Raw genomic sequence first — 126,310 nt, 5'->3', positions numbered from 1 at the left:
ATACTCCTCCTTACCTGCCAAAAATGTCCCGTCAATACCGGTGCAGCTGTTTCAGAGATAAGCCGGAACAAACAGACTGACAGACAGATGAAAATAGTAAAAAACGTTATCTTGGTATATGTACCGTATTTATATCCATATGCATGTAGTAAAATCAGTTATTTCTATATTACAAACAGACACTCCAATTTTATTTATATGTATAGGTTACAAAATATCTACAATGGATATATATATACACAAGAAAGCGATTCGGTCTCGAATGACTGGTCTGTTATTTCTTCTCAACGTCGTATCTAGGCAACGGTGTTGCCGCGCGATAATAAAAAATTCGCCATATGTGTAACGTGCAACTGTCGTGGAAACCAAATTAAATTATATTTGCTTTATTAAGTTAAGCTGAGCTTGTGTTATGTGTACTAGACTCCTGATCTAATTACATAAATACATTTATTTATGTAAATACATACATAGAATACATAGAAAACCATATATGAGGTATGGGGCCGTTCAAGCTGACTCCGACGACCCTATAACGGCAGTCAACTTCCCCACGGGCCCACCCGTTCCACCCCGACCACACTTTTACATACACACACGACACCGTCCTCACCGGCGAAAACGTCGACCCCCACCTCCGATCGAGGTTCGAACTCCTAATGGTGCCCTCAGACTAAAGTCGTATCTGTCAGGCAGGAGTTGTAGGAAATAAGTCCTTCCTTTGGTTTGGAGTGCCATCTGCACTCGCCCCCTATCATCCGGTGAAGCTGTAAAGGCCAGGAGCTTTAGAGTAGTCCGAAAAAAGCCGTTCAAATGTTACTATGGGAGGACGGGGGTTCTTAACTTTGGATGACATGGGGGATATGTACAACATAATAAGTTCTTTCTTTCTTTTCTTTCTTTCTCTACCACGTGTTGCAGCTGCACCAGCCTCCTCTCAGATATCTCAATCACTTACCCAAGTAGCAAGAGTAGCAAATGCTACAAGCCCCGTGCTATGAGCCCCTCATAGCACAGGACACCCTCATGTCTGAATACAATACAAAGAAGAAATAGTAATAATATTAATAACAATAAAGAATAGTCGGCTCAATAGATAGCGTATACATACATATAGAGGCGGACAAAGCCGCGGTCACAACTAGTGTGGAAATAAAACACAGCGATGACATAATGCTGTTAGTAAATCCTTCAGCTCGTACACATCACTCGGGGGAATATTTATAAACACTCACAAACTCCAGCGACTCCGATGTTAAACTCACGAAGTTAAAATAAGTGCGGTAAAGTGTGCTTGTTAATGTATTTATTTATTAAATAAATATATTTTTTACTATACTTTTTTGCTAGCCCGCGACTTCGTTCGCATTGATTCAAAAATATTTGTTTTGTTTAAATGAACACAACGATTATTTCTTTGTTTTAATCTAGATTTATTTTGGAGTTTTTGTTTTTAGACATGTTAACCCCATTATTGCAAACAAATCGGAACAATTCTTAAAAATAATAAACAATCAAATAATTGCCAACTACGAGGGATTTATTTATTAAGTTGCTTTTATCAGCGCACACAACCGCAGAGCAATATCCGTAGTAACATGTAGTATACTCTGAATAGTACCCACATCAAAATTGTTGATTTTAAAATCTTTAATAAATTACTATTTTATTGAAAATCAGAGTAATGTTAATAAATGTGTATATTTCTCAAAAGGACTCACAGCGAAAAAGCAGTCTAAAGTGACATCATTACATAATATAAAACAAAGTCGCTGTCGCTGTCTGTCCGTCCCTATCTATGCTTATTTAAAACTACGCAACGGATTTTGAAGCGGTTTTTTTTAAAAGATAGAGTGATTCAAGAGGAAGGTTAATATATAATATATAACTACTTATATAAAACAGTTATCAAAAATACAAAGTTTTAAAAAGAATGGTATACAAGATGCCAGCAACAGTATCCTGTGTTCATCCAATCAAACCTCTAAGAACACGTGTACAAAATTTCATGATAATCGGTTCAGTAGTTTTTGCGTGAAAGCGTAACAAACATCGCTACTTTCACATTTATATTATTATGGATTAAGGATTATTTGAGGGCCTCAGTGGTTTAGCAGTTTAGCACACCGCTTTAGTTCCGATGGTCGCGGGTTCGATTCCTCGCACTGCACAAACATATATATTCATAAGTATGATTGTATGTATCGATCTGGGTGTTTTCTATGTATAATATGTATGTATGTATTTACGAAAAAAAATTATCTATGTATTTGTATCAGTTGTCTAGTACCCATAACACAAGCTTTGGCTTGCTTAACTTGGGTCTAGATGGCGCTGTGTGAATTGTCCTGAGATTATTATTATTATTATTTAAATAATAGCTATGCTCACGGTTTCAGCCGCATTAAATTTATAGCCTGTGTGTTATTCTGATGCATAAGCTATATATTGAACACAATAGAAAATAGACGAGGAAAAATGTTAGGACACTTGATACGGCACGATGATTATATGAAAATTATTATTGAGGGGAAAGTAGAAGGAAAGAGGGGGAGGGCAAGACCAAGGAATAGCTACATCAAACAAATTGAGGACAAAATGGGAGTCGTGTCGTATCAAGAATTAAAGAGCATGATGGAAGATCGCGGAAAGTGGTAAGAGCTCCACCGACAAGAGCGTAGCTCTTAAATTATGAATGTATGAAAAGCTATGTCACTGTAAAATTTCATCAAAATCCGTTCAGTAGTTTTTGCGTGAAAGAGTAACAAACATCCATCCATACTCATACACTTTCGTATTAATAGTATTAATAAGATTACTTACAGAACTAATATTTTTTTTATTCAAGACACGGCAATATTGGTAGTATTATAGATGTAGATAGATAAAACTTTTGCGTTAAAGGCACAGTAATATAAAAAAAGTTAGTTGTATTCCGAATCCTTATATAGATTAAATAAAAATAAAAACAGAGTCACCTAGTCCCAAGCAGAGCAGAGCAAGGTAAGCAGAGCTTATGTTATGGGTACTAGGTAACTTATATAAATACTTAGTTATTTTTTTTTTGTAAGGATAGAATAGAATAGAATAGAATAGAATAATAATAATAATAATAATAATATCTCTTATTATTATTATTATTATAAATACTTAGATATTTTTTTTGTAAGAATAGAATAGAGTTACATACTCTATTCTATTCTAATCTATAGTAAGTAATACTAATAAATAATACTAATAATAAGTAATAAGTAATAGTAATACTCTATTCTATTCTATAATAAGTAATAATAGAAAATCATTTTTTCAAATAAACTTACATAGAAGCACTTTTGAATAGTCATCACATTTTTTTAATCTACCGCTCATTCGGAAAGCTGTCTCATCACAAGAAGAACCAGCAAGAAACTTGTGTGTTGCTCTTTTAAATAATTTAAATATTTAAATTCTTACTTTACAATTTAAGTTTAAGTGTGTGAATACAAACTACCGATTAGCTATAATTCAATTAAATAAATAATAAATACATATACCTACTATTCGTACACAGAAAACATCCACACGGAATCGAACTGGTCACCATCGGAAGTAAACCGGTGTGCCAAACCGCTATACCACCACGGCATTCAATTCAGTTTCCTATCACTCCTTTACATTACAACGAGCTGTATAATTATCTACCATCTTTCACCATTAGTATTTTACCTACATTCTATTTTGTTTGTCTTTTGAAATCATCTATACATATAAATAAAATTGAAGTGTCTGTTTGTAATATTGAAATAACTGTTTTTTACTACATGCACATGAATATAAATACGGTACATACACCAAAATAACATTATTTACAATTTTTGTCTCTGTCTGTCTGTCTGTTCCGGCTAATCTCTGAAATGGCTGAACCGATTATGACGAGAATTTTTTTGGCAGGTAGCTGATGTAATAAGGAGTAACTTAGGCTACTTTAATTTTAGACATATTCTTTTATTTTAGAAAAATAAAGTTAAAATCTCGGACAAAGTCGCGGAAGCAGCTAGTCTAAAGTAAATTCGTGCCCCAGTCAATCATTTCGTGATCGAATTTTAAAAAGCTAAACACGCCTTCACAAGTATTAATCATCATAATAGCTCTTACAATGCACAATCATTGCTCAAGTCAACATTGACTTACAAGAAACACAACAAACTTATAGCATAATACCGAACATGTCCCGATTCCGTAGCCTCACTTTAAAAGAAAGTGCATTTAAAAAAACTTTGTAAACGTCAAAACCAGAACACAGACTCGAATTGCGTTCGAAAAACAAAATCTTCCATAGAGCAAGCATTGTCTGCGTCAACATTTTTAATTTTGTGTAAGACGGGGCAAAGGAGTGTGTAAATATTGATACCCAAACGGCTTAAATTACTTTAAAACACATGTTTTCCGTTGTTTTTAAGTATCGGTCAATATTAGTAGCCCTCGATCATGAACAGTCAACAGTTGGGTGCGGTCCAACAAATATCAATAATTGGTGATAATTAGGAATCTGTAACACGTTTGTTTTTTATTACGCCGACAGGAATTAATTTCAATTTCTTCTTTTTATTTTAAAACTAGCTACTCGCCTCGGCTTCGCTCGGGTGTGCATGTATTATATATATAAATCTTCCTCTTGAATCACTCTATCTATTAAAAGAAGTCGCTTCAAAATCCGTTGCGTAGTTTTAAAGATTTAAGCGTATATAGACAGACAGCGACAGCGACTTTGTTTTATACTATGTAATCATAATGATAATGATGATGTAAGTTCCACAGATTGTAAATAGCAATTATTGTTTATTGTCTATATAGTAGATAAATGCCACAGATAAAATATCTACAGGGTGTAATTCTGTTTTAAAACCCACAATTGCTTATTAAATATACACACAGATTCAGATAGATTGATCTGGGCCATCAAAAACTGTTTAGACGGACAGTTAGATGGGATATTATGTACAGAGTAAATACATATAAATAGTACCTATACTAGAATTGTCCATACAAAATACATTTCGAAATCAGTTTATTACCATTTTGCTGCTTCGTACTCACTCTTCAAACTATAATTTATTTTGTTTTTAGTATTTGCAATCTGTTTGGCAACTGAAATAACGAATATATATATAAACCTAAAAAAAAAATGATATATTATATATATTTGACATTAAAAGAAATAGACTATAAGTTTAACAAATTAAGAATTGAGAGAGAATTGCTAATGGTAAAGTCACTGCTAATTGTTATAATGTTAGCAGTGACTTTAACATTGCGTTTACTTTCAATATATAAATTTCAATCAATAGTATAGCTTATATGTTATTCTGATTCTAAGCTATATTACTATAAAGTCATCAAAATCCGTCCAGTACTTTTTGCGTGAAAGAGTAACAAACATCTATACTCATAAAATTTAGCGTTTATAATATTTAAAAAAGTTTATATTATTATGATTAAAAATTATTAACTAATTAATGAAACAAAAACACCAAATCATTGCGATTCTAACAGGAATTCTCTAATAGGAACTGAAAATATGAAAGTTATGAAACATAAGGTGAAATACTTTCATTGAGCGCGATGCCTACTTCGTTACGGCGCGGCCGGACCACACACGACGAATTTCGTTGCGACGACTTACTACGGACATGCCTGATATATTTTTTTATTATACTACTAGCTGTACACGCGACTTCGATCCCGTGGAATTTTTGAAATGATATTTATTCAGTAGAAGAAAAAAAACACACATTAAACAAACAAAAAAACACAAACAGTGGGACAATTACAAATTAATTCGGCGATAATTACTTACCATCAGGTGAGCCGCATGCACGTTTGTCCCCTGAAAAAAAAAAAGACAACACAGGACTGAATATAATATTTTGTTATTTTGTCGTTTTTATTTGTTTGTTGTTTAATATCATTTGAATTTGAAACAAAACGTGTACAAAACGCTGTCAAGGCTGCACTAAGTATTAGTTCAATAAACATTATTATTATCAACTAGCGGATCCGGCGTACTTCGTGTCGCCTAACAGCCGATTCTTTAATTTTTTAGTTTATTTAATACTTATTCTGCTATTCAGGACGCCGGGATTTGTAGTAATATTATATGCACATCAATGAGACATGTACATTTCAAGTGTCCACCCGTTTTTGACTAATATGACACATGCCTTCCCGGAACCTCTCTACTTACACTTAAACTTTATGGTATGGTATTAAAGTTCAAATTGACTTTTAAGTATCATTAAGAATCGTTTGTATGGGATTAAAAAAAAGGGAGAAAATTTTAAAAATTTTTCTCTCCGTAAGAACCATCCTCGTACCTCAAGGAATATTCTAAAAAAAGAATTATCGAAATCGGTTCAGTAGTTCTCGAGATTAGCGCTTACCAACACATTTAGCGATTCATTTTTATATTATAGATTAACAATAAACAAAATGCCAGTCCCTATGTGAGAAATAGATTTTTCATTTTTTTTTTCGGATTACTCTAATGCTGTTGGCCTTTACAGCTTCACCGGACGATATGGGGCAGATGCCACTCCAAACCAAAGGAAAGACTTATGGAGCGGCTGAAAGCCAACTCCCGCCTGACGGATACGACTTTAGTCTGAGGGTACCACTAGAGGTTTGAACCTCGGCTCAGGCCGTCGTAACATCGATCCCCGTTGAATTGGACGGGGGATCGATCGGAGAGGTAGATTTTTCAATGCGCTCGCCAACGTGCGAAGCATGTCCACAAGTTTCCACTACCACTGTACCGGCCAGAAGCGATAAGCGACTGATATTAATAACAATAATACAGAGTGCCGAGTACCGCGCCGCGGCGTCTACCGCTTGTGGCTTTGCCGTGGTACGAGGGAGTCATGTTTGTTACTATATCTTATACTATATCAAAGGAAACCTCTTTATAAGTTCGTTACAGATGTAGCTTTGCTGGTGAACAGTCACAGTTAGGTTTTAATGGATGATAATGGTACACCCGCTTGCGCTAACGGTATACGCTGGGGGGAAAGGTGATTGTTGAATGTACCATATCGGGCCGACCTCCACGCGGTTCCCTCTGGAAACCATCGTGGTAAATTCTTAATGAATTTGTCACGATGGGCTAACTGATCTGACTTTCATGCTCATCTTATCATCCTCCACTGGTGGGCCAGCGTATTCTGTTTTTTTTGTGGATGAAAATGGAATGCAAAACTGGCATACGGCCCATCTGATGGTAGCCGTTTACCATCAGATGGGCCGTATGCTTGATGCCATCTAGAAATATAGATATAAAGAAAAGGTTGTGTTTCAGAGTGAAACTTTATATAACAATGAAAGTACATTGAAACGTACACATATAACTAAATATAACTAACTTAAGTTGTTGAAAAATGTTACTTTTTTCGAGAACTGACATAACATTTAATATTTTCATTATTATTTACTTAAATTTAATAAGATTTTCTTAATAAAAAAATTGATAATTGCAAGTCTCTTGAAGGGAACACTAGTAATAGAAATAGAAATAATCTTTATTCAAATAAACTCATTACAAGCACTTTTGGATAGTCATATTTTGATTTTACCACTCATTTGGAATGCAGATTCATCACAAGAAGAATGAGCAAGAAACTTGTGTGTTGCTCTTTTTAATAGATGTCTTTTTTTATATAAATAATTACAGTATAACAAGTAAGAGGCATGCGATAATCAACATAGAAATCGCTACGCACTCATTATTAGTGTAATCAGATATATGTAGGTATGTCAGCGCTATGAATTTTAAGTTTTTCTATAAAAACATTGTTATCGTTCAAAATTCAAACATCAAAAATAATTTATTCATGTAGGACATTTTTGTCGCTTAGGAATGTAAAATTTTTACATTATAATTTTATTTTTTTTCCCTACCATCCGGGTTCGGTTTCGTTAACGAATTCTTCAATTTTATAGTAAGCTTTTTTGCAAAGTAAACATTTTATATGACATTGTAATGTTTTTTTTCAGGCAGATTTGTAACTCAAACTAGCACTTGAACCCTATTTAAAAAAAACGATGTTCAAGAAAATAATTTATCTATTTACTCATCTAAAAACTCCCTTCGTTTTGTGGTAGTTTAAAAATTGTCTGAAACAAAAATCAAACCTAAGCCTCCGTATTTACGAAGTAACGTGTTTACATTTCCATAACAAGAACTAACGGGTAATGTCAGATTGTTTTTAATAACGATCAATCAATTTTTTTTATTAACAAGTCCTGAGATATACAGGACAGACATACAAACACTAATAGCTTCCGTCCGAAACGCCAAACACTTACCAAATTTCCAATCAAACAAACACTTTGTGGAACGGAAGCGCGTAAACACATAACACTACGAAGTGCGTGCTGTCGGTTAAACATTCCAACAAAAACTCCACATCAATCAAATTACCGAATAATCGTATAAAAGTGATTAAAAGCTATATTCTATTAAGGAGAGGCGCTAAGCAAACATTGGACACTGAAAACATACGGACTCACATTACGGACGGAACCGTAGCTGTTATATGAAATCAGAATGTTGTACACGTTGATGGATCACTGAAATATAATAGTAACCGACGCCTATATGTACTACGGATATCATGTTATCATACGACGCCCGTGATACCGCTCATGCGTTAGTATTTTAGAGTACTAGGATATCATCATATCATCCTCTTTTCTTGTATTTTCACTGGCTAACTACACCCTACAACCGAAACATCTTACAGATCAAGCTGCTTGACGACTGAAATAGGCGAAACTGACACATGCAGTCTTTTTAAAAAGTTAGAAAGTTAGAAAATATCTTATTTTTAAATTGTTTAGTCGTAAAAATGTGACAAACTAACAAACAGCCATACAATTCGATTAACAGGGATCAGTGAAAGATGATGACAAACTGCGCCGACTCCAAACAAGAATAAAGCCCTGGATGCTTTTTTTATACAATTGCAATGTCAAATTGACGGCTCGTGGCCTGTATATGCATATCGTTATCGGTATAATGATTAGTTGCGGGAGCGTCCATTCTCAAAATCCGTATGTTTTCACACAAAATCAGCCCAGCATTGCTACATACAATCAATGGTTGGGATCAAAAAATGTATTGGTGCAAAGCTCTTCGACTATTACCGGCTGGTGTACACCGTCTCCATGACTTGATACTTGACAGTAAATAATCCGGCGTCATTTTTTTTAATGGATGATAATTGAATAGTGTTCCCGACTGTGCTAACGCTCATATTATTATCCTCCACTGGTGCCCCTGCACACTGGTACATGCTGACTCCTACACTGGCGGGGCACCAGTGGAGGAGTCAGCTTGTACACTGATGACCCCATAGCTAGCAATATACTATGGTTTTTTATAATTGATAATAATGGATTGGTGCACTCGCCTGCAATAACTGTATACGCTTGCGGGGTACCATAAGAATAATAAGATGAGCATGATGTCAGATCACTTAGCCCATCGTAATACCAGGAATTTATTTCGATGGTGTGAAGGAGAAATATATATACATATAGGGGAATACATAGTTGCTGGGGTGTAGGGTTTGTGAGTAATGTGGATTAATGAACCCATTGCTAGATAAAGTACCATGTCAGGCTGACCTTCAATCATCTGAATTTGTCAATATGCGCTAACTGACCTGACCTCATCTTATTATTCTCAACTGGTGCCCTGCCAGCGTAAACCGTTAGCACAGGTGGATGTACTACTCCATTATCATCAATTATAAATAAAAAAACATAGTACATTAGTTATGGGGTCATCAGTCCACATTCCTAAAAATCACCTTCCCCCTCAATCAGATACCGTTAATTAATGAATACCAATATTATGAATATGAAAGTCCTTCTGTATTTTTTTAATATAATTAGAATGACAAAAAAACTGGTCCATCCGATGATAAGTGGTCATTCATATACATGAACAGTACAAAAATTACGTTATCATGTAACGCTCTCTATACCACTCATGCGTTGCAATTCCTAACGATTCATGACACTTATACTGAAATTTCACTGCATTACTTCACCTTTTAACAAAGGCAATATCAAAAATAGGGGTAAAGGAGTGATTCAAAGTTTGTGCAGACAAATTCATGGGTACGGCTAGTCCCAAACGAATGCCCATTGGTTGTCTCTTATCTTCCGTACCAAAAACCGTCTTATACAGTGAAATGCCTAGATAACGTAATATTTTTTTTTTCTTAATTATTTAGGACTAACAAACAGTAATACAATATTAAATATACATACAATATGTGATGAGATGAAAGATAAATGTATCACCAACGACGTTAATCACAGTTTACTTAAGACATAATTATATAATCATGCAAATTTGTTTAGAGTAGTGGTGAATTGATAGTTATTTCCATGATTTTAACAGATTATCAAATAAAAACACAATTACACGTTATCGTGCAGTAGTGTGTGTATTTGTGTTTTTATTTGTTAATATATTAGCTGTGCCCGTGGTTCACCCGCATGAAATTTATAGCCTGTGTTATTCTGATATATAAGCTATTTTACTGTAAAGTTTCATCAATATCTGTTCTGATCAGTAGTTTTTGCGTGAAAGAGTAACAAACAGCCATCCAAACTCACAAATTTTCGCGTTTATAATATTACATTTGTACCGCATTAAATTTAATATAAAATAGCCCATGTGTTATTCTGATGCAGAAGCTATATTACTGTAAAGTTTCACCAAAATATGTTCAGCAGTTTTTGCGTGAAAGAGTAACAAACATCCATACCTTCGCATTTATAATATTATTAGGATTAAGATTATTACTATATAAAGTTATAAATTTATGTTTTTATTAAATAGCCGCATTTGACAAACACATATACATAAAAACTATTAGTCTTTGATAATAACGCTAATAACGAACAAACTTATAATTTTAATGAATTATTGTCGAAGTTCACCACTTTTCAACTATGTCCATACGTATAAATAACATTGGAATGTCTGTTTGCAATATAGAAGTAACTATTTTTTACTACATGCCTATGAATATAAATACGATACATACACCAATATAACGTTTTTTACAATTGTCTGTTTGTTTGTTTGTGATTTTGGCTAATCCCTGAAATGGCTGGACCGATTTTGACGAGATTTCTTTGGAAAAAATCTTTTATCTTAGAAAAACAAAGTTAAATTCCACGCGGAGGAAGTCGCGGGTAAAGCTAGTTACAATATATAAAACTAGGCTAACGTTCCATTGATAGAAATCTGGTATAAAGCGTAGGTATACAATAATTAATAACGAACAATTTATCTATATAATAATTAATTATCATTAAACTCTACCATTTAAGATGAAGCTCAATTAATTCCGCCTATACATGACAAATTAGCTTAACATTCAATGGAGCAGCAATTATTTTGCCATGCAAAAACTATACCTACCAATTTTGTTTTAATTGAACATCGTGTATGGTAATCATACACGGCTGAACTATTGTTAATTGAACCATAGAAGCGGCTCTGAATTGATTTTTTTATTCTTAACTAAGACGAAGCCGCGACTTTGTATCTTCGTAACTTTTTTATTTGTAAACCAATTAGAATAATACTAACATAATTAGAATAATACTATTTATTACGGACTAAAAAATAATTACAAAAGATATGTGCTAAACAAATAGCGACCTTATCTCAAAGCAATCTCTTATAGCCCAAGAGCCCACGACTGCCAGACATACGTCATTTTAATAAACGTGAAAGTTCTTGTATGTGTGTCCCCAACACAGGTAAGAACGATCCCCAAATATGAAACCTGGATCGTGGTTCCTTTGGCAGGTTCCAGGTAACAAAGGTGTAAAAAAAATCATACCAAATTCGTTATTTTAAGAAACTCCATATTTTCATATATTGTTCGTAGCACTATTATAACTTGCGCTGCTCATTGCCAGACACGTAGTGTGGTTCCAACCCCCCGCCGTAAAGCTGAAATTTATATATATTATTGAGAGTTCTCTCAAACTGAGTTTCCTAAATTGCCAGACAGTTTTCTTGGTTCCTTATCATACCAGACTCATTGAAACCGTATATTGGGTAACAACGGTGTATACAATTTCATATCAAATTCGTTATTTTAAGATGCTCCATTTTTTCACATATTGCTCGTAACAGTATTATAACTTGCTCTGCTCATTGCCAGACCCTTAGTGTGGTTCCAACCCCCGCCGGACCCCCTAAACTATACTATTTTATAAATAAACTTACGTCATTTTAATAAAGCTGAGATTTCGATATATTATTGAGTGTTCTCTCAAACTGAGTGTCCTAAATTGCCAAACAGTTTTCTTGGTTCCTTATAATACCAGACTCATTGAAACCGTATATTGGATAACAACGGTGTATACAATTTCATGTCAAATTCATTATTTTATGATGCTCCATTTTTTCACATATTGTTCGTAGCATTATTATAACTTGCGCTGCATCATTGCCAGACACGTAGTGTGGTTCCAACCCCCTGCCGGACCCCCCTAAACTATACTATTTTAGAAATAAACTTACGTCATTTTAATAAAGCTGAAATTTATATATATTATTGAGAGTTCTCTCAAACTGAGTTTCCTAAATTGCCAGACAGTTTTCTTGGTACCTTATCATACCAGACTCATTGAAACCGTATTTTGGGTAACAACGGTGTATACAATTTCATATCAAATTCGTTATTTTAAGATGCTCCATTTTATCACATATTGCTCGTAACAGTATTATAACTTGCTCTGCTCGTTGCCAAACCCTTAGTGTGGTTCCAACCCCCCGCCGGACCCCCCTAAACTATACTATTTTATAAATAAACTTACGTCATTTTAATAAAGCTGAACTTTATATATATTATTGAGAGAACTATTAAACTGAGTTTTCTAAATGTAATGGTTTTCTTGGTTCCTTATCCTACCAAACTCATTGAAACCGTATATTGGGTAACAACGGTGTATTCTTTTTCATATCAAATTCGTTATTTTAAGATGCTCCATTTTTCACATATTGCTCGTAACAGTATTATAACTTGCTCTGCTCATTGCCAGACCCTTAGTGTGGTTCCAACCCCCCGCCGGACCCCCCTAAACTATACTATTTTGTAAATAAACTTAAGTCATTTTAATAAAGCTGAAATTTATATATATTATTGAGAGTTTCTCAAACTGATTTTTTGCCAGACAGTTTTCTTGGTTCCTTATTAACCAGAATCATTGAAACCGTATATTGGATAACAACGGTGTATACAATTTCATGTCAAATTCATTATTTTAAGATGCTCCATTTTTTCACATATTGCTCGTAACAGTATTATAACATGCTCTGCTCGTTGCCAGACCCTTAGTGTGGTTCCAACCCCCGCCGGAATCCCCAAACTATACTATTTTGTAAATAAATTTACGTTATTTTAATAAAACTGAACTTTATATATGTTATTGAGAGCACTATTAAACTGAGTTTCCTAAATTGCCAGACAGTTCTCTTGGTTCGACAACGATCAGAGCAAGTTATAATACTGTTACGAGCAATATGTGAAAAAATGGAGCATCTTAAAATAACGAATTCGGTATGAAATTGTATACACCGTTGTTACAATATACGGTTTCAATGATCTCTGGTATAGATAAGGAACCAAGAAAACTGTCTGGAAATTTAGGAAACTCAGTTTAATAGTTCTCTCAATAATATATATAAGGTTCAGCTTTATTAAAATGACGTAAGTTTATTTATAAAATAGTATAGTTTAGGGGGGTTCGGCGGGGGGTAACCACGCTAAGGGGCACCAGTGGAGGATGATAAGATGACAAGTTATAATACTTTACGAGCAATATGTGAAAAAATGGAGCATCTTAAAATAACGAATTTGATATGAAATTGTATACACCGTTGTTACCCAATATACGGTTTCAATGAGTCTGGTATGATAAGGAACCAAGAAAACTGTTTGGCAATTTAGGAAATTCAGTTTGAGAGAACTGTCAATAATATATATAAATTACAGCTTCATTAAAATGACAATTTATAAAATAGTATAGTTTAGGGGGTCCGGCGGGGGTTGGAACCACACATGGGTACATGGCAATGAGCAGAGCAAGTTATAATTGTTACGAGCAATATGTGAAAAATGGAGCATCTTAAAATAACGAATTTGATATGAAATTGTATACACCGTTGTTACCGGGGCAATATACGGTTTCAATGAGTTTGGTAGGATAAGGAACCAAGAAAACTGTCTGGCAATTTAGAAAACTCAGTTTAATAGTTCTCTCAATAATATATATAAAGTTCAGCTTTATTAAAATGACGTAAGTTTATTTATAAAATAGTATAGTTTGGGGGAGTCCGGCGGGGGTGGAACCACACTATATACATGGCAACGAGCAGAGCAAGTTATAATACTGTTACGAGCAATATGTGAAAAAATGGAGCATCTTAAAATAACGAATTTGATATGAAATTGTATACACCGTTGTTACCCAATATACGGTTTCAATGAGTTTGGTAGGATAAGTAACCAAGAAAACTGTATGGCAATTAAGGAAACTCAGTTTAATACTTCTCTCAATAATATATATAAAGTTCAGATTTATTAAAATGACGTAAGTTTATTTATAAAATAGTATAGTTTATGACGGGGCGTCAGCGGGGGGTTGGAACCACGTCATTAAGGGTTATCCAATGAGCAGAGCAAGTTATAATACTGTTACGAGCAATATGTGAAAAAAGGAGCATCTTAAAATAACGAATTTGATCATGAATGAATGGCGTTGTTACTCCAATATACGGTTTCAATGAGTCTGGTATGATAAGGAACCAAGAAAACTGTCTGGCAATTTAGGAAACTCAGTTTGAGAGAACTCTCAATAATATATATAAATTTCAGCTTTATTAAAATGACGTAAGTTTATTTCTAAAATAGTATAGTTTAGGGGGTCCGGCGGGGGTTGGAACCACACTACGTGTCTGGCAATGAGCAGCGCAAGTTATAATAATGCTACGAACAATATGTGAAAAAATGGAGCATCTTAAAATAATGAATTTGACATGAAATTGTATACACCGTTGTTATCCAATATACGGTTTCAATGATTCTGGTGGAATAAAGAACCAAGAAAACTGTCTGGCAATTTAGGAAACTCAGTTTGAGAGAACTCTCAATAATATATATAAATTTCAGCTTTATTAAAATGACGTAAGTTTATTTACAAAATAGTATAGTTTAGGGGTCCGGCGGGGGTTAACCACACTAAGGGTCTGGCAATGAGCAGAGCAATTATAATACTGTTACGAGCAATATGTGAAAAAATGGAGCGTCTTAAAATAACGAATTTGATATGAAATTGTATACACCGTTGTTATCCAATATACGGTTTCAATGAGTCTGGTATGATAAGGAACCAAGAAAACTGTCTGGCAATTTAGGAAACTCAGTTTGAGAGAACTCTTAATAATATATATAAATTTCAGCTTTATTAAAATGACGTAAGTTTATTTCTAAAATAGTATAGTTTAGGGGGGTCCGGCGGGGGGTTGGAACCACACTACGTGTCTGGCAATGAGCAGCGCAAGTTATAATAGTGCTACGAACAAGATATGAAAATATGGAGTTTCTTAAAATAACGAATTTGGTATGATTTTTTTTACACCTTTGTTACCTGGTACCTGCCAAAGGAACCACGATCCAGGTTTCATATTTGGGGATCGTTCTTACCTGTGTTGGGGACACACATACAAGAACTTTCACGTTTATTAAAATGACGTATGTCTGGCAGTCGTGGGCTCTTGCTCTATTACAGATAACCTGGGCTTGTAACTTACTAGCGTAATATAATATATAAATGAAAATCGCACCCAAATCGATTGAGCCGTTTTTAATCAGCTTATACAAATACATAGTAAAACTGACAAAAAATCTAATTCCATTAATTGTTCTCTCACTTTTGAAAAGAATAAGAGCAGAGTTTCTTGTCAGTTCTTCTTAGCTCGAAAGTTGTCAGAACTGACGTTAGATTTGACTTATATTTTTGTTAGTAATAGATCTAGATGAATAAAAAATATTTTGATTTGACTATATATAATAATAGTTTTTAATGTAAAAATGTACAACCATATTTGAAAAGAATACAAGCTGAGTTTCTTGTCAGTTCTTATCATCTCGAAATCATTCCGAACTGACGGTAGATTTGACATATCATAAAAGTCTGTAATAGACCTACATGAATAAATATATTTTAATTTGTTTTTCTCATACATCCTCCGCGTACGGACAGCAATCATTCGTCAATTTATAGTACGTATCGATATATAGATAGATTAATTTTTTTAATTGAACATAAAAAAAGCGCGCGAAATTAAACGATCAAGACTTTTGGTGCGCTCAATCATTGCCATAACACGAATACCGCGCTACAACTTGGGTGGTCCAAACACGAGGCGCTGTTGCATCCCGCTCGCACCAATATGGTTAGTTATAACGCTGTCTCGCTTGCTCGCGGTCAAAGATTATGTAAATATAGCGCATGGCATTCTGTGGTACTTTTTGTGGTGTTATGTAAAATCGCGAAGTATTTAAAAAGTTTTGTTTCGTTGGGTATGCGCAGATTTGGTTTCGTAGAAATTATTTACTATATAACTCTACTCGCATTGGTGGTATGAGAATAACTTAGTGGTTAACATCCCTGACTAGCCCAAGGGTTGTATGGAGCCAAAAGAATTTAACAAATTTTTTTTATGCCATTGTTTTTGTGGCAAACAAGCATACGGCCCATCTGATGGTAAACGGTTACCGTAGCCTATGGACGCCTGAAACACCAGGGGTGTCACGTGCGCGTTACCGACCCTTAAGAAACCTTAATATACCCTTCTTCAAAATTCTACTTCTTTGTTAGTGATGTGGACTGATGAACATTGTTAGCAATGTAATATGGCTGGTTGCCCTCCACGCGGTCTCCCCTGGAAACTATAGTCATAAATTACTGGTGAATTTGTTACGATGTGCTAACTGACCTGACCTGATACTCATCATCCTCCACTGGTACCACGAAACTGTTAGCGCAGAAGGGTGCACCATTCCTTTGTAATCTATTAAAAAAATACCACTTACCATCAACTTATTTGCTATTTCGGTTACACGTGTCTTTCCTATTTTTTTTTATATTTTTTATTTAAGGGATTTTTCATATAGTTATTAAAAAATTAAATAAATCGGTCAAATATTTTTCAGTTAATTTATTAAATTTATAAATGCATTTCACCCTCTAGCAGCTAGACTCCTTCCTGCCTAACCTGTGAAAGATATAGCGTAATCATAGAAATGTGAGAGCAGTCGGGTTACAAAATGATTTCATTGTGAAACATCGCTTCAATTCCACTATTGTAGATGTTATCAGCATTTAAGATCAATTAGGGCGATAGCTCTCTGTTTTGACAGCTCAGTTTGACACTTGACAGCAGTCTGACAGCTGTCATGACAGGATAGGCGTGTGAGCAATAATACCTCATTGCTATTACATAAAGGTGCATCTGTATCTCTTTTATAGACAGAGGATAGACAAATATAGGAATTTAGTTAGTAGTAAAAAAAAACAAAATAAAATACATTGAACAAATTACAATTACCAAGGAGGGGGGGGATTTTTTTTTTTTTATGGATGATAATGGAATGGTGCTCCCGCCTGCGCTAACGGTTTACGCTGGCGGGGCACCAGTGGAGGATGATAAGATGACAAATTCACCAAAAATTTATCACAATGGTTTCCAGGGGGAACCGCGTGGAGGTCAACCTGACATGGTACATTGATAGCAATGGGGTTAACAGTCCACATTACTAACAATCCCCTTCCCCCTAGAGGGGGGGGATTGTATGTATGACAATGGAATGGGCCCGCCTGTGCTAACGGTGTACTCTGGCGGGGCAACAGTGTTAGATGAGCATGAGTTCAGGTCAGTTGGCCAAACGTGACAAATTCACCGGGAATTTATCACGATGCTTTCCAGGGGGAACCGCGTGGAGGTCATCCTGATATGGTACATTGCTATCAAAAGGATCATTGGTTCACATTACTAAGAATCCCTTCTCCCCTACCAGGGGGGTTGTTGCTCCCAGAGTTGATTTCGGGGCAAAGGGGTTCGCTCCAAGGCCCCAACCTTCACCCCCTGGAGGGGCGAAGGTCGGAGCTTCTGGAATATTGTATTGGTTGACGAATGACTAATATTAGTCAGTCATAAAGGAGTATCGGTATTTCTTTTATAGAAAGAGGTTAGATTATTGGAGTGATAGTAAGTGGCAACCTTCGTCTATATACATGAACAGACTACGGCCATCACGTTATCATGTGACATCCGTGATTCCACTCATACGTTGTCATTCTAGAGGGCTACCTCAGTCCCATCTATTTCAGCTACCAAACAGCTTGCTTTGTAAGCTATTACGATTGCAAGGTGCAGTCAGCAGATACTTGATAAGAGGCGTGACATCTTATCACGCCCCTTATCATGTAATTTACTGCGTAATCTGCACCCTATATGCTATATATGTGATCTGCACTACGGACATCGAGCTGACTGGTGTACAGCGATGTCAATGACGGTAGGCGTCAGCAGTGTGTTCAACTAGCGTCATTGTCCAACGAAAGGTCGCGACACACAGCACTTACTGTATCCCTACACTTTTATGGAACATAAAAGTAGTAAACTAAAATACCATCCTGATCATCTGGATGAATGGCGGTCCTCCACAGTGCGGTTTTATAGTAACCTTTTGCCTCGCACAACCACATTGTGGAATCACCTTCTAGCAATGGTATTTCCGAACCGATACGATATTGAAACCTTCAAGAAAAGAGCTTATTCCTTCTTAAAAGGCCGACAACGTACTTGCAATTCCCCTGGTGTTGCGGGTACTCATGGGCGGCGGTAATCACTTACCATCAGGTGAGAAGCATGCTCGTTTGTCTCCTGCGTTATAAAAAAAAAAGTATAAAAACAATTACAATAATAACATATTTGTAACTAAAAGAAAACTACTTACTTTCGTGCAAAAAACCCTAAAAAGAGTATTGTAGCACAAAGAATGTAAAAAAATGACAAATAACCTCATAAATAAAGCACTTTTATCTATCTATATCTATAATAATAGCTAGTTGACAATCGTTTATATTCATATAGTCTATGTTCAATATCAATGTATCAATATAATTCCAATTTCAAACAGACTGATCAATGCACAATGCGCGCGCTTTTGTCGAAACTATACTGTATTTTGCAAATTATTCTGTGCTTATGTATTACTCTATGTTTTGACAGTTAATTTAGGACCAAATTATATTTTATCTGTGGTTAGCTTTATGATGAAAAATAATCTTTATATAGTATAAAATGAAGTCGCTTCCGCCATTTCCGCCATCTGTTCGCTTAGCTTAGCTTTAGCAATGGATAGAGTGATTCAAGAGAAATGTTTATATGTATAATGTTGTTATATGTTCGTACGGGACGAAGCTAGGGCGGGTAGCTGGATCTATATAAATAACAATCAATATTTTGTTTTAGTGACATATGTTGAGTGTCCACTAATTTTTAAAATCGAAGTCAAATTGATTTATTGTACTATATAGGACTTGGTTAGTCAATTGGTTAGTCACATTTTTTTTTATCAATATAATTATCATCCAGTTGTGAAGTCCAAGCTACTTCAATTTTAAAGAGATTTTAGAAAAGAATCATCAAAAAACTAAACTGTGTTTTATAGTCGTTGATCGGATATTAGATAGTGTATAGTATTTTTTTTAATGTATTGTAATGATATGGTACATCTGTAGGTATCTATGTGCTAACAGTTTACACAGGCGGGTCACCATTGGAGGATGATGAGATGAAAATGTGGTCAAGTCAGTTAGCCTATCGTGACAAATTCACCAGGAAGTTATCAGGGGAGACTGCGTGGAGATCAACTTGATATGATATATTGCTAGCCATGGGATCAGTAGTCCACATTACTAACAATGTCGTTCCCTTCAGTGTATCGTGTTGGACTGTTGTAGAAATATGTAGTAAAACTATTTATGACTGGTAAAATGTATTTAATGGTAAGATGGTAGAGAGTGACATAATATAATTTTGTTTTTATAGTTTTGATTATAGAATATAAGAAAACTTTAAATATATCAAAAGAGTTTCTCGACATGAACTTATAAAATTTTCGAATATTGTACATTGAATTTTGAGAAAAAAAAGTCTAATCAATCACATTTAAAATATGTATTCCTGTTGCTAAGTAACAATTATATGTAATGTGCAACTGTTATCAAAACGAGATTAAATTATAATCCACTGAATATCTCCATTAAAAATCCCGTGTCAGAACAATTTACGCCATTTACCAAATAAAATATTAATAAATAAGAATAAAATACCTAAAGAATAGCTCGTTTAATTTAATTAGACAAATTAAATTTACTTTGAAAAAATATTTATTAGAAAAGAATTATTATAGCATAAATTAATATCTGGATAACGTTGATTAATAATTTATATAAATAATTTATATATATCTACATATATTTTGTTTTCAATCATATTTATACGAGACAGACGAACACTTAGAAAGGTCTTAAGAAATAGATAGTAAGTTACTATCTATTTCTTAAGACCTTTCTAAGCCCCCTCCGATCGATCCCCCGTCCAATTCAAACGGGGATCGATATTACGACGGCATGAGCCGAGGTTTGAACCCCTAGTGGTGCCCTCAGATTAAAGTCGTATCCGTCTGGCAGGAGTTGGCCTTCAGCCGCTCCATAAGTCCTTCCTTTGGTTTTAGTGCCATCTGCACTCGCCCCCTATCGTCCGGTGAAGCTGTAAAGGCCAGCTGCGGCCAACAGTATTAGAGTAGTCCGAAAAAAATACCTTTCTAAGTACTTCACAAATAAAGAATTTGAATTTAGAATTTGAAAATTTGAATAAAAAGTTGCGGCTATAACTAGGTGCAAGTATATAACACATTGCTGACCATAGACCATAGAGTTTCACTCGAAAACTTCATTCGTTTCGTGTCTGACAAGCGTGAGCGTCTCAATAAAAGGTTTAGTACTAGCGTCAAGTAACTGGCCTCGCATCGATTAAAATCAAAATTGTAAATTGATATATTAACTGTGGGCCACCCAGCGCGGGATTATTTATTTTTATTTGTGCGCATGCGCGGTGATAGATCGGCGTGCGAGCGGCCAGCTGATTGGTCAGCGCGTGTAGGGCTGTCGACAGTAATTAATTACCTTCTTATATTTTTTTCACGCATTAAACAGTTGACATTAGCATAACTAGACGTTAATAAGACATTATATAATTAAAAATAATGCCTATATTACTTGGTAATGTTATAGTTACAGATAATCTTTATGGTAATTCGTCGTATCTTTACTTTATGGATAATACATATAATTTAAATTTAAATTAGTTCAATAATGAAATATTAATTAATTAATTCATAATTTAACAGCGACGCTCTTGTCGGTGGCCCTCTTGCCACTTTCCGATCATCCATCATACTCATTAAACGTTGATATTGATACGCCCCTACTTCTATCAAAATCCGAATTATATCAAATTTGCTTGATGTAGCTGTGCCTTGGTTTATCCATCCCTTTTCTTTTACATTTACCTAATAATTAATTTTTTTAATAACCAGAACTTATGTTTATATTATATTTTATTTCATGTTTCAGTGTGTAGTTATGTTTGATGTTTATTTATATATGGTAGTATGTCGTAAATATTTACTCTGTGTTATCCGCCTAGATTTATGTATATAGGTATGTGTATTATTATTATTATTTTATTATATTTATTATATATGAAGGTATCCGCTGAAAACCAGCTTCGTGGCACCCCGTCACGACATATGCTGAGCTATTTAGTACTGTAATTATTAATATAAAAATGTAAATTAAATTTTAAAAATTATTTTCAGTGTACCAAATAAACAATTTTCTTTCTTTCTTTCTTTTCTTTCAATAATAAGTTTCATAAATTCATCGCTGAAATAATTAGAATTTTAAATATTTCTCCTTTATAAAAATTCTAAATGTGGAGACGGTTTTTTAAGTAAAGAGGACTACTGATCCCATTGCTGGCTATGTATGATGTCAGCGTTAACATACACGCGGATCTCAGGAGCCTCCGTGGTCGCTATAGGTAGACTTGACATTATCCTCATCCGTCACAGATACCCCGCCAGTGTATTTCGTTAGAGCACCAAACAATTACCTGTATTAAAAAAAGTGCTATAATTTTGTGGGACTCGTTTATAAATGTTATGTATAGATACCACACTTAAATATATGCATTTCGTTACAAAAATATTTTCTATTATTAAGATTTATAATTTGATTATTTGACAACCCTGTTAGCTGATTGTGCGGCGCCTTGCACATTCTATTTTCAAAATTCATTCTCGTATTGATCCCATTCGATCGCTTTTAATTCGAAACAAAATTAACACCCCAAATGCTATAATAAGCTGTTCCGGCATTTTATATCTTAAACCCTTATTAATAATGGTGTTTCTAGTTTTTTATAACTGCATATGTATTTTTGTCGCGTTGAACAGTTCGATTTTTAAATGTTTGTTTTTATCATTTACACGAGTTATTGACATGGCGCCATCTTTTGTATCTTTTTAGGTAGCCATTAGATTTTTTTATTTACAAAACACGGGCTAAGACGTTTAGACGTTTACGGATATCATTAAAATATTATGACATTTGAACGAAATAAGCATTATTGATGGTATTAAAATATCTATAAAATGTACCCCAATATTTAAAATTGTGTAAGTACTTGTTGTGATAACATTGAAATATGTGCCTTGAGTTGTAAATCATCTTGAAGTTAGGTTTTAACTTTCGCTGCGGTCTAAAAACTATTTAGTACTTACACCTCAGCCTTAGTGTGTGGGCTAGGCGTTAACTCTAACTTTATACCTACATTTATAGCTTAAAAACGAAGCCAAAAGAATTAGGCCTATAAGATTTTACAAATGCCTCACAAAAACAGATCTAGTTACGATTGCCACTAAGTTACCAATTTTGGTTGAGCTGTAACTTTACACTTTGCAGTTCTAAAACGGAGATCATTTATATTGGACCATGTTATACGTAAGGCCGCGTCGTGGGTGGTCGGCCATTTTTATTCTCCCGTCAAAAGGTCATTCACCCGGACCGATTAACCCAGCAGAGTCACACCTGTGTTGTTTTTTTTTTAACTTTTTTTTAGTATTTTTACAGTTGGTTTTTATATCTTGTTAATTTAATAGATCTGTACGATGATATATTTTTTTATTTTCATGTTAGTTCCGATACATCAGCTCTATGGCCAATTAAAGAAAATAAAATCAATATTCCCTACACTTAGTATTAAGTAGTTTATTTTATAGACTAGCGATCTCGCCCCGGCGTTACACGCCTTAAATGTAACTTGTAAGTAAAGTACATAGTTTTCTACAGGTGAAGGTAACCATTGTATTTTACTTTTGACATTCCTTAAAAAATTAATATCCGTAACCGAAATTATCCGAAACTAACGGATAATCTGAAATAATTTCACATCCGAATCCGTATCCGGTATAATAATAATTCCTATATCCGAAACATATCCGTATCAGATATTTCATATCTATAACATCCCTGCTATATACATGAATAGCACAACGTACATCACGTTATCACGTGACATTCATGATACCACTCATGCTTTGCCATTCCGGAGAACAAGGATGTTATGACTTTATCCTGTAATTTCACTGATTTATCTCACAGTTCAGTTGGAACACCGCTTACAAAGCTGGTGGAAGGAAGAAATAAGTGAGAGAGTACCCTCGCAGGGGGGAAGGGCATTGTTAGTAATGTGGACTGATAACCCCATTGCTAGCAATGTACCATATCAGGTCGACCTCCACGCGGTTCCCCCTGGAAACCATCGTGTTAAATTCCTGGTGAATTTGCACGATGGGCTAACTGACCTGACCTCCTGCTCATCTTATCATCCTCCACTGGTGCCCCGCCAGCGTAAACCGTTAGCGCAGGCGATAATGGAATGGTGCATCCGCCTTCGCTAACGGTTTACGCTGGCGGGGCACCAGTGGAGGATGATAAGATGATGACCTCATCTTATCATCCTCCACTGGTCAGTTAGCCCATCGTGCAAATTCACCAGGAATTTAACACGATGGTTTCTAGGGGAACCTTGTGGAGGTCGACCTGACATGGTACATTGCTAGCAATGGGGTTATCAATCCACATTACTAACAATCCCCTTTCTCCCCCAACAGATCGACTTGTTATGGGCATTTTATCTAGAGGAGTGAGGATCATATAGATAGATAGATAAGTTCTTTATTCAACAATTACCAACACATAGCATACATGAGATACATTTTATAAATAGAAATAAAGTTTGCGAATTAAATAATACAGAAATATTACAAAATAAAATAAAAACAGAGGTGGCTTTATGTGTCGCAATGATGAAGAGGCAACCAACTCAGCATGAAGCTACAGATAAGTCTGCAGTGCTGATATTCTATATCTTAAAGAAAGTGTTGAACATGAACGTGGATGGATAGAAAAGGAGAGCACGACGATGAAATGATGAATAGATTATGTGAAAGATGACATATATAAAACGAGAGTAAGATCAGATGTGACGGCCGATAAAAATAATAATAATCTCAGGACAATTCACACAGTGCCATCTAGACCCAAGTTAAGCGAGCTAAAGCTTGTGTTATGGGTACTAGACATCTGATACAAATACATAGATATTTTTTTTGGTAAATACATACATATCATATATAGAAAATACCCAGACCGATACAAACAATCATATATACAAATGTTGCCGTGCGAGGAATCGAACCCGCGACCATCGGAAGTAAAGCGGTGTGCTAGACCGCTAGACCACCGAGGTCGTTCAATAATGCGATACATATACAACTGTTGCGAGTATACCTGATTGTCCGCTCCAGAGGCACTGGATATCGTTGCATTGTGGACCCAGTGCTTCTAGACGTGGACACAGTGGATGTGATATATGATTTAAATATATCTCTGTATCTGCATGTTATAAGTTACTAACATAGTTTTATAAGTTTTTACTAACACAATATGGATGTAATCCGAATTAAAATAAATAATAATAATAATAATATGTAAATAAGTATCAGTGGCAGAAGAGGGTATACTGCGCCGATTACAAATAATGAATAAAATAAATACCTTACCCTGGACAATTAACACAGCGCCATCTAGTCCCACGGTAAGCAGAGCTTATGTTATGAGTACCTACTAGACAACTCATATAAATACTTAGATTTTATTTGTAGATACATACAATATTATACATAGAAAACACCCAGACCGATACAAACAGTCATACTCATGAATACAAATGTTTGTGCCGTGTTAGGATCCGAACCCGCGTCCATCAGAAGTAAAGCGGTGTGCTAAACCGTTAGACCACCGAGGCCGTCAATAATGCGATACATATATACAAGATAATGGTGTTTATCTATTAAAAGAATGAATTTGCAACGATGCAGCGCAATTATTCAGAGATCACATCTTAAATTAGCGAAGGGACATCTCAAATTAAACTTTAAAAAAATAGGGTTGTCGCAGTAATCAAGACAGTGAGTGAGATCGATTCAGGGGTGTCACGACCCTCTACAATAACTCCGCGAGAATGTGACACTCTCAGTGAAGAATTCTGGGCAACCCTCTGTGAATTTGGGGCTGGTTTACATGGCGTCGTGTTGGTGGTTGATTTTATTTATTTATTTTATTGAATTCAAGCTACAATGCCCATATCATAAATACCTTATAGACTAACACACATAAGAAATAATAATCTAATTAATATTATAAACGCGAAAGTTTGAGAATATGGATGGATGTTTGTTACTCTTCCACGCAAAAACTACTGAACTGATTTTGACGAAAATTTACAGTAATATAGCTTATATATTGAAAGAATGAATTTGCAACGATACAGCGCATCAGAATAACATATAGGCTATAAATTTCACGAGTGAAACCGCGGGCACAGCTAGTACAATATAAATTTAAATCGTCTGTATAGTCACGGCTCTGATAATGACAGCCACGGCAGCGCCGATACACCCCTTCGACAGTAGTCCTTCTTCATGAGGTGGACAGCATGTTGGTAGGGACCAGGGCCATGAAACTTTTAATTTTAATAAGTTTCAATTCCAGCTGTACTAGTATACAATATGTTTTAAATTATAGTTATAAAAGCCAATTATATTGTAAACTAACTCTGGCCCGCGGCTTCGCTTCCATTAATTTATCCCCTTAGGGGAGGAATTTATCAAAATCCGTTCTTAGGGGATGCCTACGTCATAGTAACTTGATGCATGCAAAATCTTAGCCCGATCGGTTTAAAATTGACAAAGTTTCATACATCTTCAAACTTTCATCCCCTATTTTATCCCCTTGAGGGTAGAATTAATCAAAATCCTTTCTTAGCGGATGCCTACGTCATAACATCTACCTGCATGCCAAATTTTAGCTCGCTCCGTCTAGTGGTTTAGGCTGTGCGTTGATAGATTACACATCATAAACAGTACCTAAAGTTCGTAAACTTCTTGTTTATTATCATTCCAGAGTCCTAAGAAAACCCCAATACAACGTAACTTGACTGCCATACCCCATGCTCTAATCGAAAGCAGTTACCGGCGGCAAACGTAGGCTTGTAGATATTTTATGGAAATAGGTGTAATCAGAAATAGGTTATAATCATAAATCTCAGGACAATTCACACAGCGCCATCTAGTCCCAAGTTAAGCTAGCTAAAGTTTGTGTTATGGGTACTAGATAACTGATAATAATACCACAGATAACATAATATTACTTTGGGCCTTCTATAAACCATGTACAATTCCTATTACTGTAATAATTACCTTGAGGTACTGCTGTTAGAACTTTGGGTTCTCTTATTTGACCATCACAAGAAAATAATGTGAAAGATAGCTTGAAACCTTTTTTTTTGAAAAAATGTTTTGAATGTTATTATTACATCATCATAACCGGGAGTGTAATGAGGGATTTCTTTTCCACAATATATTTCATGACAACAAACTACTAGTTAAACAAATAAAACCAAAATATATGACAGTTATTTTTAAGAAATTGATCGTGATAATACTAATCTCAGGACAATTCATACAGCGCCATCTAGTCCCAAGTTAAGCTAGCTAAAGCTTGTGTTATGGGGACTAGATAACTGATGAAAATATGTAGATATACATTTTTTTGTTAATACATACGTATACATAGTAAACACACAGATCTAAACAATCGTACTCATGAATATAAAAGTTTGTACCGTGCAAGGAATCGAAACCGCTACCATAGGAAGTAAGACGGTGGTCTAAACTCTACCACCGCGACCGTCAGTGTTCCTAATGCTAATTGTATATATAATTAATAGAAATATTAGTTTATATCCTAATTAATTAAATTAAAAATTAAATTTTATTTATATATTATATTGCCTGAAACATATAACAGAGGAATCTCCTTTGTTTTCATGCATCGTGCGCCGAAAATATTTTTACGATTCAAAAATTCATCATAAACAAAGAATTTTATGAAGATAATCGTCACTCATTAATTTTGCAAGTGATATTATCATTTAAGGATCTTAATTGTTTTAATTGGACATTTAGGAAAAGTTGCAACGTTAAATACTAAATTAGGTTTATAATCTTCATAATTATATAAATAACTTTATCGTTATAAAATGCTTCTGTTTATTATCACGTTGGCCATTATTTTCAGTGTTTAGGATTTTATTGCACAATCACAAAACAAAGGTTTTGTAACATCCTGTATAAGGATGGTTACCACAAAACAAAAATTTTGTAACATCCTGTATAAACATGGCCGTCCCTGACAATATTATATTAAATTAGCTGTACCCTCGACTTCATCCGCGTGGAATTTATTCATTTTCTAAAACAAAAGTAGCCTAAGATACTGCTTGTTACATCAGCTACCTACCAAAAAAAGTCCCGTCAAAATCGGTCATTTCAGAGATTAGCCGGAACAAACAGACAGACAGAAAAAAATGTTATTTCGGTGTATGTACCATATTTATATTCATATCCATGTCGTAAAAAACGGTATTTGAATATTACAAACAGACACTCTAATTGTATTTATATGTATAGATTAGCAGACCTGCAAACATTGTTTTGTCATATAAATTAATATCATACAGCATGGGGGTTTTCAAGAAGGGTAACAAAGGGCAACGTGGACGTGATACCTCTGGTGTTTCAGGCGTTGATAGGGTACGGTAACCGTTTACCATCAGATGGGCCGTATGCCTGTTTGCCACCATCGTAGTATAAAAAAAATCACCATTCTACCATACACCACTATTACAAAAATAATGGTGGATGGTAGAATGGTGAAAACTTAGTGTTATATTATTTAATCATAAAGAAAATTCAAATTCCAAACATTTGTATTCATGAGTATGATTGTTTGTATCTGTCTGGGTGTTTTCTATGTATATTATGTGTGTATTTACAAAAAACATATATCTATGTAGTATCTATATCACTTGTCTAGTACCCATAACACAAGCTCTGCTTAGTATGGGACTAGATGGCGCTGTGTTAATTGTCTAGGGTTATTAATTTTATTTATTTATCTTACCTTTCAGAAAGGTATATAGGTTAACAATCTGTAACCTAACACGCAGCAGAAGGCAGTAACGCTGAGCTATCCACGACTTTGTAGTCTCTTTCCACCCCAATTATAAAAAATAATCTGCAACACCATATAACCCACCCCTTACATTCAGGCACGCAAAACTCGCGACTGACTTACAAACTAACTGCTTTTTTCACAAGCAGTTTTATTGTACGGTTAATATAAAAAAAAAGCAATTGAATTCGAACCCTACTCTTGTAGAAATAGAATTCAAATGAGCATTTATCATATCCTCAGGGTGAGTTTGCATCGATCGATTGCGTTCAATGTTTGCTGTCAATATAGTTTACACTGTATGTTCTAGACAGGGCTGCCACCTATAAGAGAATCACAATTACGAGATTTTCTGGCCTCCGCTACATATCCAGATTGTACCAGATTGTGATATGCAAAAATCTGTCAAAATGCTATAAAGTTAAATGTGAGATCCAAATTGTAGAATAGAATAAAAAAAAATATTCAAATAAACAGAAGATATATACACTGAAGCACTGAAAGCTGTCTTATCACAAAAAGAATGACCAAGATATTTGCGTGTTGCTCTTTTAAATTTTGTTGTTACTTTCCCGTATTATATTATTATAACACTTTATTGCACCAACATATAAAGGACATGAACGAATTAAAAACAAAAAAAAAAACTAAGTACAAAAGGCGGTCTTATCGCTAATGCAATCTCTTACAGACAACCTTTGGAAAGAGAGTATTTACAAAAAAAAAAAAATAGAGTAGGTGGCGCATTAGTGGAAACATAAAAATTGTATACACTTATGTAAACAACATGTATGTATTCCCGTGTTACACACGATTTTTTTTTTAATTTACAAGGCTAAATGTTTATTTTATAGCATAGGAGACAAACGAACTTAGTGCTCACCTAACGGTAAGTGATTACCGCCGCCCATGAGGTCCCTCAACACCAGAATTGCAAGTGTGTTGTATTTTAAGAAGGAATAAGCTTTTTCTTGAAGGTTTCAATATCGTAGCGTCTTTCTAGATTAGGAAGCCGGTTTCGGATTATCACTTCGTAATAATGTTATTATAGGTTCTTGTAACTTATTTTAAAATCCTCTCATTTTATAATAACAATAAGATCTCATCTCAGGAAGAAGTGATGAGAAATTTGCGCAGTGCGTGAATCTTCCCTCTGGTGATCTCCATTGCAACTAATGAACTACAACACAGCCTGCGTGTTTTGAATCTACCGCCGAATAGAAATATCACAATCCAGAAATCGTCGTCGTGAGTATCGTGAATAATTTTTTACAGAATGACAAAATAACAATTATTTAAACATGTTAGAATTACTTGGTCAGTGCAACGCGTAACTGTAACCTTTAACTCTTATAATATCTAAGAAATTCTATAATATCTATACATATAAATAAAATTGGAGAGTCTGTTTGTAATATTGAAATAACTGTTTTTTACTACATGCGTATGAATATAAATACGGTACGTACACCAAAATAACATTTTTTACAATTTTTGTCTGTACAAAGTTTGTTCCGGCTAATCTCTGAAATGGCTGGACCGATTTTGATGGAATTTATATTGGCAGGTAGCTGATGTAATAAGGAGTAACTTAGGCTACTTTTATTCTAGAAAATGAAAGTTAAATTCCACGCGGACGAAGTCGCGGGTGCATGTAGTAAAATATGTAAATTATATAGAATAGTCTTAAGCTAAGCAGAGCTTGTGTATTAACACATTATTGTTAATAATAATAATAATCTTTATTCATCATAATACAGAATATAGAAAAATATAAAAAACTTAAAAACTAATATCACGCAATGAGCTGAAAGGACCTCCAATCAGCTGGTGCCGCAGCGTGTCACTGCCGCCCTGATTTTTATATCTAGACCATTTGGTCTAGTCTAGACAATTGATTTAAATACATAAAAACATTTCAATCGCTGGAAGGCATTGGATGCGAGCAGCGCAGGATCGTCGTGGAGATCTTTGGGGGAGGCCTATGTCTAGCAGTGGACGTCTTCCGGGCTGCGATGATGGTGATGATGATACATTTCAATTGTAAATACATAACATAATATACATAGGAAACGCCCAGACCTAGGCGCTGTGTGAACTGTTCCACGTTATTATTATTATTGTAAGTTTTATTTTCACAGTTTATTATTATTATTATCACAGATAATATATGTTATATACTATACGGGTCTTAGCCAATTGCGGGAGAGGTTGCACTGTGTGAAGATGTTATTGAGAAAGTCCGGCTTTTTATAAGAGATATAATAATATCAGAGTCACATTCAGCGTTACTACATTTTAAAAATTATATTTTAAGTTGTTGTTTTTAAAAAATATTTTAATTAAATTAAAAATATATTAACTAAGAATATTTAAAGCTGAATAAATGTCTTATATAAAAGACGGTTATTATTATTATTATTATTATTATTAATAATAATAATAATATCCCGCCGTCTCCGTATAGGACTCCTACTTGTAACTCACTGACAGCGCCATCATTAACGCAAATATTATATATTAATTGAAATAGTTATGAAGACTAGATAACTGATACGTTTATTTTTATTTATACATTTTTTTTGAAGTAATATTATACATATTATACATAAAAACAACGTAATTGTACGCTAACAGATATGAGTGACCGATACAAACAATCATACTCATGACTACAAATGTTTGTGCCGTGCGAGGAAACAAACCCGCGACCATCGGTCGTAAAGCGGTGTCTAACCGCTATACCATCGAGGTCATCTAATGTAATATGTTTTACTAGGGTGAATATTTTGTGTTTGCAGACTATTTTCAAGTGTTTTGAGTACAATACCATATTTATGGTATTATTATTAATATTACTACAGTAATAATCCTTTGCAAAATAGCTTACTATAAAATTGATGAATTCCTTAACGATAATAATGTTTTTATAGAAAAACTTTAAATCCATAGTACTGACAATATTATCTAATTACACTAATAATGAGTGCGTAGCGATTTCTATGTTGATTATCGCATGCCTCTATCTATTAAAAAGAGTAACACACAAGTTTCTTGCTCGTTCTTCTTGTGATGAATCTGCATTCCGAATTAGTGGTAGAATCAAAATATGACTATTCAAAAGTGCTTGTAATGAGTTTATGTGAATAAAGATTATTTCTATTTCTATTTCTAATACGAGGCGATCGCTAGTTAAGGTACAACCTGTTCGATCACTGTCGTCGAGGGTTGAATTAAATTTTCAACCCGTGTTGCTATTCCTTCAACACCCCTTTATAGAACTGACAGAAGGGTCCGGGGTTCGATTTTATTAGAATACTTGCGGTGGCATCGCGAATCGAGAATTCGAATTTGAGAAGTTTAATTTTGTTGTTTTTTTTAAGAGGAAGGGAGGGTTAATGGCGTTGTTGAAATGGGTTTATTGATGTTTGGTCGGACAGTTTCCTTCTTTCTTTTTTAGGGGCGTTTAATTTATATTATTTACTAATATTTCTAGTAACATTGTGTTCACAAATTTCAAATTTCTTCTTCTAGATTATTTCGACACCAAACACCAAGTCGCTGGTTCGAATCCTCCGCACATTTATATCCATTATTGTTTTTGATTGTATGTTATAATAATTTGAATCGATTTGGGTGTTTTAAGTATATTAAGTTTGTATTTACAAAATAAATCTATGCATTAAAGTTAATCAGTTGTCTAGTATCCATAACACAAGCTATGTTTCCCTTGGAACTAGATGGCGCTGTGTGATTTGTCCAGCGACATTATTATTATTATTATTTATCGATACAGAATTTTGGGGCGAAAGTGAGTTAGACAGACAGACAGACAGAGTTATTTCGCTTTTGTAATATTAGTAAGTATTAGTAAAGATAATCATATGTATTACAACAATTATTATATTTCGGTACCTGACCAACGCTACCCTTCGATTGTTGAGCCGTAGTATGGCCATCGATTAGTCAAAACTAGGCTTTCAAGCTATATCTGAACTGTATACATGACCTGATGATGCTTCGTTTAAAGTTCAATACTTACATTATGGACTTTGATCCGATAAAGTTCGGAATTTGATCACAAATATCAAAAGAAAGTTCATATCGCTTCAAGCAGCGATCATTTGAAAAGAATAATAGCTGAGATTCTTGCCAATTCTTCTTAGCTCGAAAGCACTCCGCACAGATGGTAGATTTGACATATCATAAGGGTCTGTAACGGTCGAAATTTGATCACTAATAGGAAAAGTCATAGCTATCGTTTGAAAAGAATAAGAGCTGAGATTCTTGTCTTACTTACTTCTCCTTAGCTGGAAAGCACTCCGAACTGATTGTAGATTTGACATATCAAGAGATTGTAATAGGCCTCTACTTATATCAATATTTGATATGATTTAAAATAATTTCTCAAATCACTGTAATGTAGTGTAATTTTTGCGTGAAAGAGTAACAAACATACATACTTACAAACTTTCGCATTTATAATATTATTAAGAGTAATTCACGTTATCATGTGACCCTGATACCACTCATGCGTTATCATTCCAGATGACTAAGATGTCATGCCTCTTATCCTGTAATTTCACTACCATTTCTTACCCTTCAATCGAAACATTAACACTTAAAGTAAAACAAACAGGTTTTTTTAAAACTTCTTTAATATTTCTGCTATAAATCGCTACTTTTACTGAAATAGTTCGACAACCAACTAGAAAATATTAACTTTACACATTAGAAACAACGATTTCATTGCACTTATTTCTGCATATTTCTGCAATCCTTATTTCTCCAGTCAGTTGTCAAGCCATTTCCACTAATACTGCTACATTGCACAATAAATAACTTATCTCATTAAAATTTTATTCTTAATCAATAAATTATGTACAATTATTCTTAAAATTTATTATTAATTTTTACAATCCGGCAAGATGTTAGCTCTTCGTGTAATTTAGTGACGTAAATCGTTATTTGCGTTTTGCAATATCATTTTTTGTATTTCTTAGATCTTTGTAGTTGTTATGACTGTTTGTAATCACAATGATTATATATGTTATGTTTATTAGCTAATTTATTGTGTTGAATGACGTTCAAAGTACAATAAATAGAATGGATATCGGTAAATCGTAGACTTTTATGATGTTTTGTCGGTTTTAATTATAAAAATCGGTGTTGCGTTTAGTGTATGCATACATCTGTTGTCTATATAACATAATACTTTATGATTGTCATCTGTTCATTTAAAAATATAATTTTTACAATAGTTCATGACTGGGATCGGTCGATTTATTTCGCAGCTCCTTTACAATTAATTCTTGCTCTTAATTCGAGTCAGAGAAGTACAGTACAGTCGCAAATTCGTTATTTCATGTATTTAGCTAAAACAATCTTTTTTTGCTATTTTTAGCAAGTAGAAAAGTAGATACAATATATTATTATATTGTACGTATTTTATCAAAGATAAAGAGCGGAAGTTCTGCGAACTAGTAGAAATAGTTCGCGTAATTACTCTTTGGGAGCGCTCTTCGGAACTAGTTTTTTCGTAAACTGCTCAAGACTGAATTTTGCCATAAAAAATTAAATTAACGAATCCATTTATATTGTGTAAAATAATTTTAATGACACAGATAAAATCACGTACATGTATGTAGACAAAATCAACGTATGATAAACTTTTTAGAGATCGTCGTGGCGTAGTGGTTTACTACCGTGGTACAGTGGTATACACGGCCAAGAACTAGTGAGTTCAAATCTGGCTGACATCAGAAAAAAATCTATGTGTAATTTATATTTCCGACAGTGTTATCAAACCAAAAATTAATCTGAAAGACGGCGGTAGGTTCACCTTTTGCCACGTTGGATTCAAAAATACTTAGCGAAAGGTCATGTCCAGTGTTGCGTTGATCACAACAACAACAGGTCTTTTACCCATAAGAGGAGTCAGAGGCATCGTCGCCTCTGACTCCCCTTATGGGTAAAAGTCGTGACTATCTTTTTGTATTGTGTAAAATATTTGTAATGACCTGTAATGTAATGTCCGTCATACTCGTGAACTAGTCTGTTCGGGTTACGAACACTGATTATTATTTGCTTTTGACAAAATAGCATAAGTTGGTAGTCACTCTATTCTCCCAAATTTGAAATTAAAATGTATTTGTATTATTATAACCATATTCGAGACGAATAAGAGCAGAATTTCTTGTCAGTTCTTCTCATCTACAAATAATTCCGAACTGACGGTAGATTTGACATATCATAAGAGTCTGTAATAGATCTACATGAATAATGTTGTATTTGCATTAAATTGAAAAATTTAAATGACACAGATGAAATCACAGAAGTTGTAGATGAAACAAAAAAAGGGTTTATTAAACTTTATAATGGATACTACAATTAAAACTATATAACACATAGCCAGTTGACGTTCAACAGTTATAATTATAAACAATTATTGTTAATAACAAAACGCTGTACACATATGACCGCAGACTTTGCAAAGTTCATTTTAGTATAGTATTTTTAAATCGCGTGCTTCCAAATGAAACACGAACGGAGAATTTTAAAGAGTCAAGAAACTTATTTAATTTTGATGAATAAAATTAAATTGTTGAACGGAAAAAAACTATCTCCATAAACCTAGTTGCAGTATAAGTAATTTTGTATAAAGAGGATGACAAACTCCTGAATTGTTGACCCGCGGTGGAAATCGGGAGAAATCTCGTAAGAATATTAAGATTTATTTGCTTTAAATGTGATTTTAAAACAATTATATGGCGTCTTTGAGTAGGACGAAAAATGTACATACATATTTAGTCTTATTCAAATCCATCATTTTGCTTTGAAAACTTTGTTACATCTGTGGTCATAATAGAAAAACCATATTCACATACCACAACTATAGTTGAAGATGAATGTACAACCACCCAATCTTGACATCTTACAACCAATGACTTTCCATATTCATATATTACACTTCACATTTCTAACATAACTGGTGGCATCTCATAATTTTGAAATCCTTCACAAAAGTCTAAATTATCTGACAGTCTTTCTTCCATTAGCATCTATTCTGCTGTTCCCTTTCTCTTGCCTTCATTTCTAACTCTTCTTCTTCTCTTGTCAAAGGAACTGTGCTGTGGTTGTACAGACCTTGCGCCATCAGCTGCAAGGCCAACGGGTTCCGTTGTCCTGATGCCTTCTTGATCTTGGCGCGTTTGTTCTGGAACCAGATCTTGATCTGGGCCTCCGCGAGGCCAAGCTCCGCGGCCAGGGACTGTCGCCGACGCTCCGTCAGGTAACGGTTCTCGGCGAATTCATGCTGTTGGAAGAAATGTATTTAAATAAAACTAACTAAACAAATATATTCAGGACTATGCAGATTGAGTTGAGTTAGAAACTACACTAGTCGATTGATAGGTGCCGTTGTAAACAATGTAGCACTTCAATCAATCAATCAAATCATTTATCTACAGAATATAGAGCTTAAAAGTTTTAACAATATTAAACGTTATGTCCCGTGTATTCAGCATACATACAAGCGTACAATTTTTTTAATTAAGTACTACATTGTTTGTTTATTGAAATTTCACCACATTTCTGAGATTATATTTGAAGATATTGTTTGTTTCGACGTTTAAATTTTAATTTAATAAACAACACGTGCTATGATAACAACATTATCTCTAACATATCTTCTCCATAATTCTTTTGTAAAAATTGACAAGAAAATGCGAATTTCTTACCTTTAGTCTTGCAAGTTGAGGTCCAGAGAATGCGGTTCTAGGTCGTTTCTCATCTGTCGGGCCCCCTGTCTCCCCGGGCGGTTTCTTCGGCCGTCTGGTACGCGGACCTGAATGTATAACACTAGGTTAGATACATGTGTTTTAACCGACTTCAAAAAAAGGGAGATACACCGCGTTAGATTATGGAATGAACCAATATTTTCTTGAGAGACTACAGCATGGGGTTTTTCACAAAAAGTATACTAATGTTTCAGGCGTCCATAAGCTAGGCCGTATGCTTGTTTGCAATTACGTAGTATATTTAAAAATATACTCAATTCGACTCTCTATCTCAGTACTCTAGTTGGAAGTTTGTATTCACACATTTCAACTTAAAAATGTAGTTACAACAGTAATTTAAAAGACTAACACGCAATAATTTTTAAATCTTGTGATAAGACAGCTTTCCGACTGAGCGGTAGATTAAAAAAATAAGTATGATTATTCAAAAGCGCTTAAATTTAAGTTTAATTTAACAGAATTTTTTATTCCATTCTTATTGTAACGGATTCAATTCAAAGCTGGTTTGTACATATATATACATACATACAATAACTGATTTATTTTGTTACTTGAGTAACTACTTATTTACTTATATCAAATTTGACATTTGGCAGTTTGTATTCACACAAAGTACTCTCAATAAAGAAGAATTTTAAACAATATTTAATATGGAATAGAATACCTGTAAACATGCGTAGAGCATCGAGTGAGCCCATTTTTAAAAAGAAATTATTTAATTTTCTTTTGAATCACCAAAATGAATTATAACTGTATTGCATTGTATTAGTATTATATTTATCTATATTTAACATTAATGTATGACATTATATAATATCAGGTATACTATATATATTATTATTTGTATATATTGTGTAGATGCACATGCATTGCATGCATGTCACGTGTCCAATAATATCCGTATGGATATTATTATTATTTATTTAGTAATTTGTTAAATTTTTATTTCATTATGTTGTGGTATTGTTATCTAGCACGTGTGATTAAGTACGCCTGCGTAGGTACAAACTGAAAACCAGCGCTGGACGCCCATCAGTCCGGCAATAGCTGAGTTTGTACCTATTGCCAATCATGTTAAATATGTATAAATGTGTAGCTGTGTAACTGTGCTGATGTTGGCAATAAATGGATTTATTATTATTATTATTATTATTATTATTATATTTATTTGCATTTCATATATATTATATAATATATATTAGTAACTTTGTGATTGTTTTTTGACATAACTGCCCCACAACGCTTTCTGTATACCTAAAGGTTAGCTGGTGGAGAATGACATATGGCATTAAGCTCGCCTTTGTACAAGTTTTATTGTGCATTAAAGAATAAATGAATAAATAAATAAATATTTATTTAAAAGTGCAGCACGCAAGATTCCTAATAAATTCTTGTGACGAGTCTACGTTCCGAATGAGGGATAGAATTGTAAAAGTAAGACTGTTCAAAAATGCTTATATTAAGTTTATTTGAATAAGATTATTTTTATTCCTATTCTATTTCTGACCATTAATAATTACGGGTGTACGTTTATTATATATATAAACCTTTCTCTTGAATCACTCTATCTATTAAAAAACCGTTTCAAAATCCGTTGCATAGTTTTTAAGATGTAAGCATACATAGGGACGGACAGACAGCGAGAGCGACTTTGTTTTATACTATATAATGATTATTATTTCATATGTATGTCAGTCTGTAAGGTATTTTTAGTATGGGCTATTAGTATTCTTAATGAAATAAAAAATAAGTAAAAATTAATGAAAATAGGTAGATGTCAGAACGTCTTTTATTGCAGAGCGCAGTGACAGAAGTATTATAACAAAAAATTATAAAAAGAACATCATATTTTGAATATGGATAAAAGAATATATAAAAACTGCCAGTGACTCTCATTGTAGGTCTAACAAAATAGGCTACGGTAAGCGTTTACTATTAGAAGGGCCGTATGCTCGTTTGCCACCTACGTAGTGTAAAAAAACTTGTAAATTTTCCTAAATAAGACAGTATGGGACACAGTCACCTAGATACATCAAAATAATAATTGCATTTTATAATATCTAGTAAGACAAACTCAATATTGTGTACTAAGCACTGCTGTGTCTAAACTGTGTCACCCCACCCTACATTTTCCTATAGTTATTTAGTATATAAGATCATTATTTCTATATACATATTGTCAGTTTATTATCATCTGTAATATACATCGTCTCGACCAACAATATAATAACATTTACCCACAACAGACAGTACAAATACGTCTAAGACAGCGCAGATAGCAATATTAGTACATAGTTTAATATTTTTCTACTTTTAGCGGTCGGTAATTGATTAATTTATATGGCAAAACAATTCTTGCCGGGTCACCTACTTGTACTATACCTATTAGCTTAATTTATTATTTATTCTTCACTACATATTATAAAACAAAGTCGCTGTCGCTGTCTGTCCGTCTCTATGTATGCTTAAATCTCTAAAACTACGCAACGGATTTTGAAGCGGTTTTTTTTATAATAATAGATAGAGTGATTCATGAGGAAGGTTTTATGTATAATACATGTACATCCGGGCGAAGCCGGGGCGAGTAGCTAGTTATATATAATTTACAAACCTACATTCTTTCGAATGAAATGGATACTTTGTAGAGTTTTTGTTGGTTATATACAAGTGTGAGTTTATGTATGTGTTTTGTTGTATCTATCCATTATGTGTGTTGTTATGTCCATTGTTGTAGCCCATCTATGACTACTGTGTTTTAAAAATCATCTTTATATTACATGTAATTAGTAGTTTTGTGGACAAAACTGTATTTGTAGGTATTTTTCAATTTTCATTTATAATTATAAATCTTTATTATATTTAAATATAAGCCTTGCAATTAACAATAGAAATCATATAAATTACAAAATAAATCAAAGCAATAATAAAATATACACAAACACATAATAACACACAAATTGCAAAATAAAGAACACATAGGTAGTTAACAACACAAAATGGTATAATAATTACAAAATCATATTATGAACAGGCACAAACACAAAATGCAAAATGGAAACAGATGAGCAGAAATACAATAAATGCAAACAAAGAAACGAAATACAGTAATACACTTTACGCCGTTAGTGGGACTGAGCCATTACCCCGTAAGTCGAATTCCCGAAAGTTACATTCTATATAATAATGTAGTAATTTGGTTTAATTAGGACTAGAGCCTATAAAAATTATAAATTACAAGATCGGTCTGTCATAATCATTAAATGTTTAGTGTTTTTTATTTTCCTTTTTTCTTTTCTTACAATTATTTGCACTTGTGTGACCAATATACCATTTCCTGTTTCTCTTTTAAGTTGAGTGGAAGAGATCTCTTTTAGAGATAAGTCCTCTTTTGCTAACAATATTTCAAATATTTAATTTACTTATGTATTTTAAAGGTGCAATAAGGGATATACCTACAGAAAACAGATTGACTTGGTTGGTGATAGATCGATAATTTTTTTTATTTACCAATTACACAATATTCTAAAGTAATGTTGAAATGGGTAGTCAGCGGGACTAGTATAAGCGCCATACAATCGTCATTAGATATTAGTCGCTACATTGCAGTAAGCACAGGATATGTCTGTGAGAAGCACTAACATGAAACACTAACAGTAATTGCACATGGCACTCCAAATCTGCGAGAGAGCATATGAAGCGGCTGAAAGCCAACTCCTGCCTTACGGATACGACTTTAGTCTGAGGGCTAGACTAGGCTATGATTGTCATAATTTCGATACCCGTTTGAATTTTGATAAGGGATCGATCGGTGGTGTAGATTATCCCTGACGAGTCTAAGTAGCGAACATAGAGTAAGAGCGAGCGCAAAAGATCTATACAAGTCGCAATGCTACAGATCTTAGCCCAAAAGCCCTAAAAAAAATAGGGATCCGAAGTTCGACTCAGGCTAAATTGCGATCCCAACGTATCTTCGCGTAATCTGGGTATTACTGTACTCGAGTAGATTAAGTGCTCCCACGATGAATGACCGGTGCAAGCAAACGATGCAATATCTTAACCAATTCATTCCAGCGTTTACATACAAACGCAGACATGATTCACATAAAATTGGTCAAAATATTGCACCGTATGCCTGACGGTGATGATTCTCTGGTGTCCTGCAAAGTAATGAGTTAATAGCAAAAACAATGTACGAACACAAGCTTTCAAATCCGCCATATTGGATTTTGAGTGACACAATTGAAAGAAAGAATAAAAAATATATTCATTTGGTGCATACAAAACATTCATATCACATATTATTATTTTATATTTATTTTAATTATTATTTTCACGTACCCTCAAATGGGTTGAAGCTGAAAATCAGTGTTTTGTTCCCTGAACAATGTTCCACGCTGAGTTTGACCTGTTTGTATTGCTACAGATCACACATAATAACAATTTTTTAAATCTTATGTCGTATTATGTATTGTCTATTCTTATGAACATGTTGTGTGTGATTAGTAACAAACAAATAAACGATATATCTATCTATCTATTACAAAAAATTGTAATGTTATATTTTAGTAATGTATATATAATACTACGTTAAATGGTATATAAAAAAATTGTAATTAATTATTTTTAAAATACAGCTGCGACCAAATTTGTGACCAGCTTTGTGTCTAGGCTGTAATGCCTAAACGCTGATTTTCAGTGGAACCATTTATTAATTAATTTAATATATATAAATTGTTTACTGCTGCCTGCGTGAACGTGTTCTGTTGGTGGTACTGATAAGGTGTAAATGTATCTTCTGATAAATGATGGACAAACTACATAGGTAAAACAATACAGTATGGACAGTAATTTTGTTCATAAATCGTCGTCTGTAGAGTCTTCTGCCACTTATTTGTGAGTTCTGGTCTACTGAGATACAAGCTTCGTGCCTAGGTCAGTTCGCTCATACACAGTTCTCCAGATCAATTATGGATTCTAAAGTCATTCTAAATCGAATCCTTATCTCTGAGGGATATAAAAAATAGACTGAATTTTTCTCAGACCTACCGAGTATAAAACATATAAAATTAGATTAAGCTGTTTCGGAGATGTACAGCAACTAACACTGTATATATATATATATATATATATAAAATTCTTACAATTCCTTGTTATCTTCATCGCCCAATCGACATTTTTGAACAGTCATATACATATATGTATATATTTTATTCTACCACTCATTTGTAACGCAGACTCATCACAAGAAGAATGACCAAGAAACTTGCGTGTTTTTATTGTTTTGTGCTCTGGACCATAATATTCATTATGGTATTGTAGAAATATTCATTTCTGTATGAAGTTATCATACAAAAATGAACATTTCTCAATTGAAAATTTCTGTTGCATGTCAGAAATTACTAAATGTGTCGTACAAAAATTAAAAATTATATGTAATAAAATTTCATTTAATTTCAAAAAAATTATTACGGTAATCTCGGATAAGCCCTTCTTATCCGAGATTACCGTAATGTTTTTTTTGGGGAAGGGGTTTATTAGTAATGTACACTAATAACCCCATTGCTGGTAAAGTACCATGTCACTTCCTCCACGCGGTTCTCCGTGGAAACCATCGTGGTAAATTGCCATTTGCAAGAACCCTAAATTTTCCCCCTTCTTCCACCAACCCCTATCTATTGATAGATATTAGTACTTAAGTTTATATGGCAAAACGTTTGCTGGGTCAGATAGTTAGTATATATGTTAATTTACGGGAAAGGTATTGTTAGTAATGTGGACTAATAACCACGTTATAATAATAATAATAATCTCAGAACAATTCACACAGCGCCATCTAGACCCAAGTTAACCTACCTAAAACTTGTGTTATGGGTACTAGATAACTGATACAAAAACATAGATTTTTTTTTCGTAAATACATTATTATACATAGAAAACACCCAGAGCGATACAAACAATCATACTCATGAAAACATATGTTTGTGCCGTGCGAGGAATCGAACCCGCGACCGTCAGATGTAAAGCGGTGTGCTAGACCGCTATACCACCGAGGTCGTCAAACATTGCTAACAATTTACTATGTTAGGTTGACCTCCACGCAGTTCTTCTTAGAAAACATGGTAAATTGCAATTTGCCAAAATGGGCTAACGGGAAAACATCTTGGTGAATTTACCACGATAGGCTGAAGGAACCTAACTTCATGCATATCCTATCATCCTCCACTGGTGCTCCGTCAGCGTATCCGTTAGCACAGTCGGGTATACCATTCCATTATCATCCATAAAAAAAACTCGAGTATGATTCGTTAATTGCAAATAAACTAATTAACTCAATTTCATTGGCTCGTTAATTGTGATAATATAAAACCTGTTGATGTATTCATGAATAATTACAAGTATCAATGTTTACTTTGAAACGTCCGCCATGTTGTTTTGTTAATGTACAAAATGTAAACGATAAGCATCTGTTTAAGTGGACGCCATTGTGAACTAATATTATTTGTTTTTATAATGTTTTTTTTATAATTATTACGTGCGTAGGTATTAACAGTGTACAGTAGAAATATTTTTGTTATGTTTTGCATAAACATTAATATTACGATGAGAACTATAATATCAATATTGTATACATGCATACAAAATTTCATTAAAGTCGGTAAAGCCGTACCGGGAAAACTCCTGTACAAAAAATGTATCTAAGTATTTATATCAGTTGTATTAGACAACTGATATAAACCAATACAACACATAACACAAGCTCTGTTTAACTTGGGACAAGATGTCGCTGTGTGAACTGTCCAAGGTTATATTTTTATTATAATATATATTAATTCCCGCGATTTCACTCGCATGAAATTCATAGCCTATATGTTATTCTGATGTATAAACTATATTACTGTAAAGTTTCATTAAAATCCGTTCAGTAGTTTTTGCGTGAAAGAGTAACAAACATCTATCCATATTCGCAAATTTTCGCGTTTATAATAAGACTAGGTTTTGCCTTAGGGGTGGAATTTATTATTAAAATCCTTTCTTAGCGGATGCCTACGTCATAACATCTGCCTGCCTGTCAAATTTTAGTCCGATGTCACTATGTCAGTCACCTTTGAGTTATATATATTAATATTATTAATTCTAATCAATCTCAATAATTAAATTATATAACAAAATGAGTACAAACTACAATCTTTTATAATAGTAGTTATTTTCATATAAAAAAAATAACTGTAACCATAAAAACTATTGAAACGCGGCCGGGCCGTCAAAACATCAAATTAACCGTCCGATCTGGTTAACCATTCACCGTTTTTACCACAAAAACTGTCTCCCAAAATACCTTTGTTAGTATTGAAATGGTCAATGCAAAACTGTACTTGGATTAATAGGTTCCGTATAAATAAGTTTATTAATCTATGCAAATAAATGAAACTCAAGTGTCTGTTTGTAATTTCAAATGAACAGCTTTTCGCTGAATACGAAAATGTATAAGATACTTACATAAAAAAAACTCAAAGAGTATTTATATCTGTCTGTTTAATTAACTAATACATGAAAATAAATTAAATCGAAGTGTCTGTCTGTAATTTGAAATGAACAGCTTTTCACTGAATATGAAATTATATATTATATAAAAATGTAGCCAAGTTAGCAAGAACATACAGACTGACAGAAAAAAATATTCATTTTTTATCTACATACTGAATAACTTTTTCTGTCAGTTTGTTTGTTCTTGCTATGAGAAGTAACTTAGCTACATTTTTATAGAATTTTATTTTAATAAAAAATATGTTATGGGTACTAGACAACTGAAATAAATGCATAGTTACATTTTTGTACATATTGTGCTTAGAAAACACCCAGACCGAAACAAACAATCATATACTTGAATCAAAAGGACCGGACGAGGAATCGAACCTGCGATCATCAGAAGTAAAGGCATGTCCTAAACCGCTAGACCACTGAGGCCATCAAAAAAATTACCAAGTTTTATTATTATGAGAAGGGTTCCTTTCTCATAATAAAATAAAAATGGTTCAGAAGCCGACACTAATCATTTATAACAACGTTAACTCGATTAACGAAAAACTCATAACACTTTTTTGTACAAACGACAACGGAGATCGGACCACCATTACGTTGAGTAATTGTAGTTTTTATACAAATAACCTATTGTACACATAATAGTATAAAAAACACTTAATACACAAAAAAAATTGAAATACCAATGAAAATACCAAAATGTGTAACTTTGAGGTGAATTTATGCAGTCGAAGTGAGAGCAAGAGATATACCAGCGAAATCTGGCCTGTCTAGAACTGCAGTAAGTTCTTTTTTTCAGCATCTTGTTCAGCTATCTAAAGCTGCACTAGCAGGCTCTTGTTCAGGGAGAGAGACTATCTAAACGAACGTCTGAAGAGTCCTTAGGTACTAGACAACTGATATGGTTAATTTATATCCAGTCGTAGTGGGAGCGAGAGGAATACCAGACTTGTCTGAACTGTCTTTTTTTTCAGCATCTTGTTCAGCTATCTAAAGCTGCACTAGCAGGCTCCTACCAGACTTGTCTGGGCAGGGAGAGACTCGAGCGGTGAAGGTGAGTGTTAACGAACGTCTGACGAGTCCTTAGGTACTAGACAACTGATATGGTTAATTTATATCCAGTCGTAGTGGGAGCGAGAGGAATACCAGCGAAATCTGGCCTGTCTAGAACTGCAGTAAGTTCTTTTTTTTTCAGCATCTTGTTCAGCTATCTAAAGCTGCACTAGCAGGCTCCTACCAGACTTGTCTGGGCAGGGAGAGAGACTCGAGCGGTGAAGGTTGACGAACGTCTGAAGAGTCCTTAGGTACTAGACAACTGATATGGTTAATTTATATCCAGTCGAAGTGGAAGCGAGAGGTATATCATTGAAATTTCTATACAATCTTCTAAAAGATCTATAGAAAATAGAAAAATCTGGCCTGTCTAGAACTGCAGTATGTTCTATACTAGAACGTGTATCTAAAGCTGAACTAGCTGGCTCCTGCCAGTCTTGTCTGGACAGGGAGAGAGACACGAGCGGTGAAGGTGAGTGTTGACTTCTAAAATTTGATATGATTAATTTATATGCAGTCCAAGTAGGAGCGAGAGATATACCAGCGAAATCTGGTCTGTCTAGAACTGCAGTAAGTTCTGTATTAGAACGTGTATCTAAAGCTGAACTAGCTGGCTCCTGCCAGTCTTGTCTGGACAGGGAGAGAGACACGAGCGGTGAAGGTGAGTGTTGACGTACCTCTGTAAGGGATCTATTTGGCTATATGATTAATTTATATGCAGTCCAAGTGGGAGCGAAAGGTATACCAGCGAAATCACCCTACAATCTTCTAAAAGATATTGGCTTATCAAGAACTACTAGTAAGTAGAACTTACTGCAGTATTAGAACGTGTATCTAAAGCTGAACTAATCGGAGCCAAAAGAAGAAAAAAAAGCTGAACTAGGCTCCTATTGATGTTCTTATTTTAAAATTACAAATTCTACAGAAATCATTAGGTTAATCAAGGAATATTTTGAATTAAGAATGAAAATGGCCATAGGTAGACTAGTCTGAATAATTTGTCCTCTTAACAAAGAACTATTTGATTTGCTATTATTATAAGTTATTATTTTAAAAATCTATTCTAAAAAAAGATGATGGAATTGGCAACTATATTTCGAAATTAGAACGGAAGTGACTATACAGCCTAGGCCGATCAATATATTCTTTAATTAAAGTATTATCTATTTATTATTAATTGTTCTTATTTTAAAAATTTGAACTTTGAACAGAAATTAATTTTTAGGTAGTCCGATTCAGACACAGAATTACGCAATTACTTTTGTATTATATTATTATATGTTCTTATTTCAAATATATTCTAAAAAAAGAATATGATTATGGAACTGCCAAACATAAAATATTATAAAATATATTCTGAAATTGGAACAGAAATGACTATACAGCCTAGGCCGATTAATATTATTATTTAATTAAAGTTTTAACATTATGTGCTATGTATTATTAATTGTTCTTATTATAAAAATTTGAATTTCGAACAGAAATTACCTTATAGGTAGTCCGATTTATTCATTACTAAATGTTCTTATTTTAAAAATATGTTTAAAAAGTTACAGGTTATATATTTTTTTTAATATTACTATTGTTAATGTTCTAAATTTAAAAACATATCTCAATAAAATTTTCTCATCCACCAAACATAACATTATTTGTAACTTTAAAACAAAAAATTGAATTTGGAATAGAAAAAAATAAATGGAATTTCCTCACGTGGTTCCCGTGAGCCGCTCCGGTACTTACTTCGTCCTATAACAAAAGAGAAAAAACAATTAGACAATAATTAAACATACGAACAAAAGATTAACATTTCAAACACAAATAATAAATAAACTTATATTAAACACAAATATACACAAATAATACAATTACATTTAATCGCAAATGAAGAAAAAAAAGTACCTATATTCTTTTTGTTACACTTAAAGTATGACGAGAAAGTCGAGAATCGTCTTCCATAAATGTGTGATTATTTCAATTATTAATTTGTGTGTAAACTTGCAAATATGATTCTTATAAATTACTTTTTAAAGTCGACAATACTTTGGTAACTTTGGGGCTATAACTTAAGTCCATATTTTTCAATGAAATACAACTTTTAAATCTTATAAAACTTTTAAAAATTCGAATTTCGAATGCAGACGTTCTCATGTTATCACGTGACACCTGTGATACCACTCAATGACTTGCCATTCTGGAGGCGATGTTTTTTTTCGGACTACTCTAATGCTGTTGGCCGCAGCTGGCCTTTACAGCTTCACCGGACGATAGTGGGCGAGTGCAGATGACACTCCAAACCAAAGGAAAGACTTATGGAGCGGCTGAAGGCCACCTCCCGCCTGACGGATACAACTAGTCTGAGGGCACCACTAGGGGTCCGAACCTCGGCGCAGGCCGTCGTAATTTCGATCCCCGTTTGAATTGGACGGAGGCATAGAATGACAGAAATAGATGTAACAGAAGTACCTTCGCAGACGACTTCGTATAAAGTGAACTTTGATACAAAAAAGTTAACTTTCCTTATCAATGTATTCGACAAGAATCAAACGCAAATCCCTGGATAGTCAACCGGAACTAAATTTATACAGCTTTCAATCAGAGCTTCCGGTTTGAACCCACTATCCTTTGAAGCCGCCGCACTTATGCGCCATAACCCATAAAACCATGATGGGTCTAAATAAACATGCTCTTAATTGCCACTTATAGGCAATTAATAAAACAAAATTACAAAAACAACAACATACTCTAAAGGTATAGCGATAAAGTCGAGAATCGTCTTCCATAAATAGTGATTATTTCAATTATTAACTCGTCTGTAAACTTGCTAATATGATTCTTATAGATTAGTTGTTAAAGTCGATAATACTTTGATAACTCGGTAGCTGCAACTTGAATCTAACATAATTTTCAAAGAAATACAACTTTTAAATCTTATGAAACAAAATTAACAATCGACCGTGTTAACTTTTAAAAATTCGAATTTCGAATTCGGAATTAAAATTTTTGTGAGCTGGAATTAAAAATAAGTTACATTTATAAATGAATTTGAACTTTAATGTTATAAGAATAGAGTACTTAATCGAACGCATTGTAGGGACAGGTTGTTTATCAGTTAAACAGCAATAATGGTCAGTTGTTCCGAGCAAATGTCTTCATTAAAGACTTCGTTGGTGGCTTAACCAACTGCGGCGAATAAAATGTGTTATGTGTTTGTTAGTGGTTTTTTTTAATTTCTCGAATGTTTTTTATTTCATTTTATTAGTTATCTCAGTGTCAAATACGTGGCTATTATTTATACAATTATGTCAACTTATACATACGTCTATTTGTCAATCTGTCACACGACTGTAATTTAGTTAATACTAATGCTCTGATATGTAAATTAGAATAGTTTTACATAAGTATAAATAATAAATGTAAAACAAACCGTAACAAAATATCCCTAAATTAAAAAAAATACTGGCATATACAGTTTAAAATATTTAAATTATTTCATTATTATTGTTTATATTGTAAGTACCTATAACATATTTTTTATATTGAACTAAATTTTATTACATAAAAATACAATAATCACTGAAAGCATTCTTTTCAAGGCAAACTTACCGTAACGGATATAATTGCAGAGAATAATCTTTTTTCGAGTACATGTGTATACTATTATTGTAATTTTATGTAGGCAACGACGCGTGAAAAGGCCAGTCTAAATAAATCGACAAGAACCGACAGTAATACGATCCTTGTGACTATATTTATAAATATTAAGTGCAAATTATAATGCTGTCTGGAATTTCATGTGTACATACGGACATAAACAATGTCGAACTTGTATTTTAATAATAATAATAATCACTTTTATAATCGTCATATAACTCATCCACCCTTGCTAAGGGCTAAAGCAAACACGCGGGGAGTTTTTTTTTTTTTTGTGGATGATAATGTTTGCGCTAACGAAAGTATTGCAACGTGACAAATTCACCAGTTTACGATGGTTTCCAGGGGGAACCGCGTGGAGGTAGACGTGACATTGCTAGCAATGGGGTTATCAATCCACATTACTAACAATCCCTTTCCCCCCTACGCGGGGAGTTTGAAAGTATTACACCCGTAAAAAGGGAGTAAAAAGGGAGATATATGTATAAAACATATATAAAAGAGTAATAATAATAATAGGATAAAGGGCCAGCAAAATAATAATAATAATAATAATTAGAAAGTTTCTACAGACAGATTAGGTCTACATTTGTATTACGGTATATCCACTAAGATAGAACATTGTTATGTACTTGGCTTAGGCCCGTACATACCAAGATTACCGGCGAAAGTCGAGAAAAAATAATAATAATAATAAGTCCACCGAAATCATTCCAATCGTTATATCGGTGAACGGTCTTATCCCAACCAGTCTGGAGCAACATCTCAGACGGTTGGGATTCCGAGGCGGCTCACTCCGGGAAAGATGCAGAAAGCGGTGCTGTTAGATTCTGCCCGCATTGTACGCCGGTTTCTCTCCCTGGGGCCCTGAACCCCGGCCGACTGTGCTTCTGCCGGGGGTATGTTGCCATCTCCTCTCCTTAAGAGGAGAGATGAGAATTTTTGGAAAAAAAAAAAAATAATAATATGATATATTTATTTCTCCTCACAAACATGATGGCACAAACATGAAAAATGTGTATTCTTCCCAAAAGCAACATATTATACATATAGTTTATAAAAAGAATCTTTATAGTAAAATACTTAAATTTGTTATTTGAAACGAAAAAAAGCAAAAGCTGAGAAAATTACACAATAATAAAAATATTTTTTTTATATTACTATGATGGCAAACAAGCATACGGCCCATCTGATGGTAAATGGTTATTGTAGCCTATAGACGCCTGAGACACCAGACCCTCTTAAGAAACCTTAATTTGCCTTGTTTTCTATGTATGTATTTACGAAAAAGAAAATATGTATTTATATCAGTTATCTAGTACCCATAACACAAGCTTTAGCTAGCTTAACTTGGGTCTAGATGGCGCTGTGTGAATTATCCTGAAATTATTATTATTATTGAAGTACTAGCTACTGGCCCCTGCTTCCCACGGGTGTACATATATTATATATATAAACCTTCCTCTTGAATCACTCCATCTATTAAAAAATTCGCTTCAGAATCCGTTGCGTAGTTTTAAAGATTTAAGCATACATAGGGATAGACATCGACAGCGACTTTATTTTATATTATGTAACCAGCTACCCACCCCGGCTTTGCACGGGTGTACATGTATTATACATATAAACCTTCCTCTTGAATCACTCTATCTATTAAAAACCGCTTCAAAATCCATTGCGCTGTTTTAAAGATTTAAGCATACAGACAGACAGATAGCGACAGCGACTTTGTTTTATACTATATAATGATGAATACGAGCTGAGTTTCTTGTCAGTTCTTCTCATCTCGAAATCATTCCGAACTGACGGTGAATTTGACATATCACAAGAGTCTGTAATAGACCTACATGAATAAAGATATTTTGAATTTGAATTTAATTGAATTATCTAGTACCTACCCATAATACAAGCTTTAGCTAGCTTAACTTGTGTCTAGATGGCGCTGTGTTAACTGTCCTGAGACTATTATATTGTATTATATGTGTTTAGTATAACAACAATGTCCTAAGTAGTGAGTTGGTGGGTGGCCAGCAGTTTAATCTGCGTCGTGCCATTTTTTTTTAATTGGCCTATGGTTAATTAGGGTATGGAATACCGATACAAGACCTTGAGGCCTACATTCGATTCCCGGAATGTTTGGAAGTTTATCCTTTTTTAACGGACTTCTAAATCCGAACGATTTCGTTGCCATTCCTGGCTGCTTTACCCTGTAATTCACACAGTCAAAGCGCATATCTCAAGATAATATAATATTACATATCTCAACCAAACAGAAACATAGCTTGGGAAGTAAGCTGCTTGAGTAAGATCTCAAAGATCTGCTTACAATAGGATTAGATAGCACTGTGTAAATTGTCCTGAGATATAAAAAAAAGGCAAAATCTACCGCCAGTTCGGAGTGCATTAGAGCTCAGAACTGACAAGAAACTCAGCGGATTGAGAGGAGCTTCCTCCTGCGTAAACTTACATTGTGCAATGAACTACCTTCCAAGGTTTTCTAGAGAGGCTACAGCATGAGGTTGTTCAAGAACGGTATATTAAGGTTTCTTAAGGCAACGTGCACGTGACACCCCTGGTGTCTCAGGCGTCCATAGGCTACGGTAACCGTTTACCATCACATGGGCCGTATGCTTGTTGTGTGGCATAGCCAATGAACTACCTGCCGAGGTTTTCTCGATAGGCTACAGCATGGTGTTTTTCAAGAAGGGTATATTAAGGTTTCTTAAGGGTCGGCAACGCGCACGTGACACCCCTGGTGCTACAGGCGTCTATAGACTACGGTAACTATTTACTATCAGATGGGCCGTATGCCTGTTGTGTGGCATTGCCAATGAACTACCTTCCAAGGTTTTCTAGAGAGGCTACAGCATGAGGTTTTTCAAGAACGGTATATTAAAGTTTCTTAAGGCAACGCGCACGTGACACCCCTGGTGTCTCAGGCGTCCATAGGCTACGGTAACCGTTTACCATCACATGGGCTGTATGTTCCTACATCAGCTCGTGACCACGGCTAGAGCCACATTTATTTGCCATAAAATTAGTTCGTGTTAAGACCCGGTTAATAATATATATATCAATAATGTTACTAAATAGTATAAAAAAATGTATAAGTTCCTTGATCCACCGGTCCGTGTATCGAATAATCTAGCGAAATCCGCCTTGAAATCCATCTCTTGCGTATGTAAATTTTATTACAACCGACATTTCATAAATTACCTCGCTTTGACGTTAATAGCTTTATTATCTGTGCGTCGCCTTAATGAGCGGCCATGTTGGCATTTGACAGTTATATTTTTTAATTCTAATTAATTATGTATGAATTGGGAATATGCATTATACTGCCAATAATTCCGGTGGTTAACATTTTTAATTATTAATTTAATTTAATTAAACACAATGGGAGGTATATGCGTGAAATTGTTTAGTGATAAGAGAATAGCTGGTAACGAGGCGTAAAGCTTAGTAGTAGTTTAGTTACTATTTAACCGACTTCAAAAGAGGACGATCTGTGATCGTCTGAGCGTTGTTTTGTTCATCTATAACTATTTTTTTAATGGAATTCTACGTCCATTCTATAATCCATTAACAATTACGGCCCCTACTGGAAGCAATAGATTCACCACGATGTGCTAACTGACTTGACCTCATGTTCGTCCTATCATCTTCCACTGGTGCCCCGCCAGCGTAGACCGTTAGCGAAGGAAGTTGCACTATTCCATTATCATCCATTAAAAAAAAACAAATAGATAGACATTTATAATGTCTTTATAAAGATGTTTAGCGGCCTTACGGCGAATATATGTATAATATCATTATCATTACATAGTATAAAAGGAAGTCGCTGTCGCTGTTTGTCCCTATGTATGCTTAAATCTGTAAAACTACACAACGGATTTTGAAGCGGTTATTTTAATAGATAGAGTAATTCAAAAGGAAGTTTTATATATATAATACACTAGCTTTTGCCCGCGGCTTCGCTCGCGATAATTTATCCCCTTAGGGGTGGAAGTTATCAAAATCCTTTCTTAGGTGATGCCTACGTCATAGTAGCTTTATGCATGCAAAGTCTCAGCCCGATCGGTTTAAAAATAACAAAGTTTCATACAAACTTTCATCCTCTTGGGAGTAGAATTAATCAAAATCCTTTCTTAGCGGATGTCTACGTCATAACATCTACCTGCATGCCAAATTTCAGCCCGATCCGTTCAGTGGTTTAGGCTGTGCGTTGATAGATCACTATGTCAGTCAATCACCTTTGAGTTATATATATATTTAGATGTGCAAAGGCGGGGCCAGTAGCTCGTTTACATATATGATCTATCTATTTTCACGCTAGGTATCTGATGGAGTAAGCAGAGAACATAGAATATATCTACAAATTAAGTTGGATCTTTGTAAGCAAATAACTCCCGATCATAAAATGAACCGTTGAATACCTGCCATACCAAAAACCGCGCCGTGCACCGAAAATAATAAAATACAAACATAAAACGCATTATCAACAATCCTACAACACGCAATCGCTTAATTTCAGCTTTAATTAGCTGTTACCACTTAATGATATAATTTCTACGTTTAATACAGTTACTAACCGGTAGATCGAATAGAGATGCGAAAAATATATCGATTATTGAAAAGTCGATTATAATTTTATATAATCGATTTTTCTTATCGATTTTAGTATTCCATAAAGTCTCATAATTAAATATTTCTGGTTAATTATCTACACAAGTGGCGTGTAAAACAAGATTAAGTAGTGATAAAAAAAACAAGAACATATACATATGTACCTACATGCCAAAGAAACCAATACACCAACACTAGCTATTGAACGCGACTTTATTTGCTTCTTTAAAAGATTCATACACATTTAATATCTCCTAAAGATATTTATATTAAAGTTACTGAATATAGAAATACTCTTAGAAAATAATTAGACATTAGTACTATAAAAATCTTTTTTTATAGTGATTATTAGTAACTGGAGCAATAAAGAAGCTTACGGTCCACCAGGTGGAAAACGAAAGCCGTTATGTAAATACATGACCAGTACTACGGACATCACGTTATCATGTGACACTCGTGATACTACTCATATGTTACCATTCCAGAGTACTAAGATGTCACGCCTCTTATCTTGTAATTTCACTGCCTAATCTGCACTCTACAACCGAAACAGCTTACAAAGCAAGCTACTTGGCTGAAATAGGTGAGGCTGAGGTATACACGCAGACGAGTTTTTACAATCTACCTTTTTATAATACTTTGAAATAGAAATTATTAAATATAAAAATATAATTATGAAATAGAAAAAGGTAGATTGTAAAAAAGATATAATCTTACAAATTAAAATTAAAAAATCATTTATTCATGTAGGACATTTTAGCCGCTTATGAACGTCAAGTTTTTACATTTCTATTTGTTTTCCCTACCGTCCAGTTCGAAATATAGATCCAATTGAGAAGAACTGGCAAGAAACTCAATAAAAATTACTTTTTTTTTTTAATCCAGTTTATTTACAATGCATAGGTATTTATATAGGTGTCTATGTCTAACATTAAATGAAAATCCCGAACATAAAAACTATTGCCATGCACGCTCGTCATTCAAGTAATCGTTTAGTGAGTAATAGGCCTTTATTCAAATAAACTCAATACAAGCACTTTTATATAGTCATATTTTTTATTCTACCACTCATTCGGAACGCAGATTCATCACAAGAAGAATGAGCAAGAAACTTGTGTGTTGCTCTTGCTATTATATGTAGGACATACATACATACTATGCGTAGAGAACGCAGACGAGTTTTGTACAATATATATATATATACATATATATGTGTATATATATTATATGTATAGAATGACAACGCATAAATACTACAGGTATTATCCATGGTATTGATTATGTATATACAGATGCTTTCCATCAGGCTGGCCATATGTGCCAATACACTCAATAAAAAATGGGACATAAGTATTCTGCGCAGTGCTTACATTCGAATGGCATATATTCGTATTGAAATCGCACGATGTTTTATTGCTGTCTACCCCGCTACATTCCTGTCTTGAGTATACTCAGTATTAGTACGGACTGTATATCGGTGCCTAATTTGAACTGCTTACTAACAGATGCGCGGGAACTGAGCCATTGGGTGGTCCGGCCACCCAGCGAGGAACAAAATATATAGAGACGTTTCGATTTAAGATTTTTTTAAACTCCTTTTAATACCACAGACTAACTTGTACCTGCGACTTCGTTTGATTGAACATGCTTGAGTGAGTAACAAGTTATATAACCACGTATATGCGAAATTTCGCGATGATTAAGCCATTATGACGTGAAAATATAAGAAACAAGCAAACAAAAATAGTAAGCAAATTGATGATCCCAATGATTATTGCTAACTATTACCTATATACATAAACAGCACTACAAACATCACGTTATCATATGACGCCCATGATACGACTCATGTGTTACCATTCGGAAAACTGCGATGTCATACATAGACGATACATCTTACAAAGCAAGTTGCATGGTGATTGAAATAGACGAAAAAATCGTGCAAAGTATACCTTGTTACAAAAAAGATTCCTTTATTCTCTACCATATCTGACTTTTCTACGAAATCAGCCTATAAAGCAAGCTGGTTAGTGGCTGAAATGAGTGAAAGAGAGATTCTCACCTAGACAACTTTATATTAAGACTACTTGATGAAATATAACACATAAAAATCATTTATAATTATCTCAATTACTTCAGACGTCGAAGTAAATGAGCTAGAGGTTTTGGAAACTCCAACAAAAATGGTTATTAAAACCTCTTTAATAATTTATTTTACAATTTTCAAATAGAGAATGCTGTGTTCTCAAGAGCATGATTGTCTTTTGTTTTTGTTCTCCAATATTTGTTACACCGCTGATTATAATGTTTTATATTGTTTTCAATGATTACATCCGGTGCGTGGAGAGTTGTCGTCGTTGAGAACCACACAAAGAGGGAATGACTTTTTACAAAGTCTCTATAAGAGTTTATAATACAATTAATGCCTCTCCATAGTTTTCTTGTCCTCACATCGTATACTCATGTCACCAAAACATTTCAAGCTTGACTTACTTCGATAGCCCATCTCAACTACTATCTTCTCATTAAGAAACACGCTTTATTTCTTAACTTACACGTCTCAAATTTGCATATCATCTAATATATTCTTTCTATAAAATTGAGGCAATGAAAAATGTACTTTATATAATCCACTTTAGATTATAATTCCGTTTGTATAGTATTAAGTAAAGGGTTTGTTTAGGAATTCGATTGTGGACATGTGACATGGATTTTCGACCTTAGGAATATTTGTTTAAAATATACATTCGCGGATTAGTGGATATTCTATTTAGAGATTATTCCTGCGTGAAGTAATTGAGACGTCTTCCGTTTGCTATAGTCTTTTTGTATGTCTGTCTGGTATGATACTGAATGTGTGTTTAGTGTTTAATCATTGTTTTTTTTCTGTGGGCTTTTTTAATCTGTCTCGATTTGGATTAATGGATTTTAGTTTAAGACTGCGACACGAGAAATAAGTAAGTTTTTTTTTTAAACATACAGGAATGAGAGTGGACTGTAGTAGTAAGAAAACGATGTAAGTATTAATTCAAATTTAAAATATCTTTATTCATGTAGGTTTATATGATTTCAATTTGTTTTTCTTATAGGGACGTGACGAACTTATAAATAATATTATCGAAGATGGAATAGATGGAAATAGAGAAAGGGGAAGACCGACAGAAGAAGACGACTCTTCTAGAAGATTAAAAAAATGTAATGACTATTCAAAAATGCTTCAATGTAAGTTTATTTGAATAAATGATTTTCTATTCTATTCTATTCTAGATAATATAATACTTATAAACAATTTAAGAGAATTCACACAGCGCCATCTAGACCTAAGTTAAGCCTGTGTTATGGGTACTAGATAACTGATACAAATACATTGATTCTTTTTCGTAAACAGATACATATTATACATATAAAACACCCAGGCCGACACGAACATCATACTCATGAATACAAACGTTTGTGCCATGCGAGGAATCAAACCCGCGACCATCGGAAGTAAAGCGGTGTGCTAAACCGCTAGACCACCGAGCTCGTCAAACTGCTACATCAAGCAGGTTAAGGAAAAAGTAAGAGTCGTCTCGTATCAACAACTAATGAGATTGATTGAAGATCGTGGATGATGGCGGGGGCTCCACCGACAAGAGCGTGGCTCTTAAATTATGAATGAATGAATATTTTTTTTCTTTCACTTTCCTGTTCAGAAATAAGTTTCAATTAATAAAAACTGGCAAGAACTAAATCTTTATGCTTCTTTATACAGTACTAGCTGTGCCCGCAGATACACCCGATATTCTGATGTATAAGCTATATTACTGCAAACTTTTGCATTTATAATATTAATAAGATAAAATGATGTCGATTCCGCTGTCTGTTCGCAAATATCTTGTAAACTACGCAATGCATTTTAATGCAGTTTTAGCAATGCATAGAGTGATTCAAGAGGAATATCTATATGTATAATAGGTACATGTGCCTATACCCATGCGAAACCGAGGCGAATAGCTAGTTAAATATATATTATACTACCTGTACCTGCGCTTTATTTTTCTAAAATAAGAGTAACCAAAATTACTCCTTATTCAGTTACCTGCCAAAAAAATCTCATCAAAATTGGTCCAGCCATTTCAGAGATTAGCCGGAACAAACAAAACAAACAACAGACACAGACAAAACTTGTAAAAAATGTTATTTTCGTGTATGGACCATATTTATATTCATATGCATGTAATAAAAAACGATTATTTCAATATTACAAACAGACACTCCAATTTTATTTATATGCATATATACAAAATGCATATTTTTATACGAAATTAAAATATATTAATTCCAATATTCACCTGTTTTACATGACTTGTCAGTCTCATCTTATTAAGTGCTAAATGCTAAACCAGTTTAGCACAACACTAGTTTCCCACGAGAAGATTAACCCTGTTTTTCATATATATTTATTTATATACACAGACAACGGTCCGTGCCTATAAATATATAAAAATGTAGGTCTATGACAGACTATAAGTCAAATGTACTGTTAATTCGAAATGTTTTTGCAACGAAGAACCAATAATAATAAATAACCCTAGATAATTAACACAGCGCCATCTAGTCCCAAGTTAAGCAGTGCTTGTGTTATGGGTAACTAATTTATTTTATTCGGCAAACCGAAAAAAAGGAATCAAACCCGCATCCATGGAAGTAAAGCGGTGTACTAAACCACTAGACCATCGAGATCGTCAGCTGGTCAGGAAAATCTGGTCTTACTCTTTGCAGCTAGTATATATCTAAATATATATAAATCAAAGGTGACTGACATAGTGATCTATCAACGCACAGCCCAAACCACTGGACGGATCGGGCTGAAATTTGGCATGCAGGTAGATGTTATGACTTAGGCATCCGCTAAGAAAGGATTTTGTTTAATTCTACCCCCAAGAAGATAAAATAGAGGCTGAAAGTTTGTATGAAACTTTGTCAATTTTAAACCGATCGGGCTAAAACTTTGCATGCATAAAGATACTATGACGTTAGAATTAGATTAATTGGGAATGGAATTAATCAAAATCACTGATTAGACTATTTCCTGTAGATGTAGGGACTGGTCTGCTGTAATCACTATGACTGATTTCCTCTTATTAATTGTTTAACCAGTTGGTTATGTATTCAATATTTTTTCTTTTTGAGTATTTAATTGAATTAGTGCTAATTGGTGGTTTGTATTCACACACTTAAACTTAAAAATGTAAAGTAATAATAAAATTATTTAAAAGAGCAACACGCAAGTTCCTTGCTCGTTCTTCTTGTGATGAGACAGCTTTCCGAACGAGCGGTAGATTAAAAAAAATGTAATGACTATTCAAAAGTGCTTCAATGTAAGTTTATTTGAATAAATGATTTTCTGTTCTATTCTTCTATTCCTTTAAACAAAATTGCAATGGCACTGAAAATGTGGTTTGCATTTATGACATAAATGAAAATAACACAATAACAATTGGTTAATAACAATAAAATTAGCGTCGGTGACTAATATAATCGGTATTTGGTATCTCTCCACTGCGCCCGCGGCGCATGCGCAGCCCGTAACTGTTAGTTCATTAAAATCTGATGATTCAATCTGTGTAGGAGTTTTTATGCATTTCTACTTCATTACGATGACCTGAGGAGGAGAAGGGGGGTGGGGGATAAAAAATGAACGAAGTCGCATGCTGAAGCTATAGTTGAGAATACCCTATATGTTAACAATATAGGCCAGCCAATTTTAAAAGATTTAGATATCTTATTATATTTATTTATTACAAGCTTTTGCCCGTATAATTTATTCCCCGTAGGGGTGGAATTTATTAAAATTCTTTCTTAGGAGATGCCTACGTCATAGTAGCTTTTTGCAAAGTCTCAGCCCGATTGGTTTAAAATTGACGAAGTTTCATACAAACTTTTATCCCCTATTTTATCCCCTTGGGGGTAGAACTAATTATTTCAGCATTCTTAGCAGATGCCTACGTCATAACATCTACCTGAATGCCAAATTTCAGCCCGATCCGTCCAGTGGTTTGGGCCGTGCGTTGATAGATCACTACGTCAGCCACCTTTGAGTTATATATATTTAGATTACAATGTTCTTTTAAATGTACATTATTTCTTATGGTAACTTAATAATAATAATAGATTATACACTTGGACAATTCAGACTACGCCATCTAGTCCAAAGCTAAGCAGAGCTTGTGATATGGGTAGGTACTAGATCACTGATATAAATACTTGAATACTTTTTTTTGTAAATATATATACATATAAAACACCCAGGCTGATACAAACAACTATACTCATACATACAAAAGTTTGTACTGTGCGAGGAGTCAAACCCGCTATCAAAAGTAGCAAAACGCTGTACGTAACCGCTAACCCATTTGTCACTATTTACAAGACAAGTGATCTATACATTAAACGTGATGGTTTCCAGGGCAGGTTTCAATATGTTAACCTGATACGGTTTCTAGTGGGGGGAAGGGCATTGTTAGTAATGTGGACTGATGATCCCATTGCTAACAACGTACCATGTCAGGTTGACCTCCACGCGGTTCCCCCTGGAAACCATCGTGATAAATTCCCGGTGAACTTATCACGATGGGCTAACTGACCTGACTTCATGTTCATCATATCATCTTCCACTGGTGCCCTGCCAGCGTAAACCGTTAGCGCAGACGGGTGTATCACACCATTATCATCCGCAAAAAAAAATATGGTTTCTAGAGGGGGGAAGGGGATTGTTTTTTTTTTACGGATGACAATGGTATGGTGCACCCGCCTGCGCTAACGGTTTACGCTGGCGGGGCACCAGTGGACGATGATAAGATGAGCATGAGGTCAGGTCAGTTAGTCCATCGAGACAAATTCATCAAGAATTTATCACGATGGTTTCCAGGGGGAACCGCGTGAAGGTCGACCTGACATGGTACATTGCTAGCAATGAGATCATCAGTCCACATTACGGAAGGGGATTGTTAGTAATGTGGACTGATGATCCCTTTGCTAGCCATGTACCATGTCAGGTCGTGATACATTCCCGGTGAATTTGTCACGTTGGGCTAACTGAACTGACTTCATGTTCATCTTATCATCCTCCACTGGTGCCCCGCCAGCGTAAACCATTAGCGCAGGCGGGGGCATCATTCCAATATCATCCTTTAAAAAAAAAATGGTTTCTAGCAATGGAGTCACCTGTCCCCGTTACTAACAATCCCCTCTACCACCTCCATCTTTTTTGTCTGTAAACTTACTCACAACAAAGTACTATATCCCCTCCGATCGATCCCCGTCCAATTCAAACGGGGATCGAAATTATGACGGCCTGAGCCGAGGTTCGAACCCCTAGCGGTCTCTAGACTAGAGTCGCATCCGTCAGGCAGGAGTTGGCCTTCAGCCGCTCCATAAGTCCTTCCTTTGGTTTGGAGTGCCAGCTGCACTCGCCCCCTATCGTCCGGTGAAGCTGGCCAGGCCAGCGACAAACAGCATTAGAGTAGTTAACGAGTAATGAGTTGTACTGTTGTACAACTCAAAGCGTTAACACCAATGTACTCGAGAACAGCTTTTTAATCCTTTGAAAATCCCTTTCCAAAGGACGTAAGCGACACAAGTGACTCACTATACCACCCAACGAGAGGATATACCACTTTCCCGCTCCGTCGCATACGTTTGTCCCGCTCGCGCATTTTTTTTTATCTCCATTGAGAGTTTGCTGTCAAAATAAAGATTATAAAAACGTGGATGACTTTATGTAATACATTGTCATTTTTTTATGTAACAAAATTCAAAATATCTTTATACATGTAGGTATATTGACGACCTCGGTGGTCTAGCGGTCTAGCATACCGCTTTACGACCGATGGTCGCGGGTTCGATTCCTCGCAAGGCACAAACATTCGTATTCATGAGTATGATTGTTTGTATCGGTCTGGGTATTTTCTATGTATTTACGAAAAAAAAAATATCTACGTATTTGTATCAGTTGTCTAGGACCCATAACACAAGCTTTAGCTAGCTTAACTTGGGTCTAGATGGCGCTGTGTGAATTGTCCTGAGATTATTATTATTATTATTATTATTATTATATTACAGGCTCTTACGATATGTCAAATCTATCGTCAGTTCAGAATGATTTCAAGATGAAAACTGACAAGCAACTCAACTCGTATTCTTTTCAAATAAATTTTGTACATGTTTACAATAATACAAATATATTTTAAATTCAAATTTGGGAGAATAGAATGACAACCAGCATATGTTATTGCAAAGGCAAAAAGTCTAATCAGTGTTCGTAACCTGAACAGACTAACCTCTATTAGCAGCACCCGTTCACGAGTATGACGGATAATGCGTAACTGAAATAGTAAACAAGCTGATGATGCACCTGATGGTAATGGTAATTTTTATGAATGAAAACCACGTCGTGAAAAGCGCCTTTCCGTTGCTAGAATAAAAGGAGGACGAGGCAGGTCACCCTCTACCTGGTTGACTAATGTCCATAGGGACATGAAGGAGTTGGGCCTGTCAAAAGACGTTGCTTAACAGCGAAATGTATGGGGGCTCAAGATTAGAAAAGCTGGCGATGGTGAAGAAAAGGATGATAATGGATCGGTGCGGGGGGAAAGGAATCAATGTGGACTGATGATCTTATGCTGGCAATGTACTATGTCAGGTTGAACTCCACGCGGTTTCCCCTGGAAACCAGTCAATTTTTTGTGAGTCAATTCTTGGTGAATCTGTCACGATGGGCTGACTGACTATCCTGACCTCTTACTCATCTTATCATCTTCACTAGTACGCCGCTAGCGTACCATACCATTATCATCCATAAAAAACAATGGAACGGTGCATCTGACTGCGCTAATGATTTACGCTGGCGGGGCACCACTGGAGGATGCAATGTCTGGTCATCCGCAACCCCCTAAGGAGGTGAAGGTCGCCTCGGAGCCAACCCCTTTGACCCGGCATCAACTCCGAGAGCAACAACCTCCGGGTGGCTAAATTTAAGCCTCTTAGGTTGAGTAAAAAATTAAAATTACGTAACTAACTTAAAAAAGTAGTGCCATATTTGGGGACAATTTTTTTTGTCTAGTACCCATAACACTAGTTCCACTTAGCTTGGAACTAGATGGCGTTGTGTTCATTGTGCAGGAATATGATTATTTTAGTAGAGTTATGATAGAGTATCTTCACTTCTCTTCTTGGCTCAAATGGTCTTATGCTAATTCTAATCTACTGTCTGTTCTGAAAGCATCTAAACATTCAAAACAGTAGATAGATTTTATTTATCATAAGAGTCTGTAATTAGACAAATTAATATAGGTTTTATTTTATTTGATTTAAGAATGCGATATAGTAGTGATTATTAAGTAGGTACTGAGTGCTTGAGTAATATAAATAAAGTATATTCGTTTTTTAAAACGAAAACCGTTATACGATACTTTGATTCTGAAAGTGTTAGAAAAGCATCGGTTGCATAATGCAGTCCGTTGGGGAATCAGAAAAAAAACGACGCAACCGCTTTAGTGAGTGATGACTTAATTTTTGGAACCACCGCGACGGTAACCGGACTCTGGTACACACGCATGCGATACTTGTCACTTATATTACCGATTTAGACTTTGTACAAAGTCTCCGAGTATTTTTTTTTTCGGAATATTCTAATGCTGTTGGCCGCAGCTGGCTTTTACAGCTTCACCGGATGACAGAAGGCGAGTGCAGATGGCACTCCAAACTAATGGAAGGACTTATGGAGCGGCTGAAGGCCAACTCGCGCCTGACGGATACGACGTTAGTCTGAGAGCACCGCTAGGGGTTCGAACCTCGCTTAGGCCGGCGTCAATCTCCGTTTGAATTGGACGGGGGATCGATCGGATGGTTCATCCGTACAGTCTCCACACGTACCTCAAACTCAGATATTTATAAAAAACAGTTTCAGTTGTAGGGTGAAATTAGGCAGTAAAATTTCAAGGTAAAGAGAAATCATATTTTCGTTTATTTGAATTAAGTTATTATAATTGGAGCTAAGCTCGGTGATCTAGCGGTTTAGCACACCGTTTAACTACCGATTGTCGCGAGTTCGATTCCTTGCACGGTGCAAACATTAGTATTCATGAGTATGATTGTGTTTATCGGACTGTGTGTTTTCTATGTATATTATGTATGTATTTACAAAAAAAATATGTAAGTATTTATTATCAGTAGTCTAGTACCCATAACACAAGCTCTGCATTCCGTGGGACTAGATGGCGCTGTGTCAATTGTCCAGAGTTATTAATTATGTATTATTAACCACGGCATTGCATACATCACGACCCAGTTTCGCCTGTGGGTGTACAGTCGACATTCGATATGTTCGTGATATATGAGTATATCACCCTACACTGCGCATGCACACTATATCTTGCAGTGACACGTTTTTATGTTTTCCCCTCATCTATGACTAAGTAGGTATACAATATCAACCCGGTTTGCGTGGATTGAAGTTTTGATGTGGGTTCTATTCTCGCATGCGAAAATACAAGTAGTAGAGTAAAGGTTATTATTGAAAATAATAATTTTCATAATTATCTAAATATATATAACTCAAAGGTGACTGACATCGTGATTTATTAACGCACAGCCCAAACCACTGGACAGATCGGGCTGGAAATTTGGCATGGAGGTAGATGTTATAACGTAGGCATCTGCTAAGAAAGGATTTTGATTAATTCTACCCCCAAGGAGATAAAATAGGGGCTGAAAGTATGTTAATTTTAAACCGATCGGGCTAAAACTTTCATGCATAAAGCTACTATGACGTAGGCATCTCCTAAGAAAAGATTTTGATAAATTCCACCCCTAAGGGGATAAATTAACGGAAGCGAAGCCACGGGCAAAAGGTAGTTTCTTTTATATTGGTCATTGTTTAGTGATTTTCACCCGCAACGACAATTCTATCACCCCATCAAAGGGAGATATATAAAATATATATACATATAAAGAATAATGCGCATAGATAAACAAAAAACAATAAGTACAGTGACTGTCGTAAAACTCCCCATGTGTTGCCATTCCTAAGAACTAGAGTCACGACTCTATACCCTATAATTTCAGTGCCATATCTCAGCATAGAACCGAAACAGCTTACAAAGCAAGCTGCTTGACGGCTGAAATATGTGGGACTGAGGTACACACGCAGACGAGTTTTTATAAAAACCCACGTAGGGTAAAGAGTAAAGTCATACTACATCGAAACATCTTACAAAGCAAGCTGCTTGGCTGAAATAGGTGGGACTGAGGTACACATGCAGACGACTATATACGAAACTAACTGTCCTCCGTGTGAAATTTATAGCCTACTACTAGCTGTTCCGGCAAACGTTGTTTTGCCATAAAAATTTAGGGGTGGACTACCCCTAACATTTAGGGGGATGAAAAATAGATGTTGGCCGAATCTCAGACCTACTCAATACGCTCACAAAATTTCATGAGAATCGGTCAAGCTGTTTCGGAGGAGTATGGGAACGAAAACTGTGACACGAGAATTTTATATATAAGATATGCTATTCTGATGTATAAGCTTTATTATTGTAAAGTTTGATTGAAATCGATTCGGTAGTTTTGCGTGACTTTTTTAAGTATGTGATTTGGTTGGCGTGTTGATAACAGAAGGATGATATTAATAAAAGATTGAATATATATAATAATTAATGTAACAACTCATTTAAATCAGCAATTAGCAAGCGAATATATTTGACATTTTTTTACAATATACTTTTTATTAAATGTGTTCCAATAGGAGCGGAGCTGCAATAAAGATTTTGCAATAGGTCCGGAAATGAAACACAGACGAAGTTCGCGGGTCAACTAGTTTTTAATATATGTTCAAATAATACTGCGAATGTTATTGTTATTTGTTTAAGTTATATGGGTAGTTAATGCATGGAGGTTGGTTGCCTACAAGTATAACAAACATCCATCCATACTCATAAACTACCGCGTTTATAGTTAAGACTAGCTGTACCCGCGACTTCGTCTGCGTGGAATTTAACTTTATGTTTCTAAAATAAAAGTAGCCTAAGTTACTCCTTATTACATAAGCTACTTGCCAATAAAAGTCCCGTCAAAATCCGTCCAGTCATTTCAGAGATTAGCCGGAACAAACAGACAGACAGATAGACATACAAAAATTGTAAAAAATGTTATTTTGGTGTGTATGTACTGTATTTATATTCATATGCATGTAGTAAAAAACGGTTATTTCAATATTACAAACAGACACTCCAATTTTATTTATATGTATAGATAATAAAGTCTAAGTATCTCACTGAAAATCATTATATCCGTCCTACTCCAACACTATACTTTGTAATGACACTTACAAAGTTGCGGCCAAGATAAATATATTTGGCAAGACAAAAAAGCGAATGACCATCGACTAAACGATATTTTATTATTTTGATAAAAACTCGCCTTTTAATCAAAACGCATTTACCAACGCGCTCAAATAACTGATTTATCTCACTATGGACTATTATTAATAGCATGCTATTAAACGGCATCCGTCACCCGTCACTTATCTCGGAGGTAGCCCGTGTAAAATCGGCCTAAAAAAAAGTAAAATCAAGCTATTTGTCAACTATGCCTTAGATGGCTGACATTTTTTACTTCCCGTGCCTGGCAAGCGAAAGTATAATTAAAAAGTTAATTGGAACAATTCTTGGTGACGTTCTTTTTTTGAAATTCCTAAATTAGTTGCGTTAATATTAAGTGTAGGCAAGGTGATGTAAAAAAATGAACCATTATTTATGGCATTTCACAGTTTTTTTTAATTGATTTAGTAGTGATGGGACGACGACAGGCGAAGATTTTGTAAGCACCTACTTACTATATATTGTACTTCTAATTAGAAAGACATGAAGGAAAGAGCTCGTCGATCTTATTAATATTATAAACGTGGAAATTTGTGAGTGTGAATGGATGGATGTTTGTTACTCTTTCGCGCAAAATATAATGAATGAATTTTATTGAAACTTTACAATAATAAAGCTACATCAGAATAACATATAGGTTATAATCGCGGGCACAGCTAGTTTTGAATAAAGATCGGATCATATTACTAATTTATAATAACAATCTTGTTCATATTCCAAAAAAGGACAAAATTACTGTCTGAACTCTTCGGATAAACGTGAACTCCTTTAGTGTCTGAATATCAGTGTCCAACAGATTCACTCAATTGATAAGGTGCCAAATTCGTGTTACGCGTTTACCTAATAACCTTATCATCTATAGTTTTTTTTTGTTTATTTATCTTTATAGGAAACGCAAAAGGTCCAAGCCTATACAGCCTTTGTCTTCGGTATCAATTCTGATTTTTTTTCTGTCTTCAGATATTCTACTACAGATTCTCTATTAGTAATAAAAAGTAAAACCGTGACAGATTAAAAAAGTAATTAAAAAAGATGTTGACACAAAATGTACAAAAGAATACACCCAGTGGAGTTCCCGTTTCGCTCAATCCGAATGCATCGCGATGTGTGGTCGGCTATATTAAATTTTATTAATTCAAATCATTTTTATTCTTGCCCGCCTTAATGGTCGCGTATTTATTTTGTGGCTCGGCGTTTTGCCGCGTAAATCATACGGAGCTGTCACTGTGACAGCGGAATTGGCGCCAAAAGCCGCGTACGTCAAACCCTCAACTGCCGTTTCACACGTCGATGCGTTTAAAGACGACTAATTTTGGATGCGTTTAGTTCTGACGCGTTATTATCCCCGCTGATGTTCGTGGCGACATGTTTATGTGATCTCAGTGTTTTTGTCTGAGTGTTGATAGTTGTTATATAAACAAAAAATATGGCCGGACGACGATATTAGTCTTGTTGATAACAATCTTGAGTAACTTTTAAGTGTCGATGAAAGTTAGATTATGGTGATTTAATTGGATTTAACCAATTTGTTATGAAAAACTTTACATGAAAGATTTTGTCGTGGAGTAGCGATGCATGCGTCGTTTTCTAGAGAGTGTATGGTGCATACTTAAATTATAGGCAAAATATAAAATTACAATATGGTTTTGTTGTCACTTTTACGGCATACAATTATAAACCTGTGTCTTGGAAAATGATAATAAAATATTTTTTTTTCTAGATATAATCAACTTCATAGTATACAATGAAGTCGCTCCCATTGTCGATCTTTTAAAGTGCACAACGGATTTTGATACTGTTTTTAGCAATAGATAGAGTGATTCAAGACGAACGTTGTATTACATGACCCGTGTGAGGCGGGGCGGATTAGTTGTCTAATATAACCCAAAGAATAAAATGAGAAAGTTACAAATGATGATTAGGGGTCCTGCTTCTAGCAATGACCTTGTTAAGTCGACCTCCACGCGTTCCCTTGAGAGTGTATCTATTTTTTTAAATACATAGAAACCTCAATATTCACCCTTCTGCCACCAACCCTTATTTTTTAATAGTGTCATTAGTACTTTAATTTATATGGCGAAACAACGTTTACCGGGACAGCTAGTTAAATTAAAAATTATGTCAATACATTCCATATTCACCCATAAAAAAAATAAACCAAGTAAAGTAAACCCATACAACGTCCAATGAAGCGAAAACTTCACCGCCCGTCTTCATTTAGCTTTAATTTCATTTAAAAAAAAGTGTCACCCATTACCCAAAAACTGTTTGTAAAAAAAGTTTACGGTAGCTAAGTGTCTGTTGGAGAGTTTGGGCGCTATCATGCCAATCCATCATGGCGGAATGCTATTTTGACAGCTGTCAAATAAGTGTCAAGGCGGCGCCCGTTTGAAGTGGCACAATAGACAAGGAATGTTTGGGTATCGTACAGTTATTGTACACTTGCGTAATAGACCGGTAAGCTGTTTAGGGTTAAACACTGTTATTCGAAACAATTTATTTATGTTTGACTTGCTGCCAGTTATTTTGCTTAAATTAATACTATAGGTAGTCTATTTATTTTAATTTATAACGAGAAAAGGACTTAGGAATTTATCCATGTTTTAACAAAATCTTGAAAATTGATTCACTCTCGTCCAGATTGTTTCTATAGTAATACAGTCTGGTTTCGTAAACTTATAAAGCAATTTATGAATATATTATTTCTACCATAGAAGATATATGAAGAATGTAAAAATAACTAAAATATAAAAATGATACTGAAGACAACGGCTGTATGAGCTTAGACTCTTTGCCTTTCCTATAAGGATAAATAAAACTAAAAAAAAAGTCTACAGTTATACAAGGATCTTTGTCTGTTCCATCACTGATAATGGAAAAAAAAATCTATACTAAAGTCAAATTTCATTAAGATTTAGTCGTTGAAGTAAGGGACTAAATTATATATTTTTTTAGTCTTGTTAATTTTTTAAATTAAATCAAAAATCATTATTCATGTATGAACATCAAGTTTTTTTACTCTATTTCTTCTTTTTTTCATAACAGATATACGATTCATAAGTTCATAAAGACCAAAGTGATGTATAATTTACATATAAAAATGACGAGTCACATTGTTTGTCCGCGATGAACTCCTAAACTACTGAATCGATTGCAAATTTGATTTGCACATTGTGTGCAATTTGATCCAACTTGAAAGATAGGATAGCTTACATCTCAATTTATAGTCGCAATATTATTTTATTGCCTTTGATAATATGTATATAAGAAAACATTCTTATCATCTATAAAAAAAAAAGTGGTTGTAATGGAATGTATTTAAAGTCGAAGTAAAAATCATTATATATACTTTTGGCCATATGTAATACTATGTAATATTATGTTATCTGTGGTAATACTATCTGTGCTGCGGTTTCGCCCGCATTTAATTTATAGCCTATGTGTTATTCTGATGTATAGCTATATTACTGTAATGTTTCATCAAAATCCGTTCAGTAGTTTTCCGTGAAAGAGTAACAATCCATACATCCATACATCTAGCCATACACATACTTTCACGTTTATAATATTAGTAAGATATCATTAATCAATTCATTCAATTCAAAATCAAAATATCTTTATTCATGTAGGTCTATTACAGACTCTTATGATATCAAATCTACCGTCAGTTCGGAATGATTTCGAGATGATAAGAACTGACAAGAAACTCGGCTCGTATTCTTTTCAAATAAATGTTGTACATGTTTACAATAATACAGATTCATTTTTAAATTCGAATTTGGGAGAATAGAGTAACCACCAGCATATGCTATTGCAAAAGCAAAAAGTTTAACTTTACAACTTGACCAGACCAATCCCCACAAGCAGCACCCGTTCACGAGTATGATGACAACATGTAGTCCCAATTGTATAGCGGTACCAAAAAAATGAAATCACTAGTTCCAATCATTACATAGCATAAAACAAAGTCGCTGTCGCTGTCTGTCCCTATGTATGCTTAAATCTTTAAAACTACGCGACGGATTTTGAAGCGTTTTTTTTAATAGATAGAATGATTCTAGAGGAAGGTATATATACGTATAATACATGTACACCCGGGCGAAGCTGGGGCGAGTAGCCAGTTACTAATAATCCCCTCTCTCACTACACTAGGGGGTAGCCAGTAATCTGTTAAACTAGAAGTTAAGTATCGGACGCGTGTGTCCGTATGTTCACATAGGGTCGAGTGCGCGTGGGCAGAATGACTCTATAGACCTCACACGACGGACTGATGCAGATGTCAGGTTTATTGACTATTGCATATACAGGTCGCTCTAAAATATAAGTTCACTTATTTTTATTACACTAGCTATCCGCCCCGGCTTAGCACGGGTGTATATGTATCTATACATATAAATAAAATTGGAGTGTCTGTTTATAATATTGAAATAACTATTTTTCCTACATGCATATGAATATAAATACGGTATATACACGGAAATATCATTTTTTATCATTTTTGTCTGTCTGTCTGTTTGTTCCGACTAATATCTGAAATGGGTGGACCGATTTTAACGGGACTTTTATTGGCAGGTAGCTGATGTAATAAGGAGTAACTTAGGCTACTTTTATTAAATAGAAAAATAAATTCCACGCGGACGAGGTCGCGGGAACGGCTAGTGTACAATAAATTAAAGCGGTTGAAAATATAACTATATAATAGAACAGCCTGTATGACACATCGTAAAGACCAAACACAGTCAATGCTGCCCACGCGCAAATATTTCGCTAAGCACCTACATACTTGTTTTGGCGCCTGGTTTTGTTTGAATAATATGTCACAATCCTTAATCATCGTACATTACATAGTATAAAACAAATCCATCGAATATAAAACCGCTTTATGTCCGATGGTTGCGGGTTCGATTCCTCGCACGGCACAGAACTTTGTATTTGTATGATTGTTTGTATCGGTCTGGGTGTTTTCTATGTATAATATGTATGTATTTACAGAAAAAAAAATCTATGTACTTGTATCAGTTATATAGTACCCGTAACACAAGCTTTAGATAGCTTAACTTGGACTATATGACGCTGTGTGAATTGTCCTGAGATTATTATTATTATTTAAATAAAAGCAGACGAAGTCACCAGACAGAACTAGTCTTAATAATATTATAAACACGAAAATTTGTAAGTATGGATGTTTGTTACTCTTTCACGCAAATACTGATCGGATTTTAATGAAACCTTACAGTAATATAGCTTATACATGAGAATAACAGATAAACTATACATTACATAAACTAGTATAAAAAAATCATTGAAGACCCGACCTATTTTAATAATAACGAAATTTAGAAAATAAATAATATAACTAGGCCGGTCACAGACCAACTTTTATTTCAATAAAAGCAGACGAAGTCACAAGACAGGACTAGTATAGACTATTTTTACGTTGTACCGGCGCGCACTCATTTCATTTTAATGAGTTAATTGTTAGCAAATAACTATATCCGTCGTACATGACCTCGGTCCGTCGGCCGATAAGCTCGGGCGCACGTACGTTTTGACAAATTAATTCTGCGACCTCTTACAAGTAATTATATCCTGCCGTAGGGCTGCCACTACCGAGTTTTTTTTAATTAATGAATCTGGAATGCTGCATATTCCCGGTAGATGTAAGGTCAATTAGATCATCCTAGTGGGTTCAATTAACGGATTTTAATGAAACTTTACAGTAATAAAGCATATCAGAATAATTCATAAGCTATACATTTCGTGCGGGTGAAAACGCGGACAGAGCTAGTTATTAATATATATATAAATACTAGCTGTCCCGGAAAACGTTTTTTTCCTTAAAATAAAAAAAAAATTAGAGGTGGACTACCCCTAACATTTAGGGGGATGAAAAATAGATATTGGCCGATTCTCAGACCTACTCAATACGCTCACAAAATTTCATGAGAATCGGTCAAGCTGTTTCGGAGGAGTATGGGAACGAAAACTGTGACACGAGAATTTTATATATAAGATAAGATATAATATTGTGAAAATTATGTTACCAGAATACTTAAAATAATCTAAGTAGGTATAAAATGAATTCCTAATTCACGGCATACCTAACTTACAAAGGACTTAACTGATATCAAACATCTTTATTTTTATTGTTTACTAATACTTTGTAGAAGGTTGTTACCGAACGAAAACATAAAGAACATTTCAACAGAAAATTACAATATTTTAGAGTCGTTTTTTTTTTAATTTCATTTATTTGGCAGTTTGCTATTTCACCAGGAGTATGGGAACGAAAACTGTGACACGAGAATTTTATATATAAGATAGTTAAACAGAATTTAAGTCAAATAATTTTAACCACTTTTTAATTAACCTACTTAGAAGAAGAAAGTTGTTAAATAGTTAATATCATAATATTGTTATTAAAAAATGATTAGTTTTCATCACGAGAAAGTAATAGAGAAGGTTCTAGTTGGTTTGCGATTTACCACTTTGATTTCAAATACCAGCGACCTCTGGGCATGTCAATTGACGGCCTCAGTGGTCTAGTGGTTTAGCACCGCTTTACGTCCGATGGTCGTGGGTTCAATTCCATATACGATATAAAAATTTGTATTTTTGGTCTGGGTGTTTTCTATTTATGTATGTATTTACAAAAAAAAAGTATATATGTATTTATATCAGTTGTCTAGTACCCATAACATAAACTTAGATTAACTTGGGACTAGATGGCGTGGTGTGAATTGTCCGAGAACACTATAATTGTAGACAAATATCTAAGTCTCTGATTGCCCCATTTAGTATAATAACCGTGATTATAAATTTATTTATAAAACCTTTTTGCCAACCCTACTTTATCGACTGGGTGGCCCGAACGTCAGTCTAAAACAAAACCAATAAACTTGCTGCAGGTGCGACAGAGACGGCGCGTGCGACGTCACTAGCTAGACCTCTCGCTCTGGCGTGCAAATTTGTAGTGTTGTACGTAGGTACTAATGCTTTTTGTCGTTAAAAATCATAACATAATTAAAAAAAAAAGTGTTCCTTATTCAGATTTCGAAATTGTTTTTAAAATATTGTTTTATAAAAACAACTCATTAGGATACTATCTTATATATAAAACTAGCGACTCGGCCGGCTTCGCTCGAGTGTACATATATTACATTGGCGAGTAGTTAGTATGTTATAATCCATTAAAAAAACAGAGTCCAAGATCATATGTAAGTGTATTAAAAATGTATGCTAATTTCCCTAATGACATTAACAACCAAAAGAAACACTAATATATATGAAATTCTAAAAGCCTATGTAGAAATATTCCATACACTTATTTCCAACAATCATCAATCCTATAGGATATATATAGCCTATAGGCTAGGCGGGGCAGTGCCTCGGGGCCCTTATACTCAGGGGGCCCTCGAAACTTTACCAGAAAATCTCGATCAAACTGAACTTTTCAAAATTATTACCATTTCCAAAATAAATATTAATGTAAGGCATTTTTTGATTACCGTCAGGTTATCATTTACCACCTTGGTTACCTAACTACACCACTGCCATCAATGTATATTTTCTAGAGATCTGTATTCATAACAAAAAATCTCAAACTAAACAACATACTTAACTAGTGTGAAGTTACTTTAAAAACGTTTGGCTGGTACGACTATTCCTTATTTTTAAATATTTATATTTTATATCGGTTGCTATGGTTTTGTTATTCCTTTCCTATTACTCCTTGTATTGCTCTTTATTTCATATAGTTTGTTACGACACATTTTTATAATATACTATTACTTTTACATATAGCGCCTTTAATTACCACCATCGTTGGCTGCACCGACCCCAGCGGCCTATACACAGTCCCACACATTACACAATTAATAAATTTCTTAATGACAAAGAAATAATTTGATTGTGAAGAAGAGAACTAGATAAGAAAACGTCACTACACATCCTATGTGGTTGTAGCCCACTCATGCATATATATATACGCCCAATCACGCATATAATATCTGCTTTGGAAAGTATACACTGTATCCTGAGGAGATAGAAACCATCGCTCCTAAGAATATCCTTCAATACTTGTCCCTGACGGGTCTAGGTAGAGCAGTTTAAAAAAGGGCGAGCACAATAGATCTATGTAGGTCGCAGTGCTACAGGTCTTAGCACCTGATCAAAGCTCCCAATATAAAATAAGGTATCGCGCTATAATATACATATCTATATACACAGTATAAAACAAAGTCCCGGTCGCTGTCTGTCCGTCCCTATATATGCTTAAATCTTTAAAACTACGCAACGGATTTTGAAGCGGTTTTTTTAATAGCTATAGTGATTCAAGAGGAAGGTTTATATATATATATACATGTACACCCATGCTAAGCCGGGGCGAGTAGCTAGTACATATATACATAACAATTATTAAATTTATTCTAGATTAACAAAATATATACAAATTTAATAGAATAGAATAGAAAATTATTTATTCAAATAAACTTACATTGAAGCACTTTTGAATAGTCATAACATTTTCTTTTTTTATCTACCGCTCATTCGGAATGCTGTCTCATCACAAGAAGAACAAGCAAGAAACTTGTGTGTTGCTCTTTTAAATAATTTATTTTTACTCACAATTTAAGTTTAAGTGTGTAAATACAAACTACCGATAAGCACTAATTCAATGAAATAATAAAATAGAAAAAAAACATTCAATGTACAGAACAGTCCACATTACTAATCCCCTTTCCCAGACCACTGCAGTCCACTGATGGACATAGTCCTCTCTCAAGGCACGCCACTGGTCACGATCTTCTGCCCTTCGAATCCAGTTACTACCCTAGGTCGTCGCTCCACCTAGCTGCGGGGCCTCCGAACTGAGCCCCGAACCTTATACCCTACTACAAATAATTGGGGCAAGGTGACTGTTAGTAATGTGGGCTATTCACCCCGTTGCTAGCAATGTACCATGTCAGGTTGACCTCCACGCGGTTTCCCCTGGAAACCATCGTGATGAATTCCAGGTGAATTTGTCACGATGGGCTGACTGACCTGATCTCATTCATCTTATCATCCTCCACTGGTGCCCCGCCAGCGTAAATAGCGCAGGCGGGTGCACCATTCCATTATCATATATTAAACAATACAAATAAGGGGTAGCAACCACTACACCATGACGTAAACATATGTTTTTTTTTATATGACAACAAACAATAAAAAAATTGAAATCACACCACTATCGCGTTCCGGCAGCTCGCCGCGCAGGGGTGTCGACTAATGATCCGGAATGATATTGTTTATCAACTGGCTACACTATTCGCGTATGTTCCGTAGAATAAATCGTAGCGAGCTAGGGCTGTGCAAAATTTATCGAGAGAATATCTAATTTAAAAATTAAATATTTTAATTAAAAATTAAACTGTATTTTTGTTAACATGTACAAAATTATTTAAAAAAAATAAGGGCTGAGTTTCTTGTCAGTACTTCTTAGCTCGAACTGATGGTAGATTTGACATATCATAAGTCTGTAATAGACCTACATGAATAAAGATATTTTGATTTTGAGATTACCGGATGGTGTTCTTCGAGAAGGGTATGTTAAGGTTTCTTAAGGGTCGGCAGCGCGCAGTGACCCCCTCGGTGTCTTAAGCATTCATAGGCTACGGCAACCATTTACCATCAGACGCCCATCTGACATAAAACTCTTACCATACACTATGAAACCACTGCTGGTGTTCAGGCGTCCATAGGGTACGGAAACAGTTTTATATCAGGTGGGCCGTATGCTTAGTTACCGATATTGAAGTAAAAAAAAAATTTAGAACGTTGATTTTTTTTCTAATAGATTATAATGGAGACCGCCTGTAGTAACGGTCTACGCTGGCAGTCAGATCAGAAGCAAATGAATTCATTAAGTAGTTCATATTGCTAACCATTCCCTTTCACCCTATACCACTAAACATTAAAGATAGACCACGCATTAAAAAACACATTAATTAATTAATTTATTTATTCATTTATTTCAGGCAACTAGGCCCATATTATATAGACTAACATACATATAATATAATATTTAAAAACTAATTGGCAACCCTGGCCAATATAGAGGGTGTTTAAATTAAACACTGGTTAGTCGTAGGGTGTTGCAAAACTGTAACAATATTAACTGCGTTAGATGTGTCTGTTTGTATGTAAAACTTAGTCTATGTTTGAACGGGAATTGTTAATAATGGGGACCGATAACCCCATTGCTAGCAATATACCATGTCAGGTTGACCTCCACGCGGTATCCCCTGAAAACCATCATCTGCTTCTTCCTTATCCCATGGGGTCGGCTTAATATTTTTCCCCTAAAAACCGTCGTGATAAATTCCTAATGAATTTACCACGATGTGCTAACTGACCTGACCTCATGCTCATCCTATCATCCTCCACTGGTGCCCCGTCAGCGTGTACCGTTAGCACAGGCGGGTGTACCGGTTCATCGTCTTTCTACATAGAATAAAACATAGTCACCACCTTTATTTCTTAGCTTTTAGGTTTCTTTTAAATTACACAACGGATTCAATGCAATTTCCAGCAATAGATAGAGTGATTCAAGAGGAAGGTTTATATGTATGACTAACTGTACCCGAGACTTCGTCTGCGTGGAATTTAACTTTATATTTCTAAAATATAAGTATCCTAAGTTACTACTTATTACATCCGCTACCTGCCGAAAAAATTCCATCAAAATTGGTACAGCCATTTCAGAGATTAGCCGGAACAAATAAACAGACAGACAAAAACTGTAAAAAATGTTATTTTGGTTTATGTACCGTATTTATATTCATATGCATGTAGCAAAAAACGGTTATTTCAATATTACAAACAGACACTCCAATTTTATTTATATGTATAGAGATACATGCGTGTTAGTATAGATCAAGTTGAGAACAAAGATTTGTAATGCATCCGTCCGAAGACAGAACGAGTCGCTAGTTTATATAGAAAACATATATAATAATAATAATAATAATAATAATAATAAACCTTTCAAAGTCCAACCCCGCGTCCGAGCTGACCATCTAGCTCACGTGAAAGGCGGTCACGCGTATATATAAAACCTACGCGGCCAAAGTAAAGATGGCTAGTATAAATAAAGAAAACGGAATAGGGTCGCTGCCCGGGGGGAGACTGGCGGTATGACAGACAGTCACCACCCGGCCGGTCCGACCCCTTGCCATCGACATCAGCTGGCGGCACCGGCAGGGCTTACAAGAGCAATCGGCGCCCGCCACTGGTGGTACACGTCGCATGAGATGGTCGAGAGCCAAATGAAGACCTCATGCGAGCATTCTATAACGGAAACAGGCAGAACAGGATACAGGGCAGTAATGCACCGCGAGTTTCTGCGTCTTTTACACTTCGTCTCGGAACAGAACCTAGCCGATAGAGTTCGGTCATACAAATGTTTAGCGCGACCGAACTCGAACGATTGCTGGATTGTTCCAGAAAGACCCCACGACCGTGGAGCAACCCATCTCAGACGTGCTACCCGTAGAGATGGTTGCCGAAAGGCCTAGAATGCACGGAACAACTTCCCAGATATAGAGCATATGAGGAGCGAAGGGGCGATTCTAGAGATCAAGAACTCCCCTTGAAGAGAGACCGAAGCTGTACATCCAAATGTGGCGACGCGGGATGCCATTGAGGCTGGACTGGCCTCAATACCTTGAGGCAGCGGTGACCTGGGAGAGACGAGTTCAATCCTCTTTGCCGCTGCATTGGCAGTATGCCGATATACTAGCGCAAAAATGCCATGGACACAACCGCCTGGAAAAGATTGAGCGACGGATCACCCAGGCCAGGGTCCTCATTGGCAGACTGCTCTGCTTCAGGGAGAAACACGCCCGAGAGTAAAAAAGGCCTTTGCTGGGACTGGTGTACGTCTGTTCCAGCCGGACTTCGTACAAAAACTTACGGAGCGTATAGATGACCTGAAGCAAAAGGTCGCTGCTTGGGGGAAGCGACTCCGACGGTACTCTGAGAGGGTCGAGAGGTATCAGAGTATCAACGGAAGTTTTATAGAAACTTGGAGCGCCCAAAACTACAGCCCACAGGACAAAGACCCGAAACAGGTCGCCTTCTCGACAGCTGTGGTCTGAACCTGTGGAACATGAGAAAATGGATGCACGGTGTTGAGGAAGCATGTGCTCGAATAACACCGATGAACGTCATTGCCATTACGCAGGAGGACGTGGTTGCTGCGATCCGTCGGGCTCAACTGGAAAAGTCCGGGAATCGACGGATTGCAACACTACTGGTTAAAGGCGTTCTCGGCCAGCCATGCAACCTTAGCCGTGCAATTCCAGAGTGGCTCGAAAACAGGGCGCTCGGGATCTCATTTAGCGACGGACGATACCGCGGATCCATCTAAACATCGCCCCATAACTTGTCTTACGACAATATATAAGACGTTAACATCCGTTCTGAGCGCTAAGATCTCTCGTCATGTGTACGACAACAATTCCCGAAACGGATGCACATTCGGATCGAAGGAGCTTCTCCTCATGGCCAAGTGGTTAAGCGGAACCGAGGAATTTCTCCGCTGCTTGGATAGTCTATAAAAAGGCGTTCGATTCCGTGCCCCACTCATGGCTTCGGAGGATACTCGAGCTGTACAAGATCGACGGTACGGTTCGGGTGTTCCTGGAGACATGCATGGGGCAATGGACGACGATCCTGTCTATCCAGGGCGAGCGATTAACGGATACCGCTTAAGAGATTAAGAGGGGACGGATTGAGATTAAGAGGGGAATATTCCAGGGCGATTGTTTGAGTCCACTTTGGTTTTGCCAAAATCCTCTCATCTTTACTGGAGAATTCGGGGACTCAGTGAGAGGAGGTACACGAGTGTCTCACCTTCTGTACATGGATGACTTGAAACTACTAGCTCCGAGTGTCGAACGTGACGGAGCTGTTAAATATTGTAAACGATTATAGCAGCTCTGTTAGGATGGCACTCGGAATAGACAAGTGCGCGGTTCTCCATGTGCAGAGGGGACGGGTCAATCAAACTGAAGGGATCGTTACAGATCCCTCCAACATCAAAACCCTCTCCGACGCTGAAACATACCGGTATCTGGGCATGTCACAAAACATCGGTGTGAGGGAGACGGATATGAAACAGCCAATCCGTGAGGAATCTTTTGCGTGCCTTACAAGAGTACTGAAAAGTTCCTTGTCGGGTGCCAATAAGATCCGAGCATATAACGGCTGGGTCATACCCGTACTCCTTTACACTTTTGGCGTGCTCAGATGGTCTCAAACCGAACTCGAAGCCCTGGATCGGAAAGTCCGCACAACTATGACCCTCCATGAATGCATCACCCGAAATCGTCAGTCGTTACATCCCGCGGAAGGCTGGTGGTCGAGGCTTGTTAAGCGTTAAGACCATGCACAACCGCGAGACTGACAGCCTCAGGACATATTTTCTGGAGAAAAGAGACGAGGGTTTGCATAGAGAGGTCATAGAATGTGACAAAGGATTCTCCCCTCTTTCTCTGGCTAAAGAGGACTGGCGAAAACCCGAAGTCCTGGGTACCTCTCAGCGGGAGGCCGTGTGGAAAGAGAAGGAGTTGCACGGAAGGTTCTTCAAAGCCCTTCACGGGCCGTACGTCAACACGAAGACCTCCGTGCACTGGCTACAGTTCGGTGATCTTCGGAGAGACCGAGGATTTTGTCTGTGCAATACAGGATCAGGTGGTTAAGACGAACAATTACCGAAAGCACATTCTGAAGGATGGCACTGAGGACATCTGTCGGGCATGTCGCCATCCCGGAGAGTCACTCAGACATGTGCTTTCGGGTTGTTCAAACACTGAGTACTTGCACAGACACAACCAGGTAGCCAAAATACTCCATCAAGAACTAGCTCTGAAGTACGGCCTCGCGAATGAGAGGTTGCCGTACTATACGTACGAGCCCCAGCCGGTCCTCGAAAGCGACAGCGTCAAGCTCTACTGGGACCGATCCATCATCACGGACAGGACCGTTCTTGCGAACAAACCTTATATCGTGGTGATGGATCGGGCACTTTCAAGGGTGTTTTTGGTGGACATCACCATACCGCATGACGAGAACCTCGTGAAAGCCGAAACTGAGAAAAAGAGAAAGTTTGGCTCACGAGGTGACCGAAAATGTCCAAAATCATTCCAATCGTTATGTCGGTGAACGGTCTTATCCCAACCAGTCTGGAACAACATCTCAGACGGTTGGGATTCCGGGGCGGTTCACTTCCCGGGAAAGATGCAGAAAGCGGTGCTGTTAGATTCTGCCCGCATTGTAAAAAAACCCCGGCCGACTGTGCTTCTACCGGGGGTAATCTCCTCTCCTTAAGAGGGGAATGAGAATAATAATAATAATAATAATAATCTCAGGACAATTCACACAGCGCCATCTAGACCCAAGTTAAGCTAGCTAAAGCTTGTGTTATGGGTACTAGACAACTGATACAAATACATAAATTTTTTTTTTTTTTCCTAAATACATACATATTATACATAGAAAATACCCAGACCGATACAAACAATCATACTCATGAATACAAATGTTTGTGCCGTGCGAGGAATCGAACCCGCGACCTCGGTCGTAAAGCGGTATGTTAGACCGCTAGACCACCGAGGTCGTCGTATATGTATTATAGGTTGGTATTATTTAAATGTATTATACGAAATAACAATTTTAAAAAAACCTAGTAATTATTGTGACGCTTGAAGAATGCAAACCTATAATTAATAAAGTATAATACCTAATTATAGAGCAATTAGCTCTGGTTTTATAATTATTATGGTGCAGTAGACGATTTTTGTAAGTTGGTGTGTGTTTAAAAATGAACTACTTATATTAAATCACTTGAAAATATTAATATAAATACAATCTACTCTGTTAGTATGAAGTTTTTAAAAAATAATTTCTAATTATCACTTTACTCCTTACCCAACCTTAAAAAGTCATTCGTAATTTCCTAAAGTAATTCATTTGTAAATATGAAAATAAATGTAAACTATTCTGTATCACACACTAATCTGTACCGTGATCCATATTACAGAGTAGTTAATACGAAGTTTTTAAAAAATAATTTGGTATTAAGACTTTATTCCTTACCCAGGAACACTTTGTAAAAAGTCATTCGTAAATTATTTGAAAATATAGAAATAAATACAAACTACTCTGTACCGTGTTACAGAATAGTTAGTATGAAGTTTTTAAAAGATAATTTCTAATTATCACTTTCCTGCCTAAACTTTGTAAAAATTATTTGGAAATATGAAAATAAATTGGCCTTTGTTCAGCAGTGGACGTCTTCTGATGAAAATAAACACATTACTCTGTACTACATACTACTCTGTATCGTGTTACAGTATCCATGTTACAGAATAGTATGTATGAAGTTTTTAAAAAAACCTTACTCTTTTCCCAGGTACCTCAGGAACCAGGTACCTTGCCTCAGTCTCACCTATTTCAGCCAAGCAGCTTACTTTGTAAGATGTTTCGGTGCAGTATGACTTTACTCTTAACCCTACGTGGATCTTTATAAAAACTCGTCTGGATGTGTACCTCAGTCTCACCTATTTCAGCCAAGCAGCTTGCTTTGTAAGCTGTTTCGGTTGTAGGATGCAGATTAGGCAGTGAAATTACAGGATAAGAGGCGTGACATCTTAGTACCTACTCTGGGATGGCAACACATGAGCGTTATCACGGGTGTTACATGATAACGTGATACCTGTGATACTGTTCGTGTATATAGGCGACACTTATCACTAACTATTAGGTGGAGCGTCCATTGTTTGCCAAACCAACTTAAAAAACAGTAAAAACCGAGAAAATTGTACCAGAACTATCTAATATAGTAGATAATAAAAAATAATAATAATGTAGTGATTACTTGCTTAGTAGACTATCCCAGTATATGGTGGATAACGTAAATTTATCATAGTACAAATTCGCCATAGAGAAAGGGCGGGAAACTCGTAACTGTCAATTTTGACAGGCCGCCATCTTGGCGTCGGATTCCCGACGTGTTACTCGCAATAATGTTTCTTGGGATAATTACTTGAACGATTAGTCAAGTTTAACTTAAGACGTCTCACACCGATAAGTAACAATTGGTTTGATTTTTTTTTAGAGGATGATAATGGAATGGTGCACTCGTCTGCGCTAACGGTCTACGCTGGCGGGGCACCAGTGGAGGATGATAGCATGAACATGAGATAATGTCAGTTAGCCCATCGTGACAAATTCACCAAGAATTTATCACGATTTCCAGGAGGAACTGCGTGGGGGTCTGACATGGTACATTGCAATAAGATCATCAATCAACATTACTGACAATACTCTTGCCCCCCAGTTGATTATATTTATTATTAATTGTGAGAGCATCGTACCGTAGTAGTTTACATTCCTGAATTACACCTAATAGGTCTCGACTTCGAATCTGGCCACAGCAAAAACAACAAACTTTGTATATATCCACTTACATTCTAACTGTCCGGTGAATGAATTTTGTTTTATAGCAAAAGGAACAAACAAGCTTGCGGCTCACCTGATGGTAAATAATTACCGCCACCCATGAGCATCCGCAACACCAGGGGAATTGCAAGTGCGTTGTCGGCCTTTTAAGAAGTAATAAGCTCTTTTCGTAGACATTTCAATATCGTATCGGTTCGGTAATACCATTGCTGGAAGGTGATTTCACAATTTGTCAGTAATATGGACTGTTGACCCCACTTCTAGCAATGTAGTATGTCAGTTTAACCTACACGGGGTTCATCCTGAATAGAATAGAATAGAAAATTCTTCATATAAATGAACTTATTGTAACATCTTTTGAATTGTCATATATTTATTTATACCGTTCATTCAGAAAGCTTTCTCATGACATGAAGAACGAGCAAGAAACTTGCGTGTTACTCGTTTAAATTATTTAGTTGTTAACTTTACATTCTTAATCTGGAAGGAAGACTGTTTCGTCATAAAAGATTCCTAGTAACTTTGTTACTGGCATGATCAATTAGCGTGACATGTGGAAACCATCGTGATTGTCTGATGAATTCGTCACGATGTGCTAACTGACCTGCCCTTATGCTCATCCTATCATCCTCCACTGGTGTCCCACCACCGTAAATAGTTAACGCAGGGGTACCTTTACATTATCCTACTAATATTATATAGCGAAAGTTTATAAGTATGGACAGATGTTTGTTGCTCTTTCACGCAAAAATTACTAAACGGATTTTAATGAAACTTTGCAGTAGTATAAAGATATTATGTAAATTGGGCGAAATCTAAATATATATAACTCAAAGGTGACTGACAGTGATCTATCAACGCGCAGCCCAAACCACTGGACGGATCAGGCTGAAATTTGGCATTCAGGTAGATGTAACGTAGGCATCCGCTAAGAAAGGATTTTGATTAATTCTACCCCCAAAGGGATAAAATAGGGGATGAAAATTTGTATGAAACTTTGTCAATTTTAAACTGATCGGGCTGAGACTTTGCATGCATAAAGCTACTATGACGTAGGCATCCCCTAAGAAAGGATTTTGATAAATTGCATAAATTAACGCGAGCGAAGCCGCGGGCAAAAGCTAGTACAATAATAAATGTTAAATAAGTGTGATGCGGACAATGGCGCAGGACAGCTAATTGTCTATAAAAAAACTCGAGTATGATTCGTTAATTGCAAATAAACTAATTAACTCAATTTCATTGGCTCGTTAATTGTGATAATATAAAACCTGTTGATGTATTCATGAATAATTACAAGTATCAATGTTTACTTTGAAACGTCCGCCATGTTGTTTTGTTAATGTACAAAATGTAAACGATAAGAATCTGTTTAAGATTAAATGACGGCCTCGGTTGTCTAGCGATAAAGTACACCGCTTTACTACCTATGGTCGCGGGTTCGATTCCTCGCACGGCACAAACATTTGTATTCATGAGTATGATTGTTTGTATCGGTCTGGGTATTTTCTATGTATAATATATATGTATTTACGAAAAAAATATATCTATGTATTTGCATCAGTTGTCTAGTACCCATAACACAAGCTTTAGCTAGCTTAACTTGGGTCTAGATGGCGCTGTGTGATTTGTCCTGTTTGTATAATATGTTTGTATTTACTCAAAAAAAAATATCAATTTATTAATATTACTATTTTTTTAAAACTTTAGTATTAATACTCATAATAATAATAATATAATGTACGAAAACTCTATATCTCATAAAATCTTAATATGTTATTTTCTTTTTCATATATCGGTCTGAATACCATTGTCTGCATTAATTGTACATATATTTGGAAACTAGAGATGTTTATCTAAACTTCCTACTCTACTGACTGATTTAATCTTATTGTTTTTATATTTAACTCTAATAAATTAGTGCTGGTTGGTAGTTTGTATTCACACGTTTCGACTTGTAAAATGTGAACTTACAAGAATTATTTAAAAGAGCAACTCACAAGTTTCTTGCTCATTCTTCTTGTGATGAGAAATCTTTCCGAATGAGCGGTAGATTAAAAAAAAAAATTAAGTTTATTTGAATAAATTAATTTCTATTCTATTCTAGTTTTTTTCTGTAGGCCGTGGGTATAGATTTCACACGAAAGTGCCCAATATAAAGAATGTCCTTTACATTGGGCAGCTATGTATAAAAGCTATACCCACGGCCTACAGAAAAAAAATGCAGTCTTGTTACACTTCGGTGTAAACGTCACCCCAAAGCTTAAGAAGCAGAGCTATGGATTGGTTCGTTTGTTAATTACCATTCCCATGGCCCCTACACCCGATGTATCTTCCTATTTGTACTAAACAACAATAACTTCACGACTATAATCCAACACGAGGCATTCAGAAGCATTATTCAGATTTTTAAAATAAAAATATTTTTATTCATATAAGTCTATTAAAGACGCTTATGATATGTCAAATCTACCGTCAGTTAGGAGTTCATTTGAGCTGATAAGAACTGACAAGAAATATACAGACTAGGAGTAACCTGACATGAGGGTGACGCAGCTGGAGTCGAGTAACAACGCGAGTTTGAAGGCGTTTGTGACCCGGATCCTCACCGACGTGCAACCTTCATGAAGGAGGACTACTGGCCGAAGGGTGTGGTGTATCAGCGCTACCGTGGCAGATTACCGTCATCAGTGCCGTGACCATAGACAATTTATATTTTATTATAAATTGCTAGCTATGCCCGCAGGTTCATTCCGGGATGAAATTTGTAGCCTATATGTTATTCTAATGTATAAGCTATACTACTGTAAAGTTTCATCAAAATCCGTTCAGTAGTTTTTGCGTGAAAGAGTAATAAACATCCATCCATATCCACAAACTTTCGCGTTTATAATATATTATAACTCGCTACTCGCCCCGACTTCGCATGGGTGTACATGTATTATATATATAAACCTTCCTCTTGAATCACTCTATCTTTAAAAAAACCTGCTTCAAAATCCGTTGCGTAGTTTTAAAGATTTAAGCATATATAGGGACAGACAGCAACAGCGACTTTGTTTTATACTATGTAATGATAAGATTTAGTCTGTAAGGTATTTATAATACAGGCCATCAGTAGACTGAAATAAATAAACAAACAAATGTATTTCTGTTGATTTAAAAAAACCAAAACATAATAAACCGCGCCATCTACCGTCGCTGATTTATAAACCTAATTGTTATTGCAATAACAATGATCTTAATTTCGCTTTGAGGACCACCCCGGTCGGGAACCAAGCCTCGCTGGCTTGATAGTCATTATGGGCAATTAGATCTCCCATCATTTTAGCGTAATATAGGTATTCCCTTAGGCCGTTCAAGTGTTACGAAAGCAGATTTATTACAATTATTTACACCCGTCAGCAAAAGTAAAAAAAACTCTTACCCCCTCCCGCCATGTGTTATATATAGAACAATAATTTGTAACCATTTTAATACAATATGTGTAATAACCCTTACAGTAATCTAGGCTGCACCGTCAGCTACAAAATTCTTCCACGTGCAGTTTCGCTGACGATGCAGCACTTTCCTATTATATTAAAATTTATATTTCGACAGAATTGTAAGAACCGGCCTCCATCGCGGAGCTGCCAGTGAAAAAAAAACTACTAAACGGATTTTAATGAAACTTTGCAGTAGTATAGGTTATACATCATAATAACACATAAGCTATAATTTAAGAAGATATTATGTAAATTGGGCGAAATCTAAATATATATAACTCAAAGGTGACTGACAGTGATCTATCAACGCACAGCCCAAACCACTGGACGGATCGGGCTGAAATTTGGCATTCAGGTAGATGTAACGTAGGCATCCGCTAAGAAAGGATTTTGATTAATTCTACCCCCAAAGGGATAAAATAGGGGATGAAAGTTTGTATGAAACTTTGTCAATTTTAAACTGATCGGGCTGAGACTTTGCATGCATAAAGCTACTATGACGTAGGCATCCCCTAAGAAAGGATTTTGATAAATTCCATAAATTAACGCGAGCGAAGCCGCGGGCAAAAGCTAGTACAATAATAAATGTGCTAGTACAATATTAAATTAAAATTTATAATTCGATATAATTGTAAGAACCGGCCTCCATCAATATTTTTATAAGAAAATTATATTTTTTTTAAGTCCTCCTCGGCTGTGTGTAATGTATTGTTTTTTTAGCAAAGACAATGTGAGGGCTGCCATTCGTGTAAAAGAGTAAATAACTGACGATGACGTAATCATCATCTGGACTCCCCCACCCCCCATGTCATCCATAATAAGCAAAGCATTGATTCCCCCCCCCATAGTGCTTACGTAAGGAGTCGTCCATTAATCACGTGGTCTTTTTTTAAGCATTATTTATTGTAAATACATGCATAATATACTCATATATATGAGACCACCCAGACCGACACAACCATACTCTCGAATACAGGAACTGAACTAGCGACCATCGGAAGTAAAGCAAATGTTTTTAACCGCTAGATCACCAAGTACTAGAATAAAAAAATATCAAATACAACTAGATGAAATACATGAGCCGAATTAAAGCCAGCGTTCCAGGAAATGATACAGCTTGATGAAGCGCTTCGACGCTGATTAACATTTCAGTGACTTTTATCGATTAAAATTTAATAAAAAATATTACAATGACAACTAGTTGAATTACATGATCTACAGCAGCTTTAATTCCGCGTTCCAGCAAATCGCACTGCTTGAAAAAGCGATTAACTGCTGAATATCTAACATTTAAGTGACTTTTATCGATTAGAAATGAATAAAATAAAAGAAAAATACAACTAGTTGAAATACATGAACCAAATTACACCTGCCAGCATTAATCAGCTTTAATTCAGCATTACAGCAAATCGCACTGCTTGATGAAGCGCTTCAGCGCTGAATAGAGGACATTTGAGTGACTTTTAATTACTTTTAATTAAGAAACTTGCGTTGAATTTTAAGGGAAGGGTTGAAAGTTGGTTGTACGAGGACTTACGGTAGATAATTAATTTATCTGTACCTATTTAAAACTACTGGTAGGCATTTTGATTAGTTTTTTTTCCTTTGTTATAGGTTTGATTATTTTATTGTGGTGTTATGCGGTTTTAATATACACGATCTCGGTTTAGCACCTTGTTTCGATGGTCGCGGGTTCGCTTCCTCGTACGATGCAAATATTTATTTTCATTAATATTATTTATTATTATTATTATTATTATTCATATCTTACAAAAATCGAACCCACGACCATCGAAAGTAAGACGGTGTGCCAAACCACTGAACCACTGTTGGCGTAATTAATGTAGACTAGAAAATACAATTCAATTTTATTAAAAAAAAAGATAGCAATTACAAGTGATAATTATCAATTTCCTTCACACCTAATTCCGAACGAAAAACACAGTAATTAGATACACAATTACAGATCATGACTAACGGTACAACACTAATTAGTACATAGTCACTAATAACGTAACGCGGGCAGCTCTAATAGCACGTTATAACGTTATTTAATGAGCAGTTAATTTGTAGGTGAGAATATTTGTTACTCAGATTTGTAAAGCTGCATATATACCGCATGAATTTTGTGTCGGTCAAAGAAATTGTATATGAGAATGTTTGTTACTCGATTTGTAAAGTTGCATATATACTGGATGATATTTTGTGTCGTTAAAAAAAATTGTGTGTGTCAATGTTTATTACTAAGATTTGTAAAGCTGCATACACACAGGATGAATTTTGTGTCGGTCAAAGAAATTGTATATGAGAATGTTTGTTACTCGGATTTTTTTAATTGATGATTACGTAATATTGCACCTGTGCATGCCAAAGGTTAGCAATTTTGCCTAGCAGAAGAAGGAACGCCACTACACATCCTACGTGGTTGTAGCCCACTCATGAATAAACGAAATATCTCATTTCAATAGTATACACTTTATCCTGAGGAGATAAAAACCATCGCTCCTAAGAATATCCTTCAATTCTTGTCCCTGACGGGTCTAAATTCAAGTTCAAATTCAAATTCAAAAATCATTTATTCATGTAGGACATTTTAGCCGCTTATGAACGTCAAGTTTTTACATTATATTTTTTTTCCCTTACCGTCCAGAACTGGCTAGAAACTCAATTGAATATCTTTTTTTTTTAAATCCAGTTTATTTACAATGCTTTTATATAGGTGTCTACGTCTAACATTAAATGAAAATCCCGAACATGAAAACTATTGACATGCACGCTCGTCATTCAAGTAATCATTTAGTGAGTAGGTAGGTAGGTAGGAACTCTGAAAAAGGGCGAGCACAATAGATCTATGTAGGTCGCAGTGCTACAGGTCTACCTAAGATGTAGGTGTTACTTAACAAAACCCAAAACCCTCAATAAAAAAAAGGCGGGAGATTTAGAAATGAAGCTCGTACGATGAGCAAGAACATTCAGAAGTAAATTTGAGGACCTCAGTGGCCTAGCCGTAAAGGACACCGCTTGATGGATGGTCGCTGGTTCGAGTCCTCGCACGGCACAAACATTCATGAGTGTGATTGTTTGTATCGGTTTGGGTGTTTTCTATGTATAATATTTATTTATTATTAATACTTTATGCACAAATACAAAAATAAAGGTGCATATGGTGAACATAATATGTATGTATTTATGAAAAAAAAATCTATGTATTTGTAGCAGTTATCTAGTACCCATAATATAAACTTTTTAGTTAAGCTAACTTGGATCTAGATGGCGCTCTGTGAATAGTCCAGGGTTACTTATTAAATTCCCAGATGGACGAAGGTTACGGTAAGAAATGTCCTTTTACTAGTGATGTAACTTTATCGATATTATCGTCGACAGTCCACCAGTCCCTACTCGATCCATTACGTTCCGAACCATTAGTTCTCGATGTCGCGAAGGACATTTTTCAATTATTCTCCCTATCTCTGTACAAGCGTGAAAACAGTTTTAAATTTTATTTTGTTTGCCCAACGGCGGAGAAAAATAACTTCGGTTCAAGCAGGTGGTACTGTTGATAAAAATGTAAACATAATATACACGTCATTGGATTGTGTAATAATATTAACTTACGTATGATGTGTCTCTATTAAAACAATAATGAAAGGTATTCTTAATACTATTTCTTTATAATTTAATATTGCTCTGTATTAAAACAATAATGAAAGGTATTCTTAATACCATTTCTTTACTATTTAATATTGCTCTCTATTAAAATAATAAAGAAATAGTATTTTTAATACCATTTCTTTATTCTTTAATATTGCCCTCTATTAAAATAATAAAGAAAAACTTTTCTATTTATTATGTATATATATTTTTAAATCAGACTTTAAAAGTAAATTATTATGTATGGTTTTACTAACTTTTGTCATTTTTGAGTTAATCGTGTTAATATAATAATAGTTAATAAATATCCCTGGCATCAGATGGCAATTGTAAGTAGCTTTGACGTAGTCTAGTGTTTTGAGTAGTCATGCTCACTAAAATGTCCAGACTTGTGGCGGCGTGGTGGGCCGGGTCATTGGGCTCCCTAAAATATGGTCGAGCGCAGTGATGGCTGGCTCATCCGTCATACTCGTGAACGGGTGCTGCTTGTAGGGACTGGTCTGCTCTAATCACTATGACTGATTTCCTCTTATTAATTGTTTTACCAGTTGGTTATACTATATATTCAATATTTTTTCTATTTGAGTATTTAATTGAATTAGTGATAATTGGTGGTTTGTATTCAACCACTTAAACTTAAAAATGTAAAGTAATAATAAAATTATTTAAAAGAGCAACACGCAAGTTTCTTGCTCGTTCTTCTTGTGATGAGACAGCTTTCCGAACGAGCGGTAGATTAAAAAATGTAATGACTATTCAAAAGTGCTTCAATGTAAGTTTATTTGAATAAATGATTTTCTATTCTATTCTATTCTATTCCTGGACGATTAACACGCCATCTAGTCCCATGGTAAGCAGAGCTTGTGTTATGGTAGATACAATTACATAGATATTTTTTTTTGTAAATACATACATATTATATATAGAAAACACTCAGACTGATCCAAACAGTCATACTCATGAATACAAATGCTTGTACCGTGCGGGCAATCGAACCCGCGACCATCGGAAGTACATCCGTGTTCTAAACCGCTAGACCATGGAGGCTGTTAAATATATTCTTTATTGCACACTTACGAGGACTCGCTGTAGTTATGTTACAAAAAATTAAAACTGTATAAATATATACATATAAACAAAATTGGAGTGTCTGTTTGTAAAATTGAAATAACCGTTTTTTACTACATGCATATGATTATAAATAGCATACATACAAAATAACACTTTTTACCATTTTTTGTCTGTCTATCTGTTTGTTCCGGCTAATCTCTGACATGGCTTTACCGATTTTGACGGACTTTTATTGACAGATAGCTGATGTAATAGGGAGTGTCTTAGGCTACTTTTATTTTAAAAAAATAAAGTTAAAAACCATGTGGACGAGGTCGCGTGTACAGCTGGTCCTTAAATAAATTGCAAATTTTACTATTTGCTAATTTAAACATTAAATAAGAATGACAATGAATATTGAATTCAAAATGACTGCGCACAAAACGCCATCTTTATTGTACAGATGTTCATTAGGGATGGGAATGATTATCGATAGTTATATAAAAATATAGCTGTATTATTATTATGTGTTCATTTATTATTATTATTATTACACACCCAACCAACCAAGAAAACTACATAGGTATAATAATAATAATAATAAGTTGTAAGTTTTGCCATTTCCTCTCCTTAAAAGGGGAGATGAGAATTTTTTTAATTTTAAGAAATAATAATGACACCCCATCAAAGGGAGTTATATAATTATATAATAAAAATAATGATAATCTCAGGACAATTCACACAGCGCCATCTAGACCCAAGTTAAGCTAGCTAAAGCTTGTGTTATGGAGTACTAGATAGCTGATACATATACATAGATATTTTTTTTGTAAATACATACATATTATATATAGAAAACACCCAGACCGATACAAACAATCATACTTATGAATACAAATGTTTGTGCCGTGCGAGGAATCGAACTCGCGAGCATCGGTCGTAAAGCGGTGTGCTAGACCACCGAGGTCGTCAGGTATATACATAAATATATTGCTATTACTGTAAACACGAAAGTTTGTGAGTATGGATGTGTGGCTACTATTATCACGCGGCAACTCCGTTGCCTAGTTACGACGTTGTGAAGAAATAACAAGCCTATCATTCGAGGCTTGTAGATATACTTATGTATCTTCTTATATGGTTACTATGTATCTATTATACTATGTATATATTATGATACTTCTTATGTATCTATTGTAAATATTTCGTTAATATAAATATGTATATAGCCACTGGACTCAACACTTCATCTCCTTTCCTGCTACAGCTACAATCAACATAACGTCGTCGGTTAAATAGAAAAATGGCAATATTCAAAGAACGAAGGACGTGTCATCGTAAGCGTCTTCTTCGTGTATGTACGATATATATTCATGTTTCTATATTTCATTCTACTTTCCAATACACATTACACGTTACTGAACGTTTAATTCGTTTTGTAACTTTTTTTTAAACAAAACGACAAGTAAAACATCGTTATGTTTATTCATGCACTATAAATAAATATAAATATTCATCGATACAATTAATAAATAGACACGAATTAAGTACAGCAACGTGGGTATTCGTACGTAACGCAATTTGTAACTTTGTTGATAGGTAATGCAAAACGGAAGAAATTAACACAAGTGAAGTGACCAATTGTTATAGTTAATTTTTGAGAAATAGGGGATGAAAATTTGTACGTACATTTAAAAATTAATCATTTTTAAAGATTATTTGCCAAGACAGGTTATTGACCTGACTTCACGCTTGTCTTGTCCCGTTCCTACGTCACGCTACGGAATAAAGGAATTCGAAATCGGGACATCCTGATTAACTCAATACAGTTGGCAACCCTACGTATAAGTAAACACTCAGGTTATAACTAATAAACAAGTCTTAACTAGTTAATTGTTCAATATCCAAGGATGTCAACCTTAATATATACCTCGTACATGTACGAAATTTAGTCCACAGTACGAGTCCATATTCGTACAAGAAGTATATTGTAATGTACGAGGTCAGAGAATCAAGTTAATAATAATAAAATCTACGGACAATTTACACAGCGCCATCTAGCTCCAAGCTAAGGAGAACTTGTGTTGTGGGTAGACTTACTGATATAAATACATACATAATATTCATAGAAAACACACAGACTGATATAAACAATCATAGTCATGAATACAAAGGTTTTTTTTATAACACAGGGGACAATCGAGCATGCGGCTCACCTGATGGTAAGTGATTACCGCCGCCCATGAGCACCCGCAATACCAGGGGAATTGCAAGTACGTTGTCGGCCTTTTAAAAAGGAATAAGCTCTTTTCTTGAAGGTTTCAATATCGTATCGGTTCGGAAATACCATTGCTGGAAGGTGATTCCACAATCTGGTTGTGCGTGGCAAAAAGTTTTTAGAAAACCGCACTGTGGAGGACCGCCATTCATCCAGATGATCAGGATGGTATTTTAAAATGTCTGTATCGTATGAGGAATTGGAACCGCGACTTTCGCAAGTAAAACAATGTGCTAAACCGCTGGATCACGGAGGCAGTTAATATTTTTTTACTTCTTCGTTTTCATTTTTATTTTCAGTAGGATATGCTGGTGGTTACTCTATTCTCCCAAATTTGAATAATAAATGAATCTGTATATTATATGTTTATTATTGTAAACATGTACAACCATATTTGAAGAGAATACGAATTGAGTTTCTTGTCATTTCTTCTCATCTCGAAATCATTTCGAACTGACGGTAGATTTGACATATCATAAGAGTCTGTAATAGATCTACATGAATAAAGATATTTTGAATTTGAATTTACTATATATATTTACTAGGGCTAGGCTTCTACAGAACACACAGACAAAATACAACTAAATTATACTTCGGCTGGGCTAAATGTTTAATAGTTGGCAACCCTGATACTTCCCTCTTATTATACTAAACATATCATTTACCATCACAAATGAGTTGCTCTATTAGAAAATAATTATGTAATACACGTTTTTTATGAGTCTATAGAATTATTAGATTAGACAAGTGTAGTATTAAAACTTTTTGCTGCAACCATAGAAAAAGTTCTTTTTTCTCTATGCTCTTGTGTGCACTGTATTAATTTAAATTAATTCATATTGATTTAAACATCAGTCAGAGTTAAAAGGTAAATATTTATTATGCTATTACTCTGTAAATTATATTCCTTGTAATATACATATATCTGATTCAATATTTACATAGTATAAAATGAAGTCGCTTTATCTGTTCGTTTGAATCTTTTAAACTACGCAACGGATTTTAATGCAGTTTTTAGTAATGGATAGAGTGATTCATGAGGAAGGTTTATACGAAATGTATGTAAAGATAAAGAAACTAATCTTATTAATATTATAAACGCTAAAGTTTATGAGTTCATGAGTATGGATGTTTGTTATTCTTTCACGCAAAAACTACTGAACGGATTTTGTTGAATATTTACAATAATATAGCTTATAAATCAGAATAATACATAGGCTATAAATTTCATTCACCACTAGTTTTATATACAATAAAATTCTCGTATCATATTGTTAGATAACATACTCCTCCGTAACGGCTTGATCGATTTTTATGAAATTTTATATATTCATACCCCAAAAAAATGATAAGGGTTGTCCATCCCTAATTTTTTTTTATTTTTAAGACAATTCTTTTATTTTTTGGTATTAAAGAATACATACAACCCTAAATTGTCACCCTTCTATCACCAACCCCTATTTTTAATAGCGATTTCAATTTATATAACAAAATAACGTATGCGGGATCAGCTAATGAATATATAACCTTATAATACAATATAGTATTAATAAACAAATTTATATCTAATAAAAATAAAAACTATCGACAAATACTTATATCGACACGTGCACCTCACTATCTATTTTGGCGAATCTCTCACTTGCATTAATATTTATAAACAGCTTGGCGAACATTAATTGGATTGGTTTAAGTGATTGCGTTGTTTGGTTTGCTGATTTTTACTGATTATGATGATTGAATCATTGCCGCCCTCTGTGGTTGCAGTCTATATATACTGTTTTACTCCTAATGATCGCACGTTCAACTCTTGTATTTTATATTGTATTTGAGTATGATTGTTTGTATCTATTTGTTTTCTATGTATATTATGTTATTTTAAATAAAAATGTGTTTGAGTATTTGTATTTATTGTCTAGTACAATAATATAATATAATAATAATAATCTTAGGACAATTCACACAGCGCCGTCTAGACCCAAGTTAAGCTAGCTAAAGCTTGTGTTATGGGTACTAGATAACTGATACAAATACATAGATATTTTTTTGTTTTTTGTAAATACATACATATTATATATAGAAAACACCCAGACCGATACAAACAATCATACTCATGAATACAAATGTTTGTGCCGTGCGAGGAATCGAACCCGCGACCATCGGTCGTAAAGCGGTGTACTAGACCGCTGGACCACCGAGGTCGTCAAATAATAACGGCTTCGGTGGTCTAGCGGTTTAGCAAACCGTTTTCTGGGTCGCGGGTTCGAGTCCTCGCACGGTGAAAACATTTGTATTCATGGGTATGATTGTTTACATCGTTCTGAGTATTTTCTATGAATTTACAAAAAAATCTAAGTATTGCATCTTGTATAGCAATTGTCTAGTAACTATAACACAAGCTCTGCTTACCGTGGGACTAGATGGCGCTGTGTAAATTGTCCAGGGCTATATGTACGAGTATATTTATTATTTACTAGCTGCACCCGCGAGTTCGTACGCGAGGAATTTAACTTTATTTTTGTAAAATGAAAGATTTTCTCTAAAGTAAAAGTAGCATTGTTATATCGTGTAGTTAAAATGCCTTGTCTCTTCTGGTTGTATTTATAATAATAAGACTTCAATGTAGAAGGATAAATGCTTTTTATTATATCTATAATGTGAACAGTACAGTACGGCTTGACAGCTAGGACGGAAGAGCGAGCGGACAGACATGCGTCGCTAGAGATGTGCCACAATAGTGATGTACCACCTAACAAGCATAAGTTACTCCTTATTACATCAGCTACCTGTCAATAAAAGTCCCATCAAAATCTGTCTAGCTATTTCAGAAATTAGCCGGAACAAACAGACCGACACACAGACAAACAAAAATTGTAAAAAATGTTATTTTGATGAATGTACCTTATTTATATTCATGTGCATGTAGTAAAAAACGGTATTTCAATATTACAAACATACAGTCCAATTTTATTTATATGTATAGATTTATTACACAAGATCTGGTCAGCTTGGGACTAGAACTAAACTGCGATAATTATATATATATATATATATTACCTTTTGCATTAGCTATATGAAATAAAAATAAATTAATTAATAAAACATATAATAAATATCACTCGACATCATATAAACCTACTTACATAAAAGAGGTAGTAAAGAAATTTTCCGGAAAATCAAACCTACGACCCTTGCACCCTCCGAAAGATGGGTAATCTACAGTTAATAATAATAAATCCGCCCGCCCCTCTTATCTCGCGATACATCCCCCGGGGGTAGTTATCAAATTATGAACCATTTCTGGGTTTATTAAATCCAGGGGTTGTAATAGGGGTTGGTTTAGTTTGTTTAAGGAACAGAGATTTAAGGGGATTGTTGCGTACTTAATATAATAGATTATATGTATTACTAGCTTTTGCCCGCGGCTTCGCTCGCGTTAATTTATCCCCTAGGGGTGGAATTTATCAAAATCCTTTCTTAAGGGATGCCTACGTCATAGTAGCTTTATGCGTGCAAAATCTCAGCAACCGGTTTAAAATTTACAAAGTTTCATACAAACTTTCATTCCCTATTTTATCCCCTTGGGGGTAGAATTAATCAAAATCCTTTCTTAGCGGACGCCTACGTCATAACATCTACCTGCATGCCAAATTTCAGCCCGATCCGTCCAGTGGTTTGGGCTGTGCGTTGATAGATCACTATGTCAGTCACCTTTGAGTTATATATATTTAAATTTTCAAATCTTATTATTATTATAAACGCGAAAGTTTGTGAGTATAGATGGATGGATGTTTGTTAGTCTGTCACGTAATAACTACTGAAGAATTTTGATGAAACTTTACAGTAATATATTTTATAAGTACCTATCATTGACGACCTCGGTGGTCTAGCGGTCTGGTGTGCCAGACCGCTAGACCGCTTTACGTCCGATGGTCGCGGGTTCGATTCCTCGCACGGCACAAACATTTGTATTCATGAGTATGATTGTTTGTATCGGTCTGGGTATTTTCTATGTATAATATGTATTTACGAAAAAAATGATCTATGTATTTGTATCAGTTGTCTAGTGCCCATAACACAAGCTTCAGCTAGCTTAACTTGGGTCTAGATGGCGCTGTGTGATTTGTCCTGAGATTATTATTATTACTATTTAATATTATTATTTATTATATATTATAATATTCTCAATATTATCATACATCAGAATAACACATCTTTACTTCATTACATAGTATAAAACTAAGTCGCTGTTACTTTCTGTCTGTCCCTATGTATGCTTAAATCTTTAAAACTACGCAACGGATTTTGAAGTGATTTTTTTAATAGATAGAGTGATTCAACAGGAAGGTTTATATGTATAATACGTACACCCGTGCGAAGCCGGGGCGAGTAGCTAGTAATATTATAAATTCGAAAGTAACTCTGTCTGTCTCACTTTCACGCCAAAACTACTGAACCACTTTAAATGAAATTTAGTACACAGATAGTCTAGACCCTGAGAAAGAACATAGGCTACTTTTTATCGCGAAAAAAGGGTTAAAAGGGGCGATGAAACTTTGTATGAAAAATCATCATTTTTGAATCTAGAACGATGATTTTTTATTTGTGTGTTATGTAATATTTATTTGGTCATGGTCACTATAACATGCAGACCAAGTCGCTGGCAAAGCTAGTACTTACACAATAAAACGACCAATGAAAAGTCATTCATTCACACACACACAAACTTAATCCTCATTTCAAAACGCGCAAATTCAGTCATTATCCTATAACATATGTATTTAAAATTTAATTATATAAATAAACCTTTATATATAAAAATCACGTGTCACATTATTTGTCCGCGATGGACTCCTAAACTACTGAACCGATTGCAAATTTGATTTGCACATTGTGAGCAATTTGATCCAACTTGAAAGATAGGATAGCTTACATCTCAATTTATAGTCGCAGTATTATTTTATTCAAGAACCTTAGCCACAGCAACGCGTGGCCGGTTCTGCTAGTATTATATAATAAATTAGAAACATTTTTCAGAAGCTATAAAAAAATTGTCTTAATTAAATAAATATTTTTTTTAAAACATAGGAGACAAACGAGCATGCGGCTCACCTGATGGTAAGTGATTACCGCCACCCATGAGCACCCGCAACACCAGGGGAATTGCAAGTACGTTGTCGGCCTTTTAAAAAGGAATAAGCTCTTTTCTTGAAGGTTTCAATATCGTATCGGTTCGGAAATACCATTGCTGGAAGGTAATTCCACAATGTGGTTGTGCGTAATATTTGCGTAATAATTTTGAATCTATCAATGTAGCAGTACCTAGAGGTAGAGATGTGTCAACTCGAGTTGTGGTGAATTCGAGTTAACTCGAGTTGAATTCTGCCAACTCGAGTTGGAAGTATTCAACTGGTAAATGAATGAATGAAGTGAAAGAGCGAAAACATGAGTCTGTCGTCGAAACGACAATGACATGAAATTATCCAATCATTTCATATCATAGAATTTTCACACGTTTTCAATATTGATTTGTTATCGTTATTTTTCGCATATTCGTTCGGTTATGTTTTCATTAAAATGATTATGCGTTCCATATGTCCTTCCGCGGCTTTGAAGTGCCATTTCTACTCTCCCCCTATGGTTCGGTGAAGCTTTCAAGGCTAGCTGCGGCCAAAAACATTAGATTCGTTCGAAAAATTAAAAAAAAAACTCGAGTCTACTTGAGTTAACTCGAGTTACTTGAATTTCAACTCGAGTTATGTTTATTACGAATTAGCACATCTCTACCTAGAGGAACGATTGTTAGAATCTTTGCCTGTGCAATAATATTAGAAACAAAATATATTGAGTATACTGCAGAATGTACTCACCGGAACTGGGACGGTCACTGTATCGTGTACAGTAGACCCACGCCGGCCACACCATGGGACCGTCACCACTCGTGGACCCTGGAACATACAACAAGGCTGTTAGCAACCATATATGTTTATTTACAACATATCTACTTATAAATATATGCGGCGAAAAATAACTACATAGAACAAAATTGCGATCGCTGTCTGTCCGTCCCTATGTATGCTTAAATCTTTAAAACTACACAACTGATTTTGAAGAGGTTTTTTTAATAGATAGAGTGATTCATGAGGAAGGTTTGTATATATAATACATGTATACCCGTGCAAAGCCGAGGCGAGTAGCTAGTAGAAGAATAGAATAGAAAATCATTTATACAAATAAACTTACATTGAAGCACTTTTGAATAGTCATAACATTTTTTTAATCTACTGTTTATTCGGAAAGCTGTCTCATCACAAGAAGAACGAGCAAGAAAATCGCGTGTTGCTCTTTTAAATAATTTTATTATTACTTACATTTTTAAGTTTAAGTGTGGGAATATAAACTACCAATTAGCACTAATTCAATTAAATACTCAAATAGTGAAAATATTAAATTACAACCAACTGGTTGAGCAACTAAATAAGAGTAAATTAATCGTAGTGATTAGAGCAGAACTGATACAAATAGGTACATATATATTTTTTTTTCGTAAATACAATTCATACACATGATACATAGAAAACACACAGACCCATACAAACAATCGTACTCATGAATACAAATTTAACAATGCGAGAAATCGAATCCGCGACCATAGGAAAATAAAGCCATAAACTAAACCACTAGACCTCCGAAGTTATCAAGAAAATGTCGTATGATTATGTATGTATTTAAGTAATGATATAATATAAACATATTTAAATATTTCTATAAGCTGTCTAGTACCTATAAGACAAGCTCCGAGTATTTTGGAACTAGATGGCACTGTGTGAATTGTCTTGGATTACAATTATTATTGTTCAAATGGAAACAAAGCAACAGTAATGAGCTGATAATGCTATGACATATAATTATGTATAATTGATCATTCGTGTCGATTGTTAATAAATTAATCAAAGAACACGCTGACAGCTGTATAATGAATTACTCTCGACTATTTTTTTTCCGGACTACTCTAATGCTGTCGGCCGCAGCTGGCCTTTATAGCTTCACCGGACGATAGGGAGCGAGTGCAGATGACACTCCGAACCAAAGGAAGGACTTATGGAGCGGCTGATAGCGAACTCCTGCCTGACAGATACGACTTTAGACCGAGGGCGCCGCTAGAGGTTGAACCTCGGTTTAGGCCGTCGTAATTTTGATCTCTGTTTGAATTGAACGAAGAATTGATCGAAGGAGAACCTGCCGAAAGGGAGCCTGAGGTCTTGGTAATCTGGATAACACAGACAGAGACTTTAAACAATTTAAATTTAATAAAATTCACTACATAACGACTTAACGGATATTGATGAAATTCGATATAAATATTGAATGTATCACTAGAATGAACATGTTAAGTCATGTTATTTATTATTTTAGAAATAGACATCAAAGGAAGAACTTGACATAATGCACCTACCCCAAATAATGGGATAAAGGAAAAGCAATGATGACTTTGTACTTACATAATCATTTAATTAGCATATAACAAGTGCATGTTTTTTTTTATTATATCACAAGTCATGAGCACCCGCAACACCAGGGGAATTGCAAGTACGTTGTCGGCCTTTTAAAAAGGAATAAGCTCTTAACTTGAAGGTTTCAATATCGTATCGGTTCGGAAATACCATTGCTGGAAGGTGATTCCACAATGTGGTTGTGCGAGGCAAAAAGTTTCTAGAAAACCGTACTGTGGAAGACCGCCATTCATCCAGATGATCAGGAAGGTATTTCAGTTTCTGGCGTGTGGTACGGTGGTAAAACTCAGCAGCTGGTATTAATCCGACCAATAAAATGTATGGTATTTATATATTTATAAGACAATATTTCACTACCGTTGACCGCGATGGGATAGTCATTATAAATTTAAATTTAAAACTCACCGGATCCAGACCCTTGGTTACTGCCGCCATCTTCTGCTTTAGACAGATCAATAGCACCTCCTTTTTCAGTAGGCTTCACTTCAGGCACTCTAGCCTCCATAACATCAGGTTTAGCAGTCACAACCTCCTTCACAGGAACAGGTTTCGTTTCATACTGCCGCACCTTCAAATTCTTCCTCTTATTTAACGGATCCGTTATTCTCCTCCCGAAGTCAGCCTTCAAAATATTATCTATACTAAATTTCAGACAACTCTGATTGATAAAATCCCTAGCAGACTCGTTTTCTGGTGACTTTGGGCTCATGTAATTTAATCTCCTATTTTCGTCGGTCCTAGTATTTCTCAATTCTTGCGTTTGATTCCCATTTTTTCTGGCACCGAAATTCAAGCCATAATTAACACTTATATTGTTCTGCGGTATTGGCATTCTCAATCCAGATTTCATATCGACCTGACTGATCAAAGGATTCTGGAACAGCAATGGTTGGTTTAAGAACATGAGTGGATTTGGCGTTATAGGACTCGGTCGGAGTAGCAATGGTTGATTCATGTTTAAATTTTGACTTAACTGCGATATTGCATTTAGATGCGTTTGTATATGTTTAAACGACGTTAGACTTTGTGTTGAATCTTGACATTTTTCTGTTTGGTCAAAGTTTGAAACTGGTGCCTCATTACCGACTGATAGTACAGTATCATCGCTACAACATGAGTTGTCATCTACACTGATTTCCGCTCTCGATTCGTTCGTTTGATTTTCATCGTCATCCAACTGTGGACTGACACTCTCGGAGTTTCTAGAACTTTCCACGGTATCGTCGTAATTGGGTGTATTCTGCAGTAGTTTCTCTGTCGAGAATACATTTTCTGGGCTATTGGTGTCTCGTTCCTTTTTTAAAACGTTGTGAATGGAAAAGGAGGATGTGTGAATTGGTCTTTCATCGTGTTTTTCCTCCTCGTGGTATTCAGGGCTATTGGTATCTCTTGTGTTAGGGGAATAAGGTTCATCGTCGCTATGGTCCTGCACTTTTATCCTCGAATCTTGAAGGTGAACCGTAGTTGATACAGCTGCCATTTTAGATGTCTCCCATTACGCCATCTGTCGAAAAAATACGATCTTTTTAATGTTACAAATATTATCAATGCGGAAACTTCTAAAATCGTTCAATATTTGATGCTTGCATCTTTAGACGTTTGTTTTAAAGTTGCAAAGATCATTATTGTTTAAAAGAACAACAGTGAAGTTTTCTGCCTCTTCTTTTTCGTCTAAACGTATATTTCGTACATTACCACATTTGGTAAGTAAATACCAAATGATATACTCATTAACTACGTTTTTCAGAGGGGTGACCTAATGGAGGTCGATATGACGTGGTATATTGTTAAAATAACCACGTAACTAACAATTCTATCCCCCTTTCACCCTCACAGAAGAATATGAAGATACCAATGTCAGTGTCGACTCGTTTCTCGATGGTAAAATCCTAAATAATATGAATTGCATAGTTTTAAATTAGGCGCGGTCATTATTTATAATTATAATTTGGAAAAATCATTTGATCTTGAAGTACGTGAAGATCCTATGAGTATAGTTAGCCGAGATAACTGTCGAGGGAGTCTCAATAGTAGCAACAAACGAAACCGTGTGAAGGTAGACGAATATGTCTGGCCATAAAAGGTTTTATTTACCATCTATCCGCTGCTTTTCAGTTTACCCGTGATCATGGCGGTTGAAATTAGGGTTGCCAACCATTCTTTATAATATAACCTACTTTATATTTGGTCATTATACTTTACACTTTTACATAAAGTCTGCAAAAATACTTTATTTTCAACCTTTCCTGTGACCAATTGTGAGTTGACATTTGAAATAAATTTATAATGCAAAAAAAAAAATGAAAAATACTTTTTTTCCTAATACTTTGAAAAATACATTTTTCCTAACCAAACCAGTTTATCGGTACTTTTTTTTTGTAAAAAAAAGTTGGCAACCCTAGTTGAAACACTGCTGAAATATCGGGAACTCAATAAAAATAAGAAAAAAGAAAATCCCGTCGTATCTTCTAATTGTACATTTAATAGCATAGTAATAGTGATATTACTGTGGGCTGTGGAGCCTAAGATGAGTTTTGATGCTCTCAAAATAGTAAAAGAAAACGCTATAAAAAAATACTACACATAATACATAAATAAACGCTATCCCAATTAATCCAAGCGACGCCGAGTACTGTAACTAGTGAGATAAGCAACAAACAACACGTAGAGGAATTGCTAAATCGTGAGTTTACAATAAAACCATTCAATTTTGCTACACTTACCATGTACACGTTTACTCAAATTATAACCTCAAAACCAACGTATTAAAGTCGAAAATCTTTAAACACACGCTTGAGAACCATCTTTAAAATCATTAAGGTGGAGAATGCAGTATGAATAGTTCTTATTTCGAAGCGGTAAAGTATGTTTTTGAATGTGTGATAGTGTTTTAAAAGTTAGGTTAGGTTGTTGAGCCGGCGACGTGTGTGGTCCGCATTGCATTGGAGGGAAAATGGTTTTACGCAATATTTTTGTTTATTTTCATATTATTATTTTGTTTAGTGAGAAATAGAGTAAGTAATATTGCGTTTTATTATACCATTCGTTGTATACTTGAATAAACAGAAAGTCAATACTATATCTATACATATAAATAAAATTGGAGTGTCTGTTTGTGATATTGAAATAACCGTTTTTTACTACATGCATATGAATATAAATACGGTACATACACCAAAATAACATTGTTTACAATTTTTGTCTATCTGACTGTCTGTTTGTTCCGGCTAATCTCTGAAATAGCTGGACCGATTTTGATGAGACTTTTATTGGCAGGTAGCTGATGTAATAAGGAGTACTACTTTTATTGTAGAAAAATTCTTTTATTAAAAAAAGTTAAATTCCACGTAGACGAAATCGCTAGCTGTACACTAGTTAGAAATATGAAAATAAACTGCGAGTCCAGTACTATAATCTGTTTTATATGAAAATAATAGATGAAATAATCGAGTGAAATTCTTTTTCGGACTACTCTAATGCTGTTGGCCGCAGCTGCTCTTTACAGCTTCACCGGACGATAGGGGGCGAGTGCAGATGACACTCCAAACCAAAGGAAGGACTTATGGAGCGGCTGAAGGACAACTCCCGCCTGACGGATACGACTTTAGTCTGAGGGCATCGTTGGGGAGTCGTACCTCGGCTCAGGCGTAATTTCGATCCCCGTTTGTATTGGACAGGGGATCTATCGGAGCAACCATTTTTCTTTTTTTATATTTAATCAACGGAAAAAAATACCATACTTTCATAGAACCTTACATCTTCCCTTTACACTCTACAACCCTTTTTTCGCTTTAAAAAGTAACCAACAACCTTTCATCTACCCTTCGATAGAATAGAATAGAAAATCATTTATTCAAATAAACTTACATTGAAGCAATTTTGAATAGTCATAACATTTTTTTTTAATCTACCGAACATTCGGAATGCTGTCTCATCACAAGAAGAACAAGCAAGAAACTTGTGTGTTGCTCTTTTAAATAATTTATTCTTACTTACAATTTAAGTTTAAGTGTGTGAATACAAACCACCGATTAGCACTAATTCAATGAAATACTCAAATAGAAAAAATATTGAATAAATAACCAACTGGTTAAACAATTAATAAGAGAAAATAAGTCACAGTGATTAGAGCAGACCAGTCCACACAAGCAGCACCCGTTCACGAGTATGTCGGATGAGCCAGCCACCACTGCGCTCGACCATATTTTAGGGAGCCCAATGACCCGGCCCACCACGCCGCCACAAGTCTGGACATTTTAGTGAGCATGACTACTCAAAACACCAGACCACGTCATAGCTACTCACAATTGCCATCTGATGGTTATAGTAAGCCGTAACAACAATTTCACGGTGTTTTATTTCAACATAATAATGCGACAGCGAGATCAAGAGTTTGTAAAACAAAGCACTGGATAATTATGTATTTACTTAGATAATATCATCTTGTATGCATTTTTAAATGCTTTATTTTTGGTTAAAAACTGCCATTTTAAACTGTAGTTAAGGAAGAAATAATAATAACCCTGAATTTTTCACAGCGCCATCTAGTCCCTGTTATGGGTACTAGACAACTGATATAAATACTTAATAAATAATATATATATATAACTAGCTACTCATCCCGGCTTCGCATGAGTGTACATGTATTATATATATAAACCTTCCTCTTGAATCACTCTATCTATTAAAATAAACCGCTTCGAAAACTGTTGCGTAGTTTACATAGGGACGGACAGACAGCGACAGCGACTTTGTTTTATACTATGTAATGATGATATACATAGAAAACACCCAGCCCAGTACAAACAATCATACTTATGAATACAAATCTTAATACCATGTAAGGAATCGAACCCGCAACCATATGTAGTAAATAAATAACCATGGACAATTAACACAGCGCTATCTAGTCCCACGGTAAGCAGAGCTTGTGTTATTGGCACTAGATTACTGATAACAAATACATACAAACTTTTTTTTGTAAATATATACATAATATACATAGAAAACACCCAGACCGATACAAACAATCGTACTCATAAATACAAGTATTTTACCGTAAGGAATCGAACCCGCGACCATCGGAAATAAGGCGGTGTGCCAAACCAGTTTATTTAACAGTTACAGATTTTCTCCAAAAAGTGGCAACCCTGAATATTTACGGTACAATTAAACCCTAATAAGGCTACTCGCACAAACATAAAATCACACAAAAAATTTAAACTTTTTGTATATGGCAATTATGCAATAGACGGTGCAGTGAGAACTGAACTCAAACGTCATAAGTTGACAGTTATTTTTTATTAGTCGTCGCACAGTGGCTGTGATAGCGGGTAGCGGAGCGGAAACCGCTACCCGCTCCGCTGTATTACCGTTTTGCTGGAATCCAGTCATGTCAAAGATACGGCCCACGGGTCGCATCCAGCCATTGAGCTATATCAATGAGGCCCGCAATCGCAATGTGATTTTTAACGACCGTGTATCTTAGTAACATTATAACTGCGAAAGTTTGTGAGCGTGGATGGATGTTTGTTACTATTTATCGCAAAAACTACTGTACGAATTTTGATGAAACTTTACAGTAACATAGCTTATACATCAGAATAACACAGGCTGTAATTAAAAAGATATTATGTAAATTGGGCGATGTATAAGTGTCATGCAGACGAAGTCGCGCGGGTCAGCTAGTACTATATAATCAAATAAATAAAATGTTATAATACGGTGTATAACGACCTCGGTGGTATAGCAGTTTAGCACACCGCCTTACTTCCAATGGTCGCGGGTTCGATTCCTCGCACGGCACAAACATTTGTATTCATGAGTATGATTTTTTGTATCGTATCTATTTCTATATATAATACGTACGTATTTACGAAAAATTGTATTTGTATCAGTTATCTAGTACTCATAACACAAGCTCTAGCTAACTTAACTTGGGCCTAGATGGCGCTGTGTGAATTGTCCTGAGATTATTATTATTGTATTATTAATAATTGAGTACACTTTTTTTTTAATTATTTCTAGTTATATATTTGTATTGAATATTTATGTATATATAAATTGTAAGTATATAAATATATTTAAATATATTTTTATATATTATTTACATGTACTTTGTATTTGTAGCTATATATCACATTTGACGTTAATTCTTTAGTTTTAATTTTTATTTTATCTTTTCTTAATTTTAATATTTGCATTTCTGTGACCCACACACCACTTCCTGTGTCACGCTGTTTTGTGTTGACTGGAAGAGATCTTTTTAGAGATAAGTCCTCCTTTGTAAACAAAAGTTATATAACATATATTCAAAACTTGTATTTAAAAGTGCAATAAAGTATATATTACATTTTATTTTATTTGAATTTGGCCCGCCTACTTCTAAATTTATATATGGCCCTAAAAATGCCCTATGTAAAATAGAGTTTGACACCTCTGTTATAATCAATACTAATATGTTGAATGCAAAAGTGTCTTCATGTCATCTTTCTGTTTATTATCTGTACACATCTGAACGGATTTTGATAAAATTTGACATTAAAACAGATTTCTCGAGAACGGAAATGAGATATTATTGTCTCGAAAATGACGATGTCATACTTGTGAACGAGTGCTGCTTGTAACGACTGGTCTGCTCTAATCACTATAACGGATTTAATATTATTGCATATTTATATTTGATCCAAATAAATTAGAGCTAGTTGGTAGTTTGTATTCACACGTTTCGACTTATAAATGTAAAGTTACAACGATTATTTAAAAGAGCAACACACAAAATTCTTGATTATTCTTCTTGTCATAAGACAGCGTTCCGAATGAGCGGTAGATTAAAAAAAAATTGTGACGACTATTCAAAAGTGCTTAAATTAAGTTTATTTGTTTTAAGATAGTTAAAAAAAAACATTGTTACGACTATTCAAAAGTGCTTAAATTAAGTTTATATTAAATGATTTTCTATTCTATTCTATTCTATACATTGACAGTCAATGAGAGAGATAGTGTTCACGTCCGCTCCGCTTGTCACTAACACCTCACCCGTACCCAGAGAGCCGCGGTCCATTCGCCACGCTAATGTGTTCCGAACATAAAATTGCTCATATAAGGCGGTGATATGGTTTCTATGAATTTTCCGCTTGCACACACGCTAAACTAATTACTATGGTATCAGCGTTAATTCCCTTGCATAATCATTTATTTCCGTTAAACAATGATTCCATTATCATCATTACAAGCCATAAATGCGGTCTCAGGAATTTGTTTATGGTTGTAGCATTTCACCATAGACACGGTAGCGTAATAAATTAAAAAAAAAAGTGTAAATTACTTTGTTGCTCAAAAACCAAAGTGCAAACGTTCAGTTATGCTTTTTATGGGGATGTAATGGCAAAGCTGGCGGCGGTTATGGGAAGTGATAATCATCGCCTATATATAAAAAATAAATTCAGTTAAATTTCTTGCCAGTTCTTCTCAATTGCAATAGCATATGCTGGTGGTCACTCTATTCTCCCAAATTTGAATTTAAACGACTAAAAATGAATCTGTATTATTGTAAACATGTACAGCATTTATTTGAAAAGAATACGAGCTGAGTTTCTTGTCAGTTCTTCTCATCTCGAAATCATTCCGAACTGACGGTAGATTTGACATATCATAAGAGTGTGTAATAGACCTACATGAATAAAGATATTTTGATTTTAAATTTGAATTGCCAGTATCTTCGGAACTTTGCCTAAAGGGACGCCTTTTAATAATATATTTTAGTTATTATATTATATTTTTTTAACTTTTTAAGTTTAGGTTCTTAGTTGTACAATTAAGTTATGTAAATAAAATAAAATGAATTTGAATTGAATCTGTATACAATATTGAATGTAAAATGTTATTTTGGTGTATGTATCGTATTTATATTCATATGTATGTAGTAAAAACCGGTTATTTCAATATTACAAACGGACACTCCAATTTTATTTATATGTATCTACACATATATACAAATAGTACTATTTCTAGACACCTATTTGCAGACCTTTTAAAGCGTACCTACTTGTGTTTACGAGTTGACAAAAGATTACATCTGTCGTTGAATGTCACACTCGTGAGCGTTGTTACCGACAATTAGGTCGTTACAGAGATAATGACAAATCGTTACAAACATACAAACATGTAAAATAGTCTTTAGAAATAACCTAAACGTAAAGTGTTGAGAACTTTCTTTTGAGAAAAACGTTGCTTTGTTCCATACTAAAATTAATAGAAATAAAAATAAACTGTATTGAAATAAACTTAATAAAAGCAAAATTATATATAAATAAAAATAATCTTTATTCATATAAGTAAACTTAATTTTAGACACTCCATATTTTTTTTATTCTACCACTACCAAAAGAAGAACGAGCAAGAAACTTGCGTGTAGCTCTTTCTCTTTTAAATAAATCTGCCTATATTATCTTCTATTGTATTTGTTTATTTAGGTACATCTATACATATAAATAAAATTGAAGTGTCTGTTTGTAATACTGAAATAACCGTTTTTTACTACATGCATATGAATATAAATACGGTACATGCACCAAAATAATATTTTTTACAATTTCTGTCTGCCTGTCTGTTTGTTCCGGCTAATCTCTGAAATGGCTGGACCGATTTTGACGGGACCTTTTTTAGCAGGTACCTGATGTAATAAGGAGTAAATTAGGCTACTTTTATTTTAGAAAAATATAAGTCAAATACATTTAATCACACAAAAATAAATTTAACGAAATGGCTATATGTACAATATCAGCCGTCTTTACAAACTAAATGATTTGATTAATATAATTTTCTTATATATTTTTTTGCGATTTCATCCGCGTGGAATTTAACTTTATTTTTTAAAAGCATATGCTGGTGGTCGCTCTATTCTCCCTAATTAGAATTTAAAAAAGAATCTGTATTTTTTTAAAGATGTACAAGCATATTTAAAAAAAATAAGAAGATTAGAAGACAGAGCTGATTTATTCTTAGCTCTAAATGACGGTAGATCTGCAATAGACCTAAAATAAAAGTAGCCTAAGCTACTTTTATTTTAGAAAAACACTTCTCTTTTCTTCTTTTGGACTTCCCCTGCCCTTATACAGGTAGATACATGCCAATACTAACAAAATTAAACAAAATAATGGCTATTTCCTTATATTAATATTTTAGAACATTACTGAATGTAGACACATATTGTTCTGAGCATAGACAAGTTACTTTGAAACAATCTGTGGGCTGAGAATAGACAAGTACGTTGAAGTAATCTGTGGGCGTATTCACGTTTTGTCACAGATAAATACTCGATGACAGAAACACTCTGTCACCACACTAACCTGTGTCATTTAATTATCTATGTTTAATTTAAACTATTGTGATAAAAGTTTTGTATGAACTGTGATACTTATGTTTTTTTTTATCTTAGATGTCATTATAATAATAATATCTCAGAGCGCCATCTAGTCCCAAACTGAGCAAGATTTACGTTATGGATACGAATGGATCCTACTGATATAGATACATTTTTTTTTGTAAATACCTACGTAAAAATAGAAAACACTTAGACCAATACAAACAATCACACTTATAAATAGAAATGTTTGTAATGTGCGAGGAATCGAACCCGCGACCTTAGAAAGTAAAGCGATGTGCATTACCGAACACTTAGCCATCATTATGTTCAACCAAACTTGAACACAATCAATCCTAGAAATAAATAAATAACCCTGGACAATTAACAGCGCCATCTAGTCCCATACCAAGCAGAGCTTGTGTTATGGGTACTAGTCAACTGATATAAATACATAGATATATGTTTTGTACATATATACATAGAAGGGGAAAAGGGGATTGTTAGTAATGTGAGAATAGAATAGAATAGAATAGAATAGAAAATCATTTATTCAAATAAACTTACATTGAAGCACTTTTGAATAGTCATTACATTTTTTTAATGTGAACTAATGATCTTATTGCTAGCAATGTACCATGTCAGGTTGACTTCCACGCTGTTCCACCTGGAAACCATCGTGATAAATTCTTGGTCAATTAGTCTCGATGTGCTAACTGACCTGACCTCATACTCATCTTATCATCTTCCGCTGGAGCCCCGCCAGCGTCAACCGTTAGCGCAGGCGAGTGCACCATATCATTATCATCCATAAAAAATAAAAAACTATACATAAAAAACACCCAGACCGACACAAACAATCAAAATATATATAACTCGAAGGTGACTGACATAGTGATCTATCAACGCACAGCCCAAACCACTGGACAGATCGGGCTGAAATTTGGCATGCAGGCAGATGTTATGACGTAGGCATCCGCTAAGAAAGGATTTTGATTAATTCTACCCCCAAAGGGACAAAATAGGGGATGAAAGTTTGTATGAAACTTTGTCAATTTTAAACCGATCAGGCTGAGACTTTGCATGCATAAAGCTACTATAACGTAGGCATCCTCTAAGATAGTATTTTGATAAATTCCACCCCTAAGGAGATAAACTAACGCGAGCAAAGCCGCGGGCAAAAGCTAGTCATATATATATAATTTTGTACCTATACGGACTTGAATTCATGTATTTTATAATTAAAAATACATTGATTAATCAATTAAATTCGTTTATTTTAATCGCATTATTAACATCTGTTTTATGGCATTTCAATATTGAATAACTGGTTTTGAATATAAGCCCGCGTGAATTTACTAATTTCGCGCGCTATTTTTGGCGGCCATATTTTGTTTATTGCATTCTTAATTGATCAACTGAGTTTTAAGATTTAAATTATGTTAAATTTATACAGACATATATAACATTATTTATATATTAATGTTGTCTCGTACAATCTTTTCTTTACATGTAATATATTGTTATACCTACTATTTGTCTGTTTGCGTGTCTTTCCTGTGGTCGTCGTGTTCCATGTTCATATTAAAAAACATTATACATAGTGACAACATAGATATATATAAATTCATTAAAAACCAACAACATCAACGTTCCGTAGCAGTCATTCGAAAAAGATACAACAATTATTTATGGTTATATAAAAATCGATTTAAAATAACACATCAATTCAAAAACCGTAAATTTTCCTAAAAAGAAACAGAAAATAAACCATTCCAGTTTGCTTTTTTTACAACTTATAAAAGTCGGTGTGTTTGTTGTGTTTTGCTATAATTTATAGCTGTTTAGACTCATGTTCCTTCGCTTTCCCAACGTTTATCTGCATTTCTATTAAAATTAAAAATATAAAATGTCGGATATAGATTATAGAGGAACACAGATTAAATAACAACGATGATGGCGGGAAACGATGACAGTCAACGTAGACTATAAACTATGAGACTATCTGCGACGGATTTGGAAAATCTTTGATCACATTTTTACGATGACAAAAAGAAAAGTAATTTTCTTCATTTTACGATAACTACGCGTCTACAAAATTCATTGGCATTTCATTGATGCTAATTCGAAAGTTAACAATTTTATGAGTTTTATTTGTGTCAAACAGTTGACATGGCGTTCGAAATTTGAATACAAGTACACACTAGTCTAATCAAAAATCTAATTAAAAAGTTTTGGCGGTAAAAAAGAATGACAGAACTAAAAAGTGGCAAAGGAAATAAAATCCACGCTTTATAAAAGGAACCGATTAACTATGTTTTTTCTATGTATATTATGTACCTATATATTTACAAAAAATATATAATTTAGTATTTGTATAACTCTAATATCCATAATACAAGTTCTACTTAACGGTTGGGATTCGATCGCAATTCGCAAGATAATTATAACGAAATTAAACAAAATAATATAACCTAATTCGATTAAATATAATTTATTCCGGTTTATTATTATTATTATCAATCAAATCATTCAATTCATTCATTATCATTCAATTAGGGCATTTCTACATTATATACATTCAATTTTACCTACCCTACATTATCTGTGGAGTCAATAAATTAAATAATATTCTAACAGAGCGTCACGAGCAATGCGGGCTGTACCTAATACAATAATGTTCTTATTCAAGGATAATTAATTGATTTATTAGACGGGTACACATGTGTGTATTAATAGAGAAAATTACCTTTAAATAAATTTAAAAGTTATGTTAAGACGTAATATTATTACGTGAAGCCAATACATAACATTGAGCGGATGGTGGAGTATGAAATTTCGCACACTTATAGTTTACTAGCTTTTGCCCTCGGCTTCGCTCGCGTTAATTTATCCCCTTAGGGGTGGAATTTATCAAAATCCTTTCTTATAGGATGCCTACGTCATAGTAGCTTTATGCAGTCTCAGCCCGATCGGTTTAAAATTGACAAAGTTTCATACCAACATTCATCCCCTTGGGGGAAGAATTAATCAAAATCCTTTCTTAGCGGATGCCTACGTCATAACATCTACCTGCATGCCAAATTTCAGCCCGATCCGTTCAGTGGTTTGGGCTGTGCGTTGATAGATCACTATGTCAGTCACCTTTCAGTGATATATGATTAGATAGGTATAGAGAAGGAGTGCAGGATGCTTTTTTTTTTAATTACCATTCATTTGACATACCTATATATCATGTATTTTACATACATGCATAGGTTTTACGCACTCTTTTGTTTATTGCCTATACGACTGCCAGTGCCTGTGATTGTAGAAGATATACGATTGTTAAAGACTATACGTCTTTGACAATAAACCTTAATAATGAACAAACTTATAATTTAAATTAATTATGGTCGAATTTCGACTGCTAGTTCTTATTAGACTGTTACTATTCTTATAAGATTTCTTTTTGGAATTAAAATAAATTTGCAATTAAATCTAAGCAGAACTTCTGTTTTGTACCAGTTGTGTCAGAACAGAAGCTCTGCTTAGCTTGGAACTGATGGTGCTGTTTGAATTATACAATGTTAATATAATATAATCATTAAATCTCACTAGGTTTTTTCCTAGATTTTGTTTTTATATAATATACTAGCTGTCCCAGCAAACGTTGTTTTACCATAAAATAAAAAAAAAATTAGGGGTAGACTACCCCTAACTTTTAGGGGGATGAAAAATAGATGTTGGCCGATTCTCAGACCTACTTAATACGCTCACAAAATTTCATGAGAATCGGTCAAGCTGTTTCGGAGGAGTATGGGAACGAAAACTGTGACACGAGAATTTTATATATAAGATATAAGAAGATGTATTAACTTCGCGTCAGTTTTTTTTATATTCGAAATATAGATGTTTGGTATTAAAAACGTAACAAAGAGGCAGAGAGACAAACATTTATAATATATATTTCGAAGAATAAATTCTAAATAAATTTCCATGTACAGACAAATATCTAGATTATATTTTTATTATAATCAATCAAAAAGATAAATCATTATAAATACACCTTTTATATAATAAAATAAACAAACCAAATCGCCCATAATTATTAGAATAGAATTGAAAACTCTTTATTCAAATAAACTACAATTTAATCACTTTTATATAGTCCTCATTGGTTTGATCTACCGCTCATTCAGAATGTCTCATCACAAGAAACTTGCATGTTGCACTTTTAAATAATTATTGTAACTTTACATTTTTATGTTGAAATGCAGGGGCGGATCTACCTAAGGGCTTTTTCGGCTGGAGCCCAGGGCCCCATGGATACAAAGGGCCCCCAATCCCCACTGAAACGATATTAAGAATATAACAAAATGTCTAGAATGTTTAAAAACCTATCATAAGGTTGGCAACCCTGAGATCAATCAACACATGCAAGTGCGCGTCTATCGAAAGGAACGGGGAATTTCTGGTCGCTTGTTTTTGTTGGCGTATTTTTATTATTATTATTATTATTTCACTTATTTCTGATATGTACCCATATTATGTTAGAATAGATTAGAAAATCATTTATTCAAATAAACTTACATTGAAGCACTTTTGAATAGTCTTTACATTTTTTTAATCTACCGCTCGTTCGGAAAGCTGTCTCATCACAAGAAGAACGAGTAAGAAACTTGCGTGTTGCTCTTTTAAATAATTTTATTATTACTTTACATTTTTAAGTTTAAGTGTGTGAATACAAACCACCAATTAGCACTAATTCAATTAAATACTCAAATAGAAAAAATATTGAATATATAACCAACTGGTTAAACAATTAATAAGAGGAAATCAGTCATAGTGATTAGAGCAGACCAGTCCCTACAAGCAGCACCCGTTCACGAGTATGACGGATGAGCCAGCCATCACTGCGCTCGACCATATTTTAGGGAGCCCACCATATTTTTGACCCGGCCCACCACGCCGCCACAAGTCTGGACATTTTAGTGAGCATGACTACTCAAAACACTAGACCACGTCAAAGTAAACAACTTATAAACAATGTTAGTAAATTACAATATTACATTTAATTCATATATTTAAGTCTACGTCCACGTCCAGAAGCCCTGGGTCCGCAGCAGTGCAGCGATATCCAGTGCTTCTGGAGTGGACAATCCGACATAATAATAATAATCTCAGGACAATTAACACAGCGCCATCTAGACCCAAGTTAAGCTAGCTAAAGCGTTATGAATACTAGATAACTGATACATATACATAGATTTTTTTTTTTAAATACATACATATTATACATAGAAAACAACCAGACCGATACAAACAATCATACTCATGAATACAAAATGTTTGTGCCGTGCGAAGAATCGACCCCGCGACCATCGGTCGTAAAGCGGTGTGCTAGACCGCTAGACCACCGAGGTCGTCGACATATTGAATATGGTGTTTTTTAGTTGAGTGATATAATTAGGTAGGCCTAAGATTTAGCTCAGAGCCCCACAAATTCACTATCCGCCCCTGTTGAAATGTTACTATGTAATTGATCGATTGAACATTACCTGGGATTGAATGGAATGAAACGTACAGCGCCATCTAGCGGCGTATTGTGGGACTTCATAAGGATTATACAACAGAGTTATGAAGTGATTTAAACGTATATTTCCATCAACCCCCATTCAATTCAGAGACAGGAATGAGTTGAGTACAAGATGATTTAAACGTATATTTCCCTCCGATCGAACCCCCATTCAATTCAAACGGGAATAGATACGAGGTTCAAACTTTTTAGCGATGCCCTCAGACTAAAGGCGTATCCGTCAGGAGGGAGTTGGCAGCATTGTACTCATGTTCTTCTTATCATCATCCACTGGAGCCCCGCCAACGTAAACATCCTCCACTGGAGCTCCGCCAGAGTAAACCGTTAGCGCAGGTTTAAAAAAAACTACATGTCTTTATGCTCATCTTATCATCCTCCACAGGAGCCCCGCCAACGTAAACATCCTCCACTGGAGCCCCGTCAACGTATACCGTTAGCGCAGGCACAGATAACATAATATGCAGGTTTAAAAAAAACTACATGATTTTATGCTCATCTTATCATCCTCCACTGGAGCTCCGCCAGAGTAAACCGTTAGCGCAAGTTTAAAAAAAACTACATGACTTTATGCTCATCTTATCATCCTCCACTGGAGCCTCGCCAATGTAAACCGTTAGTGCAGGTATAAAAAATAACATAATATGCATGAAAAAAAACTTTTTTATGCTCATCTTATCATCCTCCACTGGAGCTCCGCCAGAGTAAACCGTTAGCGCAAGTTTAAAAAAAACTACATGACTTTATGCTCATCTTATCATCCACCACTGGAGTCCCGACAGCGTATATTATTAGCGCAGGTTTAAAAAAAACTACATAACTTTATGTCTACCATTATTTTGTCTACAAATATCCTTGGTTTTCCAAATAAAGTAGATAAATTAATTAATTAAATATGTCGAATTTTAAATACATCATTCCATACAGCAAATAGACATTAACGTCTGTTTATTCGACTATAATACATATATGAAATTAAATTTATTGTTATGCATTGTTCTTGTGTAATTCTACATCTGTTACAATATAATTAAATTGAAACATAATAGCATAATTTATATTAATATTACTTTACGGAAATTATTATAGACTAGCTGTTCCCGCGACTTCGTCCGCGTGGAATTTAACTTTATTTTTCTAGAATAAAAGTACCCTAAAGAACTAAAAATTATTTTGTTCGTCTTAATTTATTCGTTCCATTAGGTACTGTTAGGTTCAAACTAATACATTTACATCCTGCATCATCCCTTATTATATCCCCATGGGGGTTGAATTTATCAATTTATGTCTTCGATGCGAATGTCTTCACCATAGTAGCTACAATCTTTAATTTCAGTTCAATCAGTCGAAAATCTAAGAAGATTTATACAAACTTTCATCACCTATTTTATCCCCTTAGGGGTGAAATTTATCAAAATCCTTTCTTAGGGGATGCCTACATCATAGTAGCTTTATGCATGCAAATTTCAGCCCGATTGGTTTAAAATTTCTCGGCTAGTTCTACACTATAACACGCATGTATTATACATATAAATCTTCCTCTTGATTCACTCTATCTATTGCTGAAAACTGCATTAAAATCCATTGCGTAATATTTTATATGTAAAGATAATAGAATGGTGCACCCGCCTGCGCTGACGGTCTGGGTGTCTCTACTCTCTGGGTATATCTACGTATATCTAATATAAATAAAAATGTATCTAAGTATTTATATCAGTTGTTTAGTACCCATAACACAAGCTCTACTTAACTTAAGTCTAGATAGCGCTGTGTGATTTATTCTGAGATATTATTATTATTTATATATTCTTTATTGCACAGATAATACAAAGATATTATAATTTAGAGATAATGTGAGCAAAGGTGGACTTAACACTAGAAGAGATCTCTTCCAGTCAACCTAAAACAGTGGCATAGGTGGTACCGAGTGGGTGATAACTGGTGCAAAAAAAATGTCAAACGCCACTAAATAAAATACAAATAACAAATAGTAGTAAATATTGCTGTAAATATATATTATTCTATTCTATTTAAAATCTAAATATATATAGGTAACTCAAAGGTGACTGACTGACATGGTGATCTATCCACGCACAGCCCAAACCACTGGATGGATCAGGTCAACAGGTAGATGTTATGACGTAGGCATCTAAGGAAGGATTTTGATTATTTCTACCCCCAATGGGATAAAATAGGGGATGAAAATTTGTATGAAACTTTGTCAATTTTAAAGCGATCGGGATGAGACTTTTCATGCATAAAGTTACTATGACGTAGGCATCACCTAAGAAAGGATTTTGCAAAATTTTGCGCAGGCAAAAGCTAGTACATTATAAGTCTATTTGCAAATATACTATATTTATACTATATTTGCAATTACTTTTGTATAACTTCTTTGAAGTAAGTACACAATATAGCTGAAGTCAACTCAAGGTATGTTGTTTCAGGAAATTCCATTGTTTGAAAATACCATTAACAATTCAGTCGCGGTACCTTCCACTGAACTTTTCAGTGACATTTACAGAAGTTTCAGTGCTGAAGTGGGTACATAATTTAGAAGCACGTTATTTTAAACTCCAACTTAAATCTATACTAATACCTATTATAAAACTGAAGAGTTTATTTGTTTTTTGAGCGCGCTAATCTCAGGAACTACTGGTTCGAATTGAAAAATTATTTTGGTGTTGGATAGTCCATTTGTCGAGGAAGGCTTTAAGCTATATAACATTACTCTACGACCAATAGAAGCGGAGCATCAGTGAAAAATTTTGCAAAAACAAGGAAAATTATTCATATTAAATATTATAAGAGTCTGTAATAGACCTACATGAATAAAGGTATTTTGAATTTGAATTGAATTTGTAATATATTTCTGGTGCCATAAGGAATAGGTAAATAAAAATAAATAAACTCTTCATAGACTAACCATGAGGGTTAGTAGCATTGCCATTTCAAAGTACTAAGGTGTCAATCTCATTAGTGTAAAGTTACTGCTATATCTATCTCATTCTACTACCGAAACAGATTACAAAGCATGCTTGGCTACTGAAATAGGTGAGACTGAGGTACACACGAATTTTTACAATAGTAAATATTGTAAAAACTCGTGTTAAATAAATGTCATGAAGCTCTCAAAAGTAAACAAAACAAAATATTTAAATTCAAATTCAATATATCTTTATTCATATAGATCTATTACAGACTCTTACGATATATCAAATCGTCAGTTCGGAATGATTTCGAGATGAGAACTGACAAGAAACTCGATAAAAAATTGGTGCTAGTTTGTGATTTGTCTTCACACGTTTCGACTTGAAAATGTAAACTTACAAGGATTATTTAAAAGAGCAACACACAAGTTTCTTGCTCGTTTTTCTTGTGATGAGACAGCTTTCCGAATGAGCGGTAGATTAAAAAAAATGTTATGACTATTCAAAAGTTTAAACTTAAACTTAAACTTAAATTAAGTTTATTTTAATAAAAGATTTTCTATTCTATTCTATTCTATTCTCAGCTCGTATTATTTTCAAATAAATGTTGTATATGTTTACAATAATACAGATTCATTTTTAAATTCAAATTTGGAAGAATAGAGTGACCACCAGCATATGCTATTTATTGCAAAAGCAAATAGTCTAATCAGTGTTCGTAACCTGAACAGAACAGTCCCCACGAGCAGTACCCGGTCACGAGTATGACGAATATATTGTTGACATAAGAATATATGTAAAGCGAACAACGTATAAACAAATTTATAACAATACAACATTATTTTACTCCATAAAGCAAACCACAGATAAAGTATAGCGCGGTGATAAATTAATAACATCAATACAGAGTAAATATAAGCACAGAATAATTTGCAAAATGGCGTATAGTTTTCGACAAAAGCGCGCGCACTTGTGTATACTTGTTCTTTCAGTTGAACGTCCATTGTATTTGTTAATTATTTAAGTTTTTGTGCGACAATTGCTTTTGTTGAACGAATTAAACGCAAATGTACTAGTGGGTAATGCGTAAATTATAAACTTTTACGTAATTAAACGTTTATTATTATCAGTGTTATTAAAAATAAAGTTAGTGTTTTTTTTTCTTGTTCTTTGTACCAAGAATACTTTTTTATTTTTTTAAAGACTGGCAGGCTACTACTCTATAATGCTATAAATTCGACATCGAGACTGTATAGGCATATCTGGGTATTGTATTGTATGGTAGTAGGTATAAAAAGAATTCGTTGCATTTTTATATCCGGTTACACCTTCTAAACCACGCATCGATTTCGTAACAATTTCCTTTATAAATTAAAGAATTTTAACACAGATTATTATAGCAGAGAAAATTCAAGAATTTCAATATTTGTAATTATGTCATAAACTAAAAAATTTGTTGTGTAAAACATTGTTAGTAATGTGGACTGATGACCCCATTGCTAACAATGTACTACGTCAGGTTGACCTCCTCCTCCTTCCGTGGTTCCCCCTGGAAACCATCGAGTTAAATTCCTGGTGAATTTGTTACGATGGGCTAACTGACCTGACCTCATGCTCATTTAAACATCCTCCACTGGTGCCCCGCCAGCGTAAACCGTTAGCGCAGACGAGTGCACCATTCCATTATCATCCATAAAATAAAAAAATATCTAATCTATTTTTTTATTATAAAATCTATACATGTTAGTGTATTTACTAAATGTAGTCAGTAAAGTTATTTTTGAAACAAAGAAAATCATTTATACTCTAATGCAATGTTAACAATACACAGACCAAACATAACCACAGAATAAAACCACAGAATAATTTGCAAAATGGCGTATAGTTTTCAACAAAAGCCCGCGCACTTGTGTATACTTTTTTCTTTTAAATACGTGTCTATTATGCCTGTTATTTTTTTAATCAGCGAATAAGTTTTCGGTCTACAATTTGCTTTTGTTAAACGAATTCAACGTAAATGTAATCCGTAAATTATAAACGCTTACATAAACATAAATTATATAGAGAATCGTTAAATATAAACTCTACAATGTTTACTCTATTTAATATATTAAAGTTTTATTTATATATAATCATTTATCAACATTACCGCGAAAAATACCTATATGTTTTCTTTTTTTTTTATTTCATAAACAGTCAAAGACAATGCACTAAAGCTATAAATTCACCTACTTTTATACTTGAATCGTTAAATATAAACTCTACAATGTTTACTCTATTTAATATATTAAAGTTTTATTTATAATAATCATTTATCAACGTTACCGCAAAAAAATACTTATATTTTCTTTCTTCTGTTTTTTTGTTACATAAACAGTCAAAGACAATGCACTATAATGCTATAAATTCACCTGCTTTTATATTTACATTATCATATCATATTTTTTCATGAAATTTCGTCAGCTAAGTATATGTTAATGGAACAAATAACTACAACCACAGAATAATTTGCAAAATAGCGCAGATCATTTAAATAAGGATATTTTAATTAGATCCATCGATTCGAATGCTATTGAATACCGCGTATTTGCATATAGGTAGATATTTATTGTTACAATTTATTTATTAAACACAAATTGACACCCTCCTCCAGTCGGTCCCCCGTCGAATTCAAACAGGGATCGAAATTACAACGACCTGAGCCGAAGTTCGAACCCCTAGCAGTGTAATTTATATTTTTAACTCATTCTCTACTGATTCAAACACTTATAACATAATTTTAATTTCAAGGAATAATGACTTTATAATTTCTGTTTATACCTTTAAGTACATATAATTATAATAATAATTACCATGTTTTTATCACAAATAATAAAATGTTTACCTACAATTGCTGCTTATAATAAAATTATGAGGTGTTTTAATCGAGACAAAACGGTCTACAACTCATTGAGTCAACCCTCTCTGCTGTTCTGTTATATCTAAACATCTTAAATAGTAAATTAGTTAAATAAATTACTATATGTATACAATTTATTTAATAAATAGATAAATATTTGCGCAGGACAATAGATAATCTCTGTCTACCCCTATACTGATATCAAACTGAGAATATACCTATTAGGGATGATATATTTATATAATAATTATTTACCCCAATCACATATTATATTCCTAACATCTCTACCATAGACTACAAACTAGTAAATAACCCATCTCCAGATAATCTAGGTACATAAAAAAAGTCTTACAAAAAAGTTTGTTGTTTGTTCTTACTGAGACTAATCTGTATTGAAATAATTAAATACTAATATTAAATAATCCCTACCTTTTCACACAACACCGCAGCCACTTCCACAAGAGCACATCCTATTTATTTAAACAATAGTCCATTTATCACACCAATCAACTGCACTTGCACCATAAACTAATTAAAAAAATATAATCTGTCAAAAAATGCGCGCGCGAAAATCGAACGGATTTGAGGTTAGAAAAACGATTCAAATTTGAGGTTAGGAAAACGCGTAATTCAAATTTGACAGTTCAAATTTGCAAGTATAAAAAAAAACCACATCGATCCGAACTGTAGTGCCGTTCGTGAACCGCGAATGCTTTCAACAACTGGCGAATAACTCTGCCCACTCCCCCTCTACTAAAGGCGTGGCTTGATCATACCCAGCATAGGGCGGGGCGGATTTTTCTCTACCATACACCTATTTATACAGAAATTCTTTAGTCTTATTTTCACGTTCGGCAGTTTATTATTATGTCTGTTTGTTCGTTGAATTTAAATAAAAGTAAAGTTGTCATTTCATCATTGTACACGCTGACGTTTGAGTTTGTTTGTGTTTTAGTTTCGTCTTAATTGTGTTTGTTACTTTTATTTATGTTGGCACTATTTATAGTAAATATTTTATTTACGTTGGCACTATCTATATTAAATTTAATAAAGTAATTATTTATAGTGCATTGATTATTCAATGTGGCATTTAGGTATGATATTTATATGATAATTAATGTTTAATTAAACTTTATTAAATATTATTTAAGTAATAATATTAAACTGAAACTTACTTTCATATTCGTAGGTATTCTTAACATTTTGATATAGTTAAATTATAATTCATTTAAGTTATTAGTTACGTAAATATGGTTTAAAGGGTAACTATACGTACTTACGTGCCTTTTATCAAGATATAAATAAAAACATTAAAGGAAAAATATACTTTAACACATTTTTTTTAATTTCTGTACCAATTAACGTTTAGGATGTACAAAAATTTATGAATGCGTTTCTTAATTAAATAAATAATTAAATTAAAAATTAAACTGTATATCTTTAATCACCTAGGTATATATATAAATAATTTAGAACTGAGTTTCTTGTCAGTTCTTCTCATCTCGAAATCATTCCGAACTCACGGTAGATTTGACATATCATAAGAGTCTGTAATAGACCTACATGAATGAATATTCGTATTTTGTTTTTGATAATTATAATTATATTTGTGTTCTTAGTTAATATAAGTACACATACTATTATGTAGATACTTATATATTATAACAGCCTATACCTACTTACATATTGGGAACTTATTTAAATTTCTATATATAATCTATATATTGTACTAGTTACCTACTTAGACAAAAATCTGCAGATTTTCCCAAGCTGAAGAGGAAACGCCACTACACATCCTATTGGTTGTAGCCCACTCATGCATAAATGAAATATCTCCTTTGGAAAGTTTACACTCTATCCTGAGGAGATAAAATCATCGCTCCTAAGAATATCCTTCAATTCTTCTGCCTCACGGGTCTAGGTAGCGGAGTTTGAAAAAGGGGGAGCACAATAGAACTATGTAGGTCGCAGTGCTACAGGTCTTAGCACTTGATCATAGTTCACGCCGCTCATAAAAAAATAAAAAAAAAAACTTAATTAGAGAATAGACAAAATATATCTTTCTCTATTTAGGTTATATTATCTAAGTCTAGGTTACTTGTTGCAAGACATATTTATGACTTGATTACCCGTGACTTTATCTACGTTTTTGAGAAATAATACCATTGTCCATACTCTTGCAAAAAAATTGTCTTGACGTCGAATTTCATTAAAATCTGTTCAGCCATTTAGTGGAACATGCTAATATAATAGAATAGAAATAGGTATCTTTATTCAAATAAACTTTTGACTAGTTATATTTTTTTATTCTAACACTCATTCGAAACGCAGACTCATCACAAGAAAAATGAGCAAGAAACTTGCGTGTAGCTCTTTTGAATAAATGTTGTTCAAAATTACATTTTTAAGAGTTTTGTGTGAATACAAACTACCAAATAGCAAAGTTGACATAAATAAATGAAAGTTAATTGAGTAACAAAATTAATCAGTCATAGTGATAAGAGCAGACCAGCCCCTACAAGCAGCACCCGTTCACGAGTATGGTGATGAGCCAGCCATCACGGCACTCGACCATATTTTAGGAAACAGGGAGCAGAAGGATAGTTATAGATTACAGACAGGACAGACAGACTTTCGCATTTTATTTACATAAGCTAATTGTACAACTAAGAACCTAAAATTAAAAAGCTTTTAAATATAATATATCTAATGACTAAAATATATTATTAAAAGGGGTCCCTTTAGGCAACGTTCCGAAGATACTGGCAGCGTTCCCTCTTTGAATAGCTAACTATTGTTATTTCGCATTTATATCTAATAATTCATATGAATTCATATTTTTTTTATTTTTGCTTTAACTACGAAAAAAAAATTAAATTTTTTCGACGACGATTTTTGTGACGACCTCGGTGGTCTAGTGGTTTAGCACACCGCTTTACGACCGATGGTCGCGGGTTCGATTCCTCGCACGGCACAAACATTTGTATTCATGAGTATGATTGTTTGTATCGGTCTGGGTGTTTTCTATGTATATATGTATGTACCTATTTACAAAAAAAAAATATCTATGTATATATCTACTAGCTATCTAAAAACACAAGCTTTAGCTAGCTTAACTTGGGTCTAGATGGATGTGAATTGTCCTGAGATGATTATTATTATTATTATTATTAAATTACACTCATTCTTACATTACTTTTTGTACTGTAATAAACTGTGAGTTATAAAAACCTTTGCGTCCTTTCATTTAAATTTTATTTTATTTAAATAAAAAACTTTAAAAAATATATAATATAAATTTATTTAGTTTCATTAATTGTTTTATGTACTTAGTTATATTATTAATTATATTTAAGTTTCTTAAGAGTCGCTGTAACGACTTACGATACTTGAGGTTTGATTCGTCGTACAATACAAACACTTGTATTTATGAATTGACGACCTCGGTGGTATAGAGCACACCGCTTTACGTCCGATGGTCGTGGGTTCGATTCCTCGCACGGTACAATTATTTGTATTCATGAGTATGATTGTTTGTATCGGTCTGGGTGTTTTCTATGTATATTATGTATGTATTTACGAAAAAAAAATCTATGTATTTGTATCAGTTATTTAGTACCTACCCGTAACACAAGCTTTAGATAGCTTAACTTGTGACTAGATGGCGCTGTGTGGATCGTTTACGCATGAGTGGGCTACAACCACATATGGTTTGGACTGTGGCGTTTCCTCTTCAGTTTGGCTGAATGTAAATACATAACAATTAGTGAAATGTCAAAGTATTGCATTTAGTATTACGTCGACATTTAACAACAACTCTGGCTATACAATTTAGGATTCCAGTCGTGAAGGTATGTCAAAAGGCGTGAATAGAACGTTCAAGTATTTCTATCGAGTTTCACTCAAACGCTCGACAGTTAAAACGTTCTCACCTGCCCCCAGAGGGGATGGGGTGGCGAAAATAAAAAGAACCACTCAAAAGAGGGCGTTTTTTTAATTAGTCAACATTTTTAAGTGCAAGTGCCTTTAAGATGAATGCTGCGTTGAATATTGTTTAGTTACTTGAACAAGTGCGATGGAGATGGAATATTTAAGTAGAAACAAATAAATAAATAGTATTATATAGTTATTTTTATAACTCGCTCATATAATGCGAAGTGACGAGGATTATGAGGTCAAAATAGCCTTAAGGCTACCCACACGAAAAAGAGGTAAAGGACGTCCTCCATCCTCCTGCTGGACCAGCAAGAGTAAGCTGATCGCTGAGGAAAAATTGTCTGACCCGACAACCCATTACAGAAATGAAATGAATATTTATTGCTTAAAAATGTGGTACATGTGTGGTTTTTAAGGGCTTTTTGTTTCACACATTTTGTCATTTCTGACAGACAACAGACAAAACAAATGTCAATTTTGGTTGTTCTTATAATTAAAGAGCCATTATTTATATGTCAATTACTTATTAATTAAATATTTATAAATGATACATGTCAATGTTTTTAATCGTAGGTATAAGTACACTGTAGTTAGTTTTGTTCATTAACCATCTATGCAGTTCTTTCTTAAATTTATTTCGACTTAAATTGACCTGGCAGATTGACCTGACACCGAAAAATTAGGAGAGCCGTCCTCGCATAAAGTGGGACAGTGCTAACAGTAATAAGAAGAGTTATTATTATACGTTGCTCGTGTAAACGCAGCACTGCACCATTAGCGTAGAAAAACGGGGGAAAATAAGACTTTGTAGTCATAAAACAAAGATAACGCGGCCGAGGACGCAGACGGCTTTAATTAAAAAGTTTCAACTGATACACAAACAGAGGAAATTCACAATTTTGTATATAGATATATTTGGACAACTACCCATCCGCCACGGTTCGTATGGATCTAATTGTAGGGAATTGTTTTTTTATTAATTACAACTCCAGCTATGTAGTTATATTATAAGATTGCATTATTGGGGGGACGGGGCTTGTTAGTAATGTGGACTATGACCCCATTTCTAGCAAGGTACTATACTGTCCTCCACGCGGTCCCCCCTGGAAGCCGTCATGTCTCAGACGTCCATATAATAATAATCTTTATTTGTCTCAAACAAAAACTTTTCACACAAT

General features: G+C 34.6%; 1 protein-coding gene across 1 annotated transcript; it reads right to left on the bottom strand.

The window, feature by feature from the left end:
• Positions 1 to 35,484: 35,484 nt before the first annotated feature.
• Positions 35,485 to 121,906, bottom strand: LOC131852240 (homeobox protein invected-like). The gene is made up of 6 exons (XM_059202886.1): positions 121,626 to 121,906; positions 100,834 to 101,932; positions 98,785 to 98,862; positions 46,950 to 46,985; positions 36,588 to 36,694; positions 35,485 to 36,163 (listed from the first exon to the last, which is right to left on the bottom strand). The coding sequence occupies exons 2-6, from the start codon at positions 101,906 to 101,908 to the stop codon at positions 35,903 to 35,905; spliced, it is 1,557 nt and encodes a 518-aa protein (XP_059058869.1). The 5' UTR covers positions 101,909 to 101,932; positions 121,626 to 121,906; the 3' UTR covers positions 35,485 to 35,902.
• Between the last annotated feature and the right edge of the window lie 4,404 nt (positions 121,907 to 126,310).

The sequence above is a fragment of the Achroia grisella genome, unplaced genomic scaffold, assembly GCF_030625045.1.
Source record: "Achroia grisella isolate CSIRO2021 unplaced genomic scaffold, CSIRO_AGI_Agris_v1 utg841, whole genome shotgun sequence".
Lineage (NCBI taxonomy): Eukaryota > Metazoa > Arthropoda > Insecta > Lepidoptera > Pyralidae > Achroia > Achroia grisella.
Note: the sequence above shows the minus strand (reverse complement) of the source record. Positions and strands in the feature narration are given on the sequence as shown.

What these genes read in the sequence shown, in the direction of transcription:
- LOC131852240 (XM_059202886.1), bottom strand. Translation starts at nt 101,908, where the DNA reads ATGGCAGCTGTATCAACTACGGTTCACCTTCAAGATTCGAGGATAAAA. An exon ending in CAGTGACCGTCCCAGTTCCG is followed by an intron (nt 46,986 to 98,784) that starts GTGAGTACATTC and finishes CTTTTGTTATAG; the next exon opens with GACGAAGTAAGTACCGGAGC. An exon ending in GAGCGGCTCACGGGAACCAC is followed by an intron (nt 36,695 to 46,949) that starts GTGAGGAAATTC and finishes TTATACATTCAG; the next exon opens with GTCCGCGTACCAGACGGCCG.